A 124,242-nucleotide genomic window follows, 5' to 3' on the forward strand; every position below is an offset into this window, starting at 1 on the left:
ACCGGAATTACGTCTCTGAGGTCCCCAAGTGGTTGCTGGTCATACCTCGACATTTCGTGGTGAAATATGTTCTGCCTTCCATACTGACCCGCAGTGTGCACATGTGGGTGTCTTCAAGACGTACACCCGGCTTCGATACACGTTTCATTGGCATGGCATGTACACCTTTGTGTGCAAGTATATTGTGTGCAGTGCCAACGCCGCAAGGACCCTGCTCAGCATGTCTATGGGTCCACTCCAGCCAATCCCGTGTCCTGCCAGGCCCTTGGATGACATGTATGGACCCGTTCCGAGCACGGCTTCCGGAAACCGCTGGATAGTCGCCGCCATCGACCATTTGACGCGATACGCAGAAACATCCGCTCTGCCTGGTGCCACCGCTCGTCATATAGCAGCCTTCCTCCTGAAAAACATTATTCTCCGTCAGGGTGCGCCTCGCGAGCTTTTCAGGGATAGAGGACCTGTATTCCTCTCTGAAGTCGTAAACGCGCTCCTTGCTGAATGTCGCGTCGTTCATCGCACCACCACCGCCTACCATCCTCAAACTAATGGTCTGACGGAAAGATTTAACCGCACCCTTGGCGACATGCTCTCCAAATACGTCGCCTCTGATCACACTGATTGGAACATTTGGAACACACTGCACCACAGGCGACCACAAACTTCTCCCCATTCTTCCTCTTGTATGGCTACGAGCCTTCGACTAACCTCGACACCATTTTTCTGTACAGACCCGACTAATCCGAATGTACGCCCATCTCTGAAACTGCCTGCCGCGCAGAGGAATGCCGTCAACTCGCCCGTTACTTTAGAGCCGTCGACCAATGGCAACAAAAGATGATCACCCACATCGTTCCTTTCGTCCGGACTTCCTTGTGTGTCTTTGGGTTCCTGCCGCTCCTGCTGGACTCTCATCCAATCTTGTCTCCAAATATCAATGACCCTACCGTGTTGTAGCGCAGACATCGCCTGAGAACTATATTGTCGAGCCTGCCACGCCACCTACGGACCAACGCTGCCGTGGTCGTGAAACCGTCCACGTACCACGCCTAAAACCGTATTACAACCGCATGATTCTATGTCCCCCATGAGTCTCCAAGATGGCTCCTTTTTCATTGGGGGGTGATTGTAGTGAAGACGAATGCCTGGCGCTGCAGCCACATCGCCAGTCTTCCGGCAGGCGCGAGCTCGCCACTGCCTGAGCTGCTCTGGATGAGACACGCTGCCTGCTGCTCTCTTCCACTGTATTGATATTAGAGATGATACATATTTCAATGTGAGAACTGTAGCTAGAAACCTCGCAAAACATGCCGACTTTAACAAGTTCTGAGGATCGCACTGGTATTTTCTGGCAACTGGACACATTAAGACTACCGAAAACCCTTCATGGACAACACTGCAGAGTTAAACGCATTTCGTCTCTTGATCGGTCGTCTGGGAGCGCTGAAATAGTGGCGCTCTCAAGCGCTTGTTCTTGGATTTCTCGATTTTCGTTTAAAAGCGAGTACTAGAAGCTGCATCAATGGTACTTTGTGGCAAATACGTCAGTCAGCCATAGTTAAATGCGATCTACATTTCCGTATTGGAGTTTACTTGGGGAGGCATATATTTAAAAATTATGTAATGAGTTATATGAAATATTGACCTTGCACAAAAATACGACACATTAGGCCGTGCAATTCTCAACACTACGAAGTTGGTTTCAGCCCCCTTGCACGCTCGGACGTTTTTAAAAGATTGGCTACGTTTAGCTGACATACCCTGCATATGCACGGATTACCCCTATCTTGTGCTTGCCTATTTCAAGTTGCGCGCGAAAGTTTCCAAATTTCATCACCTCGCTTGGGAGAATCTCACCTCAAATTCGAGATTACTGGGAGAGGCTTTCATCCTGCACGGGACACGAAAGAGGACTGCTGCTAATGGTGATGTATGCTTTAACGAGATGCCAAAGTAAACTTACTGATGAAATTTCTTTTTCTGGGCATTCCATCATGTTCGCAAAGGGTGTCATAGGAAAGCAGTGAAAGGTGGCTGCTATGTTACTTGCGATCAGGCAACGAAAAATGCGGAAGCGCGTCATCTGCTCCAAAGTTCGGGTCACAGTTTTTGTCATTGGTACACAAACGAGGTGATAACCGATTAAGCAGCATGGACGAGTACTCTTCTGCATTTATCTCGTAGAGAACATGTGGGCGACACCTCAGGTTTATATGCCAAATAAGCCTGTGAAACTTGGAATACGTATAAAGAGCATCAAAATACGTGGATAGGGACGATTGGGTTACCCTTTCTCAAGCACAAACTGCTAATGAGAAAGCCGTTCCGGTATGTAGCCGAAAAAAGGAGACTTGGGCTGGCGTAAATGGTGCTTGTTATCTCACACCCCTGCATCTCTTCCTGAAGTCTGCTTACAATAAAAAACAAACAACTTTTTCACGGGATCTGATTAAGTTCATTCTCAGTTGCTCCAAGAAGTTCGTTCGCACGTTCAAGGCAAAGCACAAAAGGGCCTCCATCCATCGAGATGTTGACAAACCAACCTCACTCGTCGGGCCGTGGAGTTGGGGAGAGTCGTAATCAGTGGCTTGTGCTCGAACGTGCGAACCCGGCGGCTCGTTATTTAAACAGTCACTGTCGACGCTGCCCGTGTCTCCTGCAGTTGTTCGTGCTCGCCGCGCGTGTGTAAGAGGTCTAGAAAGACAGATGCCGGCCAATGCTGTCCCCATTTTAGGATGGTCAAGACAGGCATATTTTAACCGGTAATCGACTTCAAGTTTGACGGGTAGTCGTTTTGTTCGCAAGTTTAGCTAAAAATGGTGGTGCATTCTTTCCTCCTTTTAACTTTCAGATATCTGCCGATGTTGGCACGCGAGTTCATCAATGTTATGACTTAATATTTATTAAACTTTGGCGTTCAGCCTGAAACTCCGTTTTGTTTATGGAAGCTGCGTAAAATCGTTTTCTGTACCGTTGCATGAATGTATGTTATCTGGCGTCACTTTGCCCAACATGGACGAATACGGAAGGCAGAACACGAGCTCTAACTTTCAATCGATGATTTATTTCAAATAGACGCCCGCGCATATGTATTGATGATGCACAAATGCCATCGAAAATGTCGCACGTAGACATATGACCATTTTGCTTATGATACACCTACGTCTATTGCTGAAAAAGAGCAGTCAAACAATCGAGCAGTATCAAAAGCGACAGCGATGAAGCATTTACACTATAAGTGCGAAAACTTGCATCTTTTATTACCAAAATGTTTGATCAGGCCAGGTTGTCTTTGTGTGTTGTCTAACCACCGCCTAGCACCAAGTCGCGGTAAAACTCAAGACCCATCGTGTGGTTTCCTGGCATTATTCGATGGCGTTATTTTTACCGATCATGAAAGCGAGGTTTGTCTACGCGGCACACGGTTTTCCGAAGAAAGAAATATTTGGTAAACAGATTTTACCCTGCCAATCACAAACCGTGTTCGATGATGTTTTTTTTTAAACGTGCTACCTATACGATAGCGAACTGCTGATCTTTTGAAATCGTTTTCAACTTGTATGGGGCTGAAAAAGAAGCTACTTTAGAGTTGACCTCTTCTGCCAGCCCTTTAATTGGGGGGAGGGCTTGGTCAAATCTGTCACTTTTTCACCGAAACAACATTTCTGAGGGACGCCTTCTGCGACCACAATCAGAACGCGCAGTGAGTACCACACTCCTGAAAGGCGGTAGAACGAAAGGCAGAATGGGCGGGAATAATGTCCACTACGAAGTGTCAACATTGCTTGTTGAGATAATTTTCGAGGCTGAGGCCGATGATGCTTCAATTCATCATCTTTACTTTTTCAAGCTCTTCATACATGTCACAATGAAATACCAACGAAACCGAATGTAAACATTGTCAAATTTAATTTATGTTGCACAGATTTGGGAAGTCGCTTCCGGATTTTTTATTTTTTTGCAATCATGGCAGTTTTCTCGGTACACAGAACCGATTGCTCCACACGCATGGAAGACAGCTTCATCAATACAATGTTTTCGAACAACTGCGGCTATTCTCCGCAGTTCAACGCCATACAATCAAGGTACTTCACGTGGCAAGCACAGTTCACCGCCTCCAGTATTTTGTAACAATACTTCCTCACAATAACAAATTCATGTGGTAAAGATAAAAAAGAAAGATGCAAAACGTCACCCTGCGACTTATTGCGAGCCATTGATAACCTTTTTTTTAACCAACTTCGGCGAATAAACTCGATAAATAAGCGGGCGCACTTAGGAACGAATAACAGAATCAACAACGAGGGGCGTGCGGTTCCGGAGTGGGCATGCTCACTTTAAGAAATCGTATTTCTATGCCTCAGCTTTTTTATGAAACTCTTAAAAATGTTAGCATTGACAAACGAGTGTTCATGGCGTTACATCTGCTGTAAAATACACTGATGTCCGCTTCGCATATGGAATTTATTGTGGCGCTTAAAGGAACTATGCCCCGCCAGATATTCGATTAAGATATTCGACGATATAATAAGGAGCCTACTCCAACATTGTTCCATACATAACAAGCATAAGCTGTCTGGGTTCCGAAACGATGTCGTCGGAGCTCTTGTGAGCAGGCCAGAGGACCAACTTAAAAGTATGAACGGTAATTTAGCCAATGCAATTTTTGCACGCACCCCACCAGTTCGATAAAATTTAAGTGCCTATACGAAAAGCTGTCTACAATGAACAAACAAAAAAGCATTCATTTCATGATGGGAGATGGTACACCTTGAAAAAAAAATTTTTTTTTTAATTTGCGGAAGAGCGGCAGCGTCTGTATTCATAGTGTCGGGACCCTGTTAAAGATACGGACGAAGCAAATGTAATCCATATTTATTTCTGGGTATACGTAGCACTAACGCTCCAGGTGTTAACACGCTTGCATGATTTCAGTGAAATTCTATAGAACGTAGTTTATTGGTTTACTGGACCTTGAGGTTGCGTTTGCGCTGTACGTACACCTTTACAACCGACTGAATATGCAGTCGGTGTTGAGATCACCTTTATAGGGCTCATTCGTGTCCCTCGAATAATCGTCGAAGGCGCCGAGGGAAAAGCCACGTGCTCTCACCCGTCCAATTCACGGGGACGGAAAGGGGGGCGGTGACTTTGGTGCGTTAGCTCTTGTACTACTCAGTTTTTGGAAGGGAGGGAGGCGCAGGATGAGAAAGTCGCGCCCTCGCTTGTCCGTTTAGGCTATTCGCTTACATTGACCATCATAATGGATTATTTCTTTTTAATTTGCGAATGTATGCTTGTCATGTTGTTGCTGATGTATAAAAAAATCAATTGAGATGTTTAAAAAAAATAATTGAAGGACATGTCCTGCGTTGGAAACAATTTGTTAACAATGCTTCAGGTTTAGCTTAAGGTAAACCCGTAGGTATTTACACTCTAATATCTTACTTTTAGAAATATCACTAATAGTGTAATGAGACTGAGGAACTTTCCTTTTTCGAGATAATTTCATAAACGCTGCTTATGCGTGAGCGCCATCGGTTGCACTGCTCAATAATTTTCTGACTATCACCTTGCACAAAAATCCTGTGTCGCATCAACGAGCCTGACTGCTCATAGGCTCGAATTGTAGCTTTATCTGCAGACGGGCGATTTGGTGCAGTGCAGATCGACGGAACATAAGCGTACAGGAAGACACACACGAACAGCCGAGAAAGACACAGCAGAGGCGCTAACTCACATCTGTTTTATTTGCAGCCACGCTAGCAAATATGTACGAAAAGGAAGAGATCCGCAGTGCATAACAAGAATGGACAAACGTAGCACCAAGGCAACAAAAATAATTAAACCTACAACACACGTTCAACAAACTTGATTTCTGCCATGAAGAGCTTCACAGCTAGACGTATCGTGCACATAGTTATCTCCCTTATCCCTATTATAGAAGGCTTGCAATAGTTAACGCGCACTTTTATCGCGACCTTTGCCTAGAATTGTTAAGTCACTCAGTCGCGGTTCACACGTTGTGCAGTTGGCGCAATGTTCAGCCAAATTTGTCCCGCCTCTTCTAATAACCCTCGAGTGATCGCCTGTCCGGTCATTAATGTAGCGTCCAATCTGGCCTATGTAAGCCATCCCACAGGTCAACAGGATCTCGTACCCGACACCCTTACAACGTTTAACAAACTGCTTGGCATGCTTTTGCATCACGCGGTGCGCGTGAGTCCAGCTGGCCGAACTGTGAGTACAGCTGGCCGAGAGGCTTTAGCCTGAACTTTATTTTACGCTGGTTCAGTTCAAGAAGCAGCTAGACAAACTTTGCAGTAATCAGTGCTAAAGGGGTGCATGTTCTCCCGGAGTACATCAAGCGCCCTCGCCAATCTGAGCAATGGTTGACGTCCTCGCATGAAATCCTTTTTTGTGAATTTGTCATGACGTCATAAAGTCATTGTATGACTTCACCACTCATGGCTTCGCTTTCACAAAGGGGCCATGTTTTTCACGCTCGCTTCCTCGGGCACTTCCTGCCCTCGCTTCCTGCCCTTTTACTATTGACAACTTTATTTAAATGTTTCTTTTGTCAGGGTTCCCTCACGCCCACCTACCTCTAGATCACGAATTCTTGGAGGCGAGTCACTGAAATTGCTTGTTCCGGATTGGGAGTGCTTCTATGGAGATGAATCAAAGCAAAAAGAAAGTAATGTGGATTCCACGCACTGCTGGAATCGATGTCAGCCAATCTTTGTATGCTGTTTCCTTTGATTGGCGATAATTAGCGGTGATGCTGGCGGCGAATGTGCAATGTCTTCAGCGTTTAGGTTCGATACGAGAGTGGCGAGTTGATGCAAAATGTTACCTTGCCTGCATGACTGCTGTTTGTCTGCGTAGTCCACAAAACACACAGGGAGACGTGCTTGCTTGAGACGTTGTTGTGCGTCATTGCTCATAATCTTTTGGAGGGCCCAGCATATCATTGCTTCACATGGCACGTCGCATCGTGGCAGCAGCGGTCAGCACCACGTTTTGCTGCTTAGCGAAGACGCTCGTGTAGCGCGCCACGAGTGTCCTCGACGCTGAGTGCATGCTTTGTAGCAATTTTGCTGGCGCATGTTTATGTGCTTCTTCTGCACACATGACCAGCTCGCTGCTGAGACACCAGCTCCAAGCGCTCTTGGCAGGCTACGGATGATTGTTAAGTTGGCACTACTACAGCCGAGCACGACCCCGCGTGCATAGCTCAACACCCGCATTCTCATCCAATATGAAAGGATGCACAGCACATGACATACGCACAAATTGGGAAACGCTCCCGCGGCGCTGCCGGCACGGATGCACGGAGGCGGACGCAAGTGATGGTGTTTCAAGAAACCGAGTGGCGCGCGAGCAAGAACACGGTGGCAGCAGCAGCACCCGGAAAATCGGTAGAAGAGGCAAATAGAGCTTCGCTTTGAAAGGCACTGTTTGGGAAACTATATATGTATTGCTAGCCAAACTGCTGCTCGTGCACAATGTCCACTCATAATTTTGGGTTGATATTTGGTTGCGAACAGGGTGTCGGAACGAAGTGTTTTTCTTCTGGTTTTGGTTTCATTCCACTGAAAGAAGTTCCATTACGGTTCTCTTCCGGAACAAAAAAAATCATCCGTGATGCTCCATAGCAGTTCTTGTTTGCATGCAAAAATCTACGAAGCAAAGCAGCGATAAGAACGCAGTGTGTATGTTTCTAAATATATGAATTATGAACTGTGAGATTGTGCTGAGCACCTAGAATTAAGGCACTGAGCGTGATGTCAAAAGCAGCGCGCCATCCAATGTACTCGCAGAAATGCTACACCATCGTTGCGATAAAACGAGCTTAAAGGAACATACACGAAAGATAATATTTCGGTAACAAAGCGTTGTGCCCGTACAAAACAAAACGATAAGCTCATCAGCGTGCAAGTCCTGGGTTTTTCAACTCTGCCGATCTGCTTGTGCACGGAGCGGCAGGCTTATATTACTGGAGTACTCGACCGGCTATCGCTCGCACTATCCCTGTCTGAGATACGCGATACCTTTACAAACTTATTGTAGAAAGTCTGTAGACAGTCTATAGACATGTGTCTATGAAGTCCAGAAAATTCCTATACATATTTCATTAGATTTTACACAAGTAAATTTCATTTCATTTTTATTTCCTTAAGGACCCCACTAGGGGAACTACAAAAGGATAGTTTGTACATAAAAACATACGTTTGGACGCATTCGTTATAAGAACAGAGGTGATATGTTAAGCTTGCAATGAAAGTTGTTGGGCACGTGATGGAAGCAATAGCGCTGGGTAGGTCGTTCCAATCTTTGGCTGCAGGGGGGAAAGAAGAGGCGGAAAAAGGGACAGTTCTGGTGCGGAAACGGGACAGCCGAAAGGTATAGCCTGTGCGGTGTGAAATGTATGTCGGGAGGATGATGTAGGGCGCTAGGTTGAATGAAGAATGAAACATTTTATGCAATAGGGAAAGGGTGGCGATGCGAAGGCGAACAGAGGCGATAACCGGGATTGTGCTTTTCAGGATGATACGCTGATATCGTACGAGTATAGGGAGTGAATGAATCGGGCGGTGCGATTTTGCACTGACTAAAAATCGTTTATGAGATGTGTGGGGGGCGGGTTCCGTATGGCGGAGGCACGTTCGAGTTTCGATCTGATGAGTGACTGGTACCCAAGCAACTTTAAGTGGTGTGGCGCCTGACGTAGGTGACGTTGTAGGAAGCCAGTATTTTGTTAGCGGATCAAGTTATGTTAGTTATATGCGCTTTCCAAATGAGATTGTTAGACAGTGTGACACCTAGATATTTGAACGATGCTACTGACTCCACAGGGACGTTTGCAATATTATATGAAGATGTAAGGGGTTTTTACGGCGGGAAAAGGCAACAGGTTTGCATTTGTTCGGGTTAAGAGATAGAAGTCACTTCTCACACCATTCTTGAATGTGATAAAGGTCTTGCTATAAGGTTACTTCTCCGTGGGCAATCTTTACTATTCGGTAGATTACGCGGTCGTCAGCAAACATTAGAATTTTGCAAGATACACTAAGCTGTAAGTCGTTAATCCATTTTAAGAATAGAAGGGGGGTGAAGACTGAACGTTAGGGTACACCTGATGTTACTTTGAGACAGTCGCAAGATTTGTTATTGACATGCACGAATTGAGAACGGTTAGTTAGGAGTGCTTCGACCCATTTTAGTAAGTTAGGGTCCAAGTTCACCTGGAATAATTTCGTTCCGTTTCAGGACAGGTCCGTATGACACATAACGTACTTATCAAACTAAGAAACAAATGCGAGAATCTCAGTCTATTCCTATAATACTAATTGGCGTAACGAAGATACCCGGCTGGACTGTGAACATTTTAATAATAATAATAATATAATAATTTATTTCCATCACCGTTACATTGATGGAGGGGATGGGAATAAAAGCGACTGACGCTTGACTAAGTTCCCACCCCTCGTACAGCAGGTGAACAGTGGCATGCGACAGCACTTCTGTCACGGCAACAAATACAACGTCAAACAAAGCATTAGTATAAAAACAAGTATGCAAAATACACAATCACCTGCGTGTGCGAAAAAAATATAAACCGATTGAAAAGAAAGACAAGTAAAGCAACTGAGAACAAAAACGCTTGCGAAACAGCGAAAAAACAGCAACAAAAAATACGCTTATAACACAATTAGACACAATTAGACACAGAAACGTTCACAGATGTCTAAATGTTGGACAATCAAAGGGACGCGTTAAGGAGAAAAATGTTGCGAAGGTTAGAGCAGCTAATACTTCCTAAGTCTATATTTTCATCAAATAATTTGTTAAGTAAGGATGGAAGTTGAAATGGTACCATTTGGCGCCCATAGTTTGTTCTTACTTTTGGTAATACCCAGTGTGGTTTATGCCGGCGTGGATATGTTAAATGAAATAATTCAATCGGGGCTAAGTCAGATATACTACTTATGCATCTTCTTTGTTCTAGTTTTAGGTGCGTAGTAGTCTATAAGCATAGAGGCTGAAAACGTTAATGATCTTGTTCTTGAAAAATAGGTTATTTGTTGAGTGTCTACTTGGCAGGTTATGAACTAATCTGAGGGCCTGTTTTTCTAGAGTTCGTAGTTTTTTCAGACCGGTTTGTGTAGCAGTACCTCATACTAATTAGCAGTAGTTTATATGAAAGCAAAATAATGCATGCTATAGCGAGAGTTTTACTTTTTGTGGGAGATAATTTTTGCAACGCGTTATAAATCCTATGGCTCTAGATGCCTTTAATGCTTCATTGTCTATGTGGTCGTCCCACAGCATGTTTTCGGTGAATGTTACGCCAAGTGATCTGAATGACCTTACTAACTCAATCTGGTCTCTGTTATAAAATAACTCACCGAAATCAACGCATTTTTTATTTTTTGAACGAAAAAATACTGCCTTCGACTTTGCAGTATTAACAGACAAAATATTTTTATCCGACCATATATGTATTTTTTCCAGGAGCACATTTGCATTTGTCCTTAGCTCACTACTGCTATCGTCAGATAAAAACAAACTAGTATCATCGGCGTAGATTATGAAACGAACATTAGTATCCACACTGATGATATCATTAATCTACAGGTTAAAAAGTAATGGTCCTAAAATGCTCCCTTGGGGTACCCCGCACGAAACTGTTCGTAAAGTGGACATATATTAGTTTATCTGGACATACTGTCTTCTATGAGATAGTTTAGATTTAATTAAGAGTAATTCTGCGCCTCTAATTCCATAACATTCAAGCTGCTGAAACAAGATGCTATGATTTATGCAATCAAAGGCTTCGCTATAATCTAAGAAAATTCCCAAGACGAGGTTCCTATGTTCAAAGTTTGTTAGTATATATTATTTCTGGTGTAAAAGAGCAAGTTCAGTCGATTCGTTTTTTCTGAAGCCATACTGACTGTCAGAAAGTATACTGTGTTTATTTAAAAAAAACTTTCAACTCGCTTAAGAATGAGCTTCTCGAACACTTTTGAGAAGACGGGTAGAATACTGATTGGTCTATAGTGCCCAAAGTCATTTTTGCTACCGTTTTTATATATGACTGCTACTCTAGTAATCTGCATTCTCGGGGGAAAAATGGCGGTTTCTAAGCATAAGTTGTATATGTGCTCCAATGGCGCAGCAATGATGTCAATGACGTGCTTAACTGGACGTATCTGTATATTTTCCGTATCACACGATTTACTGTTCTTTAGGCCACTGAACGTAGACAAAATTTCACTTGTAGAGACAGGTTCCAGAAACAAAGACGAGGGACATCTATCAATAGTTACGTGAGTTGTGTCTTCTGAGGACTTCGATGCGGCCGTAAAAAGTTGCTAAATTTTTCTTCGAGGGAATTACCTGAGTATTCTATGCCGTCGGTTGTAATCTTATCTGGAGTTGTAACCTGCGAGATGCCAGAGCCGAGTGACCGGATTTTACGCCAGATCTTATCAGGACAATTTAATGCAGCTGCAAAGTAGTTTTCGTAATGTCTGAGCTTTGCCTGTAGTATGTGATAAATTAATTTATTTCATCATTTCTTAAAGCACTCAAGAACAAAAGTATGTTTTGTATCAATAAATAGTTGACATAATTTGTGCTTTTCTTTAATACGCGTGTAGAGTTCACGTGATATCCACGGTTTTTTTATTGTTTTAGGTAGCCTCTCTTTTTGGAACAAAGTGCTTGTTATAGACATGAGTGAAGGCGTCGAGGAATAAGTCATAAGCGCTGTCCGCTCTAGCTTCGCTATATATGTCAGAAAAGCCTACACCTAGAAGATCCGCGCGAAATGTTTCTAGGGAACTTTCCGTTACACATTGATACATAGTTTTTAGACCAAGGTAACGTTTCGGGACCTCCTTCTGGCAAAATAAATATATGCCCATATGATCGCTTATATCACAGCATGTAACTCCTGAGTGAATGAGTGGAGAATTAATATTTGTTCAAAATAGATCGATGCACGTTTGAGAAGTAGGGGTTATGCGTGCTGCTGTGGTTATCACATTTGTGACACACTAACATTTAAGTAACACATCAATATTCAAAATTAAATTAAATTATGGGGTTTTACGTGCCAAAATTACTTTCTGATTATGAGGCACGCCGTAGTGGAGGGCTCCGGAAATTTCGACCACCTGGGGTTCTTTAACGTGCACCTAAATCTAAGTACACGGGTGTCTTCGCATTTCGCCCCCATCGAAATGCGGCCGCCGTGGCCGAACACATCAATATTCACGCACTTCACTGTTGTACATAACATATCTATGTTGAAGTCACCACCAACGATCACATCGTAATTCTTGCTCATTGCCAAGCTTAGACAAGATTCCATGGTTTCAAGAAAGGAGTCCATGTTACCAGACGGCGGCCTGTAGACCACGGACATTACAATGTTTCCTGATATAACTGAAAGTATTTCAACATCATAATTCAGGTAACTGTATTCGTTCAAAATTTCACACTTCAAATGGTCATTAACAAGTATGCATACACCGCCTCCACGGGAGGTTTTACGATTCAAGGAAAAAGTTGAAAATGATGGCAGCTCAAAGGTTTCACAGTCGGTCAGCCAAGTCTCAGAGGTCATAATAACTTCAAAAGGGAAACTGAAGCTGTCTAACAAAATAGGAAATTCATCTACCTGATTCCTAATTGACCTAGCGTTAAGGTGAAAGCAATCAAGTACTGACGGGCTTTTCGATTCGAAGCTAACAATGTTACTGATTTCGCGTGGGAGAGGATATGCATCTGGTGTCATCATGCTGTAGGGGTATTAAGTGCAACACACATGAATGAAACCTGTTTACGACGTTACGTCCACAAGGTCACTCTCATCTCGAATAATTTGAGCAGAATTACCTTCCTTTTGGTGGAACAAGCACCTTGCCGTTTGAGCAACAAACAAACCGGCAATTGTTTTTCTTGGCCGAATCTTTTGTTTGCAGAAGTAACGATTTAGTTCTTCGAGTCAGGTTCTCACATAGGTAGGTGTTTTTTCCATTCCCCGCCAAAGATTTTTTGTTTTGAAGCCATTGGTCGCTTTGTGCTTGTCGTTGAAACCGCACAATAATGGGTGGTATCTTGTTCGCTTTTGCGGGAAGGCGGTGGCAGGCCTCAATGTCACTCTCATTAATTCCTGCAACACTGATTTGCTGAGCCACTTCATTCACTTTCGCTAGGAGGTTCTCATTCTCAGTTTTAGCAACACCATGAATTTCTAAGTTCTTTTTCTTGCTTCGGAATTCCAACTCGTCCAAATCGGTGTTAAGCTGAGAGAGTTGTTCGTCGCATCGCGTATTCTCGACCCGTGCCACTCTTTTTCGCAGGTGCGCAATTTCTTTTTCCTTATTATCAAGACGCTTCATGATTTCATCGAAATGGTCAGACATTGTTTGAACGCACTGTTCAATGTTATCAACCTTATCTTTCAGCGGGATTAGACTGTCTAGTTTTTTATTCAGCTCCAGAAAAGCAGAGACCATGCCAAAAGCAGGAGCCTGGGCTGTGGGGGGCATTTTAGGCACACTTTACGAGAACGAGCACTCAATGATTTACCCGACTCAAACTACGGAGCAGCCTTGTACATGATATGGGTACTGACAGTCTTTGCATTTTACCAAGCTTTCAGGAGCATCAATTGTTTTGTTGCAAGCGATGCAAACTTCTTACTCCGTATCTGTCATCAAAAACAGTTATGTACAACACCCACGTTGCGACAGGTTTGGCAGTGGCAGTGGCGCTAGAGTAGACCGACAGGGCAAAATTAACAGGAAAAATTGCAGCAACCTGAAGATAGTGCAGAAATCGTGTAAGCCGTGGAAGCGCGTGTCCGTCGCTCGCCACTGCCACTGCCAAACTGCCGAGAGCGGGGCCGTGGCCGGTTATCGCAGATGGTAAAAGCAGCGCATGGTTGTTGGATCAACTTGGCGACGGCCGATGTGTCCTGGGTGTCGAAGAAAGATAACTGCTTTAACCAAGTTGTTCAGCCCGCGTAGACGGGAACAGGAACAAAGCTGGATGACAGCCAGACGGTCAAAGCAGGAGCGAACCTGAAGAAATAGCAGAAATCGTCTAAGCCGTCGAAGCGCGTGTCTGTCGCTCGCCACTGCCACTGCCAAAACGCGGTGTTAATGCAATGCGCCCCTGACGAATGAACATGCTCTGAATAGTGACTGCAGTTTTGAACAATCACGTTATGAATTCCAATTTATTTCTGCTTAGAACAGTCTGCAATGTCTTTTTTCTGATACTCCGAGATTACTACATTATTTGCCACATTTTCAGTAGAAAGCACATGAATGTAGTGTGTTGATCCGGTTACTTATCAGCAAAAGCATATTACGATCTCTTAGGAGTGTTGATAAGGGTAGAGCAAGTGCAGTGTCCACTAAATTACTTGGATATTTTGTGTGCTATATATTAAGACCACCAAATCGATATTCTGTTTTTTTCTACAGTGCATATATTATACAGTCTGTCCAAGGCGACCGCGCTAACTGCAACAGTAATGAAAATCGGAACACTGATAACTCATGAGAAGGGCTTTGAACCATGCACCATTGCAAACATGCGAATCTGAGCCAGCAGGTGCCCGTATGTACAACCAGGTGGCAAAAAGTGAATAACAGCACGTAAACTGCATAGCGACAAAATATCGACAGGTGCTTAACGCTTTTCAAAGAGCTCGGAAAATAAGTCCTGCTGTTAAACTGTTCATAAAAGACCCCCCCCCCCCCCCACCCCCAACCCCACAAAAAAAATCTTCCAATTACCGTCAAACCCAATCCGTTCAGTTTGAAACGTGTTAGGTAGGGCGTTTCCACGAACGACTAATTTGTTGCTCTCTATTTTTTCAGCTAAGTCGCAAAGGCGCGAGCAGCTGAGCTTATCGCAGGTTTCGTGCTCCGAAAGCTTTTGCGGTTGCATATATTTAGATTGATTGCCAGGAACCTTATAAATACTGCTACTTTTACCCTACGAGAACGTCAGCGCAGGCACTGCTGATGCAGGCGCCGCAAACACGGCCTTGCATCCGAGTACGCTAGCATTTATTCAATTACACTTATCTGCTTGAAAATTCCGCACACTAGCCCAATTTCGAGGCATATACATAAAGCGCGTCACGAGAATTTCACTACGCATGCCGCGAAGCGTTCCTGGCAGCCAGATCGAGCGCCACGAAACGAGATCTACTAGCAGTGGCTGCTCAACACACACAGTCCGCTTAGTCGCTGCTCAGTATCAAGGTAAATTATGGTGCATTTTCTTTTTACGCATATAAGCTCTGACGCTAAAATCAACAAGCGTGAGCGATCGCTTGCCGTAAAACATTACATATAGTAGAAGCGAGAACAAGAGCGCGTTATCAAATTATGTAAACGACAAATCGACATTATGCGCGAGTCGCCTACATTACATGCAGCCGGCTCGTGCTAAATGCGCTCACCTAGTCATGAGCTATTGACGCAAAACCTCTTTGCTAAACCTTACCGTTCAGTGCAGCTGACGTGTGATGCCACTAAGAAGACACGAATACACAGACACCAAGGTTACAAGCAGACACCACACACCACTGCAGCAAGCGGTGACGCGCCTGACGCCGTCGTTGAGAGTTCAAATTCGGCGCACCGCCGCTGTTTCCATTGCGCATGCGCAGGTGCTCATGGCGACGACGGCGTGCGTGTTCCGGGAAGTCGCAGCGCCTTTTCTCTTTTAATTTCTTTCCTCTCTCTGTTTCTCTCTCCCACTCTCTCTGAAACGGGTTGCTTTTCTTTCCCATTTTTCAGTTTTTCCCATTTTTAAGGAAATGCGTTAGCGCGTTGCTTTACAAATGCTATGGGCTATCGTATGGCAGTGGAACGCACACTTGCATGAATGCACTCTTTGTAAAAGCCGTTAAATGCTCGCCAGGCGCTTGCATCATCACCAACAACGATGAGTAATCCAGTTCATTTCTAGCCTACCTTCCAGCGTACCGTCAAATAGGATACCTGAACACCTGTCAGTAGAAATTTTCTGTTCGGTTGATAGGTCAAGCAATCAGTACAGTAATGGCGTAGACATATGCTCGGCTCCACAAGCATATCGCTTGTGAAGGACTTGCTGGGCTCAGATGATTTGGCGCATATTTTAAGGGAATGAGAAACTTTGATAAACTTATACTGCAGGATATCAATCAAGGAAAAACCAGCTCATGTTAGGGATGCAGACGAGATATGAGGACAACGTGAAAAGTATCTCAGAGTCGCAAGACACACAAAGTACCCACCACGTCCGCGACATCGGTTCATCGCACACTAACAATGTCTGCATTGTCAGCCACAAACATTACAAGTCTCTGCTGTTAGCGTGATGCCTGTTTGGAATACGCCTTGTAATTAAAGTTGGCGTTCATAACATCTATTATCCCGATTAAACCGTCGTTTCGTTTTCTTTATTTTACTGCCGCAAAAGTCATGCTATAACAATTGTGAGAACTGTTTTTGGATTGCCAAGCGACTACGTAGATGGCCATGTGGTCCACAACAACTGTGTATAAAGTCTACAAATTGGCTCTAAAGCAATCTCAGCAGTATACCACTCCAGTGGCTTATCTGTAACGTAGCTCCATATTATACGCTGGTACGTGTGCTTGGGTACAGCGTACATCGGTTGGGTCTATATTAACGACTATTGTCTATAGTAAACCTATACACGCCGTGTAAGCCTGACGCAATAAGACTTTTAGAGCATCGGCTGTTTTCTAGTTCATCTCACGCCTTACCAAAATCGGTACAGTGCCTGTTGGCTCAAGGTAACTTGACCTTTGGTGACGTCCCACCCTATGGCCTTCATCAGTGGTGATATCAGAAACTGGAAAGTAAGTGGAGTTGCAAGGAAATGTACGACGTGCTTAATTTAATTTGAGCCAAACATTAAAATTTACGAATGCTACGTAGCTGGACAGAACCAAGGTAGTAATGTTTGCCGTCACTTGGAGATACTCCGAATATTTTTTGCATTTCCCCTGATTAGATAACTAGTCTTAATTATTACTCATCTTCTGAATTATTCTAATTTGATGAAAATGATGAATGAGAAAATTGTAGACCAACATGATAAACAACGGAAACAGCTTTCTATGGCTCAACACGTGCAACATAAAGGGGTTTTTTCGAGCCTGAGACAAGCCCGCGAACACACGCAATGTGCCTCGAGCGGCCTGTCGCGCAGCAATTTTGCGCTTATTCGCGGGCTACTTCCAAGTTCGGATTAACACTTGTACGTAGCACGTATTGAGTAGCAAACAGGTGTATCGGGAGTTTCTCATGTTGCTCTAGAACTTCCTCATTGACACTTTTCCTCTAATTAATAATCGATAAGTTGTATAATTAATTATTACTAATTCGAATTTTGTCTACAGGTAGTCTATAGGGTGAAAGTAGACAAAACAAAACAAGCATCACATCGACTTTTTGTATATGCTGGCTATAAGATGGGAGTAGACGAAAAGAAATATAATTTTGTCATAGACAATCCATAAGCTATGAGTAGACAAAAATTATCAACACCTATCGACTCTCGCCTGTATACAGTCTATAGACAAAGAATCAACAAGGATAAATACCGGAGCGCAATATCATGCCTGGAAGTCAACCAGTGCGCATGTGTAACACGCCCACTACTTATCGCAGTGCTCCTTATATACTCGGCGGCGTTTCGGAATAAAGTGATTTTTGTTACCTGCTACTCGTCTGGCTTACATGGTGTCAGAAGTGGGCACGGCAGTTAGTTCCTGCCCGTGCGGCAAGTTTTGCCATAGGATCACAGCTTAACAGTAGCAACGCAACAGTATTAATTCCTATGTAGGAGAGGAGGGTTCATCCGGAACGACAACCACAAGCCACGACGATGACTTCGACTCTTCTACCACCGCCCAAGCCGCTCGACGTTACTGGCGACATTTTCCACAACTGGAACATCTGGAAAAGTGAGTTCGAACTTTTTGCAACAGCGAAAAGGCTGAGTCTACAGCCCCAGGTTGTTCAGACCGCCACATTTGTAATGACTATCGGTGAAGATGCAAGGGGTGTTCACCGCACCTTGAAGTTTGAAAACGAGGAGCAGAAGAATGATCGGAAAGCTTTAATGCAGACGTTGGAAGAACATTACATACCAGTTGCAAATCTCACCTACAACGAGTTTCGGTTTGATTCCAGGAACCAGCGCGAGGGCGAGTCATTTAACGAATGGCTCACAGAACTGAAGACTCTAGCTGCGCAGTGTGAATTTGGCGAGATTGAAGATAGACTTCTATGCAGTAGAATGATCCTTGGAATCAGAGACAAAGAACTGCAGCAGAAAGTTATTTCTGAAAATCCCAACTACGCAAAAACTGTCGAGATTTGCCGTGCTAAAGAACAGAGCAAAGAACAGGTCGCTGAAATCTGAGGCAACCAGGGCGGCACCACTTCTTTTGAATCGGAAATGAACGTTGACGCTGTAAAAGCAAAGACTGCCGCCTGCCAGAAATGCGGCTTACAACATCAAAAAGCGGCAAGATGTCATGCAATAGGGAGGTATTGCACAAATTGTAATGGCCGAAATCATTTTGCTAGTGTATGCCGCACACGAAGCTCGAAAACGCAGCCAGAAAGACAAGTGGAAATGACTGGCGACGAAGGTGCGGCTGGCGACGAGGCATAGTTATTTCAAGCGTTGGAAGTTCAAGCGGTCACGAGTGACGAGCACTGGGTGTCATTGTTAAATGTGGCTGGTATCATGACCAAATGTAAAAAATTAAAATTAGATTATGGGGTTTTACGTGCCAAAACCACTTTCTGATTATGAGGCACGCCGTAGTGGAGGACTCCGGAAATTTCGACCACCTGGGGTTCTTTAACGTGCACCTAAATCTAATTACACGGGTGTTTTCGCATATCGCCCCCATCGAAATGCGGCCGCGATGGCCGCCGGGATTCGATCCCGCGACCTCGTGCTCAGCAGCCTAACACCGTAGCCACTGAGCAACCACGGCGGGTTCATGACCAAATGTAAAATAGGCACAGGGGCGAACTGTTGTGTCCTGCCAGAAACGGTCTTTCGAAAGTTATCCGCGGCACCAGCGCAGAACTGTTCCGCAACCTTGCGTACGTTTTTCGGCCACACAGAACAAGCAATCGGAAAGATAAACCTGCTCGTCTCCAATAAGACTCGAAGCACCAAGTACGTCTTTCGTTGTTGTATAAGATGTACCAGTTACATTAGGCGGACACGTCGTTGAGAAAGTGGGCCTGATAAAACGCATAGATGCCGTCAACGAAGTGTCCATGATCCTCATATCTGGCTTTGAAGACATATTCTAGGGTCTAGGACAACTTGAGGGCATCGCCTATCGCCTGCAGCAGAAGCACGATGTCATCATTATCATCAGCCTCGTTACGCCTACTGCAAGGCAAAGGCCTCCCCCATACTTCTTCAACTACCCCGGTCATGTACTAATTCTGGCCATGTTGCCCCTGCAAACTTCTTAATCTAGATTAAGCCCGATGTACGGCCAACCATAAAACCAGCGAGGAGAATTCCTGTCGCCCTCCAAGAGCCCGTGAAAGCGAAGCTCGACGAGATGGAACGCGATGGCGTCATTGCAAAGATGACAGAGCCTTGCTCGTGGTCTAGCTCTGGCCATGTTGCCCCTGCAAACTTCTTAATCTAGATTAACCCCGATGTACGGCCAACCATAAAACCAGCGAGGAGAATTCCTGTCGCCCTCCAAGAGCCCGTGAAAGCGAAGCTCGACGAGATGGAACGCGATGGCGTCATTGCAAAGATGACAGAGCCTTGCTCGTGGTCTAGCTCTATGGTCGTAGTACTGAAAAAGGATGAGGTACGCATGTTCTTGGATCCTTCCGACTTAAACAAGGTGATTTTGCGGGAGCATTAGCGTATGCCTACATTGGAAGACGTGCTGCTGCGGCTGCAAGGAGCCAAATATTTTTCCACCCTCGATGCCGCGTCAGGGTTCTGGCAAATAACCCGCGACGAAGAAAGTTCCCGCGTTTGCACCATGAGCACGCCGTTCGGTAGGTACACATTTCTACGCGTGCCATTCACCATCACATCAGCACCAGAGGTTTTTGAACGCGCCATGCACGAGGTCGTTCGAAGCTTGGCTGGCGTAGCTGTCGTAATGGACGATATATTGGTCTGGGGTAAGACAAGGCAGGAGCATGACGCGAACCTCACCGCCTTGCTTGAGCGCTGTAGGGAACGTAATCTAAAGCTCAATAAAAAGAAGTGCAAATTTTTGCAGGCCAGTGTATGTTACATGGGCCACCTCCTCACCGCTGAAGGGCTGTCATTGGATCCAGACAGAGTTCAAGACATCATGCGATTTCCACCGCCGAAGAATCGTAAGGAGCTTCAGGTGTTCCTTGGAATGACAAACTTTGTATCTCGGTTCATCCCATACCTGTCGGTCGCATCTGCACCTATTCGGGAGCTACTTAAGAAGGATGTCGCTTGGACGTTGACAGAAGTGTAGGAAAACAGTTTCCAAAAGTTACGAGCTAGTCTTGCCACAGTACCAGTCCTAGCATACTTTGACCAGTCCAAGCCAGTGAAACTGTCCGTGGACGCGAGCCAGTACGGTGTCGGAGCACTCATTTCGCAAGATGACCACCCCGTAGCCTATTCGTCCCGCTCCTTAAATGGAACACAACAGCGGTATGCACAAATTCAAAAAGAAACCCTAGCCATAGTTCATGGCGGCATGAAATTCAAGGACTACATAATCTGACAACCACCCGTCACGGTAGAATCTGACCACCGACCACTGGAATCGATTTTCAAGAAACCCATTTGCGATTGCCTTCTTCCCATTCAAAGCATGCGCCTCGCGCTTCTAAGATTCCCTATCAGTGTGATATACAAACCGGGGAAGGAACTGTCCTTGGCCGACGCACTTTCGCGTTTCCCTTGCAAAACAGAGCTGGTGGATGAAACAGAGCAATTTCAAGTCAATGTTGTTTCTTTGTTACCTGTTTCAGATCAACAGCTGCTCATATCAGAATGAATACTGATAAGGACACCCTCATGACCTAACTCTGCCGTTACGCGAGTACACAGTGGCCCAAAAGCAAGCAGCAGCTCCCGGATGCCTTAAAGCCATACTGGAGCTACCGTGATTAGCAACATGTCGAGGATGGCCTGCTTCTCAGAAGCAACAAGCTTGTAATTTCTCCATCAAAACACAAGGAAGTTCTCGGCCTGCTCCACGCTGCACATTTTGGCGAAGGCAAAATGAAGGCGAGAGCAAGACAGGTAATATACTGGCCAAACATGAACGCCAACATTTCTGATGTAGCAAAGTCATGCGCTGTTTGCGAAAATGCAAAAAAAAAAAAGAAGTGCAAGGCTGCCCATGCTGAGCCACGAACTACCGAGTTAGCCATGGCAGGTTGTCGGGGTCGATCTTTTTCACCACGAAGGTAATGATTATCTCATAGTGGTAGATTCTTACTCGTTTTTCTTCGAGGTTCGCAAGCTTAATCGGACTACCGCTACTGCTGTAATCAACGCAAGTGCAGAAATCTTCGCAACATATGGCATTCCCGCCAAACTGTGCAGTGACAAGGGCCCTCCTTTCAACAGTAAACTTTCCAAGCATTCAAAAGTCAATTTAATATCAGCCACACCACTTCTAGCCCGTAAAACCCGCGCGCCAACGGCTTGGCAGAGCGTGCCGTTCCGGAAGCTAAACATCGGCTAAACAAATGCCCGTTTTCCTCCTTTGAATTTTGGAGTGCGTTGTTGGAGTGGCGGAATACTCCGAGGGACGAACAGTTGCAGTCGCCAGCTCAAAGGCTCATGGGACGTCACACCAGAAGCCAACTCCCGGTTCCCAACTGTCACCTGGAGCCCAAGACGATACCCACGGAAGCAATTCGTCGGCGACTACAAGAAATACGACATAAACAGCGTTCCTACTAGAACAGAACAACACGCCCTTTGCCAGACCTTCATAGCGGAAATAGAGTGACCGTATACGACACACACAGCAGAACGTAGGCCCCGGCCATGGTCACTGGTCCTGCAGGGCCACCGCGATCCTACGTAGTGGCTACAGACAATGGACAGCAGTTACGCCGTACGAGAGAGCATCTCAGGGCCACAGATGCTGCTCAGCCTGCTAAGTCATAAGGAGAAACCCTAAGGCAGGCTGCGACAAGTACCCCAGCAGACGCAATTCAAGCCCCACTTCGAAGAAGTGAACGGGTACGCCAAGAGCCGCAACGTTATCCACTTCCAGAACGTAAATAGCTAAGCAATCCTTGTTTGCAAATGAAAATGTTCATCAATGTTTCCTCTTTTTTCTTTTTTTCCCAAAGAAGGGAAGATGCACTGGAGCGCAATATCATGCCTGGAAGTCAACCAATCGCATGTGCAACACGCCCACTACTTCATATATACTCGGCTGCGTTTCGGAATAAAGTGCTTTTTGTTACCTGCTACTCGTCTGGCTTACAGAGACTGTATATAATTTAGTCTCCAGGTAGTCTATAGGGTTGAAGTGGACTGTAACAAGCATGTGATGCCCCCTAGGGCATAATCTTTGTTGGCCTGCCAGTCTCGGTGGCCTGCCATGCTCGGTGGGCAACATTGGTCATCCCACCGCACAAAACATCGACCAGCACAGCTGCTCGGCGGTCAGTGAACGTTCGTCACCACCACGCTGAGGAGCATCTGTCTAACGGAGGGTGCCTTGAGCCCTCCCTCGATCGCGAAGCCGGACGGACCGTGACACTGGCGACGAGTAGCCAAGGATCATCCCAAGCAGCCGTGAGCGGCGAAACACCGCCCCCCGTTGCTGCCTTCATGCCGCTGTACGAAAGACTCGACCCGTTCGAGGGAGATGGGTCCGCTTGGCCAATTTACGAGGAACGAGTACACGTGTTCTTTCGGGCAAACAACACAACCGAGGCCAAACAACGGGACGTTTTCCTGCCCAGCTGCGGGACCCGCGTATTCAGTCTCCTGCTCGACCTTCTTAAGCCAGCCACGCCGCATGTTAAGAGGCTGGGTGAGCTGCTCGCCATACTGTGCTCGCATTTACACCCGGCACCGTCCTCATTAATGGAGCGTCTCCGCTTCAACAATCGGAGCCGCCGGGCAGGAGAGACCCTCGTGCCGTTCGTCACTGCTCTACGAGGGTTAGTGAGTGCCTGCGTTTTCAGGGAACAGTCGACTCGCTGCTCCGTGACCGTTTCATCTGCGGCATCAACAACTCCGCCATTGAAACGCGACTCCGGGAGCTTCCCGACCCCTCGCTGAATGACGCCATGAGGGCAACGCTGGCAATGGAAGCTGCCGCCAAGGACGCCGGCGAGATTGCTCGTGCGACTGGCTCACCCTGGAGGTCAGACTCCAGGGAACATGTAATTAACGCTATCGAGAGATCTTCTATTTTACACCAGAATGAAAAAAAGAAAAGAAAGGGAACAACAGTGTCAGCTGGAATGCTTGTTGACAGTCGAGAGCGCACAGCCAGGCACTTTCAATGAAGAAATAAGAAAAATAAAGAATCGGCTTTAAATAATGGATATAGAAAAATACAGAGGCGCAGTTATACGCGCACGCGCAGAACACGTCTGGCTCGGCGAAACACCGAAGAAACGATCCTTGAGCGAGGAGAAGCGGTACGCTTCACGTAAGGAAATAACGCAGATAACGTACGGTGAAGAGATTACAAGGGACAAATTGATGATCCAACAAGCGTTTGTTGAATATTACAAAGGATTGCTGGGATGCAGCGACAACAGTGAGGCCTCTTTACAGGGTGAATTTTGACACCAATGCCTACATTAGATAACGAAACCAAAGTACGCCTTGAAATGCCAATTGGCTTAACCGAAATAGAAAGAGCAATAGACGATCTAAGTGAAGAGAAAACGCCGGGTCCAGACGGACTTGGTGCTGCTTTTTATAAGGCGTTTAAGCATGACCTCTGGAAGGCTCTTTCGCGGCTCTTCGCTGAGGCGTACGAAATTAAAGATGCACCACCATCCTTTAGAAGGTCGCATATTTTACTGATACCCAAAAGTGATGATCCAGTGAAGGTTTTATTGGTGAGTGCTTATCGTCCTATAAGCCTCACCAATCTAGATTATAAGGTGTTCATGAAGGTGCTAGCCAAAAGACTGCAGACTGTAATACAACTAATCGTAGGACCTCACCAAACGTGCGGCATAAAGGGCAGAACAATAGGAACGAACATTCACACAGCGAGGAGCATCCTAGAATGCTGTGATGCATGGGACAGGAAAATCGCGATGTTACAATTAGACCTCGAAAAGGCTTTCGATCGTGTAGTGCATGACGTACTTTTTACAATATTGGAACATGTAAATGTCAGGAATGTTATCTTAGAAGGTGTGAAAATGTCATACCAAAATTGTGAGGCTAACATTGTCATTAACAAAGAAGTCACTGAAAGTATTCATATTGCCAGGAGCGTTCGCCAGGGGTGTCTAATTTCTCCTTTATTGTTTGCTATTTACTTAGAGCCCTTTTGTTTGAGCATAATTCACAATAACAAAGTACGTGGTTTTAAGCTTATGATGACGGAGCTCAAATTATTGACTTATGCTGATGACATTGCCGTTTTCTGTGAAAACAGAGAAAGTATTAGCGAAGCTGTGAGACTAGTCGACAAGTACTGCAAGTGGTCCGGTAGTGCAATAAAGTGGATAAATGAGTAGGTCTGTGGCATGGCACCTGGGAGGCAATGCCAGATTTTTTCGAAAATGTGAAATGGAGGGACGTACCCAAAAGTATCTCGGGGTGCCACTAGAGGGATATAAAGATCCAGATGAATATTGGAAGGACGAAACAGAAATGCTGAGAGAGAAAGTAAGTAAGTGGGGAGGGAAAAATTTCTCGATATTCGCCCGGTCAACAGTCTGCAATATCTTTTAGCTGCGAAAGTTTGGTACGTGCTTCAGGTGCTGTGCATGAATGGCTAAACATTCAGAAGATACACAGAATCTTTGCCACTTTTGTTTGGGGATCCCAATGGGAACGCACGAGTCGTACAAATCTTTTTCGATCAGTGAGAGCTGGTGGGCTGGGATTGGCCCATTTGTTTTTAAGACAGATGGTGTCGAGGTTTACTTTTCTACGAGATCAGAGTCATCCATTGTTGCGCACCATGTTACAAGTTAGACTATGCTGTTATTTACCTGAATTCATTGTATCGACTTCTTGTGCAGGGCGAATGGGTATACGTGGTTATCTGCGCGAAGTAGTATCGGCGTTCAGTATATTAAAGGTTCGTTTTTTTCTGCAGTACTTGTTTGAATTTAAGAAAAAATGGCTGTATAAAGATCTTATCGACGTAATGATGCCAGAACCCTTGTATCGCACGATGTATGCAATCGGGCCCGCAAAAGATGTCTTTAAAAGAATCAAAAGAATGGTTGTACGGCCATCAGCCAAGACCTTTTTTTTTGAGCTACATACTGGTACGTTGCCCGTGAAACCATGGCTAGAGGAAAAGGGCCTATTTGTTCCGTGGAGTACTAATTGCCTCTTGTGCCGTAAGCCGGAAAGTATTGATCACATCTTTTTGGAGTGTTGGGATGCCGTATTTCATTGGGACATCCTTCAGCGAACTTTAAAGAAAGACCCCCCTATAACACCATACGGTATTCGTTTTCTGCCGGTTCAGTGTGAAAGTGGCATACCGTATGATATGTTTATGTTGTTGAGTATGCACGCAATTTGGAAGACGCGTATGGCGGTGAGGCATGCGGATGTAAACGCACGCCCAGCCAGAGAATACCTTATAGAAAGTATAGCTCACACCAGGGATGTATATTGCGCAGGCGAAGAGCAGCAGGAATGGCTACCCGTTCTGAATGACCTCATGTCATTATAATCATCCCCACGTCAAACAAAGCGCGTTTGACGTTTTTAAACATTTTTCAGTGTCATTTTTTTCTGTAAATGCGTTTTGTTCTGTTGTTCTTTGCACCGTGATGTACCAATCAGCGAATAAAAAAAAGCCATAACTGGAGCATAACTGGAGTGGTGGAGCACTTGTCTTGTAAAGCAGGGGTCGTGAGTTCAATCCTCACTGGTGGCAGTGCGCACTTTCTCTATTCACATATTTTATCTGCGTGTAATGCAAACGTTCAATAGCCGAACCGCTTGTGCTCCACGTCACGGCGTCGCCATAACTCAGGATTCCACTTCCGGCCACCGCAGTGAACGGACGCGGTATGCCTTGCTCCGTAGGGGCGGTTACAGTGGCCTTCGGCCGTGGCACCAGGTGTACGGATAAGCCTTACCCGGATTATCAAGTTGTTTTGCCTCCTCTGCCTTCAGGTACATAAGTTTTGTATACAGTATTTTTCCACGCGGATGTTAAAACCAAGCCGTATCGGGTCGAGCACTTTCGAGATGCGCTGGCACTACTTGCACTGCTGCCGAAAGTGGTGGCCCTTGGCGCCTTCCAAATGAACCATGTATGGGCGGTTACCTTCCGTGATGAAGCTTCGAAGAAAAAGATGCTTGCGGCAGAAACATTCAACGTGAAAGACCAGCCCTGCGTCGTTTATGATCCCTGCAACCAAGGTATCAGACGGAAGCTTTATTGGCTGTTGCATTTCGTTCACGACGACGAAGTTCGAGCAGCGTTAACCCCTTACGGAAAGGTTACAGATATCACCCGAAAAAAGTGGCGAGTATAGGGATGTAAGGATAAAGGGTCCACCACCCGTTTGGTGACACTCTTGCCAAAGCCTGGAATTACAGTTGAAGACTTGCCTCATCAGGTGCGCGTCGCGGAAAACTTAGCGCTCGTGCATGTACCATGAAGGCCCCCGTTATGCCTCCGGTGCAATGGAACTGGACATATCAGGCGCGAGTGTCGCATACCACGCTCTGCACTCTGCCGACGATTCGGCCACGAAGAACAAGACTGCGTGCGATCCTATGCAGTGGTAACAAGCTCACTTAAAGGCGACGAGATGGCTGAACACATAATGGACCATGCTGATGCCGATGCAGCATTCCAAGCAACGACCGAAGAACCGGCGGCAGACAGCACACCCTCTGAGGCGTCTTCACTTCAGGAAGACTCCACTGGGCCCGGCTGCAGCCAATCTGGCGAGGCAAAGAGCGTGCTGGTTGTGAAGCCGACTAACGACCAAAACGTCAATGAGAGAAAGGACGCGATTTTAGTAAGCGCATCAGTGACGACCGCGAAAGACGAGACCGAAGGCATTGAGGATGTTGAAATGACAGCAGCCGCTAAAGCAGCTGCAAAGAGGCCTCGTGAGGCCACCGACGAATCTCACGGTTCACCCGAAGCATCGAGCAGCAGCGAGCCGTCGCCGAAGACCGCTATAACGAGGCGACTGGGCCTCAAACCGAAGCCGAAGATACCGCCTGATAGGCGGACGACTTCAACATCGTCCCCGCCTTAGCGGGGCGCGAAGTGTGTTCAGCCAGCCTGTACTCAGTATAAGACGTCACCTAGCGGACAAGCAGAATGTGACCTGTGCTGGTTTTTGCTATCACTGCCGTTCCAGATGTGAGTATCATTCCGGCTGTTTGCTAATCCGAAAATGGCTGTTAATCTGACAGTTCCCATTTGTGTAGCGGCCTTGAATGCGAGGGGTTTGGTATCCCGCAGGAGGCAGTGCCAGTTAAGCCGTCTCTTGTTGGAAAATGACATGGACATAAAGGCAGTGCAGGAAACCAAAGTAGAAAGTGAAGAGCAAACGGACAGAATGGTCGAACCTTTCAGGGATAGATATAATGTATGTGTGTCGCATGCTAGAGGCACTTCAGCGGGTTGCATGATACTTGTTCGAAAATGCACCGATATTGTAGCCCAATCTGCAAAGTCCAGTGATGATGGAAGGCTACTATTCATCGACTTTGGCTTTTGTTGCCTCCTTTGGCGTGCAATATGTGTGTATGCTCCGAATAACATTAACGAACGTGTAGAATACATAGAAAACCTGAGGACATGCATGACGTACGAAAGAAACATAATTTTATTTGGAGACTTTAATTGTGTGCGCAGGCCGCGAGACAGAGTCAATAGATTGAATTACCGCGATAGAAGTGCGACACTGTTAAACGCGCTTCTAAACGAACTTGAACTAGACGACATTGGGTGCATTTTTGACGGCGATGAGCACGTAGAGTATATGCGCTACCAAGGTGTAAGTCATGCTAGACTAGATCGCTTATATGTTTCGGCAGTTGTGATACCACACATTACTACATACAAAGTAAAGAATGTCACATTTAGTGATCACTGCTTGGTGATAGCGACACTAGGAACCAAGGCAAAAGTGTCAAAGTTCAGTTGGAACTTGTGGAAATTAAACGATACACTGCTGCATGATGAAATTTTTCTTAAAAAAGTAAAGGAAAAGATAGGTGAAATATGTTCGGTTGAATCTTCCAATTTCACAGCGCTTTGGGAGGAATTTAAGAATGAAGTAAAGATTGCGGTGATTGAACGAGCTTGCGTGCGGCGCAGCATTGAAAAACAGCAAGAGAAAGCACTTAGGAGCACGTTAGATTGTACGATTGCGGCTGAGAGGGCTAACCCTGGACACTTTAGCAAGGAACTACGTGACCTTAAAAGTAAGCTCGAAGTGATAGATGAAAAGAAATATCGTGGAGCGATCGTCAGAGCACGGGCTGAACGACTATGGCTAGGGGAAACGCCTTCTAAGCGGGCACTCGGTGAAGAAAAAAGGCAAGCAGTAAAAGATATAAAAAAATAAGATATAAGAACGAAGTAACACGTGACAAGGAATCGATAGAGAAAGCGTTTGTTGAATGCTATCAAAAACTGCTAAGCCCAAAAATAAAAGATACAGAAGCCTTTCGAAACGAATTTCTGTCGTTCATGCCAAGGCAAGGCGATGAAGTAAGACAAACGCTTGAATTGCCAATTAGTGTGCATGAAGTAAAACAGGCCATTGATGAACTAAGCACCGGCACAGCACCTGGGCCTGATGGACTAGGGGCTGCCATTTACAAATGCTTCAAGGAAGAACTGGCACAAGCGTTACGTCGCGTGATAAATAAGTCCTACAATCAAAAAAGAGCACCTTTATCGTTTAGAAAATGCCATGTAGTAGTAGGACATTGTTGGCTGTTGAGGCCTATCGACCTATAAGTCTCACGAATGTAGACTACAAAATATTTACGAAGGTGCTAGCCAAGAGATTGCAGAGCGTTATCACACACCTCGTATTACCTCATCAGACATGTGGTATCAAATGCAGGACAATTTACACAAACGTACACACCGCTAGAACTATCCTAGAATGCTGTGACATGACTCAGGATAACATAGCTATGATACAACTGGATCTTCAGAAAGCATTTGATAGAATTAATCATGACATATTACAGTTATTATTAGAACATTGTAATGTAGGTAGTGTTATCACTGAAGGCATCAAGATGGTCTATGAAGGGTGTGCAGTAAACCTTATAATCAACACTACCTTAAGTGAAAACATTCCAGTACTGTCAAGTATAAAACAAGGGTGTGCGTGTTCGTCTCTTCTTCTTGCGCTTTATTTGAAACCCTTATGTTTAAAAATTCGCATAAATACAAGGGTGAATGGTTATTCCTTTTATGCTACTGAAGTAAAGATACTGGCATATGCGGATGACATAGGCATATTTTGCAAAGACAAGGACAGCATTAAAGAAGCAGTTAAGGAAGCTACATCATTCTGCAGTGCTACCGGAAGTGCCATTAGCTGGGATAAATCTCTAGGCATTTGACATGGAAATTGGGGGCAAGCGCCGGAAGCGTATGCAAACATGCGATGGACAAGTATTCCTGCTACATACTTGGGGGTTCCTCTGCAGCATTATCGAAGTACTGCACAATACTGGACAGGAGAGACAGAAAGGCTCAAGGATCAGTCTGAAAAATGGGGAGGGCATAACTTTTCTGTTTTCCCGCGCCACAGTCTGGTGTCCTTTGTTGCAAAAGTGTTATATGTACTTCAAGGGTTCAATATGAGCCGAACTTGTGTCCAAAAATTACACAGAGTGTTTGCCACCTATATATAGAATTCTACCTGGGAACGCACCAGTCGGTCAAACTTGTTCATTTCGGTGCAGAACGGAGGGCTTGGTCTGTGTCATTTATTTTTGAAACAAATACTTTCAAGGTTTTTTTCTTTCTGAGAGACCAAAGTGATGCTTTCTTGCGTACTGTTATACACATGACCCTGTGTAATCATACCCGTATTATATTTTGTCATCAAACGCAGATACGCCTGGAACACTGAGCAGTTTTTGGCGCGAAATAGTGTCTGCATATCAAGTACTGAAGCCACGGTTTTTCTTAGAATACTTGAGCGCAGTGGCGTGTAAACGATTGTACAAAGATCTAATTGATGTTTTTTTACCAATACCGTTGTACCGCTCCATCTATCAAGTAGGACCAGAACGAGACGTATTAAAACGAGTTCAATAAATGCCAGTAAAAGCGGCAGCTAAATCATATTTTTTCCAACCGCACATGGTTACGCTCGCTGTAAAACCGTGGCTTCAAACCAAAGGTATCTTTGTCCCATGGGGATTACACTGCCTGATATGTCGGAAGGAGGAAATGATAGAACACATCTTTTTGGACTGTCACGATGCTGTTTTCCTGTGGGACATCCTTAAGCGGACACTTCAGAAAGTTTTGCCAGTAACACCCTTTGGTATCCGATTCTTCCCATGTGAAGATCCAGATGAATTGCCATGCGACATGTTCATGTTACTGTGTTTGCATAGTGTGTGGAAAACGAGGATGGCGGTCAGAAATGCGGATGCCAACGCAAGATCGGTCATGCAAAACTTCAGTGAAAACTCTGCGTACATACGAGATGTTCTCAAAATCCAGAGGGATCAACCGGATTGGATACCTGTTCTTGATAAGCTGGCTTCTCTGAAGCCTTTCTAGCCTCACACTCCAGCCATGAAATGGCTCACGCGTCTTTTATTGTACTTGTAAAAGTGTATTTATGTGTTCTGTGTTTGAAAGTGCCAAGCCGGTAATAAAGAAAAAAAAACCGCCATAACTCAGTGGTAGAGCACTGGTCTTGTAAACCAGGGGTCGTGAGTTCAATCCTCACTGGTGGGAGTGCGCACTTTTTGTATTCACATAATTAATCTGCGTGTAATGCAAACGTTACATAGCTGAACCGTTTGTGCTCCACTTCACGGCGCCGCCATAGCTCAGATTCTGCTTCCGGCTCCCGAGCTAAACGGATCGCGGGATCGTGGGCTCCAATGGAGCGGCATATGCGGCTATTAGCCGCGGCAACATGGTTTTCACATCGGAAGATAACGATTTCCAGATTATTTTGCCTCGGCTACCTACAGGACGCATCGTGTGAAACACAGTTTTTTTGGCACGGCGACACTCGTGTTCGTCCGTTTCGCGTAGTGGATTTTCGGGACGCGCTTCAAGCTCTTGGTATGCTCTCTGGCGTCGTCGCCCTTGGAGCGTACCAAATCAACCACGTATGGGCGGTGACGATGAAGACAGCCGAGGCGGCCCAAAAGCTGGCTGCAGTGAAGGAGCTTAAGGTCAAGGGGCGTCGCTGCCTGGTCATCGACCCTAAAGAACAGCAGGTGAAGCTTCGTCTTCACTGGCTTCTTCATGGTGTGGATGATGAAGACAAAAAGACTGCGCTGGCTTCCTTTGGCAAAGTGACGGAAGTAACCCGGGAGCGCTGGAGAGTGGATGGCGTTTCCGACAAGGGCTCGACGACCCGAGCTGTGCTGCTCCAGCTGAAGGCTGGACTGAAAGTCGACGACCTGCCCCACCAGATACGCGTCGCAGGCGAGCTTGCGCTGGTCGTAGCCCCAGGTCTCCCCATGCAGTGCCTGCGCTGCCGAGGCTCTGGTCACGTTCGTCGAGAATGTAAGCTTCCCCGTTGCTCCCGGTGCAGGCTTTTCGGACACAACGACGCGGACTGTGTACGTTCATACGCAGTAGCCGCGGGGTCGGTGGAGAGCGAGCCGTTGACAGCAGACCACATGATGGACGTCACCGGGGCCGAGGAAGCGGCCAAGGGAGCTGCAAACGGCAATGCGGTGGCAGAAGCGAGCGGGATGACGACGCCGACTAAAGGAGGACCGAATAATGTCCCTCCTCCAAATGAGCCAGAAGCAACACTAGACAGCGTCATTGTATCCCAGAAAGAACATGAGAGCCGCCAGCCGGCTACTGACACTACGGAGGCAGCGGAAAACGACAACGCGACCCCTGCTAGCTTCCGCCTCGAAAGCGTCTCGGCACCGGTCAAGAGGTCCCTGCAGCAGGAGGAGAAAGTCGACGGAAAGGCCAGCGGTGACTCCGAGCCACCGCCCGCTAAGACGCTTCCAGAAAGACGCTCCACTCTCAAGCCTAAGCCGAACTTGGAGGCTGACCGTAGGCTCAACCCGAACCCGACCAAAGACTAACTCGGACGACGGCCACCGGATGGCCACGGAGGCGTCTAGCGGTCAGCCAGACGTTAAGGTGAGCACCATGCTCCGGGCCTTCTCCCCTCCCGTTTAAATCAGTAATGGCTACCAACCCGTCGCTTAGCCTCGGCACGCTAAACGTTCGAGGTCTGGCCGCCAAAAAGAAACAGTCAGGTTTACAGACCACTAGTGGACCACGACCTCGACGTTTTAGCCGTGCAAGAAACCCAGGTAGACGGCGAGGAGGAGACCGGGAGCATGGTGCAAAGGCTCACGTATAACTACTATACGGTAGTCAGCCACGCCTTAGGGACTTCGGCAGGGTGTGTGCTGTTCGTGAGGAAGCTCCCTTGTTTTGTCATAGATGGTTACTTCTCGTGCACTTCTGGTCGACTTGTCTTTTGTAACTTCAGCTATTTTAATGTCCAATGGCGCGTGTTTTGCATTTATGCCCCTAATACTGTGCAAGAGAGGGCAAATTTCTTTTTGAGTTTAGAGCATCATTTCCATGTGCAAAAAATGGTAGCCTGTGTAGGGGATTTCAACTGCGTATTGAATGCTGATAGGTCTACGCGACGCGTAGTTCATGACAAAAGCAGCGATATCCTCGCACAAATTATACATGGGTTCGAATTAGAAGATGTCGCTGAGTGTTTTCGGGCTGACCGAGACGTGATGTACACTCGCTTTCAGGGCACAAGTCACGCACGATTAGACCGTATCTATCTGTCATACGATTTAGTAGAAAAATGCCAGTGCTATGCAGGTACGGCCATAACATTTTCGGACCACTGCCTGGTAAAATGCAGGGTAGGCAGCAAGAAAGAACGAAAAAAATTCGTCTGGGAACTGTGGAAAATAAATGCTGAGCTGCTACGGGATGAAACTTTTATTGAAAAGGTAGTGGCTGCTCTGAATTCTTTTGCAACGGACAGTTCTATAAAGTTTGGCGAGGAATGGGAGTTGTTGAAGCAAACCATTAAAATGAGAGCAATTGAAAGAAGTAGCGAACTGCGGTATGAAGAAAAGGCTGGAGAAAAGGATTCAAAAACATTGCTGGAAAAATTGGCGACGCTGGAATGCAAGCAACCGGGCGCTTATCAAGACAATATGTGCGCTGTTAAGAAAAAGCTCGAAGTGTTCGACGAAGAGCGCTATCGAGGCGCACTCGTGCGTCCTACAGCAGAAAGACTAACATGCGGGGAAACGCCAACGAAAAGAGCACTGGGTCTAGAAAAAAAAGCATTCCAGACGTAAGCAGGTTGAGGCCATTGAATATGAAGGGGTGGTATTAAACGATAACAATAACATAGGGCATGCGTTCTTTGAGCATTACAAAAAGCTTTCTGAATTCAGGTCTGTCAACATGCACGATTTCAATAATTTATTTTTGCAACAAATGCCACAGCTGTCGTGTGAAGTTAAAGAAACCTTAGAACAACCATTAACAGAACATGAAGTGATGAAGGCCATCGAAGACCTGAATCCTGGCAAGTCGCCAGGTCCAGACGGTCTTTGTGCGGCTTGGTACAAATCTTTTAAAGGCCACCTAGCTCATATCTCAACCGCCGTTTACAACGAAGCATACGAACTGAAAATACTTCCACCATCCTTTGGGCAGTCCCATACCGTACTAATACCGAAAACAGAAGACACCGAAAAGCTCAAGCAACTTTCCTCCTACAGACGCATAGCGCTTACTAATTGCGACTACAAAATATTGATGAAGGTGTTGGCACGACGGTTCCAGTCAGTCATTAAAGAAGTAGTCGGCCCACACCAGACGTGTGGCATTCGCGGCAGAACAATTTTCACTAACATCCATAAGATTAAGTGTGTGCTGGAGTGTTGTGACGCCATGTGTGATGCAGTAGCGTTCCTCCAGCTTGACTTGGAGAAAGCGTTTGATTGCGTTTCACACGAGATATTGCTCACCATCCTTGAACATGCTAATTTTGGCCACATAATCACTGAGGGGGTGACCATGGCGTACCGGAGCTGCTAAACCAGACTTATAATTAATCAGACGTTGGCGGCCCCCATTAACGTGAAGCGCTCTGTTCGCCAGGGTTGTCCACTCAGTCCACTCCTGTTTTGTGTTTACATAGAAACGCTATGTCAGGCTATCATCGAAAATGAATGCATTAAGGGACATTCTCTTCAATCAGCAGAGGTGAACCTATTGGCATACGCTGACGATGTGGCTGTGTCCTGTAAAGATAAGCAAAGTGTATTGAACACTGTGAGGATCGTCAGACAGTTTGGTAATGCCACTAATAGCTTAATGAATTGGCAGAAATGTTTGGGGTTTTGGCATGGGAGATCGCCGTCCACACCAGACCACTTTTCGAATGTAAACTGGGTCACGACTCCAGTTAAGTACCTTGGCGCACCCCTTGATGCCTACAAGGACAGTAGCGAGTACTGGAAGGAGCGGATAAAAGAACTGAAAGAAAAAGCCAACCGATGGAACGCCGTTCACTTGTCCATGTTCGCGCGAGCTACAGCGTGCAACATGTTTCTCGTGACAAAGATCTGGTACGTGATGCAGGTCCTACAGTGCTCTCGGATTAATGTGCAGAAACTGCACCGCGTGTTCGCTGTATTCGTGTGGGCATCGAGCTGGGAGCGATGCAGCCGAGATAATCTCTTCCGACGTGTGAAGGATGGTGGTCTGGGGTTGGCGCACCTCATCTTGCGGCAACTGGTGAATAGATTCTTCTTCTTTCGAGATACAAACGACCCATTTCTGCGCATGGTGATCCAAATGAGGCTGTCAAGATCACTTCCCGAATTCGTTGTAGGTACGGAAATAACGCCAGGACCAGTCCGTGGTTTCTTTCGGGAAATAGTTCAGAGTGTTTCTTTTTTACGCGTTCGTTTTTCAAGTGCATATTTGTGGAGCGCAAAACGGAAAAAGGTATATCGTGATTTGTGCGACAGTGTCTTGCCTGTACCCATGTACAGAGTCGTGTACAGTGGAGGCCCAGGCCTAGACGTATTGAAAAGAGTGAAGATAATGCCAGTTCAACCAGCCACGAAATCGTTCTTTTTCAAATTACACACCGGCGCTTTACCTGTTAAAATCTTCCTGGAACAACGTGGGTTCTACATGCTATGGGGAACACATTGCCTTATTTGTAAAAAACCAGAAACCATAGAACATGTCTTCATCCACTGTTGGGAAGGAGTTTTTTTCTGGGACGTGCTGCAAAGGACTCTAAGAAAGGAGTTACCGATAGATCCCCACGGAATCAGGTTTCTGCCAGTAAATGACGACGAAGGTTTCCCGTACGATGTCATCATGCTTACGGGCCTCCACTGTTTATGGCGCGCACAAATGCCGGGCTACCATTGTGACCCGGATGCCCGACCGGCGCGTGTATACTTCCGGGAATGCATGTAACGGTATGTGGCAGTGCGGAAATTGCAACTGCCTGTTCCTGAGTGGCTGTGCAGGGTTGAACCCCTGACAGCACTCAAGGAAATTTAATAAGACAACGGCATTCCATAGTAGCCGACGGCAACGCATGTGTATAGTACTGTTTATTGTTCGATTTTTGTATTCATTCCTGTTTTGTTTTGTCTTTTTGTATATCTTTTAAGGAATTTTTGTTATGTTGAGGACTGGCAATAAAGAAAAAAAAAGCGCCGCCATAGCTCAGTGGTGGACCACTGGTCTTGTAAAGCAGGGGTCGTGAGTTCAATCCTCACTGGTGGCAGTGCGGGCTTTTTCTTTTCACATATTTTATCTGCGTGTAATGCAAACGTTACATAGCTGAACCGTTTGTGCTCCACTTCACGGAACCGCCTTAACTAAGTGGTCATTCCACTTCCGGCCACCACAGTGAACGGTCCTGAAAGCATGTGCTCCCTCGGAGCGTTTACAGCGGCCAATGGCCGCGGAACTAGGTCTTCTGACAAGCAGGCTGAAGATTACCAGGTTGTTTTGCCGCATCTGCCCACAGGTGATTCTGTTTTGAATACGGATTTTTTGCATGGTTGCCTAAAGGAAAGGCCGTATCGCTGCGAGCATTTCCGCGACGCGCTCGACCGTCTTTCACTGCTGCCGGAGGTGGTTGCCCTTGGGGCGTACCAAATGAATCACCTGTGCGCAGTGACGTTCAAGGTCGAGGAAGGGCAGAAGAAGATCCTGGCTGCAGACACCTTCAATGTCAAGAATGAGCGCTGCATGGTTATAGACCCCTGCGACAGAGGAGTACGCCTGAAGCTCTACTGGCTAATCCATGGTGTGCCGGACGACGATGTGCGAACGACCCTGGCGGTCTTCGGAAAGGTGACTGAAATCACAAGAGAGAAATGGAAGGTGAAAGGATGCATTGATAAAGGATCAACAACGCGCTCCGTAACACTAAAACTGAAAGTGGGAGTCACCATCGAAGATTCGCCTCATCAATTGCGTGTTGCTGAAGATGTCGCACTCGTCCACGTTCCAGGTAGAGCTCCGCTCTGCCTCAGGTGCCGCGGCATCTGCCACATACGTCGGAAGTGCCGTGTTCCACGTTGCGGGCTCTGTCGTCGCTATGGCCACGACGAGACCCAGTGCGTGCGCTCTTACGCCAGCGTAGCAGGCCCAGCCCGGAGGGATTTGGTTTCCGAGCACATGATGGACGCAGTTGATGCAGAAGAAGCCACCAGAGAACATGGCGAGGAAGGAAAGACTGAGGCAGCAGTGCCTCTGCACACCCCTGGCGGAGACGCCAACGAGCCGAGTAGCGAGGAAAACCCTGGACCTATCGCTGCCGTAGTGAGCAAGGACACACCGGAAGAACACGCAAACAACACCCAAGACCACAGCAGGGATTCTCTTCCGGGAAACAAGAAAGCCACAGAGGAAATTTCCACAGATGTCGATATGGCAGCGTCTGGCAGCGGACCTGCAAAGAGAACCCGAGAGGAAACTGGAGACACCTCTGCAAGAGGTGATGTAACAAGCACCGGAGAACCTCCCACAAAGGCTGCAACGTCCAGACGGCAGTCTTTCAAGCCAACGGCAAACCTTGAGCCGGCCCGACGGACTAATTCAAAACTGCCGCCTTCTTAGCGGCGGCTTTTTCTTTTTTCTTTTTTTTCTTCCCTTGTACAACCGCGCTCAGTCAGCGGAGTGCTTGTTCGCGTTAATACCCTGGAACGGCCACATACATGGAAGCCTTGTCAGCCCATGCCCCTGTTTGACGTAAAAAATAAGTGAGTAAAATATTGGCAATAATCCCAACTTGATATGGCGGTAAACTTTAAAAATGCCTTGCGCATCGCAACTTTTAATTCAAGAGGCCTTTCTGCACGAAGACGGCAATATCAGCTAAGTTGAATTCTCTTAGAAAGTGATATAGACTTGTTAGCGGTACAAGAGACCAAAATCAAGAGTGAAGAACTTACTGATAAAATGGTTGAAGTCTTCCGTAGCAGATATAGTGCATGCGTGAGTCATGCAGTTGGTAGGTCCGGTGGTTGTGCTATCTTTATTCGAAATAGCATCGGGGTTATTGAATCTGTGTGTAGTAGTGAAAATGGCCGGCTAGCATTTTGTGATTTTGTGTTTGCTGAAATTGCCTGGCATGCTGTTTGTGTCTATGCACCGAATAGAATCAATGAGCGGCAAGATTTTTTTAATACTGTGCGACCTTGTCTAGAAGGCGAAAGGAGTGTATTACTTCTTGGCGACTTCAATTGCGTATGTCGACCTGAAGATCGATCTAGTAACAGAAATCATAGAGATAAAAATGCAGAAGTATGACGCGTAATGATTGAGGAGAATGAAATCGATGATATAGGCTTAGTGTTGACGCATGAAGACCAAGCAAGATGCACTCACTTTCAGAATGTGTCTCATGCTAGATTGGATCGAGTTTATGTGCCTGCTGAATTTGTACCTTTGTGTTCCCAGTACCATACGCAGCATGTGAGCTTTAGTGATCACCGCTTAATCATGATTACTTTAGGTGCAAAGAAAAAAGTGTCAAAGTTCAACTGGGAGTTGTGGAAATTCAACAACAAATTACTAAAGGATGAAATTTTTGTTGCAAAGATAAAGGAATATATAGACAGTATGCAGCTGAATCAAACGTGTAATTATATACCGTTGTGGGAACAGTTCAAGATCGACTTCAAAATCACCGCTTTGGAAAGAGCAAGTATATTAAGGCAAAAAGAAAAACAGCAAGAAAAGGAGCAGCATATTGCGTTAGATTACATGGTCAGTGCAGACAATGCTAAGCCCGGGTTGTTCTCGAAACAAATAAAATAAGTAAAGGCGAAGCTTGAGATCATAGAAACAGAAAAGTATCGCGGCGCAATGATAAGGGCGCGGTGCGAGCGGCTATGGTTGGGTGAGACGCCCACAAAGCGCGCGCTCAGCGATGAGAGGAGACATGCACTATCGAAGGAAATTAGTGAAATCAGTTTTCAAAATAACGTTACTCGAGAGAGTGAAATGATAGAGCGTGCCTTTGTTGAATATTACAGAAAACGTTTTAGTCATAAAGCATGCGATACTGAAAGGTTTCGAAATGTTTTTCTACCGCTCATGCCTAGTCTTGATGACGAGACAAAACAGTCACTTGAAAGGCCAATAACAGTCGCAGAAGTTGAGCAGGCCATAGACGATCTAAGTCCTGGTAAATCACCTGGCCCAGATGGTCTCGGGGCAGCTGTATATAATTTCTTCAAAAGTGAAATGGCAGAATTTCTACACCGAGTTATTGAAGAGTGCTATGAAAAGAAACTAACACCACGGTCCTTTCGAACATCCCACGTCATACTCATTCCGAAAACTAATGACCCGGTCAAACTGCTTTCAGAAGAAACATACCGACCGATACGTTTAACGAATACTGATTACAAGGTCTTCATGAAAGTTTTATGTCGCCGTTTCCAAAGTGTTGTAAAGTCCCTTGTAGGTCCGCATCAGACATGCGGAATTAAAGGAAGATCTATTCTTACAAATATCTTTGTAGCAAGAACTGTTCCTGAATGTTGCGATGCCATGCAGGATCGAGTTGCTATGCTTCAACTAGATTTGAATAAGGCATTTGACAGAGTCGAGCACGAAATATTGTTCCTTATAATGAACCACGTCAATGCAAGATCTTTAGTTCCAGAGGGCGTGAAAATTGTGTATGACAAATGTACAGTGAAACTTGTGATTAATAGGAAACTGAGTGAAAGTATTTGCGTTGAAACTTCTGTAAAACAAGGCTGTTGTTTATCATCCCTCCTTTTTGACCTTTACTCGAACCCTTTTGTTTAAAAGTACTCGCAAATCCGATTATACGGGGCTACACTTTTTTCAGTACTGAAGTTAAGGTCCTTGCTTACGCTGACGATATAGCAGCATTTTGCGAAGATGAAAGAAGCGTGCGTGAAGTTGTACAAGAGGCTAAGGATTTTTGTACAGCAACAGGAAGCGTGATTAGTTGGTCAAAATGTTTTGGCTTCTGGCATGGCAACTGGGAACGCGCTCCAGACACGTTGTGCAACATACAATGGAACACCACACCGGATAGCTATTTGGGAGTTTCACTGCAACACTATAAGGATAGCAAGGACTATTGGGCAGATGAAGCAGGAAGAGTTAAGTTACAAACAGAAAAATGGGGGCGACATAATTTGTCTGTTTTGAAGAGCCGCGGTTTGTAATGTGTTTCTAATTGCTAAGTTTTGTTATGTGCTGCAGGTGATAGGAATTACTAGAGTTTCTGTACAAAAACTGCATAGGGCCTTTGCAGTTTTTATCTGGGGGTCCATTTGGGAGCGCATGAGCCGTTGCAACCTTTTTCATCAAGTTAGAAACGGGGGCTTGGGAGCGTCACATTTATTATTCAAGCAGATTGTGACGAGATTTTTTTTCTTGCGTGAACAGGCTGACGTTTTTCTTCGAACTGTAATCCAATTGCGGTTACAGGATTCCTTGCCAGACTACGTAATACCAACGTATTGTTTCATGCCAGCAGTCTTATCTGGTTACCTACGAGAAGTTGTATCTTCGGTGCAGATTCTTAAGGCAAGATTCTCCTATGAGTACCTAACGAGTGTGACACGTAAGCGCTTATACAAAGACCTGCTTGATGTTTTTTTTGCCGATTCCTGTGTACCGTGAGTTGTACCAACTGGGCCCTGAGCGTGACGTCCTCAAGCGTATTAAGCGAATGCCGGTGAAACCTTCAATGAAATCTTTCTTTTTTCAACTGCATACCGCCACACTACCCGTGAAGCCATGGTTACACAGCAAAGGCCTTTTTGTTCCATGGTCTGACAATTGCTCCATTTGTAGAAAACCGGAAACAATTGAACATGTTTTTCTCGACTGCCATGACGCGATGTTCCTATGGGATGTACTTCAAAGGACTTTAAAAAAAGACCTGCCTTTGAGCCCTTTCCGAATCCGGTACTTACCTTGCGCTTTGCCAGAAGGAGTACCCAGTGATATGTTCATGGTCATGTGCATGCACAGTATCTGGCGAACAAGAATGGACGTCAGACATGCGAATTTGTATCCCCAATCGGCAAGACACTTTTTTTGTAGAAGCTGTCATTTATATTAGGGATGTTTATAAGGCCCTAAATGATCTTCCGGAGTGGATTACTGCTTTCGATGAATTGGGCAAAATTAAGCCATTTTAAAACATAAGAACTAGCCGAATGGCTAGGGATTTGATGTATTTTTGTTTGCTGTTATGTTTGTACAATGTTCATCACAAGGTAATAAAGAAAAAAAAAGCCATAACTCAGTGGTGGAGCACTGGTCTTGTAAACCAGTGGTCGTGAGTTCAATCCTCACTGGTGGCAGTGCACACTTTTTCTATTCACGTATTTTATCTGCGTGTAATGCAAACATTACATAGCTGAACCGTTTGTGCTCCACTTCACGGCGCCACCATAGCTCAGTGGCAGATCACTGGTCTTGTAAACCAGGGGTCGTGAGTTCAATCCTCGCTGGTGGGAGTGCACACTTTTTCTATTCACATATTTTACCTGCGTGTAATGCAAACGTTACATAGCTGAACCGTTTGTGCTCCACTTCACGGCGCCGCCATAGCTCAGTGGTAGAGCACTGGTCTTGTAAACCAGGGGTCGTGAGTTCAATCCTCACTGGTGGCAGTGCACACTTTTTCTATTCACATATTTTATCTGCGTGTAATGCAAACGTTACATAGCTGAACCGTTTGTGCTCCACTTCACGGCGCCGCCGTAGCTCAGTGGTAGAGCACTGGTCTTGTAAACCAGGGGTCGTGAGTTCAATCCTCACTGGTGGCAGTGCACACTTTTTCTATTCACATATTTTATCTGCGTGTAATGCAAACGTTGCATAGCTGAACCGTTCGTGCTCCACGTCACGGCGCCGCCATAGCTCAGCCACTTCCGGCCACCGTTGTGTGCGGACGTGGGTAACATGGGCTCCCAAGGAGCGGATTCAGCGGCCCTTTCAAGCCGCGGAAACAGGTCTTTTGCTTCAGTCGACCAGGACTACCAAGTTGTATTGCCTCAACTGCCAACAGGTCAGGTTGTTACGGATACCATTTTTCTTCATGCGGATTTACGAGCGCGCCCATACCGAGTGGAAGATTTTCGCGATGCCTTAGAAAATCTTGGAGCACTTCCGGACGTTATCGCTTTGGGGGCGTACAGGATGAATCACGTTTGGGCCGTGACATTCAAGAGCGCTGAAGCAACGAAGAAAATGTTGTCAAAAGGGGAAATCCGAGTGAAGAGTCGCCGGTGCCTAGTAGTTAACCCCAACGACCAAGGCTTACGAATGAAACTGCACTGGCTTCTTTACGGGGTCAGCGACGATGAAGTACGTGCGGCCTTGGCTCCGTATGGAAAGGTTACGGAAGTAACGAAGGAAAAATGGCGCGTACGTGGTATCACGGAAAGAGCATCGACAACCCGCCTAGTGGCCATGAAACTTGGAGCCGGAGTCACTATCGACGACCTACCCCACCAGTTGCGTGTAGGAAGCGAACTCGCTCTAGTTGTTGTGCCCAACCGAGCACCATTATGCCTCCGTTGCAACACCACTGGCCACATTCGACGTGACTGCCGTGTGCCTCGCTGTTCCCAGTGTAGGCGCTTCGGCCACACGGACCTAAACTGCGTGACCACATATGCGAGCATCACCGGAAAAGCAACGAAGGACGCGGATGCAGAGCTCATGATGGATGAAGCAGACGCCGAAGAAGCCGCTGGTGGGCGAAAGCAGGCCGACACAAATATCGCAAATCAAAAAGTTGCCCCTACCGACGCGTGGAAAGGTGTTTTTGCTGATAACACCACACCCCAGACAAACGGAGCCCCTGTGATGGGGGAAACACAAGAGGCGGACAAAGTCGAACCCGTAGAAGCAGCGTTGGGTGCGGAAGCAGAAGCGGACGCACAGCCAATGGAACTTGAGCCAGGTGCTTCTACCAAGAGACCGCGCGACGATGCAGGCAGCGAAATGGGCAAGCCCAGTGCAAGTAGCGGAGAAGAACCGCCCACCAAGACAGTCGTGAAGACCGGCCTTCAATCGGGCAGACGACCCAGCTTCAAACCGAAACCCAGCCTCCCTCCTGACCGGAAAACAGAGGGAAATAAGCCCTCGTAACAACGAGGGTCAATGCGTAGAGCAGCGATTCCACCACTAACGAACACCGAGCACCTACCATGGCATCAAGTCCCCTAGCAACAGAGCCACAGCGGCATCGACCCGAGAACTGCTGGCTGGATGCGACGTTGCCCGTCGCCGGAAAGAATCGACCGAGTGGCAACATAAAAGATCGAGGTAAACTCCATGCGGTCCACCTGTTTCAGATTAACCATGACACTTAACCTTAAGAAGCCCCTTCGTCTAGGCACTTTAAACGTTCGCGGTTTGGCGAGCAGGAGACGCCAGTACCAATTAAGCCGGCTTTTTCAAGAAAATGATTTAGATATTGTCGCCGTGCAAGAGACAAAGGTGGAAGGCCAGGAACAGACGGACCGCATGGTGCAACCATTTAGAGCAATGTATAACGTCTGCGTGTGTCATGCGGTTGGAACTTCTGGAGGATGCGCACTCTTTATTCGTAACAGTGCTGGTATCGTAGAGGAACAAGTTATTATATGTGGAACTGGCCGATTTGTCATACTTGATTGTTCTTTTTCTGGCTTTAGGTGCCGCATTTTGTGCGTGTATGCTCCAAATGATGAATGTGCACGTAGAATTTTTTTTCCACAGCTAGAAGAATACCTGAAGTGCGAGCGATACCTTATATTGATGGGGGATTTCAACTGTGTGTGCAGAGCACAAGACCGAGCTAATCAAATGAAACGAAGGGATACGAGCGCACAGTTTTTAAACATACTTGTGAATGATTATGAATTAGAAGATGTCGGTATTCTGTTATCGACAGGCAAAGCTTCCGTTTATACGCACTATCAAGGGGAAAGTCATGCGCGATTAGACCGAGCTTATATTGCAATGCAGCTCGTGCCATTGTGTCAAAGTTACGAGATTAAACATGTATCCTTTTCTGATCATAGTCTAGTGACGTTTGATTTAGGGCAAAAACGAAAAGAAACGAAATTTAATTGGGATCTTTGGAAGTTTAATACCAAACTGCTAGATGATGAAAGCTTTATCAGAGATATAAGTGAAATGATTAATTCCTCTATGACAGCGCAAACTAATCACTGTATTGAAACATGGGAAACTCTCAAAACTGATGTTAAGAGAAAAGCGATAGAAAAAGCTACTGCGCTGCGCCGCAGGGGATAACAAGAAGAAAAAGAATTAACAAGCGAACTAGAATTGCTCATGTCTACAGAATGTCAGAACGCTGGATCTTGCATGAAGCAGATAAAGGAAACAAAAAGTAAGCTCGAACTTATCGACCAAGAACGATACAAGGGAGCCATGGTACGAGCGCGAGCGGAACGATTGTGGAATGGGGAAACGCCTACTAAACGGGCGCTAAGTGACGAGAAGAGATATGCGACAAATAATGAAATACAAGCAATAATATATCAAAACGAGGAAACTTCCGAACCCACAATGATAGAGCGAGCATTCGTAGATTATTATCGTGAACTGCTTGGGAACAAGAAAAAAATAATAGAAGGGTTTGAGCGAGATTTTCTTCATCTTATGCCACGTCTAGAAGATGACATTAAAGCAAGCCTGGAATTTCCCATCACATTGCGAGAAATTGAAGACGCTATAGATGGATTTGGTGCAGGAAAGGCTCCCGGGCCTGATGGTTTAGGTGCGCCCTTTTACAAGGCCTTCAAATGTCAGCTCAGCCAATTATTGCATAATGTCGTCAAGGAAATGTATGCAACACAGCGAATGCCGCCATCGTTCCGAACGGCTCATACAGTGCTAATCCCTAAGTGCGAGGATCCGGTTAAACTGATGTCAGTAAAGTCTTATCGACCAATAAGCCTCACGAACTGTGATTACAAAATATTCACGAAAGTGTTAGCAAAGAGACTTCAAAGTGTTGTAACGCGACTAGTGGGACCGCATCAAACATGTGGAATCAAGGGCAGGACAATTTCCACCAATACACATGTGGCTCGCTGTGTTCTTGAGTGCTGTGATGCTCTCTCATGTCGGGTTGCAGTGTTGCAACTAGATTTGGAGAAAGCGTTTGACAATGTGTCACATGAAGTACTGTTTTCAATATTAGAATATGTTAATGTCGGCGGACTGATATTAGAAGGAGTAAAAATGGCCTACTCAGAGTGCAGCACACGCATCATTATAAACAAGAAGTTAAGTGAACCAATCCAGCTTCTCTCCAGTGTGAGGCAGGGATGTGCGATTTCCTCATTACTTTTTGATATTTACTTGGAACCTTTCTGCTTGAGTTTAATTAATAGTCAAAGTGTACGCGGTTTTATGCTTGAAACGGCGGAAGTCAAGGTCCTCGCATACACTGATGACATTGCTGTCTTTTGCAAAGATGCCGAAAGTATCAAAGAGGTGGTTAGGTTGACTGGCGAGTTTTGCAAGGAATCTGGCTGCAAGATCAATTGGGAGAAGACCGTAGGTTTCTGGCATGGAGAGTGGAGCGAGAAGCCTGAATTATTTGCTGGCATCCAATGGACAGCAATACCAACAACGTACTTAGGTGTCCCATTACAATGTTATGAAGACACCGAACTGTATTGGAACGAGGAAACAGAACGCTTGAAAGAGAAGACGCAGGGATGGCAAGGTCGAAATTTGTCCATGTTTGCCCGTGCAACTACTTGCAATCTATTCTTAGTTGCCAAGTTATGGTATGTTATGCAAGTATTGTTTATGTCGCGTACTAACTTACAAAAAATTAATATAGTCTTTGCAGTGTTTATTTGGGGAGGAAATTGGGAACGAACGAGTCGAACTAACCTGTTTTTGTCCGTCAGAAAAGGTGGTCTTGGTCTGTCGCACCTGTTTATCAGACAGATTGTGTCGCGTTTTATATTTTTAAGAGATCAGTGTGACCCATTTCTGCGTACAATTATGCAAGTTTGTTTACACAATGCACTACCTGAATTCATCGTCTCTACAAATAAGACTGCGATGCACCGTATGAAAGGTTATTGGCGCGAGGTTGTTGTAGCCTTTCGCATGCTTAAAGTAAGGTTCTCCATAGAATACTTGAGTACAGTAAAAAAGAAAAAGCTCTACAAGGATTTGCTGGATGTTATGTTACCTCTGCCAGTGTACAGAAGCATATACACTGGAGGCTGTGGACAAGACGTCTTAAAACGGGTTAAAGGAATGCCGATACGACCGCATGTAAAATCCTTTTTCTTTAAGCTCCATACAAACACTCTACCTGTAAAAACGTGGCTACAAGATAAAGGAATGGTTGTACCGTGGACAGTCAACTGCACACTGTGCCAAAAACCAGAGACAATAGAACCTGTATTTATTGAATGCTGGGATCCCATATTTCACTGGGACATCCTTCAGCGAACTATCAAAAAGGACTTACCTATTACACCACATGGAATCCGATACTTACCAGTTGAGAATCACGGCGACATTCCCTACGACATGATAATGATACTCAGCCTCCATAGTATATGGAAAACCCGAATGTCGGTAAGACATGCCGACACTAACGCTCGGCCTGTAAAGGAAAATTTTATTGAACATGTAGCGTATTTGCGAGAGCTGTACCGAGCCCAGCCAGAAACACCTGATTGGGTTACACTGTTTGATGAGTTGATCAATTTCAAAAGTTTTTGAGATCCTTCTGTTGTTTCTGTATGATGTAAACAGGCAATAAAGAAAAAAAAAAGCGCCGCCATAGCTCAGTGGTAGAGGACTGGTCTTGTAAACCAGGGGTCGTGAGTTCAATCCTCACTGGTGGGAGTGCACACTTTTTCTATTCACATATTTTACCTGCGTGTAATGCAAACGTTACATAGCTGAACCGTTTGTGCTCCACTTCACGGCGCCGCCATAGCTCAGTGGTAGAGCACTGGTCTTGTAAACCAGGGGTCGTGAGTTCAATCCTCACTGGTGGCAGTGCACACTTTTTCTATTCACCCATTTTATCTGCGTGTGATGCAAACGTTACATAGCTGAACCGTTTGGGCTCCACTTCACGGCGCCGCCATAGCTCAGTCAATTCTACTTCCGGCTACCGTTCGGTACAGACGTCGAATGTCGCGCTCCGTAGGGGCGGTGTTTGCGGCTATGCCAAGCCGCGGAAACAGGATGCCTGCGCCCGTTGAACCGGAATATCATGTTGTTTTGCCGCCACTGCCTACAGGTTCGTATGTTTTAAACACAGTTTTTCTTCACGGCGACGTGAAAGCGAGACCATTTCGTGTCGAAGATTTTCGCGACACGCTGGCTCACCTGAAATTGCTCCCCGAGGTGGTCGCCTTGGGGGCATTCCAAATGAACCACGTCTGGGCGGTGACGTTCGAGAGTGCAGAGGCGACAAAGAAGATGCTGAAGTATACGGAAGTTCAAGTCAAGGAACGACGATGTTTGGTTGTGGATCCACACAGCCGGGATGTCCTGGTTAAACTCCACTGGTTGCTGCACAATGTGCACGACGAAGACGTACACGCGGCGTTTGCTCCGTATGGGAAGGTCACCGACGTCAAGAAAGAGCAATGGCGTGTACCAGGCATCATGGACAAGGGATCGTCTATGCGTACGGTGACCCTCAAGCTGAAGCCAGGCGTGACACTTGACGATCTACCACATCAGCTACGAGGAGCAGGCATAATGGAGCTTGTGGTCGTGCCAGGTCGTGCTCCACTGTGTCTTCGGTGCAACCGTACGGGGCACATCAGGCGCGAGTGCCGCGTGCCACGTTGCTCTGTGTGTCGACGCTTCGGCCACGAAGAAATTCAGTGCGTGCGCACGTGTGCAAATGTTGCGGGGCCACCGAGAAGTGTGGAAGTCGTCAACGAGCACCTCATGGAAGAAGTCGACGCAGAGGAAAGTGCCAGCGCGTCGAGACCGTCTCTGTCGCCATTTTCAAAGAAAGACCCAGCCACAAATTCTACGAAACGAGATGTAGAGCAGGTTGCGAGTGAAGCCATACCGACATCTGGCAAGCCTACATCAGCTAAGGACGCTGAAACAAGTAATGACGCAAGTACAAGCAAGAAACCCTCCGTAGAAACGAGTGAGGACGATTCAAGCGTAATGGACACTACGGAAACCAGCAAAGCAGCGGCAGCGGCCAAAAGAACACACGAAGAAAGTGCCGGCGAAGAGCAGAAGGCGTGCACTCAAAGTGCGAACGAACCACCTGTGAAGACAGCAACTGGCCGGAGGCCAAGCTTTAGACCAACGCCAACCATACCACCGGACAGAAAGGCGGCGGCGACACAGCGGACTTAACAGGTCGTACGTTCGCGTGTTTTTGCCCGTAGCGGGGGGGGGGGGGGGGATTGTCGGGAAGGAGGTGGTGGAAAATGCTGCTACTTCTGAGCTGCCGATGGAAGACCAGTCAACAGTGCTGGCTGAACGCAGACTCGCCACGGTAATGTGGGTGACCCTTCATGACTGACGAGAGCTGTAAATTTATAGGGGTCTATCAGCCTTGATCTCTTTCCCGTAGAAATGGCGATACGCATTGAAACACCCTTAGGCGTAGGCACTATTAACGTGCGGGGACTTACGGCAAAGAAGCAGTACCAGCTTAATCGCCTGTTCATCGAAAATAATCTGGATATTATTGCTGTACAAGAGGCAAAGATTGAAACTAAGGAAGGGACCGAATGCCTAGTCCAAACGTTCATGTCTAGATATTATGTGTGCGTTTCTCATGCGTTGGTAGAGCAGGGGGCTGTGTGCTCTTTCTTAGCAATAATATTGGTATAAATGTGGAAAATGTATTTAGTGATGATACCGGGCGTATTATAATGTGCGATATTATGTTTTGCAATCTGAAATTCCGTGTTATGTGTGTTTACGCGCCGAATAGAACAGCCGAGCGCAGGGCTTTTTTTTGAAAGCGTGGAATGTCACTTGAAATGTGAGAGAACCACGGTCATGATGGGAGACTTCAACTGCGTCTGCAAAGTGGAAGACAGAGCCCGTAATCTGTCTGGTCTTGAAGGCAGTGCGCTTCTCCCGGCAGCACTCGTTGAAGGACATAATTTAGAGGATATAGCCGACGTTTTAGCCAATAATGATACACCTCGGTTCACTCATTTTCAAGGGGACAGCCATGCCGGACTGGATCGTGTCATTGTTTCTGGGGAAGCGTTGCCATTGTGCAGTGATTATGAAGTCAAACATGTTTACTTTAGCAGCCACAGTTTGGTCCGTTTTTCGCTTGGTCCAAAGAAGCCATCAAGTTTCAACTGGGGTCTTTGGAAATTCAATAAAAATTGCTGCAGGAAAAAATATTTATTGAAAAAATTCAAGATAACATTCAAGAGCTGTTATCGGGTGATCACAGTGACTGCACGGAAAGGTGGGAGTGTTTTAAGCAAGCACCAAAGTTAACAGCCATAGAAAGGTCCAGCGTTTTGCACCACCAAGAAAAAAAGAAAAGAAATAGAATTACAAAGGGAGCTCAATTTTTATTTAAGCATGGAAAGCATCCGTCCTAGATGTTTCGCTAAAGAAATAAAGCGAACGAAAGCACAGTTGGAACTTGTCGATAAGGAAAAATATCGGGGCGCAATTATTCGCGCACGCGCAGAACATCTATGGTGCGGAGAACAACCTACAAAGCGCTCGTTTTCAGATGAAAAAAGTTATGCCACCCGAAAGGAGATAAATGCGATAACATACCGAAATAAAATAGTACGTAATAAGAAAACCATCCAACTTGCCATTGCAGAATATTACAGCGAACTCTTAGGACATGAAACGCAATGCGAACAGGGATTCGAAAAATAATTCTTACACCTTTTGCCAAGTCTAGATGATGAAATGCGAAATAGATTAGAAATGCCAATAAGCATCAAGGAAATAGAGCAGGCTATAAATGATCTGAGCCCTGGGAAAACGCCAGGACCTGATGGACTGAGTGGATCATTCTATAAAGCTTTCAAAACAGATATGGCTGCAGCTCTTTATAACGTTATCACAGAAGCCTATGAAAATCGGGTACTGCCACCGTCGTTTCGCGAGAGTCATATTGTCCTGATACCCAAAACAACCGATCCCCCATCACTCCTATCCGTGCGAGCCTACAGACCAATCAGCTTAACAAACTCAGACTATAAGATATACACTAAAGTTTTGGGCAGAAGGCTACAGAGTATATTAACACGATCGATAGGGCCACATCAAACATGTGGCATTATGGGTAGGTCAATAACTACAAACGTACACGTAGCAAGAACAGTACTTGAGCATTCTGACGACTTTTCTGGTAGGGTGGCCATGCTACGATTGGACCTAGAAAAAGCGTTCGATAGAGTGACACACACAATTCTGTTCAATGTTTTGGAGCACGTGAATGGATCAGAATGTGGTTCAGAAGGGATCAGAATGTGGTATGCAGACGTTTCCACAAAGGTAATCGTTAATAGAACACTCTCTCCCAGCATTGCTGTCACGTCTTCCGTAAGACAGGGATGTGGTTTATCGCCTCTACTGTTTGCCCTATATCTCGAGCCACTGTGTCTAAAGATAATAAAAGAGAGCCATGTCCGGGGTTTTAGCGTGGGTTACAGTGAGGTAAAATTGCTAGCATACGCGGATGACGTCGCTGTCTTTTGTGATGACAAGCAAAGTGTAAGCAATACTGTTAATGTTGTGACAAAGTATTGTAAAATGAGAGGGAGTGTATACCGGGTGTCCCAGCTAACTTGAACCAAGGGTTTAAAAATGAAATATTGGAGTCAGGAGAGTGAAACTAACTGCATATTGGTGATAGGCATTTGGCGCACCACGGGAAATTTTTTGTATCGCAATTACTTAACTAGTAATTAAGATAATTTTTTTAAATTTTTTAATATTGACTTTAGACACTAAATGTGATTCGCAAAGTTGGAGAGCACTTTCAGAAACCCGCATTCCATTATTCGCCATAAAGAAAACCTTACGTGTACCTCTTTTTCCGAGCTCGAAAGAAAGCCCGCGAAATACAAAAAAAATCACGTGACGAGCACATTTGCGCGTCGCGATCGTGCTGCTCTCAACCGTGCTTTCAGTGAACGAAATCAGCTCCGGCCTTTATTCGACGGCCCCGTTGCAGCGGCAGGCCGATATCTTGGCGGGGGTTTTTCGTCCGCGTCAGCTAGTTGGCACCCGGCGACGACGACTTAGTCCCAATCTGATAAGATACTGAGATGGCGAGTCTGCTTTGTCACTCAGAAGCAAAAGAGAAATACAGGGAATAATGTTTCGCCGCGAGGTGTTGGCGGCTGTGTGTTGCAGTTTCCTAATGAGGATTTTGAAAGCTGGAAGCAGCGGTGAAGCACAGTTTGTCGTGTGCTCTTCTTATGCCACTCTCATGCGAGACTGAATCTTTGGTGTAGTGATTACTAGCACTGCAGACATGCCGTTTACAAATGAAGAGAAAGCAGACATGGTTCTGGCTCTAGGTGCATGTCATGGGAACAGAAGGCGCGCTGCAGACCTTATGCAACAATGGCACCCAGGCAGGCGGCCAAGTTCAGTAACGATCCTGCGTGCCTTCGAGACGCTGCGACGGATGGGCAGTTTTACGTCCACACGACACAGAGCACCTGTTTTTGACGAGGACTTCGAGACGCATATTTTATCGCTGTTCGCTCTGGAACCCCAAGCAAGCGTGCGCAGCGTGAGCGAGGATACCGGAGTCTCCAGGTCATCAGTTTGGCGAATACTGCGCAAACACCGCCTGCATCCGTACCACGTACAGCTTCATCAAAATCTGTTGCCACGGGACTTCCAAAACAGGACTGATTTTGCTAATTGGATTCTGATAAAGATGCAGGACGACCCGGATTTTTTGAACAAAGTGATATGGAGTGACGAAGCTAGTTTTTCGCGCAATTCACAGGTGAACCTGCACAATGCTCATTACTGGAGCGATTCAAATCCCTACTGGGTTTTACAGACGCAGCACCAGTACCAGTGGTCATTTAGTGTTTGGTGTGGACTTTTCGACGGTAGTTTGATCGGGCCTGTGTTTTTCGACCAGACGCTGACAGCAGATCGCTACACCAATGATATCCTCAGAGGACCCGTTGACGACTTCCTTTCGGATCTACCGCTCGCCAGGGCCACAAATGTGTGGTTTCAACACGATGGCGCCCCCGCGCACAGCAGCGCCAAGGCTCGGACCTGGCTCGACGCAGCGTTCCCGCAGAAATGGATAGGACGACTAGGTCCCGTGAACTGGCCAGCCAGGTCTCCTGATATGACACCTCTGGACTACTTTTTGTGGGGTCATATCAAGGACAAGGTGTACAGCACACCAACTTCCACACCGCAAGACCTTAAAGACAAAATAACGGAAGTCTGTTTAAACATGCCTGAGGCTGTCATACGAAATGCAACGGCTGATTTGGTTACAAGATGCCATAGCTGTATCGTCGCACAAGGTGACCTATTCGAGCACTTTTTATAATTGGTAAGAAACCGAAATGAAATGGAGTCAGGACAACCGCATGCCACGGCTGTCATCGCCGCACAGCCAAGCCATAAACCGCCACTTTTATTTTCTTTGCAACTGGCAAATAAAACTCCTCTCATTTGAAAACTTCGAGCTTGGCAGTCTTTATCGCGACTGCAAAGCGCAGCGCACTCGCTGCAATTTACACCGTCACGCGCGAACTGGCTGACACGGCCGAAGAAACCACCACCAAGATATCGGCCTGCCTCTGAAACGGGGCCGCCGAATGAATACCGGAGCTGATTTCGTTCACTGAAAGCACGGTTGAGAGCAGCACGATCGCGGCGCGCGAATGCGCTCGTCACGTGGTTTTTTTTGTATTTCGCGGGCTTTCTTTCGAGCTCGAAAAAAGAGGTACACGTAAGGTTTTCTTTATGGCGAATAATGGAATGGGGGTTTCTGAAAGTGCTCTCCAACTTTGCGAATCACACTTAGTGTCTAAAGTCAATATTAAAAATTTTAAAAAAATTATTTTAATTACTAGTTAAGTAATTGCAATACAAAAAATTTCCTGTGGTGCGCCAAATGCCTGTCACCAATATGCAGGTAGTTTCACTCTCCTGACCCCAATATTTCATTTTTAAACCCTTGGTTCAAGTTAGCTGGGACACCCGGTATAATTGGGGCAAGTCGATTGGGATATGGTATGGACAATGGGAGGACACAGCTTCACTTTTTGCAAAAAAACAGTGGACGAATATGCCTACCAAGTACCTTGGGGTACCTCTGCAACATAACCAGGACACCAAAGATTATTGGCTAGGAGAGGTCGAAGAAATTAAGGCGAAAACGGCAAAGCTGGGTGGGAGAGAACTATCAATGTTCACAAGAGCAACAGTGTGTAATGTGTTTTTAGTGGCCAAAATTTGGTATGTTTTACAAGCATTGTGCGCATCAAGAGTCAGCATACAAAGAATACACCTGCAGTTGGCCATTTTCATTTCAGGTTCCGTATGGGAGCGCTCTAGGCGCACTAATTTGTTCAGAACTGTGTAAAGTGGGTTCATGTCTTTTTAAGACAAGTCGTGTCGAGATTTTTGTTCCCACGTGATCAGAAAGATACATTTTTGTGCACAGTCCTTCAAAGACGTTTGAGCAACGCGTTGCCTCAAATCGTTGTGCCCTCCGATTACAGCACAGGACCTAGGCTCAGAGGCTTCCTGCGAGAAGTCGTATTGGCCTTTGACTTCCTACATACGCGCTTTTCGTTGAATTACCTTGCATCTGTTAAACGGAAAAGACTGTACAAAGATTTACTTGATGTATCATTGCCAGTGCCTGTCTGTCGTTCAGTGTACCACGTTGAATCCAGACTAAGAAATGTGCTCAAGCGAGTGAAGCGGATGCCGATACGGTCATCCGCAAAAACCTTTTTCTTCCAATTACACAGTGGAACGCTCCCAGTGAAGCCATGACTAAGAGAAAGGGGAATCTTTGTGCCGTGGTCTGTAAACTGCTCAAGATGCAGGCAACCAGAGAAGTTTGAGCATATCTTTCTTGATTGTTCAGATGCAATGTTCCTGTGGGACATCCTACAAAGAACGTTGAAAAAGGAATTACCGATAACACCGTATGGCATCCGCTTCTTGCCAACTGAAAACGCAGATATGCCATGTGACATGTTTATGGCAATATGCTTACATAGCCTGTGGAAAATAAGAATGAATGAGCGTCATGAGAGGCTTGTTATTCATCCTGCGAGAGAGCATTTTATTGAAAGCGTGCTATATCTGCGTGAAGCTTATAAAACGAGAGCAGAACCACCCGAATGGATGCATATATTGGATGAACTAGTGGTGATCAAGTGTTTTTAAACTATTCGCAAGGGCCCAAGACGGTCTTTGCTTTTACCATTATAAAGTGTATGTGTTTATGTCGTATGTGTACGTCGAAGACCGGCAATAAAGAAAAAAAAAGCCGCCATAGCTCAGTGGTACAGCACTGGTCTTGTAAACCAAGGGTCATGAGTTCAATCCTCACTGGTGGCAGTGCACACTTTTTCTATTCACATATTTTATCTGCGTGTAATGCAAACGTTACATAGCTGAACCGTTTGTGCTCCACTTCACGGCGCCGCCATAGCTCAGTGGTAGAGCACTGGTCTTGTAAACCAGGGGTCGTGAGTTCAATTCTCACTGGTGTCAGTGCACACTTTTTCTATTCACATATGTTATCTGCGTGTAATGCAACCGTTACATAGCGGAACCGTTTGTGCTCCACGTCACGGCGCCACCATAGCTCAGTGGTAGAGCACTGGTCTTGTAAACCGGGGGTCGTGAGTTCAATCCTCACTGGTGGCAGTGCAGACTTTTTCGATTCACATACTTTATCTGCGTGTAATGCATACGTTACATAGCTGAACCGTTTGTGCTCCACTTCACGGCGCCGCCATAGCTCAGTGATTCCAGTTCAGGCCACGGTAGTGTACGGACGTGGCTGTAATGAGCTCCGTCGGAGCGGCATCAGCGGCCCAGCAGGGCCGCGGTTCTAGGTTGTTTGTGTCAACGAGGATCCTGATTATCAGGTGCTACTGCCTCAATTACCAACAGGGCGACTAGTTACGAATACTTTACTTTTGCATGTGATATGCGTGCAAGGCCATACCGGGCGGAAAACTTCCGTGACATGTTGTAGAGCATGAAGTCGCTGTCTGACGTTGTCGCCCTAGGGGCGTATCGAATGAGTCATGTGTCGGCCGTGACTTTCAAAAGTAGTGACGGAGTGAAAGAACTGCTGCGGGCAAAGGACTTGAAGGTGAAGGACAGACCATGCGTTGTCATCGACCCTGGAAATCAAGCAATGCACTTCAAGCTACACTGGATGTTACACAACGTACCGGACAAGGACATTCGTGAAGCCCTGGCGCCTTACGGCCGAGTCACGGATGTGGCAAGGGAGCGGTGGCGGGTGCACGGCCTTCAGGATAAAGGTTCGTCAACGCGCCTGGTCACCCTGATGCCGAGGAAGGGCTTGGGGGCGGACGACGTTCCTCATCTGTTACGGGTAGCCCGTGAGGAAGCTCACGTGGTGATTGCTGGAAGAGCACCGCTCTGCCTTCGTTGCGGCAACACAAGGCATATCCGGCGCGACTGCCGCGTTCCGCGCTGCGCGCGTTGTCGTCGTCATGGCCATGACAAGTCGCAGTGCGTGAGGACATACGCAAACGTGACGGGGCCGACGGCTGCGGATGAAAGCGCTGAACTTCTCATGGATGAAGTGGATGCCGAGGAAGCCTCTGCGGGAGCGCCAACGAGGCGAAGGTCACAGCGACACAACCACCGAAACCGCAAGCGCAAACGACTGCCGGAGCGGTGGGTGTGCCAGGAACGCCTACGCGACCTGTGAGCAAGGGCTCGGCCGTCGACGTTCATAAGCAAAACATCGCGCCCAAAGAAACGCCTGCCATCTCGACTATGGAATCAGCTGACAACGAAGCGATGGACGTTACCAATGCTATTGTGGCGGTCGGTAAGCGAACACACGAAGAAACAACAAGCGACGGCGGGAAAACTGGAAAACCGAACAGCGAGGAACCGCCGCCAAAGTCGGTGGTAACGCGCCGGCCGTCATTACGGCCGACGCCGAATATCCCGCCGGACAAAAGACCGACGGCGCCGACGCCAAAGAAGCCGTAGGGACTTGTGCCTGCAAAGGCACTCAGACGCAAGCTTGCGAGAGCCCAACGCTACCGAAGTGTCGGGGAAATCAGCTGCTGCTCAAGCAAGGGATTTTGTGGACTACACTTCAATGTGTCGCGAAACAGCTGCTCTGTCCGTTAGCACTTGTAGACGTAACCATAAGTATACCTAGATGTGCTACGTGTGATTATATACGTTTTTCTTTTATGCCTACCTTTCCCGCTTATTAACAATGGATTTGAAGAGGGGAATACAAGTTGCTACTACGGGTTGCTTCTACGAATACGAGTTGTACGCGGCCTCGCTTCAAGACGGAGCCAGTACCAGCTCAGCCGACTATACGTTTAAAATGAACTAGATATTATAGCTATACAAGAGACGAAAGTTGAAAGCGAGGAGCAAACAAACAAAATGGTAACACCTTTCAGAACATATTATAACATATGCACATGTCACGCTGTCGGCACGTCTGGTGAATGCGCTCTCTTGGTTCGAAGGGGTATTGGTATAAATGACGATATGGTTACTGTGAGCGAAAGTGGGCGTTTTATTGTTCTTGATTTTTCTTTTAATGGATCACAATGGACGATTATATCTGTTTATGCGCCAAAAGATATCAATGAAAGATGTCGTTTTTTCTCAAATCTAGCAGAGTACCTTCGCTGTGACAAGTACATCATCTTTCTTGGTGACTTTAATTGTGTGTGTCATGCAGAAGATCGTGCTAAACGTAAATTCCCCCAGGACAAGAGAGCAGTGATATTGAACACCTTAGTAAATGACTACAACCTAGAAGACGTTGGTCGCCTTTTGGCCAGTACTTTGCAGCCGCAATTTACACACTATCAACGAGATAGCCAAGCACGACTTGACAGAGCTTACATCTCGTTAGATATTGTGCCTTTATGCGATAACTATGTCGTGAAGCCGGTGTCCTTTAACGATCACAGTATAGTGTGGTTTGCACTCGGTGCCAAGCCAAAAAAGCCGCGGTTCGATTGGGCACTTTGAAAATTTAACTAAATACACCTAAGTGATGACAAATGTAAAACCGATGTAAAGCACGAAATTAAAGACATGTTGAGTAATGAGAGTTTGGGCAGAAGTATGGGAAGACTTTAAGGTTCGCATGAAAATGGTTGCAATTGAAGTAGGAACTGTTAGAAGACACAATGAAAAAATGAAAGAAAATGAGCTCCAGAAGGAACTAAATTTTCTTATTTTTATGTACAGTGCGGAACCTGGAAAATTTCGTGATGAAATCAGAACAGTTAAAAGCGCGATGGAAGCTATTGACACGGAAAAATATAGAGCAGCAGTTATTCGGGCACGGACGGAAAGACTGTGGGTTGACGGAACGCCGAACAAACGCGCCATTGCCGATAAGAAGAGGTACGCAAGGAAAAATGAAATAAGACGGATTAATTATCGGGATGAGGTTACTTGCGACTCGAATATGATTGAACAGGCCTTTACCGAACACTACCGCAAGTTGTTCGGCGTTCCAATCCACGTGGGAGCTGAATTTGAAGCAAGTTTCGTGAATTTTATGCCGCGCGTTGATGACGACGTAAAAGCCAGTCTCGAGGAAGCGATAAGCGTCCGAGAAATAGAACACGCGATCAAAGAACTTCCTGCAGGCAAATCACCGGGTCCCGATGGCTTAGAAGCCGCCTTTTGTAAGGCATTTGCACCTGGGCTTGCTCAAGTGTTGGAGCATGTATACTCTGAGGCACATAAATATAAGCGACTGCCACCTTCTTTCAGAAGTGCACACATGGTTTTAATACCGAAAACAGATGACCACAAGGCGCTTTTATCGGTTGGGGCATACAGGCCAATTAGCCTTACAAATACCGATTATAACATACCCATGAAGGTATTGGCAAAGATACTTCAAACAGTCAATACAAATCTTGTCGATCCGCATCAAACTTGCGGCATAAAAGGCCGCACTGTTACTACAAACAGCCACATAGCGCGAAGCGTTCTAGAGTGTTGCGACGTTTTCGCTAGACGCGTTGCTTTGTTGCAACTCGACCTGGCGAAAGCCTTCGACCGTGTGTCCCACGATGCTCTTCTTCTTGTTTTGGAATATGTTAACGTAGGGAAAGTAATCTGAGATGGCGTCAAAATGGCCTACGACCAATGCACGACACAGATTATAATTAATAAGTCCCTCAGTGAGAAGCTGTCACTAAGATCTTCCCTTAGACAATGGTGTCCACTAAGTCCATTGCTTTTTGCATTGTACCTCGAGCCTTTCTGTTTAGCAGTGATACGCAATGACAACATCCGAGGATTTCGGCTACAGCTTTCTGAAGTCAAGGTACTGGCATACGCTGATGACATCGCAGTCGTCTGCGAGGATCGTGATAGCGTTCTTGAAGCTGTACGTCTTGTAAAGGAGTACTGTGAACAATCTGGATCTCAGATCATTTGGCAAAAGAGCATCGGTATGTGGCATGGTCATTGGGACATTATACCAGCTCACTTTGCAAACATCCGATGGTCAACAACGCCAACTACGCACTTGGGTGTGCCGCTCGAGCACTATAATTATAGCGCACAGTACTGGTCCGATGAAGCTGATAGAATGAGTGAAAAATCAAAGGGTTGGCTAGGCCGAGATTTGTCAATGTTTCGACGCGCTTCTGTGTGCAATCTCTTTTTAGTAGCGAAAGTATGGTATATTATGCAAGTGTTATGAATGTGTCGTTCAAGTGTGCAAAAAATGCATCGTGTTTTTGCCGTATTCGTATGGGCTTCTAGTTGGAGAAGATAAGCAGAACCAATTTGTTTCGTTCAGCTCGAAGTGGTGGCCTAGGCCTGTTGCATTTGTTTATCAGACAAATTGTGTCGCGTTTTCTTTTTTTTCGGGATCAGAGAAACAATTTTCTACGCACAGTAATTCAAGTCCGTTTGGGAAAAGCACTGCCGCAATATGCTGTAACGACCAGTGATGTGAAGGGAGGAAGTATTAGGAGATATCTGCGCGAAGTGGTTGATTCACTTCGTATGTTGCGTGGGCGGTTTTCGATGGAATATCTGTGCTCTGTGACAAGAAAAACACTGTATAAAGACTTAGTTGACATAATGCTGCCAATACCATTGTACAGGTCTGTAAACTGAAGAGGCCAAGGAGATGACGTCCTGAAACGGGTGAAAAAAAGTGCCAGCTAGACCCTCTCAAAAAACGTTTTTCTTTAAGCTACACACAAACACGCTACCCGTAAAATCATGGTTAGACGAAAAAGGAGTATATGTGCCATGGACAGTAAACTGCTTAATTTGTAAAAAGCCAGAGACCATTGAACACGTTTTCATCGATTGCTGGGATCCAATATTTCATTGGGATGTCTTACAACGTACACTTAAAAAGGAACTACCGATTACACCTCTTGGTAATCGATATTTGCCAACCGATAACGAAGGAGGAGTTCCGTACGATATGCTTATGCTCCTTGGCCTCCACAGTCTGTGGAAAACGCGAATGGCAGTGCGACACTCGGATGTCGATACCCGTCCGGCGAGAATAAACTTCATCGAAAGTGTCGCGTATATTCGGCAAATATATCGTGCCCAGAGTGAGCCTCCCGAGTGGGTGGCTGTTCTTCATGAACTGATCAAGCTGAAGCGATTTTAATATATAATGTTAGTCAAAGTGTGGTTGACATTTCTTAGCATTTGAATGTGTTCTTGGTTTGTGCTGCAAACAGGCAATAAAAAAAAAGACAAAAAAAAAGCCGCCTTAGCTCAGTGGTAGAGCACTGGTCTTGTAAACCACGGGTCACGAGTTCAATCCTCACTGGTGGCAGTGCACACTTTTTTCTATTCACATATTTTATCTGCGTGTAATGCAAACGTTACATAGCTGAACCATTTGTGCTCCACTTCACGGCGCCGCCATAGCTCAGTGGTAGAGCACTGGTCTTGTAAACCAGGCGTCGTCGTGAGTTCAATCCTCATTGGCGGCAGTGCACACTTTTTCTATTCACATATTTTATCTGCTTGTAATGCAAACGTTACATACCTGAACCGTTTGTGCTCCACGTCACGGCGCCGCCATAGCTCAGATTCCACTTCTGACCACCGCAGTGAACGGACGCGGAACGCCTTGCTCCGCAGGGACGGTTACAGCGACCCTCGGCCGTGGCACCAGGTGTACGGATAAGCCTTACCTGGATTATCAAGTTGTTTTGCCTCATCTGCATTCAGATACATCAGTTTTGTACACAGTATTTTTGCATGCGGACGTTAAAACCAGGCCGTATCGGGTCGAGCACTTTCGATATGCGCTCGCGCGTCTTGCACTGCTGCCGGAAGTGGTGGCCCTTGGCGCCTTCCGAATGAATCATGTATGGGGGTGACTTTCCGTGATGAAGCTACGAAGAAAAAGATGCTTGCGGCAGAAACATTCAACGTGAAAGACCAGCCCTGCGTCGTTTATGACCCCTGCAACCAAGGCATGAGACTGAAGCTTTATTGGCTGTTGCATTTCGTGCACGACGACGAAGTTCGAGCAGCGTTAACCCCTTACGGAAAGGTTACAGATATCACCCGAGAAAAGTGGCGAGTACAGGGATGTAATGATAAAGGGTCCACCACCCGTTTGGTGACACTCTTGCCAAAGCCTGCAATTACAGTTGAAGACTTGCCTCATCAGGTGCGCGTCGCGGAAAACTTAGCGCTCGTGCATGTACCATGAAGGCCCCCGTTATGCCTCCGGTGCAATGGAACTGGACATATCAGGCGCGAGTGTCGCATACCACGCTCTGCACTCTGCCGACGATTCGGCCACGAAGAACAAGACTGCGTGCGATCCTATGCAGCGGTAACAAGCCCAGTTAAAGGCGACGAGATGGCTGAACACATAAATGGACCATGCTGATGCCGATGCAGCATCCCGAGCAACGACCGAAGAACCGGCGGCAGACAGCACACCCTCTGAGGCGTCTTCACTTCAGGAAAACTCCACTGGGCCCGGCGGCAGCCAATCTGGCGAGGCAAAGAGCGTGCTGGTTGGGGAGCCGACTAACGACCAAAACGTCAATGAGAGAAAGGACGTGATTTTAGTAAACGCGTCAGTGGCGACCGCGAAAGGCGAGACCGAAGGCATTGAGGATGTTGAAATGACAGCAGCCGCTAAAGCAGCTGCAAAGAGGCCTCTTGAGCCAATGACGAATCTCAAGGTTCACTCGAAGCAGCGAGCCGTCGCCGAAGACCGCTATAACGAGGCGAATGGGCCTCAAACCGCAGCCGAAGATACCGCCTGATAGGCGGACGACTTCAACATCGTCCCCGCTTTAGCGGGGCGCGAAGTGTGTTCAGCAGCCTGTCCTCAGTATAAGACGTAACCTAGCGGACAAGTAGAATGTGACCTGTGCTGGTTTTTGCTATCATTGCCTGTCCAGATGTGAGTATCATTCCGGCTCTATGCTAATCCGAAAATGGCTGTTAATCTGACAGTTCCCCTTTGTGTAGCGACCTTGAATGCGAGGGGTTTGGCAGCCCGCAGGGGGCAGTGCCAGTTAAGCCGTCTCTTGTTGGAAAATGACATTGACATAATGGCAGTGCAGGAAACCAAAACAGAAAGCGAAGAGCAAACGGACAGAATAGTCGAACCTTTCAGAGATAGGTATAATGTATGTGTTTCTCATGCTAGAGGCACTTCAGCGGGTTGCATGATACTTGTTCGAAAATGCACTGATATTGTAGCGCAATCTGTAAAGTCCAGTGATGATGGCAGGCTACTCTTCATCGACTTCGGCTTTTGTGGCCTCGTTTGGCGTGCAGTTTGTGTGTATGCTCCGAATAATATTACCGAACGTGTAGAATACATAGAAAACCTGAGAACATGCATGACGTACGAAAGAAATATAACTTCATTTGGAGACTTTAATTGTGTGTGCAGGCCGCAAGACAGAGGCAGCAGATTGACTTACCGCGATAGAAGTGCGACACTGTTAAACGCGCTTTTAAACGAACTTGAGCTAGACGACGTTGGTTGCATTTTTGATGGCGATGAGCACGTACAGTATACGCACTACCAAAGTGTAAGTCATGCTAGACTATATCGCATATATGTTCCGGCAGTTCTGATACCACACATTACTACATACAAAGTAAAGAACGTCACATTAAGTGATCACTGCTTGGTGATAGCGACACTAGGAACCAAGACAAAAGTGTCCAAGTTCAGTTGGAACTTGTTGAAATTAAACGATACACTGTTGGATGATGAAATTTTTGTTAAAAAAGTAAAGGAAAATATAGGTGAAATATGTTCGGTTGAATCTTCCAATTTCACAGCGCTTTGTGAGCAATTTAAGAATGAAGTAAAGATTGCGGCGATTGAACGAGCTTGCGTGCGGCGCAGCATTGAAAAACAGCAAGAGAAAGAACTTAGGAGCACGTAAGATTATATGATTGCGGTTGAGAGTGCTAACCCTGGACACTTTAGCAAGGAATTACGTGACCTTAAAAGTAAGCTCGAAGTGATAGATGAAAAGAAATATCGTGGAGCGATCGTCAGAGCACAGGCTGAAATACTATGGCTAGGGGAAACGCCTACTAAGCGGGCACTCGGTAAAGAAAAAAGGCAAGCAGTAAAAAAAGATATAAAAAAAGATATAAAAACGAAGTGACACGTGATAAGGAATCGATAGAGAAAGCGTTTGTTGAATGCTATCAAAAACTGCTAAGCCCAAAAATAAAAGATACAGAAGCCTTTCGAAACGAATTTCTGTCGCTCATGCCAAGGCTAGCCGATGAAGTAAGACAAACGCTTGAATTGCCAATTAGTGTGCATGAAGTAAAACAGGCCATTGATGAACTAAGCACCGGCACAGCACCTGGGCCTGATGGACTAGGGGCTGCCATTTACAAATGCTTCAAGGAAGAACTGGCACAAGCGTTACATCGCGTGATAAATGAGTGCTACGATCAAAAAAGAGCACCTTTATCATTTAGGAAATGACATGTAGTACTTATTCCAAAATCGGATGATCCCAGGAAATTGTTGGTTGTTGAGGCCTAGGTCACGAATGTCACATTGAGGTCTAGTCTCACGAATATAGACTACAAAGTATTGACGAAGGTGCTAGCCAAGAGATTGCAGAGCGTTATCACACACCTCGTATTACCTCACCAGACATGTGGCATCAAAGGCAGGACAATTTACACAAACATACACACCTCTAGAGCTATCCTAGAAAGCTGTGACATGACTCACGACAACATAGCTATGATACAACTGGATCATCAGAAAGCATTTGATAGAGTTAATCATGACATATTACAGTTATTATTAGAACTTTGTAATGTAGGTAGTGTTATCACTGAAGGCGTCAAGATGGTGTATGAAGGGTGTGCAGTAAACCTTATAATCAACAATACCTTAAGTGAAAACATTCCAGTACTGTCAGGCATAAAACAAGGGTGTGCGTGTTCGTCTCTTCTTTTTGCACTTTATTTGGAACCCTTATGTTTAAAAATTCGCATAAATACAAGGGTGCATGGTTATTCCATTTACGCTACTGAAGTAAAGATACTGGCATATGCGGATGACATAGCCATATTCTGCAAAGACAAGGATAGTATTAAAGAAGCTGTTAAGGAAGCTACATCATTCTGCAGTGCTACCGGAAGTGCCATTAGCTGGGATAAATCTCTGGGCATTTGGCATGGAAATTGGGGGCAAACGCCGGAGGCGTAGGCAAACATGACATGGACAAGTATTCCTGCTAGATACTTGGGGGTTCCTGTTCAGCATTATGGAAATACAGCAGAATACTGGGCAGGAGAGACACAAAGGCTCAAGGATCAGTCTGAAAATTGGGGAGGGCATAACTTTTCTATGTTTTCCCGCGCCGCAGTCTGTAATGTGTTTTTTGTTGCAAAAGTGTTTTATGTACTCCAAGTGTTCAGTATGAGCAGAACTTGTGTCCAAAAATTACACAGAGCGTTTGCCACCTATATATGGAATTCTACCTGGGAACGCACCAGTCGGTCAAACTTGTTCCTTTCGGTGCGACACGGAGGGCTTGGTCTGTGTCATTTATTTTGAAACAAATAGTTTCAAGGTTTTTTCTTTCTGAGAGACCAAAGCGATGTTTTCTTGCGTACTGTTATACACATGAGGCTGTGTAATCATATTCCGGATTATATTGTGTCATCAAATGCAGATACGCGTGGAACACTCAGCAATTTTTGGCGCGAAATAGTGTCTGCATATCAAGTACTGAAGCCACGGTCTTCCTTAGAATATTTGAGCGCAGTGGCGTGTAAACGATTGTACAAAGATCTAATTGATGTTTTTTTACCAATACCGTTGTACCGCTCCATCTATCAAGTAGGACCAGAACGAGACGTATTAAAACGAGTTCGAAAAATGCCAGTAGGAGCGTCATCTAAATCATTCTTTTTCCAACTGCACACGGGTACGCTCGCTGTAAAACCGTGGCTTCAAAGCAAAGGTATCTTTGTCCCGTGGGGATTACACTGCCTGATATTTCGAAAGGAGGAAACGATAGAACACATCTTTTTGGACTGTCACGATGCTCTTTTCCTGTGAGACATCATTAAACGGACACTTCAGAAAGATTTGCCAGTAACATCCTTTGGTATCTGATTCTTGCCATGTGAAGATCCTGATGAAATGCCATGCGACATGTTCATGTTACTGTGTTTGCATAGTGTGTGGAAAACGAGGATGGCGGTCAGAAATGCGGATGTCAACGCAAGGTCGGCCATGCAAAACTTCAGTAAAAACTGTGTGTACATACGAGATGTTCTCAAAATCCAAAGGAACCCACCGGATTGGATACCTGTGCTTGATAAGCTGGCTTCTCTGAAGCCATTTTAGCTTCACACTCCAGCCATGAAAAGGCTCACGCGTCTTTTATTGTACTTGTAAAATTGTATTTATGAGTTCTGTGTTTGGAAGTGCCAAACCGGTAATAAAGAAAAAAAAAGCCACCATAGCTCAGTGGTAGAGCACTGGTCTTGTAAACCAGGGGTCGTGAGTTCAATCCTCACTGGTGGCAGTGCACACTTTTTCTATTCACATATTGTCACAAGCTGTCATGAACCACGCCTGCCACGGAGACAACGAGAAGAAAGAAGAGAACGACGTTGGCCAAGCTGCCGCGAGACCGCTCTTCAACAACCGCGCCTATCAACCAGATTCCTCTGGTTCTGCGTTAAACACCTCGTGTGTAACATTTGGTGGAGCTGTGCGGGGTACCTCCCACGACTTACAACGGAACCACCAGCACTAGAGCTACGCCGAAGCCGTCGCCTCGCCGGACTTTCGCCGTCGCGCTCAATCATGGCTACAGAGCAAAATACCCTCACCAACTGGAATGCTGCCAGTCAGCTTAGGAACGTTGTTTTCTTCTTGGCCGGCACGGCGCTGGTATGGTATGACAACCACGCGGACATGCTAACTACATGGACACGCTTCGTTGAGGAGATCAAAAAGTGTTTCGGTGACTCGGACGCAAAGAGGAAACGTGCGGAACTCACATTAGCCCAGAGAGCTCAGGTACCCGGCGAGACTTGCACTACCTATATCGAAGAAATTTTGAAGCTGTGCCGAACCGTGAACCCTCACATGACAGAGGAAGATAAAGTGGGACACGTGGTAAAAGGAATAGCGGAAGACGTGTACAACTTCCTCATTGGTAAAGAGAACTTGCACACTGTATCAGAACTGATACGGCACTGCCGTACGTTCGAGGCGCTGAAGACTCGCCGAATTACACCAAAGTTTGGACGGCTGGCCAATGTAACAACTGTAGCAAGTGTTGACACGAGTCCTCCGCTCCCAGACCTATCGTCCGCCATCCGCCAGATAGTCCGCGAGGAGCTACAGCGACATGACGAACAGGCACGTTATGCGGCGCCACGTTACAGCTCCTCCGTTTTCCGAGACACTCTTTGGGAACCCCCTTCGGCTACTTGGAACCACTCGGTGAACGTCGCGGATCTTAACGGCTCCAGAGACGAACCGCATTACATTACGACCGAACCACCACGCAATGATTCGCCCCCTCAACGTTTTGATCCACGCCCACGCAACTTTCGTCCACGAAGACTCGCCGCTACCTACGACTTTCAAGGGGAAGAGCCTCGTTACCCTCAACCGATGTCTTCGGCAGAATACTTCAACCCGCATTCTGAACTTCGCCCTTCGCCAGTGTGTTACTGCTGCGGCATGCCTGGCCATATAGCTAGGTACTGTAGCCGACGCCGAGCATCGAACTACGGATCGTCAGCGCCCACTATGCGGTCTAGCGGTCGTACACTGCGCACTCAGTGGCCAGGAGACTCCACTTCAGGAAGCCACTTTCGAGAGGACCGATGCAGCGCCCAGGAGACCTACCTTGGAGAAGAAAGAACCCGGAACCGCTACCGCTCCCCTGCCTCCGACCGTACTCTGACGCCACCACCAGCCTTCCGAGCCTCCCGATCACCATCCCCTCGGCCCCGATTCACGTCACCATCGCCTCGGCGCCGTTTCGTGTCGCCCCCGCCGGGAAACTAGCCAGCGCGGCCGATGGAGGTGAGGTCGCTGGAAAATGTGTGCTGCCGACTCAACTGCCTCCAACTATTTTCATGCTAAAGAATAAGGTTCATGTACTGATTGATGGGGTCTCTACAATGGCTTTAGTCGACACGGGAGCAACTGTCTCGGTCATGAGTGTGGGGTTTAAAGGCCTTCTGGGACGCAAGGTTACGTTTCGTTGGGACCAGTGCACAAGTTTCCGTGGAGTCAGTGGTGAATCATTATACCCGGTTGGTGTGTGTAACGTGGATGTGTCATTGGGTGGGAAAGTTTTTAATGCAGAGTTTACTATTCTTCCTCGCTCCTCGCATGACGTGATTCTGGGGATTGACTTTTTGCAATTGTGTGGTGCGAATGTTGACTGCCGGACGGGAGAACTCAGTGTCGACACCAGTGTTTCACCTGTGCTCTTTCAAGGTGAAGCTTGCCCGGAGAGTGTGCTGTGCGTGTCTGAGGATACAGGTGTGCCCGCCTTATCCGCGATGCGTGTTGCCGTCGCCTGTTCATCTCCGGCTCCTATCTCGTTCGACGCTGCAGTGGAACCTGTACATCGGAACTGCCTCAAGAAAAACGTGTTAGTTCCGCACTGCGTAGTCTCAGTGACCAATGGATGCGCTGGGCTGTGGGCGCTAAACTGTTCCACTGAAGCGGCAGTGCTACCTCAAGGCCTAAAGATTGCCACGTTTCAGGAAGACTCGCCCGTATCGGTGGCAGTACTTACAGAGCTCCCCGATGGAGGAGCAACCAGTGTCTCGAGCCCCGGGAGCTCGAAGATACTTTCCATGATTGACAAGTCACTCAGCGATCACGAGCGTCGAGTTTTGATGGCCCTGCTTACGAAACATACCTCGGTATTCGACTTTGCGCAGCACGAGGGCCCGCCATCAATTCCTGCGTCCAGAACTCGTCACCGCATCAACACAGGAGCCGCCCAGCCAATCCGACAAAAACCCTATCGTGTATCTCCGTCAGAACGCAAGATAATCAGTGATCAGGTCCAAGAAATGCTATGCAAAGGCGTCATTCGAGAATCATCTAGTCCTTGGGCAGCACCCGTGATATTGGTGAAGAAGAAAGACGGTACGTGGCGGTTCTGTGTTGATTACCGTCGCCTAAACGCCGTCACTAAGAAAGATGTATATCCGCTCCCACGAATTGACGACGCCATCGACTGTCTCTTTGCGGCATCTTACTTTTCCTCAATCGATTTACGGTCAGGTTACTGGCAAATTCCTATACACAAGGACGACAGAGAAAAGACAGCATTTGTAACACCCGACGGACTATTCGAGTGTAACGTGATGCCTTTCGGGTTGTGTAACGCACCTGCAACGTTCGAAAGGTTCATGGACACGATATTACGCGGCTTAAAATGGGAAGTTTGCATGTGCTACTTAGACGACGTTGTGATCTTCGGGCGAACGTTTAGTGAGCACAACAAACGTTTGGATTTGGTCTTGAACTGCTTGGAGAAAGCGGGCCTCGTGCTCAATTCAAAAAAATGCCGTTTTGGGGAACGACAAACTCTTGTGTTAGGCCATCTCGTCGCTAAAGAAGGCATCCGACCAGATCCACAAAAGACTGCGGCCGTAGAAGCATTTAGAGTACCCAACTCTGTCAAGCAGTTAAGAAGTTTCTTGGGCTTGTGCTCCTATTTTCGCCGATTCATTCCCCGGTTTGCTGACATGGCTCATCCCCTTACACGCCTTCTCCAAAAAGGCGTTCCCTTTGAGTGGACTGCAGATTGCGACTCATCGTTTCGCCAGCTCAAGTTCCTGTTGACATCCCAACCAATTCTTCGGCACTTTGATCCTTCATCACCAACTGAAATTCACACCGATGCCAGTGGCGTAGGCATCGGTGCTGTGCTAGTTCAGCGTGTTGACGACAGTGAGCACGTGATCTCTTACGCTAGCCGGTCCTTGAGCCGCTCCGAGCGCAACTACACAGTCACCGAACAAGAGTGTCTGGCGGTCATCTTCGCCGTGCAACGGTTTCGTTCGTATCTCTATGGGCACCCCTTCACTGTGATAACAGATCATCATTCGCTATGCTGGCTTGTGAATCTGCGGGATCCCTCAGGACGACTAGCGCGCTGGGCCCTCCGTCTACAGGAATACGATTTCGTTATTTGCTACAAAAGTGGCCGGCGACATGCTGACGCTGATTGTCTCTCTCGGATGCCACTTCAAACAACTGAATGTGATGCGGACAATTTTGATGAATACATCGCTTTTGTGTCCCCGGAATTTCCGGATATGCGTACCGTCATATCCGAGCAGCACAAGGACGAGAGCTTACAACCGCTCTTCGCGGCAGCACAGGAGTCACCTGCAGGCAGTCGCTTTCGCCTACGTGATGGTGGCGCGCTGTATAAGAAGAGCTACTCGACCACCGGTGCACGCTACCTTTTAGTTGTCCCCAAGAACCTTCGCCACCAAGTATTACACGCCATGCACGATGACCCAACTTCCGGTCATCTTGGTTCCACACGTACACTCTACCGGGCTCAAGAACGTTTTTACTGGCCTAAGATGCGGAAAGATATCGAACGGTACGTCGCCAGCTGCTCTCAATGCCAGCGCTACAAGCGTCCGCCACAAGCGCCACATGGCCTGCTTCAACCAGTTCCCCCTTCTAGCGTCCCCTTTGAGCAAGTTGGTATAGATCTTCTGGGCCCTTTCCCGCGATCCTCCAAGGGTAATCGTTGGGTTATCGTTTGCGTAGATCACCTGACCCGCTATCGGCCACAGCTACAGAAGTTTCTATCTTCTTGCTGGCTAACGTTATACTCCGACATGGACCTCCTCGCATAGTAATCAGCGATCGTGGGCGACAGTTTACCGCGGACGTGGTTGAAGAAACCCTTCGTCTGTGTTCATGTAGCTTCCGCCATTCTACGCCCTACCATCCACAAACTAATGGTCTGGTCGAGCGCACAAACAGAACGCTTGCCAACATGCTATCCATGTACGTCGATTCAGCACACAAGAATTGGGACAGTATCTTGCCTTTCATTACCTATGCCTTCAATACCGCGAGACACGAGACCACTGGTTACTCACCATTTTTCCTTCTGTATGCTCGTCCGCCGCGCTACACCCTCGACACCATATTTCCCTACTTCGCTCATGACAACGAATCAATTGATCAGATCCTATGTCGAGCAGAAGAAGCGCGACGCCTCGCTAGGCTACGCACCCTAGCATCGCAGGACCGGTCCAAGATCCGCTATGACGGGCGTCACCGCCACGTTTCCTTCGATCCTGGGGACCTTGTGTGGCTCTGGACGCCGTTGCGGAAGCGTGGCTTGTGCCAGAAGTTTCTCGCCCACTACGTCGGCCCTTACGTTATTCTGGAGCGCCTCAGCGAAGTAAACTACCGCATTGCGCGTGTCACGAGCAGTGGACGACGCTCGGCCAAGGCTGAAGTGACGCACGTCGCGCGTCTGAGGCGTTACAACCCACGAGATGACTGACTCGCCCGGCGGGCTTCGTCTGCCAGCGGGGAAATGTCACAAGCTGTCATGAACCACGCCTGCCGCGGAGACAACGAGAAGAAAGAAGAGAACGACGTTGGCCAAGCTGCCGCGAGACCGCTCTTCAACAACCGCGCCTATCAACCAGATTCCTCTGGTTCTGCGTTAAACACCTCGTGTGTAACAATATTTTATCTGCGTGTGATGCAAACGTTACATAGCTGAACCGCTTGTGCTCCACTTCACGGCACCGCCATAGGTCAGTCGATTCTATTTCCGGCTACCGTTCGGTACGGACGTCGAATGTCGCGCTCTGTAGTGGTGGTGCTTGCGGCTATGCCAAGCCGCGGAAAAAGGATACCTGCGTCCGTTGAACCGGAATACCATGTTGTTTTGCCGCCACTGCCTACAGATTCGTGTGTTTTAAACACAGTTTTTCTTCACGGCGACGTGAAAGCGAGACCATTTCGTGTCGAAGATTTTCGCGACACGCTGGCTCATCTGAAATTGCTCCCCGATGTGGTCGCCTTGGGGGCATTCCAAATGAACCACGTCTGGGCGGTGACGTTCGATAGTGCAGAGGCGACAAAGAAGATGCTGAAGTATACGGAAGTTCAAGTCAATGAACGACGATGTTTCGTTGTGGATCCACACAACCGGGATGTCCGGGTTAAACTCCACTGGTGGCTGCACAATGTGCACGACGAAGACGTACAGGCGGCGTTAGCTCCGTATGGGAAAGTCACCGACGTCCAGAAAGAGCAATGGCGTGTACCAGGCATCACGGACAAGGGGTCGTCTATGCGTACGGTGACCCTCAAGCTGAAGCCAGGTGTGACACTTGACGATCTACCGCATCAGCTACAAGTAGCAGGCATAATGGCGCTAGTGGTCGTGCCAGGTCGTGCTCCACTGTGTCTTCGGTGCAACCGTACGGGGCACATCAGGCGCGAGTGCCGCGTGCCACGTTGCTCTGTGTGTCGACGCTTCGGCCACGAAGAAATTCAGTGCGTGCGCACCTGTGCAAATGTTGCGGGGCCACCGAGAAGTGAGGAAGTCGTGAACGAGCACCTCATGGACGAAGTCGACGCAGAGGAAAGTGCCAGCGCGTCGAGACCGTCTCTGTCGCCATATTCAAAGAAAGACCCAGCCACAAATTCTACGAAACGAGATGTAGAGCAGGTTGCGAGTGAAGCCATACCGACATCTGGCAAGCCTACATCAGCTAAGGACGCGGAAACAAGTAATGACGCAAGTGCAAGCAAGAAACCCTCCGTAGCAACGAGTGAGGACGATTCAAGCGTAATGGAGACTACAGAAACCAGCAAAGCAGCGGCAGCGGCCATAAGAACGCACGAAGAAAGTGCCGGCGAAGAACAGAAGGCGAGCACTCAAAGTGCGAACGAACCACCTGTGAAGACAGCAACTGGCCGGAGGCCAAGCTTTAGACCAACGCCAACCATACCACCGGACAGAAAGGCGGCGGCGACACAGCGGACTTAACAGGTCGTACGTTCGCGTGTTTTTGACCGTTGCGGGGGGGGGGGGGGGGGTAGTGTCGGGAAGGAGGTGGTGGAAAATGCTGCTACTTCTGAGCTGCCGATGGAAGACCAGTCAACAGTGCAGGCTGCACGCAGACTCGCCACGGTAATGTGAGTAACCCTTCATCACTGACGAGAGCTGTAAATTTATTGGGATCTATCGGCCTTGATCTCTTTCCCATAGAAAGGCGATACGCATTGAAACACCCTTACGCGTAGGCACGATTAACGTGCGGGGACTTACGGCAAAGAAGCAGTACCAGCTTAATCACCTGTTCATCGAAAATAATCTGGATATTATTGCTGTACAAGAGACAAAGACTGAAACTGAGGAAGGGACCGAACGCCTAGTCCGAACGTTCATGTCTAGATATTCTGTGTGCGTTTCTCATGCTGTTGGTAGAGCAGGGTTCTATGTGCTCTTTCTTCGCAATGATATTGGTATAAATGTGGAAAATGTATTTAGTGATGATACCGGGCGTATTATAATGTGCGATATTATGTTTTGCAATCTGAAATTCCGTGTTATCTGCGTTTACGCGCCGAATAGAACAGCCGAGCGCAGGGCGGTTTTTGAAAGCGTGCAATGTCACTTGAAATGTGAGAGAACCATGGTCATGATGGAAGACTTCAACTGTGTTTGCAAAGTGGAAGACAGAGCCCGTAATCTGTCTGGTCTTGAAGGCAGTGCGCTTCTCCTGGAAGCATTCGTTGGAGGACATAATTTAGAACATAAAGGCGACGTTTTAGCCAATAATGATACACCTCGGTTCACTCATTTTCAAGGGGACAGTCATGTCAGACTGGATCGTGTCTATGTTTCTGGGGAAGCGCTGCCATTGTGCAGTGATTATGAAGTCAAACATGTTTACTTTCGCAACCACAGTTTGGTCCGTTTTTCGCTTGGTCCAAAGAAACCATCAAGTTTCAACTGGGGTGTTTGGAAATTCAATGAAAAATTGCTGCAGGACGAAAAATTTATTTAAAAAACTTAAGATAGCATTCAAGAGCTGTTATCGGGTGATCACAATGACTGCACGGAAAGTTGGGAGTGTTTTAAGCAAGCACCAAAGTTAATAGCCATAGAAAGGTCCAGCGTTTTACACCACCAAGAAAAAGGAATGAAATAGAAATTCAAAGTCAGCTCAACATTTATTTAAGCAAGGAAAGCATCCGTGCTTGATGTTTCGCTAAAAAATAAATCGAACGAAATCACAGTTGGAACTTGTCGATAAGGAAAAATATCGGGGCGCAATTATTCGCGCACGCGCAGAACATCTATGGTGCGGAGAACAACCTACAAAGCGCTCGTTTTCGGATGAAAAAAGGTATGCCACCCGAAAGGAGATAAATGCGATAACATACCGAAATGAAATAGTACGTGATAAGAAAACCATCCAACTTGCCTTTGCAGAATATTACAGCGAACTCTTAGGACATGAAACCCAATGCGAACAGGGGTTCGAAAATGAATCCTTACACCTTTTGCCAAGTCTAGATGATGAACAGCGAAATAGATTAGAAATGCCAATAAGCATCAAGGAAATAGAGCAGGCTATAGATGACCTGAGCCCTGGAGAACGCCAGGACCTGATGGACTGAGTGGATCATTCTATAAAGCTTTCAAAACAGATATGGCTGCAGCTCTTTATAACGTTATCACAGAAGCCTATGAAAATCGGGTACTACCACCGTCGTTTCGCGAGAGTCATATTGTCCTGATACCCAAAACTACCGATCCCTCATCACTCCTATCCGTGCGAGGCTACAGACCAATCAGCTTAACTATCTCAGACTATAAGATATACACTAAAGTTTTGGGCAGTAGGCTACAGAGTATAACAACACGATTGATAGGGCCACATCAAACATGTGGCATTAAGGGGAGGTCAATAACTACAAACGTACACGTAGCAAGAACAGTACTTGAGCATTGTGACGACTTTTCTGGTGGGGTGGCCATGTTAGAATTGGACCTAGAAAAAGTGTTCGATAGAGTGACACACAATTCTGTTCAATGTTTTGGAGCTCGTGAATGTGGGAACAATCTGAACAGAAGGGATCAGAATGTGCTATGCAGACGTTTCCACAAAGGTAATCGTTAATAGAACACTCTCTCCCAGCATTGCTGTCAGGTCTTCCGTAAGACAGGGATGTGCTTTATCGCCTCTACTGTTTGCCCTATATCACGAGCCACTGTGTCTAAAGATAATAAAAGAGAGCCATGTCCGGGGTATTAGGGTGGGTTACAGTGAGGTAAAATTGTTAGCATACGCGGATGACGTCGCTGTCCTTTGTGATGACAAGCAAAGCGTAAGCAATACTGTTAATGTTGTGACAAAGTATTGTAAAATGACAGGGAGTGTAATTAATTGGGGCAAGTCGATTGGGATATGGTATGGACAATGGTAGGACACACCTTCACTTTTTGCAAAAATGCAGTGGACGAATATGCCTATCAAGTACCTTGGGGTACCTCTGCAACATCACCAGGACATCAAAGATTATTGGCAACGAGAGGTCGAAGAAATTAAGGCGAAAACAGCAAGTCTGGGTGGGAGAGAACTATCAATGTTCACAAGGGCAACAGTGTGTTGTGTTTTTAGTGGCCAAAATTTGGTATGTTTTACAAGCATTGTGCGCATCAAGAGTCAGCATACAAAGAATACACCGGCAGTTTGCCATTTTCATTTGAGGTTCCGTATGGGAGCGCTCTAGTCGCACTAATTTGTTCAGCACTGTGAAACGTGGGGGCCTAGGGTTGGTTCATGTCTTTTTAAGACAAGTCGTGTCGAGATTTTTGTTCCTACGTGATCAGAAATATACATTTTTGTGCACAGTCCTTCAAAAACGTTTGAGCAACGCGTTGCCTCAAATCGTTGTGTCCTCCGATTACAGCACAGGACCTAGGCTCAGAGGCTTCCTGCGAGAAGTCGTGTTGGCCTTTGACTTCCTACATACGCGCTTTTCGTTGAATTACCTTGCATCTGTTAAACGGAAAAGACTGTACAAAGATTTACTTGATGTATCATTGCCAGTGCCTGTCTATCGTTCAGTGTACCACGTTGAATCCAGACTAATAAATCTGCTCAAGCGAGTCAAGCGGATGCCGATACGGTCAACCGCAAAAACCTTTTTCTTCCATTTACACAGTGGAAGGCTCCCAGTGAAGCCATGGCTAAGAGAAAGGGGAATCTTTGTGCCGTGGTCTGTAAACTGCTCAAGATACAGGCAACCAGAGACGATTGAGCATATCTTTCTTGATTGTTCAGATGCAATGTTCTTCTGGGACATCCTACAAAGAACGTCGAAAAAGGAATTACCGATAACACCGTATGGCATCCGCTTCTTGCCAACTGAGAACGTAGATATGCCATGTGACATGTTTATGGCAATATGCTTACATAGCCTGTGGAAAACAAGAATGGATGGGCGTCATGAGAGGCTTGTTATTCATCCTGCGAGAGAGCATTTTATTGAAAGCGTGCTATATCTACGTGAAGCTTCTAAAGCGAGAACAGAACCACCCGAATGGATGCATATATTGGATGAACTAGTGGTGATCAATTGTTTTTAAACTATTCGCAAGGGCCCAAGACGGTCTTTGCTTTTACCATTATAAAGTGTATGTGTTTAGGTCTTATGTGTACGTCGAAGACCGGCAATAAACAAAAAAAAGCCGCCATAGCTCAGTGGTACAGCACTGGTCTTGTAAACCAAGGGTCATGAGTTCAATCCTCACTGGTGGCAGTGCACACTTTTTCTATTCACATATTTTATCTGCGTGTAATGCATACGTTACATAGCTGAACCTATTGTGCTCCACTTCACGGCGCCGCCATTGCTCAGTGGGTTACACTTCCGGACGCGAAAGCCTACGGACGTGTTTTTCATGTGCTCCAACGGGGCGGTGTTAACGGCCCAGTTTAGCTGCGGAAACAGGGACGACATGGAAGACAGCCAGGACTACCAAGTGCTCCTGCCTCATTTGCCAAAAGGTCGTATTTTTTTTAATACACCTTTTTTGCACGGTGACCTACGAGCAAGGCCGTACAGAGTTGAAGACTACCGGGATGCCCTTGGACGTTTGGTACTGCTGCCTGAGGTTGACGCCTTAGGAGCATTTCAGATGAATCATGTGTGGGCTGTTGCGTTCAAGAGCCATGAAAGCATGAAGAAGTTGTTGAGTGCGGGGAATATTACTGTGAAAGGCAGAAAATGTCTGGTAGTAGACCCAAACAACCAAGATGCCCGAGTGAAAATCCACTGGGTCCTCCCTAATGTGACGAACGACGACATACGTGTGGCCTTTGAGCCACACGGCGAGGTTATGGAAACGACAAAGGAGCGCTGGCGTGTTCTTGGTATTTCTGAAAAGGGTACGACAACGCGCGTGCTGAACCTCAAGCTGAAGGCCGGGGTCACGACTGAAGATATTCCATATCAAGTACGTGTCGCTGGGGAGCCTGCTCTCGTGGCTATTCAAAGCAAGGCGCCACTTTGCTTGCGCTGCCAGGGTAAAGGGCAATATCCGCCGCGACTGCCGGATCCCGCGATGCTCACGGTGCCGACGCTTCGGCCATGACGAAAGCGAGTGCGTGCCCACGTACGCAAATATAACGGGCCACAGAAAGGACGCTAACATATTGGATAATATAATGGACGAGGCTGAAGCTGAAGAAGCAGCTGCCACGGTGACGAAGGAGCAAAAACCTGTGGAAACGCCCCCGGCAGCGGTACAACAACGTGAGCCAGCTATTGAAACAATAACGTGTGAAAGGAACTGGCCGGTGCAAACAGTGACGACGCGCACAACAAAATGAATGGAAAATGTCATCAAGGGAAATCTTCTAGTGAAGCTGTGGTGGCGTCGCCGAATGAAACACCGACAGTGCAGTGTCAAACAATGGAAGGCGTTGTAGAGGCGTCGGCAAAGCGCATGCGTAGCGACAGTGTCGGCGAACCGGACCATCTGGGTGGTGCAGGTGGCGGGGGGCCGCCTTTGAAGACGGCGTTCACGAGACGAACGTCGTTAAAGCCGAAACCAAACGTTCCTCCTGATAGACGCCCGGTGGATAAACCGCCGAAATAAAGGCGGGGATCCGCTTCCCCTTGGTGAGTGAGCAAGATGGCACCGAATAAGCGACGCCGCCTAGACGATGCTGTCCCGTCCAGCTACCGAACTTCGGTTGAGGAAGCAGGCGAGGGGCAGCGAGTTCATCCTGACCCACTACTGTAACAACTGAGTGAAGACTCCACTGCATCCTTGACTTCTGGGGTAAACACTGCCCGATCCGAGTGCTCTTCACAAATTAAGGACGAAAAGCTTCCTCTTCCCTTACGTGTTGCCACTTTGAATGTACGGGGATTGGCGACTAAGAAACGGCAAAATCAACTTAATCTACTATTTCTGGAAAATAACTTGTACATAGTAGCCGTGCAAGAAACAAAGATAGAAAGTGAGGAGCAGACGGATCGAATGGTGGGAACTTTTCGAAGGCACTTCAATGTTTGTGTTAGCCATGCGATAGGCACCTCTGGTGGTTGTGCAGTTTATATAAGAAACAACGTGGGCATTGAAGGTGAAAAAGTAGTTGCGTCAGAGGCGGGACGGTTGCTTGTTGCTGACTTTTCGTACTGCGCAAGGCAATGACGTGTTATCTGTATATATGCGCCAAACATCGATTATGAGCGTGTTGTTTTGTTTGAAGACTTAGAACAATTTTTAAAAAGTGATAAGTACTTAATTGTGCTTGGTGATTTTAATTGTGTATGTTTGGCTGAAGATCGAGTCAAGAACACCCCTGTACGAGATAAAAGTTCGCGAGTGCTTGTTTCACTGCTCCAGGAATATTATTTAGAAGACTTCGGTTATTTATTGTTAAGAGGAAGTAGCCCTATCTATACCCATTACCAGCGCGGAAGCTGTGCTAGGCTGGATAGAATCTATGTCACAGTTGACCTTGCAAGAGATTGTGGCCACTATGAAGTGAAACATGTGTCTTTCAGCGACCATAGCCTTGTTATGACTACACTAGGAAGCAACCTCAGAAAAAGCCGTTTTAATTGGGCTTTGTGGAAGTTCAACGTGAAACTTTTACAAGATGAAAAATTTATGGAGTGTGTAACAAAAAGACATAAACAAATGACATCCAAAGGGCCACATGCGTGGGCAGCTGAGTGGGAAAACTTTAAGAACGACGTCATAGCGATTGAAAAGGGAACCATTATTAGTCAAAAGCAAAAGTGTAATGAAAAAGCACTCCAGTGCCAACTAGATTTTCTTATATGTATGGAAAGCGGCAATCCCGGCATGTATATAAAAGCAATTCGCGAAGTGAAAAGCAAACTAGAAGTAATTGCAACCGAAAAGTACAGAGCAGCAGTGATAAGGGCGCGAGCCAAAAAGGTATGGTTGGGTGAAACGCCCAACAAGCGAGCGATGTGTGACGAAAGAAAATACGCGGCTCAAATCGAAATACGACAGATCAACTACCGTAACGAACAGACATCAGACAGGAGTGAAATTGAGCAGGCATTTGTCGAACATTACAGCGAATTATTTGCGAATAAAAAAGGCGATAGAACTGGGCTGAGAACCGAGGTTATTAACCTAATGCCTAAGCTCGATGAAGAATGTAAGACGCGATTAGAACAGCCAATAAGCATAGAGGACGTGAAAAGTGCGATAAAAGAATTACATCAAGGAAAAACACCGGGGCCGGACGGAATAGGAGCAGCCTTTTACAAAATATTCATTGAAGAAATCAGCCCAATTTCGCATTACGTTATTAGCAAAGCCTATGAGGAAAAACGGTTACCGCCTTCCTTCCGCGCTGCCCATATTGTTTTGATACCGAAGACAGATGATCCAACTAGATTGTTAACAGTAGGGGCCTATCGCCCAATAACTCTTACAAATGTGGACTATAAGATCTATACCAAAATTTTAGCTAAACGTTTGCAAAGCGTTATTATGCTTCTCGTTGGACCGCACCAGACATGTGGAATAAAAGGACGCTCGATATGTACAAATGTGCACGTAGCCCGCAGCATTCTAGAATGTTGTGATGCCATCTCGGGACGAGTTGCTACGTTACAACTCGATCTCGCCAAGGCTTTCGACCGTGTCGCACACGATGTTCTTTCCTCTGTGCTTGAACATGTCAATATTGGCAAAGTGTTATTAGAAGGTTTAACCATAGCTTATAATGACTGTACTGTACGCATCATAGTTAACAAGAACCTCAGCCAGAGTATTGACGTCCAGTCATCTATAAAACAAGGATGTGCGTTGTCATCGCTGCTCTTCGCTCTTTATCTTGAACCCTTCTGCCTCAGTCTTATTATTAATGAAAAAGTACATGGTTTCAGGCTTCAGACGCATCATGTGAAAATCCTTGCTAACGCTGATGATGTAGGAATCTTTTGCACTGACCGCAATAGCATAGAAGAAGCCATAAGCGTCACCAAAGATTTTTGCAAACAGACAGGTTCCGCGATAACCTGGGAAAAAAGTGTCGGTTTCTGGCACGGAACATGGGACTTTAAACCAGAAAGATTTGCGACCATCACGTGGGCAAGAAGTCCTTCCACGTATTTTGGCGTGCCTCTCGAGCAATATAAACAAACTGCAGATTACTGGGATGACCTGACGCCAAGGGTGAAGGAAAAAGTTGGAGGGTGGCAAGGCCGCGAATTATCGATGTCTGCTAGGGCCAGTGCGTGCAATGCATTTTTGATTGCCAAAGTGTGGTATGTGTTGCAGTTTTTGTCAATGTCACGCGTCAACGTGCAGAAACTGCATCGAATATTTGCGGTTTTTATTTGGGCCTCCATTTGGGAGAGAATCAGCCACACTAATCTGTTTCGCCCAGTGAAAGACGGAGGCCTCGGCCTTTCTCATCTGTTCATCCGACAAATTGTGTCGCGTTTTATGTTCCTTCGGGACACGAGAGACCCGTTTTTGAGAGCGATGATGCAAATGCGCCTTAAGAATGTACTGCCCGAATTTGTTGTGTCTAGTGCGGCTGCAATCGACTGTGGTGTAAAAGGTTACTTCGGGGAATTAGTCACGTCGTTTAGGATACTTAAAACACTCTTCTCATTTAAGTACCTGAGCCTTGTACCGAGAAAGAAACTATATAAAGATTTATACGATGTAATGATGCCAGTACCATTATACAGATCGCCAAACATTGCAGGCCCAGGGCAAGATGTATTAAAAAGAGTTCGAAAAATGACTGTTAGAGGAGGTGTTAAAACATTCTTTTTCAAATTACACACAAACACAGTCCCTGTAAAAACATGGCTCGATGAAAAGGGAATATTTGTGCCGTGGACAACAAACTGCCTGTTGTGCAAGAAACCAGAAACAATCAAACACACGTTCATTGATTGTTTGGATCCTGTCTCCTTTTGGGATGTTTTGCAACGAACCCTGAAGAAAGAGTTACCGATAACACCACACGGAATTCGATATCTATCAGTACAGAATGAAAACAGCTTCCCCTATGACATGATCATGATACTGGGGCTACATAGCTTTTGGATCACAAGAATGGGAGTCAGGCACGCAGACGCCAAGGCAAAGTCAGCCAGAGAAAACTTTATAGAGAGCATAACCTACATGCGCGAGGTATATAGTACTTTAACTGAGCCACCAGCATGGATTTGGGTACTTGATGAGTTGGCACGAATGAACATTTTTTAATTAACCACACTGGTCAAGCAGACCAAGGTGGGTTTTATGTATGTACATGCCTTTTCTGAATAAAAGTATTAAAAAAGAAAAGCCGCCATAGCTCAGTGGTAGAGCACTGGTCTTGTAAACCAGGGGTCGTGAGTCCAATCCTCACTGGTGGCTTTGCGCACTTTTTCTATTCACATATTTTATGTGTGTGTAATGCAAACGTTACATAGCTCAACCGTTTGTGCTCCACTTCACGGCGCCGCCATAGCTCAGTGGTAGAGCACTGGTCTTGTAAACCAGGGGCGTTAGTTCAATCCTCACTGGTGGCAGTGCACAATTTTTCTATTCACATATTTTATCTGCGTGTAATGCAAACGTTACATAGCTGAACCGTTTGTGTTCCACTTCACGGCGCCGCCATAGCTCAGTGGTAGAGCACTGGTCTTGTAAACCAGGGGTGGTGAGTTCAATCCTCGCTGGTGGCAGTGCACACTTTTTCTATTCACATATTTTATCTGCGTGTAATGCAAACGTTACATAGCTCAACCGTTTGTGCTCCACTTCACGGCGCCGCCATAGCTCAGTGGTAGAGCACTGGTCTTGTAAACCAGGGGTCGTGAGTTCAATCCTCACTGGTGGCAGTGCACAGTTTTTCTATTCACATATTTTGTATGCGTGTAATGCAAACGTTACATAGCTGAACCGTTTGTGCTCCACTTCACGGCGCCGCCATAGCTCAGTGGTAGAGCACTGGTCTTGTAAACCAGGGGTCGAGAGTTCAATCCTCGCTGGTGGCAGTGCACAGTTTTTCTTTTCACATATTTTATCTGCGTGTAATGCAAACGTTACATAGCTCAACCGTTTGTGCTCCCCTTCACGGCGCCGCCATAACTCAGTGGTAGAGCACTGGTCTTGTAAACCAGGGGTCGTGAGTTCAATCCTTACTGGTGGCAGTGCACACTTTTTCTATTCACATATTTTATCTGCGTGTAATGCAAACGTTACATAGCTCAACCGTTTGTGCTCCACTTCACGGCGCCGCCATAGCTCAGTGGTAGAGAACTGGTCTTGTAAACCAGGGGTCGTGAGTTCAATCCTCACTGGTGGCTTTGCGCACTTTTTCTATTCACATATTTTATGTGCGTGTAATGCAAACGTTACATAGCTGAACCCTTCGTGCTCCACTTCACGGCGCCGCCATAGCTCAGTGGTAGAGCACTGGTCTTGTAAACCAGGGGTCGTGAGTTCAATCCTCACTGGTGGCAATGCACACTTTTTCTATTCACATATTTTATCTGCGTGTAATGCAAACGTTACATAGCTCAACCGTTTGTGCTCCACTTCACGGCGCCGCCATAGCTCAGTGGTAGAGCACTGGTCTTGTAAACCAGGGGTCGTGAGTTCAATCCTCACTGGTGGCTTTGCGCACTTTTTCTATTCACATATTTTATGTGCGTGTAATGCAAACGTTACATAGCTGAACCCTTCGGGCTCCACTTCACGGCGCCGCCATAGCTCAGTGGTAGAGCACTGGTCTTGTAAACCAGGGGTCGTGAGTTCAATCCTCACTGGTGGCAGTGCACACTTTTTCTCTTCACATATTTTATCTGCGTGTAATGCAAACGTTACATAGCTGAACCATTTGTGCTCCACTTCACGGCGCCGCCATAGCTCAGTGGTAGAGCACTGGTCTTGTAAACCAGGGGTCGTAAGTTCAATCCTCGCTGGTGGCAGTGCACAGTTTTTCTATTCACATATTTTATCTGCGTGTAATGCAAACGTTACATAGCTGAACCGTTAGTGCTCCACTTCACGGCGCCGCCATAGCTCAGTGGTAGAGCACTGGTCTTGTAAACCAGGGGTCGTGAGTTCAATCCTCGCTGGTGGCAGTGCACAGTTTTTCTATTCACATATTTTATCTGCGTGTAATGCAAACGTTACATAGCTGAACCCTTCGTGCTCCACTTCACGGCGCCGCCATAGCTCAGTGGTAGAGCACTGGTCTTGTAAACCAGGGGTCGTGAGTTCAATCCTCACTGGTGGCAGTGCACACTTTTTCTATTCACATATTTTATCTGCGTGTAATGCAAACGTTACATAGCTGAACCGTTTGTGCTCCACTTCACGGCGCCGCCATAGCTCAGTGCTGCTTCCGGCCACCGAGCGTGACGGACGCATGATGACGGGCTCCGTTGGAGCGGCTTCAGCGGCCTTTTCTGGCCGCGGAAACAGGACGATGGAACAGGAGGGCACCTACCAAGTTGTTCTGCCAGGTCTGCCAACAGGTCGTTATGTTTTAAATACAGTTTTTTTGCACGCTGATATCACGGCGCGACCGTACCGGATTGAAGATTTCCGTGACGCATTGGCACCGCATTCGCTTCTTCCGGATGTTATCGCCCTGGGGGCGTATCGCATGAGCCATGTCTGGGCTATCACTTTCAAGGACGCGGACGCGGTGAAGAAGATCTCGAGCATCGGGGAGCTGCGTGTAAAAAACCGGCGCTGCCTGGTGATTGACCCGGCGAACCAGGACGTTCGACTGAAGCTCCACTGGCTTCTACACAATGTGCCTGATGAGGACGTGCGTGTCGCCTTTGCGCCCTATGGAAAAGTTACCGAAGTAGCCCGGGAGCGCTGGCGTGTACAAGGTATGACAGAGAAGGGATCAACCACCCGGCTTGTCACCCTCAAGTTGCAAGCGGGCGTGAAGTTGGATGACTTGCCACACCAGCTGAGCGTTGGCGGTGAGTTGGCGCTTGTCGTGGTACCAGGCAGACCCCCGCTGTGCCTTCGGTGTCGCGGTACGGGCCACATCCGCAAGGAATGTCGAGTCCCGCGTTGCGGAATCTGCCGACGCTTCGGGCACGAAGAAGACCAGTGTACTCGCACTTACGCGAGCATTACAGGCCCGGGAACCAGCGAGGACGCGTCCGAGATGCTGATGGACGAGACGGATGCTGAGGAAGCAGCCCGTGTGGGTGGACAACCACAGCGCCATACTCAGCCATCGTTCACGACTCTGGTGAAGCAGAAGGCGGGGCCCTCCGGCGCAACAGATGGTAGTGTACAGGCGCAGCATAAGCCTGAACAGGACGACGATGACAAGGCAAAGGAGGCGGCGAAAGCCGCGGACGCTAAAGAAAGCAGCGTGGAGACCCCCGGCATTGATACCATGGAGACGAACCAGGAAGCGGCGAGCACCATTGCTGGAAAACGTCCGCATGAAGAAAGCGGGGACGTCAAGCTGCAGCCAGGCGGTAGCGGCGATGAGCCTCCGCCGAAGGCAGGGGGAGTGAGACGCTCGTCTTTAAAACCGCGGCCGAACCTTCCGGCCGACCCGCGGAAGGCGGGGAAACAGCCTCCGTAGTAACACAGTGTCCTGGTCGGTGTCAGCGCCGGTTGTGTTGGTCGACCGGTGTCAAGAGGTCCTGGCAGTCGTGAGGAAGGCTACGTCAACCATGAAGGTAGGCACCATGCGGATAGAGGCGTTTCTTCTTCTAAGACATGGCTTTTAATCTTATTGCTCCACTTCGAGTTGCGACTTTGAACGTCAGAGGTCTGGGAGCAAGAAGGCGACAATACCAGCTTAATCGCCTTCTTCTGGATAACGATATTGACATAATTGCTTTACAAGAGTCGAAAATAGAGAGCCAAGAGCACACTGACCGCATGGTGTCTTCCTTTCAAGCAAACTTTCATGTGTGCGTTTGTCATTCTGTTGGGACGTCGGGTGGGTGCCTTGTATTCATACGTAAGACGTTAAGAGTGAACGTAGAGTCTGTATTTGCATGCCCAAGTGGTCGCCTTTTGATTGCTGATTTCACATTTTCGAATTTTTGGTGGCGAATTGTTTGTGTATATGCTCCTAATGTAGAAAGCGAGCGTAAAATTTTCTTTGAATCACTTGAGCCATGGTTGAATGGCGACAAGCTTTTGCTTGTACTAGGAGACTTCAACTGTGTGTGCGCCGCAGCTGACAGAGTGAAGTTTAGGCCACTGAGAGACAAGAGCTCTGAAGTTTTGAATACTTTTGTGCATGAGTATGGTCTCGAGGATGTTGGCAATGTGTTTTCCACTGGGACCCACCCACAATACACGCACTTTCAGCGGGAGAGCCATGCGAGACTAGACAGAATGTATGTATCTGTCGATCTTATGCCGCTATGCTCAAGTTATGACGTTAAACCTGTGCCTTTCAGTGATCATTGCCTCGTGAGCAGGACTTTAGGAATGAAGGGCAGGAAATTGCGCTTTAACTGGCACTTATGGAAATTGAACACAAAGCTTTTGGAGGATGAAGGGTTCATTATACAAATAAAGACCAAGCTAGACAAACTGCTAGACGCGCAGCCAGCTAGTTTTGCAACTGAATGGGAGGGGTTCAAAGAGTGGGTAAAAATGAAAGCAATAGAAAAGAGCAGCGTGGCTCGCTATAAAGAGAAAGAAAAAGAAAAAGAAATGAACGGGCAACTTGAATGGATGCTGAGCATGGAAAATAGCGCGCCGGGAACTTTCACGAAAGAAATACGGGAAGTGAAATGCCAGCTCGAAAGAATCGACGCGGACAGGTATAGGGCCGCCGTCATACGTGCAAGGTCTGAAAAATTGTGGGCTGGCGAAACGCCGACAAAACGAGCGCTATCAGACGAGAAAAGATACGCTTGCCAGAAAGAAATTAGGAGCATCCGATTTGACGGCCGGACTTCGGAAGATGCGAGAGACATTCAGTGTGCTATAGCCGAACATTTCACAGAACTTCTTAGCAATAAGCTCGAGACCATAGAAGGCTTCCATGTAGACTTCTTGAGGCTGGTGCCAAGACTAGATGATGAAATTAAGGAACGTCTTGAACTGCCTATAACTTTACAGGAGATAGAAAAAGCAATAGACGACCTACCATCTGGGAAAGCTCCTGGACCAGATGGGCTAAGTGCGGCCTTTTATAAAACCTTTAAGCTTCCTGTTGCACAGTGCATGCTCCATGTGATAACTGAGGCTTATGAACGCAAACAGGTTCCATTGTCTTTCAACACGTCTCACATCGTTCTCATTCCCAAGACTGATGATCCGGAAGAACGACTGTTGGTGGGGTCATATCGACCGATTAGTCTCACCAACGTCGACTACAAAGTATTTATGAAGGTTCTAGCAAAAAGACTGCAGTCTGTGATCACGAAATTGGTAGGGTCTCACCAGACGTGTGGAATTAAAGGCCGTAGCATCGCTACAAATATACATGTCGCACGCAACGTATTAGAGTGTGTCGATGCAGTTGGCGGTCAGATAGCAATGATGCAGCTCGACTTGGCGAAAGCCTTTGACCGCGTCTCCCACGAAATCCTTTTTTCCATCCTGCAACACTCCAAACTAGGCGACATTATAGTAGAGGGCGTAAAAATAGCCTACAAGAACTGTACGACCCGCATTATAGTTAATGGCGATCTCACTGACAGACTTGCTGTACGTTCTTCAGTAAGACAGGGATGCCCGCTTTCCCCCTTGCTTTTTGCAATGTATTTAGAGCCGCTATGCCTGGCAATTATCAACTCTGACCGAATTTCAGGTTACAGACTGCAGTCATCACACGTGAAAGTACTCGCGTATGCTGACGATATAGCGCTTTTTTGCGCTGATAGACAGAGCATCTGTGAAGCGACAATTGTGATTGAAAAATTCTGCGCTCAGACTGGAAGTCAGATCAATTGGGGAAAAAGTTCCGGTTTTTGGCATGGCGAATGGGACGTAACACCGGGTTGTTTTTCTCGGCTTCGATGGTCCACCTTGCCAACGCGGTATCTAGGAGTACCTCTGGATTGTTATCGGGATCCCAGCTCGTACTGGAAAGAAGAAACTTCGAGAATGAAAGAGAAAGCGGTCGCGTGGCAAGGAAGACAGCTATCAATGTTTTCCCGTGCCTCTATCTGTAATGTCTTTTTGATTTCGAAGCTCTGGTATGTCATGAATGTGCTGTGTGCGACCCGAACAGCTATTCAAAAAATGCATCGTGTTTTTGCTGTTTTTATTTGGGCGTCCACCTGGGAAAGAACTAGCCGAACTAACCTGTTTGTTTCCGTTAAAAGCGGAGGCCTTGGCCTGGCGCATCTTTTTTTGCGTCAAGTGGTCTCGCGATTTATGTTTTTGCGTGATCAAAGTGATCCCTTTCTAAGATCTGTTATGCAAGTGCGCCTACAGAGACTGCTCCCTGGAAGGGTAGTCTCCTGTGATAACATGTGTGGTGCTGTGACAGGATACTTGCGCGAGGTTGTTCTTTCGTGCAAGATGCTGGAAGTACGTTTCAGCCCTGAATACCTATGTAATGTCAATAAGAAAAAGCTGTACAAAGCGTTGGTTGACGTGATGTTGCCGGTACCCATTTATCGGACACCACACTTTGGAGGCCCAGGGCATGATATTTTAAAAAGAGTTAAGAATATGCCCGTTAGACCTGTGGTCAAAACCTTTTTTTTTAAGCTGCATTCCGGTACGCTGCCTGTTAAAACCTGGCTGCATGATAAAGGTTTTTTCGTGCCATGGACAACAAACTGCTTGTTATGCAGGAAGCCCGAGACAGTGGAACATGTTTTCCTAGAATGTTGGGATCCAATTTTTTATTGGGATGTCCTTCAGAGGACGATTAAAAAGGAACTCCCTTTAAGTCCTTACGGCATCCGGTACTTATCAGTTGAAAGCGAAGAAGTGCCCTACGATTTAATTATGCTTCTTGGCCTCCACAGTTTGTGGAAAACGCGAATGCAGGTGCGACATGCAGACATAAATACAAGATCCACACGTGAAAACTTCATCGAAAGTGTAGTTTATCTTCGCGAATGTTTCAGGGCTCAGACTGATCCACCAGAGTGGATATCACTGTTTGATGATTTGTCACAAATGAAAAGTTTTTAGCACCACTCGCCTCAGCCCAAGTGTGGCTGAAGTGTTTTACCATATGTTACTTTGTATTACACGTCCAAGACGGCAATAAAGAAAAAAAAAAAAAAAGCCGCCATAGCTCAGTGGTAGAGCACTGGTCTTGTAAACCAGGGGTCGTGAGTTCAATCCTCGCTGGTGGCAGTGCACAGTTTTTCTATTCACATATTTTATCTGCGTGTAATGCAAACGTTACATAGCTGAACCCTTCATGCTCCACTTCACGGCGCCGCCATAGCTCAGTGGTAGAGCACTGGTCTTGTAAACCAGGGGTCGTGAGTTCAATCCTCACTGGTGGCAGTGCACACTTTTTCTATTCACATATTTTATCTGCGTGTAATGCAAACGTTACATAGCTGAACCGTTAGTGCTCCACTTCACGGCGCCGCCATAGCTCAGTGGTAGAGCACTGGTCTTGTAAACCAGGGGTCGTGAGTTCAATCCTCGCTGGTGGCAGTGCACAGTTTTTCTATTCACATATTTTATCTGCGTGTAATGCAAACGTTACATAGCTGAACCCTTCGTGCTCCACTTCAAGGCGCCGCCATAGCTCAGTGGTAGAGCACTGGTCTTGTAAACCAGGGGTCGTGAGTTCAATCCTCACTGGTGGCAGTGCACACTTTTTCTATTTACATATTTTATCTGCGTGTAATGCAAACGTTACATAGCTGAACCGTTAGTGCTCCACTTCACGGCGCCGCCATAGCTCAGTGGTAGAGCACTGGTCTTGTAAACCAGGGGTCGTGAGTTCAATCCTCACTGGTGGCAGTGCACACTTTTTCTATTCACATATTTTATCTGCGTGTAATGCAAACGTTACATAGCTGAACCCTTCGTGCTCCACTTCACGGCGCCGCCATAGCTCAGTGGTAGAGCACTGGTCTTGTAAACCAGGGGTCGTGAGTTCAATCCTCACTGGTGGCAGTGCACACTTTTTCTATTCACATATTTTATCTGCGTGTAATGCAAACGTTACATAGCTGAACCCTTCGTGCTCCACTTCACGGCGCCGCCATAGCTCAGTGGTAGAGCACTGGTCTTGTAAACCAGGGGTCGTGAGTTCAATCCTCACTGGTGGCAGTGCACACTTTTTCTATTCACATATTTTATCTGCGTGTAATGCAAACGTTACATAGCTGAACCGTTAGTGCTCCACTTCACGGCGCCGCCATAGCTCAGTGGTAGAGCACTGGTCTTGTAAACCAGGGGTCGTGAGTTCAATCCTCGCTGGTGGCAGTGCACAGTTTTTCTATTCACATATTTTATCTGCGTGTAATGCAAACGTTACATAGCTGAACCCTTCGTGCTCCACTTCACGGCGCCGCCATAGCTCAGTGGTAGAGCACTGGTCTTGTAAACCAGGGGTCGTGAGTTCAATCCTCACTGGTGGCAGTGCACACTTTTTCTATTCACATATTTTATCTGCGTGAATGCAAACGTTACATAGCTGAACCGTTAGTGCTCCACTTCACGGCGCCGCCATAGCTCAGTGGTAGAGCACTGGTCTTGTAAACCAGGGGTCGTGAGTTCAATCCTCGCTGGTGGCAGTGCACAGTTTTTCTATTCACATATTTAATCTGCGTGTAATGCAAACGTTACATAGCTCAACCGTTTGTGCTCCACTTCACAGCGCCGCCATAGCTCAGTGGTGGATTCCACTTCCGGCCACCGTAGTGTACGGTCGTGTAATGTCGAGCTCCCTTGGAGCGGCGAATGCGGCCCAGCAGGGCCGCGGTAACAGGATAGATGCACAGGATTCTACGGACTATGACGTTATTTTGCCACAACTGCCATCAGGTTCGTCTGTTTTAAATACTGTTTTCTTCACGGCAGCGTTAAAGCCAGGCCGTTTCGAGCTGAGGACTTCCGAGATACATTGGATCGTCTGGAACTGCTCCCCGAGGTAGTTGCCTTGGGGGCGTTTCAGATGAACCACGTGTGGGCGGTGACCTTCAAGACTGCGGAAGGAATGAAGAAGTTGCTCGCCGTAACTGATGTGACTGTGAAGAATCACCGCTGCCTCGTGATAGATCCGAGCACCCATACAGTCCGCCTAAGGCTCTATTGGCTGCTTTACCACATACAAGATGAAGACGTGCGCGCTGCTCTTGCACCGTACGGAAAAGTGACGGACGTTTGCAGAGAGCAATGGCGTGTACCAGGGCTCGGCGATAAGGGCTCCTCGACACGGACGGTTAATCTGCAGCTGAAGGGTGGCGTGACTTTGGACGACCTGCCACACCAGCTACGAGTGTCTGGCATTACGGTCCTTGTGGTGGTACCGGGGAGACCGCCGCTTTGCCTGCGGTGTCAGCGAACAGGGCACATTCGCCGAGACTGCCGCGTCCCACGGTGAAAGCTCTGTCGGCGGTTCGGACATGATGATAGCCAGTGCGCCAAAACCTACGCAAGCGTAGCAAGCCAAAGGAACCGGGAGGACCCCACCGAGCACATCATGGACGAGGCGGACGCGGCGGAGGCTGCGGCAATCAAGGACAGACAACCTACGTCGGCAGCTGTTGAAACGTCCGAGAAGGAAATTGTGAAAAGTGTTGGAAGCGACAACAGTGACGTGGCACCTGTACGACAGGTTACCGCTACGCCAAAGTGCGCCGTCAAAGACGTCTCTGACACCACTCAAGCCTCGCCGAGTAGCGACCAAGAGGACATGGACGTCGCGAGCAGCTCGTCTACGAAACGACCACACACGCAAGTGTCCGAAGGTGACGAAGGGGGCAGCGGGAAGGCACAGGAGCCGCCCAGGAAAGAAAGTTCGTACCGCCGCCCTTCTTTCAAGCCAAAGCCTCACATTCCGCCGGATTCCAGTCCGACGGTACCGAAGGCGCCCCCGTAATATCGAGGGCGTCGCCCAGCAATGCCTGTATGCGAGGTGAGGGACGGGCTGCAGAGTACTTTTGTAAAGTTCGGTCGCTTTTGCCTAGGAAAGAATTGTGCGCGATCCGAGAAATGGCAGGATGTATGGGTTCGCTTGAACTAGTATGCTTGTTTTTCTTCTTCTAAAAAAAAAAAAGGGAAATGGCTTCAAAATTTGTAATAGCTCTACGCATTGGTACGCTGAATGTCCGAGGCCTGGGCGCGAAAAGGCGGCAGTACCAGGTCAGCCGGTTATTGCAAGAAAATGATTTAGACATAGTCGCTCTACAGGAAACAAAAATTGAAAGTGAAGTGCGCACCGACCGAATGGTTCAAACATTTAGAGCGCGGTACAGTGCGTGCGTTTCCCATGCTGTCGGCAGTTCCGGTGGGTGTGTTTTGTTGTTGCGGAAATCTTTAGAAATTGTTCCGCAATCTGTATTTGTTTGTGATGAAGGTCGAATGATTGTGTGTGACTTTTCGCTCTGGGATTCGGAGTGGCGGGTAATTTGCATATACGCCCCAAATAATGAAAGAGAACGCCGTGACTTTTTTGGAAAACTTGATGTCTATTTGAAATCTGAGCGCTATATTATCTTGCTGGGAGACTTCAATTGTGTTTGTTTTTCTGAAGACCGGAATAACAACTTGCTAGTACGCGATCAAAGTGCAGGTTTCTTGCTCGCAGCAACCCGAGAGCGTGAATTAGAAGATGTTGGTGCGGTGTTTTGCAGTGGAAAGCATACTGTGTTTACGCATTTCCAGCGGGGCAGTCACGCGAGATTAGATCGAGCTTATATATCAGCGAGACTGGTTCCGTTGTGTAGATGCTATGACGTAAGGCACGTATCCTTCAGCGACCACAGTCTTGTAATGTTCTCGCTCGGCAAGAGAAAAGAAAACCGCCCTTTTAATTGGTACTTATGGAAATTCAACGTCAAACTTCTTGACGACGCAACCTTTCTCGCGTTTATAAAAGAACGTATACGAGAGATGCTTGCTAGTGAATCCGCGGGGTTTATAGCGATGTGGGAAGAGTTTAAACAGGAATTTAAAATAACAGCCATTGAAAGAGCCTCTGTGTTACGCTACAATGAAAAAAGAAAAGAAAATGAATTACGAAATAAGCTTAACGTATTGTTGTCGATAAAATGCACACAGCCAGAAGAGTTGTCAACAGAGATAAGGAATATAAAAAATGAGCTTGAAATCATTGATGTCAAGAGATATAGAGGGTCAGTGATACGTGCGCGCTCAGAGCATTTGTGGCTCGGGGAAACGCCCACAAGACGCGCTTTGAGCGAAGAGAAAAGATACGCATCGCAAAATGAAATAAAGGAAATTGAATACGGCAACGTGCGTTGTAGCGATAGTAATACAATACAGCGTGCCTTCTTCGAACACTTCAGAGAGTTGTTAAGCTGCAAAGGAGCGGTAGAAGCTGGCTTTGATAGCGAATACTTGCCTTTAATGCCGAGGCTAGATGATGACGTCAAGACAGTCCTCGAGGAACCGATTACGTTGAATGAGATCGAAACCGCAATTGATGAACTCAAACCTGGAAAGGCGCCCGGACCTGATGGCATAGGCGCAGCTTTCTACAAGGCATTTAAGCATGAACTAGCAGCCATTTTACACCGTGTTCTAGCCGAGGCTTATAAAGTAAAATACATGCCGCCTTCTTTCCGAAAAACCCATACAGTGCTGATCCCGAAATGCGATGACCCTGTAAAGCTGCTCTCAGTACGGTCGTATCGCCCCATAACTTTATCCAATGTAGATTATAAGATATTCATGAAGGTGTTGGCAAGAAGGTTGCAATCAGTGATGACATCAATAGTAGGCCCACACCAAACGTGTGGCATAAGAGGCCGGTCGATACTTAATAACATTCATGTGGCAAGAAGTATTCTGGAGTGTTGCGATGCCTGGGAAGGAAGAGTTGCTATGATGCAACTGGACATGGAGAAGGCCTTCGACCGTGTTGTGCACAGTGTGCTCTTTTCTATTCTAGAGCACGTGAATGTTGGAAACATTATATTAGAAGGCTTAAAACTGTCTTACGAAGGGTGTAGCACGAACTTATTAGTGAATAAACAACTCTCTGGTAATATTAACTTATGTAGAAGCATAAAACAAGGATGCCCGGCTTCGTCACTTCTCTTCGCAATTTACTTGGAACCTTTTTGCTTGAAAATTATACACAATGAGAAAATACGCGGTTTTCGTTTAATGGCCAGTGAAGTCAAAATTGTCTCATATGCGGATGATGTAGCCGTCTTTTGTGGGGATAAAGAAAGTGTTCGTGAAACTGTTAAACAAGCTCGAATGTATTGCAAAGTGTCCGGAAGCGCTGTTAACTGGGAGAAGTGCGCCGGTTTTTGGCATGGCAGCTGGGATGAGAAGCCCAATATCTTTGAAAACTTACAGTGGACAGTCTCTCCTACAAAATATCTAGGAGCACCTCTAAACTGGTATGATGAGCCTTCAGAATACTGGAGAGAAGAAGCTGAGAAAATGCGCCAGAAAACTACAAAATGGGGCGGAAAAAATTTATCCATATTTACCCGGTCAACTATTTGCAATACGTTCCTTGTTGCGCGAATTTGGTATGTGTTGCAGGTGCTCGCTATGTCACGAACTAGTGCGCAGAAATTGCATAGAATTCTTGCATCGTTTGTATGGAATTCAACATGGGAACGCACAAGTCGTCTCAACTTATTTCACTCCCTGAAAGCAGGAGGGCTTGGCTTAGCACATCTTTTTCTGAGGCAGATTGTCTCAAGGTTTATTTTCTTGCGGGACCAGCATGACCCATTTTTGCGAGCAGTGCTTCAAGTGAGACTGCAGAATGCTCTCCCTGACTTTATTGTGTCATCGTGTGGCGTTACTGGAAGAGGCATGTGCGGGTATCTACGCGAAGTTGTAAGTGCTTTCAAGATTCTTCGAGTACGTTTCTCGTTTGATTATCTCATTATAGTATCAAAGAAACAATTGTACAAAGATCTCCGTGATGTGATGCTTCCAGTACCTTTATATCGAGCCATTTTTTCTGCCGGTCCGGGTAAGGATGTCTTAAAGAGAGTTAAAAAAATGCCGGTTCGGTCGTCTGTGAAAACTTTCTTTTTTCAACTCCATAGTGGCACGCTCCCAGTCAAACCCTGGCTGCAGGAAAAAGGCTTTTTTCTTCCCTGGTCAGTTGACTGCATTTTATGCCGCAAGCCAGAAACAGTAACACATATATTCCTAGACTGTGTAGATTCAATTTTTCATTGGGACGTCCTCCAGAGAACGCTGAAAAAAGATTTGCCCCTCACACCATATGGAATTAGCTTTCTTGCGGTTAACAATGACGGGGGTGTGCCCTATGACATGTTCATGGTATTAAGCATGCATAGCATGTGGAAAACAAGAATGGCTGTCAGACATGCAGATCCTATTGTAAGATCGGTAAGAGAAAACTTCATTGAAAGTATTGCCTATATCCGAGATGTGTACCAATCCCAGGACGAGCAGCCAACATGGTATCCTGTACTTAATGACCTAGTGTCATTAAAACGTTTTTAGCAATGTCGCGTCAGCAAGCTACTGGTTGGCGCTTTTAACATTTTTGTGTTGGTTTCTATGTTTTGTTTTGTCACATTGGAAATAAAGAAAAAAAAAAAAAGCCATAGCTCAGTGGTAGAGCACTGGTCTTGTAAACCAGGGGTCGTGAGTTCAATCCTCACTGGTGGCAGTGCACAATTTTTCTATTCACATATTTTATCTGCGTGTAATGCAAACGTTACATAGCTCAACCGTTTGTGCTCCACTTCACAGCGCCGCCATAGCTCAGTGGCAGAGCACTGGTCTTGTAAACCAGGGGTCGTGAGTTCAATCCTCGCTGGTGGCAGTGCACAGTTTTTCTATTCACATATTTTATCTGCGTGTGAGGCAAACGTTACATAGCTGAACCGTTTGTGCTCCACTTCACGGCGCCGCCATAGCTCATTCCACTTGCGGCTTTCAAGCGAAACGGTCGCGAGATGGCTTGCTCCCACGGAGCGGTTTCGGCGGCCCATGCGGGCCGCGGTAACAGGTTTTTTGCTTCTACTGCCGATGATTATCAGGTTATTCAGCCCAATCTGCCATCCGGACGCATCGTTGCGAACACCGTTTTCATGCACGGTTATCCAAGAGCTCGGCCCTACCGTGTCGAAGACTACCGGGACACTTTGGCCAAACTAGGTGCGCTCCCCGACGTTTTGGCGTTGGGGGCGTATCAGATGAACCACGTGTGGGCTGTAACAATGATGAGTGCTGACGCCGCTCAGAAATTGCTCACCGCCGTCAACGTCAAGGTAAAGGATCGCCCATGTTTGCTCATCGATCCAAATAACCGGGAGGTTCGCATAAAGCTACACTGGTTGCTGGACGGCGTGACTGACGAAGACATTCGTGTGGCCCTCACACCCTACGGGAAAGTGCTGGAGGTGACGCGGGAGAAGTGGCGGGTGCAAGGCGTCACTGAAAAGGGCTCGACGACTCGCTCAGTTGGACTGCATTTGCATGGCGACGTCAAAGTCGACGACATACCACACCAGCTCAAGATAGCCGGAGAGCTGACTCTCGTCGTTATTCCAGGCCGCGCTCCGCTCTGTTTGCGCTGTAAGAGCACCGGGCACATACGTCGCGACTGCAAAGTGCCGCGCTGCAGTCGTTGTCGCCGCTTCGGCCATGAGGACGCGGATTGCCCAAAGACGTACGCCAGCGTGACCGGACCCGTCCAGGCAAACGACGCATTGGACCACCTCATGGATGAGGCGATGAGGCCGAGGAAACAGCAGGAGTGGGCCGAAACCCGACTACCCAAGATGGTACGCCGAACACTCCACACGACGCCCTCCTTGAAGCACCAGGTAAGCCCGAAGTCGGGTTTCTGCATGAAGTCGTGGAAGACCGGAGCAAGAAGGCTGCTTCAAGTAGTACCGGCCACACTTTTTCCGGCGGAGCTGTAGAGACTACTCCCGACGAAGTGCCGATGACAGGCATCGATAGCGACACTGCCAGTGCGACCGGAAAGCGGCCCCACGAAGTGGGCGAAAAGGATAGGGCGCGCAGCGCCGTCGCAATGGACGAGCCGCCTGCGAAAACGACTCCCGTGCGGCGCCTTCCCCTTCGGCTACGGCCGAACACTTCGACGGAGCGCAAGACGGCGGAAACGCCGCCTTTGCCGCCCTGAGGACTGCACCGTGACAAGGCACCCAGGAAAAAAAGCACAGTAGTGAGGTGAGCGTCATGCCCCCGGGTTTTCACCGCCTCGCAATGATGTCTATGGATAGGTCATTTCGTGTGGCCGCTTTAAACGTACGTGGGCTCGCCTCAAGGAGGAAGCAAAGTCAACTGTACCGACTAGTTAGCGAATATGACCTGGACATTCTAGCAGTGCAGGAGACGAAAGTCGAGGGCGACGACGAAACCGGGGGCATGGTGCGTCAATTCTTAGCGCGATACTGTGCTATAGTGAGCCATGCTGTGGGAACTTCTTCCGGGTGCGCTTTGTTCATCCGACATAGTCTTGGAGCAAAAATAGAAGCTGTGACGTCATGCCCGTCAGGTCGGCTTATTGTCTGCGATTTTTTATTATCGTCATTGCAATGGCGTGTTATTTGTTTGTACGCGCCGACTGTCGCTGAGGAAAGACGCAGATTTTTCGATCAGCTAAAACAGTATACCCAGTGTAATAGGCTCCTAATTATTGCCGGTCATTTTAACTGTGTTCTTTCAGGCCGTGATAAAACTAGCGCTCGACTGTACAAGGATGCAAGCACCATTGCCCTTAGCGATATGATAAGGGACGATGGTTTGGAAGACGTGGCTGAATGTCTCGGTGGTGGAAGGACTAAGCAGTACACCCACTTTCAGGCAGCCAGCCACGCCCGTCTTGACAGAGTGTATGTGAGCCTTGATTTGATACCCCTTTGTAAGGAGTACCATGTAAGCGCACTTTCATTCAGTGATCACTGTTTGGTCAGCTTTTTAGTAGCAAGTACGAAAGAAAAGAAAAAGGGTTTCGAGTGGCAACTATGGAAATTGAATTCGAAATTACTAAGCGACGAAACGTTTACAGCGGACGTAGTGAAGCAAGTAGAAGAAATGAACGCTGTTGGTGACACGACATCTGGGGAAAAATGGGAGAACTTCAAGCAGGCGGTTAAAATCAAGGCTTTAGAGCGTGCGAGCGCTATATGCAGAGAAAAAAGGAGCAGAAGAAAAACAGATGCGCACCCCGCCGTGGTTGCTCAGTGGCTATGGTGTTGGGCTGCTGAGCACGAGGTCACGGGATCGAATCCCGGCCACGGCGGCCACATTTCGATGGGGGTGAAATGCGAAAACACCCGTGTACTTAGATTTAGGTGCACGTTAAAGATCCCCAGGTGGTCGAAATTTCCGGAGTCCTCCACTATTGCGTGCCTCATAATCAGAAAGTGGTTTTGGCACGTTAAACCCCATAATTAAGTTTTTTTTTACCAGATGCGCCGGAATTTAGAAAAATTGATCAGTGAGGAATGTAGGATGCCCGGCATATTCATGGACGATATTCGCGCACTGAAACATAAAATAAAAGTTCGATACTGAAAGATACCACGGTGCTTTGGTGCGGGCAAGAGCTGAAAGGCTGATAATGGGAGAAGTACCGTCGAAAAGAGCGTTAGGCTAAGAAAAGTGGCATTCGCGCCGCAATCAGATAGCGGAAATCGAATATTGCGGCAAAGTCAGCGACGCAGCAGAAGATTCGAGCGTGCTTTTTTCGAGCACTACAGTGGGTTATTCACCGACTGCACAGTCGACATCAATCGTTTTAAAAAGGACTTTTTGTTGTATGCCAAGGCTAGATGAAAGTACCAAAGAAATATTGGAGGAACCAATTTCGGAAGAAGAAGTGAAAAGTGCTATTGAAAGTATGCATCCGGGGAAGTCCCCTGGCCCTGACGGTCTAACCTCAGCCTTTTATAAATATTTCAAAGGCGCGATCTCACCAGCCTTGGCGGATGTATACAACGAAGCATTTCAGCTCAAAGTATTACCCCCGTCTTTCTCATCTTCCCACACTGTTCTTATACCCCAAGTCAGAAGATACCGTTGCATTGCGAAGAGTAACTTCTTACCGCCCAATTTGTCTCACTAACGGAGACTATAAGATAATGATGAAAATCTTAGCAAAGAGGTTGCAGACTGTCATTGCGAAGCTTGTGGGGCCGCATCAAACGTGTGGCATTAAAGGCCGCACTATCTTCTCAAATATACACGTAGCACGCAGTATCCTCGAATGTTGCGATGCCATGGGTGCACGAGTGGCAATGCTCCAAATTGATCTCGAGAAAGCGTTCGACCGGGTGCCTCATGACATTCTTTTGTGCATTCTAGATCATGTGAATTTGGGTAGAATAATTAGTAGAACCACACTGGTCAAGCAGACCAAGGTGGGTTTTATGTATGTACATGCCTTTTCTGAATAAAAGTATTAAAAAAGAAAAGCCGCCATAGCTCAGTGGTAGAGCACTGGTCTTGTAAATCAGGGGTCGTGAGTCCAATCCTCACTGGTGGCTTTGCGCACTTTTTCTATTCACATATTTTATGTGCGTGTAATGCAAACATTACATAGACGAACCGTTTGCGCTCCACTTCACGGCGCCGCCATAGCTCAGTGGCGATTCCACTTCCGTCTGTCGAAGAGAGCGGACGTGGTTATCATGTGCTCCGATGGGGCGGTGTTTGCGGCAATGAATAGCCGCGGTAACAGGAATGCGACGCCTGCTGAACGTGAAGATTACGAGGTCATCTTGCCTACATTGCCTACAGGTCGTACAGTTTTGAATACCATATTTTTACATGCCGATATTCGGGCCAGGCCTTATCGAGTTGAAGACGTCAGGGATACGTTGGACCGTCTGGCATTGCTCCCTGAGGTGCTAGCCTCGGGGGCGTACCAGATGAGTCACGTATTGGCCCTCACCTTCAAGAATGCGAAAGGCGTGAAGAAGGCTTTGACCACCGGTGAAATGACGGTGAAGGGTCGCCGCTGTGTTGTAGTTGACCCGGCAAACAAAGCCCTGTGCCTGAAGTTGCACTGGCTGCTTTTCAATGTTCCTGATGAATACGTACGTGCTGCACTGGCCATGTTCGGGACGGTAACAGATGTCGTGAAAGAAAAGTGCCGTGTGAATGGCATCCACGAGAAAAGTACGACGACGCGGACGGTGAGCATTAAGCTCCATCCAGGCGTCAAGATTGACGACCTCCCACACCAGCTTCGTGTTGGTAGGGAACTGGTGCTGCTAATTGCGCCAGGAAGAGCACCAGTGTGTTTGCGCTGTCACATCGCGGGACATATACGACGCAACTGCCGTGTCCCTCGATGTGCTCGGTGCCGTCGTTTTGGGCATGACGAGAGTTCGTGTGTGAAGACGTACGCAAGTGTAACAGGACCAGTTGGAAAAACTGACGCAGCAGAGCTCGTCATGGACGAAGCCGACGCGGAAGAAGCTGCAGGAACGTCGAGTCAAGTGACTCAAAAGGAGATACGACCAGCAGACACGCCCTCGTATCCGCAAGAAAATGAACAGCAAGGAGACCATAGCCTTGCAGAAAAGCCCGACGTGAGGGAAGTGCCTGAAAAGACAAGTGTGCGCGCAGAATACAGTGAACCTTCAAAGGATCCAGCGAGCCAACACACGGAAAGCATGGACGTCACGGCACAATCCACCGGAGGCGCAGTCGGCAAACGAGGACGCGAAGCTACAACGGACGAGGCGGACAGACAAGACGTCGTTGGATCATTGGAACCACCAACGAAAACGGTGGTGACTCGACGCGCGTCATTGAAGCCCAAGCCCAACGTTCCACCAGACAGAAAAGCGGTGTTGAAACCGTCAACGTAGCCGCGAGCTTTGACGCTCTGCGGTTCCTTAGGGACTACGTCGACGCACATCAACTATTGAATAAGGACAATGACTGGAGCCTTTTGCCGCGCAACCCAAGCCGAAGCTCGAGGGCTGCAGGCATAGGGAATCGGTTTGCTTCTTGGAAATAAGCTGCGGGCTTTCTGGTGTGTCTGCGCTTACGAGGTATGCACCATGGCGTATATGTAATTTTAATATATGGCGAGAAATCTCAGCACAGTACTAAGAATTGCGACTATCAATGTTCGAGGCTTGAATGCTAGAAAGAAACGATACCAGCTAAATCGCGTTTTCTTGGACAACGACTTGGACGTAGTAGCTGTACAAGAGACCAAAATAGATAGCGAGGAACAAACTGACCGCATGGTGCTGCCTTTCCGAGCAAGGTACGATGTTTGTGTTTCTCATGCTTTCGGCACGTCAGGCGGATGTGCCATTTTCATTATAAACAATTTAGGAATAGTTGTTGAGACCGTGCTTGTGTGCCAAAGTGGTAGATTTGTTTTAGTGGAATTTCTTGTGTCCGAGTCTTGCTGGCGAATAATCTGCCTATATGCGCCGAATCCAGAAAATGAACGAGACGTGTTTTTTAGAACGGCTCGCGCAGTACCTGATATGTGAAAGACAAATAATTATGCTTGGAGATTTTAATTGTGTTTGCTTAGTAGCTGATCGAGTGAAAAATGTCCCACTAAGGGATAAGAGTGCCTCACGCTTGATTGCAATGGTGCAAGATCATAATCTAGAAGATATAGCAAATATATTAACTAATGGGACGCAGCCAGTCTTTACACACTACCAGCGTGCGACCCACGGGAGACTGGATAGGGTATACGTTTCATTGCATTTAGTAGCGGCGTGCCATAGTTATGCCGTTAAACATGTGTCATTCAGCGACCATTCTTTGGTGTCAGTCACAATTGGGACGCATAAAGAGGCCTCGCGCTTTAATTGGAAAATGTGGCTGTTTAATGACAAGCTGCTGCATAATGAATCATTTGTAGAGTGCGTAAAGAAAAAGTTCGAACAGCCATTGGCAATACATGATGACGTGATAGAACGGTGGGAGCTTTTAAAAGAAGAAATAAAGATTTGTGCAATGGAAAAAGCGAGTGTAATGAAATACGAAGAAAGGAAAAAGCAGAAAGAAATACAACGAGAATTCGATTTTATGTACGGAGTGGAAGCCGATAGGCCTGGTACATTCACAAAGCAGATCAATGAACTTAAAAGCCAACTGGAGCTTATCGACGAAGATAAGTACAGAGGAGCGGTTATCCGAGCAAGAGCCGAAAAGCTATGGCTCGGCGAAACGCCCACAAAGCGAGCCTTTGCAGATGAAAAGGCTTACGCTAGGCAAAACATAATACGGAAAATAAGTTATAAGAATGAAGTCACTGACGAACAAGCAAAAATAGAGAGAGCGTTTTTAGAGCACTATAGCGAATTATTTCGAAGAAGTTGCGATGTCCCGGAAGAGTTCGAACGAGAGTTCCTTGCTAGCATGACAAAACTAGATGATGTTGACCGGGAATGTCTGGAAGAACCCATCAGCCAGAAAGAAGTTGAAGAGGCCATTGACGATTTAGCTCGAGGGATGTCTCCTGGACCTGACGGGTTGGGAGCGGCCTTCTATAAGGCCTTCAAAAAAGATGAGTCTAATTTTGCATCAGGTAATTGCTGAAGCGTATAAACGAAAATATGCACCCCCGTCCTTTGGCCGGTCGCATATAGTGCTCATTCCCAAAACGGAAGACCCAGTGAAATTCCTGTCAGTAGGGTCTTACCGCCTAATAGCATTGACTAAAGTTGATTATAAAATATTTACTAAAATCTTGGCAAAGAGATTACAGCGAGTTATAACACGAATTGTAGGACCACATCAGACATGCGGAATCAAAGGTAGATCAATCTACACAAACATTCATGTTGCACGAACCATTCTAGAATGTTGCGATGCATGGGGCGAGCATGTAGCAATGCTGCAGCTTGACCTACAAAAAGCGTTTGATCGTGTATCTCACAATGTCCTGGTTGGGTGCTTTTAGATGGAGTTAGGATGTGTTATGCTAACTGTACCGCTAATCTTATAATAAATAAGGAGGTAGGTGAGAGCTTTCACGTACGCTCAAGTGTGCGCCAGGGGTGGCCCTTAAGTCCTTTATTATTTGCGTTATACCTTGAGCCATTCTGCAGAAAAATCATTTATAACAACAGTATTATTGGTGTTCGTTAGCAGTCAGCGGAAGTAAAACTGCTAACATATGCGTATGATATTGCTTTGTTCTGTAGCGATAAGGAAAGTGTCGCGACCGCGGTAACGGACGTCGTATCGTTCTGTAAAATGACGGGTAGCGTCATAAACTTTGATAAGTGCCTGGGAATATGGCATGGAACATGGGAAAACACCCCACCTATTTTTGTGAATGTGAAGTGGACCGTTGCGCCGACAAAGTAGCTTGGGGTGCCGCTTGAGCACGACAAGGAGACGGCGGGATTCTGGGAAGACGAAACAAAGAAAGTGCAAGAAAAAACAGGTAAATGGGGTGGGCGTAGTCTTTCAATGTTTGCCCGCGCGAAATTCGCTGAAATACTCTACCATGTTATTAATGAAGCGTATGAGGGCCATGGAATGCCTCAATCTTTTAAAACAAGCCATATTGTCGAAATTACTTTCAATGGAAGCATATCGACCAAAAAGTCTTGCAAATGTTGAGTACAGGTTTTCATGAAAGTGTTAGATAAAAGACTGCAAAGTGTAACAACATTCGCAGTTGGTAAATACCAAACATATGGCATAAAGGGGAGGACAATTTTTACGAATGTTCATAAAGCTCGAAGTCTACTGGAGTGTTGTGATATGGTATGTGGGCACGTGGCGATGGTACAGCTGGTCCTTGAGAAAGCCTTTGATAGGGTAGCACACGAGGCGATCTTTAGTTTACTGGAATATACTAACGTTGGCGAGGTGGTCCTAGATGGGGTAAAAATGGCTTCCACTGATTGTACTACCAATCTAATAAATAATAAGATAATAATTGATCGAATGTCAGTGGTAACTGGTGTGAAACAGTGAGATCCGATTTCAGCATTATTGTTTGCATTCTTCTTAGAACATTTTTGTCTTAAAGTGCAAAGCAACCAGAATATACGAGGTTTCCGTTTCTTCACACATGAAATTAAAATCTTGTCTTACAGAGCTGACATTGCAATTTTTGTGGAGACAAAACAAGCGCTAAAGAAGCCGTAAAGGTTGCCAAAGAATTTTGTAGCTTTACTGGCAGTGCCATAAACTGGCAGAATTGTTTAGGTTTCTGGCACGGATATTGGGGAGATAAGCCAGAATACTATGAAAGCATAAAGTTCACAACTGTGCCATCCAGCTACCTTGGTGTTCCCCTTCAATATTATAAAAATGCAAGGAGCCAGTGGGCAGCGCCAACTGAAAAAATGAAAGCACAGACATCAAAGTGGGGCTGATGACGGTGTGTAACTTGTTTCGGTAGCGAAAGTGTTTTATATGTTAGAAGTGTTGTGTATGTCAAGGATTTGTGTGAAGAAATTGCACAGAATATTTGCTGTTTTCTTGTGGGCCTCTGGTTGGGAAAGGATGAGTCGTGTAAACTTGTTTCATGCGGAGGATAATGGAGGTGTAGGTTTATCTACTTTGTTCTTGAAACAGGTCGTGTCGAGATTTCTGTTTTTCCTCGACCAAAGTGCCGCGGTTTTGCGCACTGTTATTCAAGAGCGAGTGTGTGATGCATTTGCTGATGTTATTGTTACGTCAAACACGCTTCGTAATGTAGCTGCGAAAGGATTTCTGCGTGAAGTTGTGGATAGTGTCCGTTTTCTCAGAGCGCATTTTTCAGTCGATTATCCTTCAGATGTTTCCAGAAAGAAGCTTTACAAGGACCTTGTTTATGTCATGTGCCCTACGCCGATTTATCGTTCAGTATATCATTTAGGACTAGAGCGGAATGTGCTGAAACGTGTAAAATGTTTCCCTGTGAAGGCTTCTACCAAAACTTTGTTCTTTATGTTACATTGAGGCGCACTCCCTGTCAATCCTTGGCTCCAGGAAAAAGGTATCTTTGTGCCTGGGAGCGTCAACTGCATCATTTGTAAAAAGCCGGGACAATACACACTAAGAAAAAAAAGAGTATCCCTTACTCTTTTCGAAGAGTCTGGACTCGTCACGTATATGACACACTTGGGCGAGACACCCGAACTCTCTTTTGGCAGAGAGTCCCACGACTATCTGTGCTCGATAGAAGGTGTTTACATGACTCCGCACACAATAGTCATGCATACTCTGTTGTAGTAGTCGCCTATACCCTCTCAAAAGGGTCACAGGACAAGTGCTGAGAGAGTCCGTTAAAAATTCTAGATGAGTCAGATGACTCAAGATAAAGTGTCACATGAACACTGCAAGAATGATTCAGGTAACTATTCTAGATGAGTCTGATGACTCTAACCCGCCGTGGTTGCTCAGTGGCTATGGTGTTGGGCTGCTGAGCACGAGGTCGCGGGATCGAATCCCGGCCACGGCGGCCGCATTTCGATGGGGGCGAAATGCGAAAACACCCGTGTGCTTAGATTTAGGTGCACGTTAATGAACCCCAGGTGGTCGAAATTTCCGGAGTCCTCCACTACGGCGTGCCTCATAATCAGAAAGTGGTTTTGGCACGTAAAACCCCATTATTTAATTTTTTTTTCTGATGACTCTAGCAGTGTGTGTCAAGTTGCCCTTAGTGCGTGGTGCCGGTCTCTTGCAAATAAAGTAAAGTAACTAATTCATGTAAGTCGTTTCACTCTTGGATGGCATTGTCGAGCCGCTTTTCAATATGTGTCAACAACTCTTGCTGTAAGTACACACAACTATAGCTGGTTCTCAAGAAGACTACTGTGAAAAGCCAACATAGGATAACAAAATCCACAGTAAACTTGCCCAAAAGCTCATGGCAGGTTAGCAAGAAAAAGTTAATATTTCGTCAATCTGTTATTGTCTTTTGGAAAATTCAAATGTATCAGTCAATACAGAATCACTATGAAAGCAAGACAGTTCTCATTACTATTAAACTGGAATCAATCGCCAACCAAGCAAAGTAGTCTCAAATAAATATCCCATACGTAGCCTGCAGCTGCATATGCATGACACTGCAATGCCACTCGGAACCATAATGAGACCCCAAAATGTTATGTAACTCATGTAGAAGTTCAATTCACCACCTGACAAGTTTCTTATAATATGTCAAAAGATTATAAGTTCAACCTGTTTCCTTGCTCTCAAAGACTTACGACTTAACATTCTAAGCAAGTAAGCTACACATAACAAGTAAGGCTGCATTTATGTACAAAGGAGACCCAGATAATGAAGTGCAATAAAAACAATATTCCAACTTAGATTACATAATCTATGCATTAAACTATGCTTGCTGAAAACTACTGGTTGGCAATTGATAATCCAATCTAACAGTAAAAGGAGCTGTCTTACTTTATGGTACTCTTGTTGGCACTTTTTCCCACACAATTTCTGTTTGTTAGCGTGAGATGAAAATTGATCTGAAAAACACCCCATTAAAAAGTTGTGCATCAATTTTATTCTGTCATACAACATGCAATTGTGCATAAAAACTTCATAACTGACAAAATTACAAAAATAAATACAGCAACACTTATACTGATCATTCATTTATGTTGAGAAACATACTTTTGCAAGACTAAGTATCATAGCTCACACAGACACTTTAACAGGTAGAAAAAACCGCTAATACAAAACTTTCCATAATGCAAACACGTTGACAAAATAAGTAGCACAGGTAGCGGTATTTTGTTACGGCAAAGATAGCGCATGAATGATGAGGACAAGGGAGGAAGCAGAACACATAAACAAACTATACCCAGGTGCATGCATGCAGCTGTAACAATACACATAGTGCACAAAGATCCAAAATAAACAAAGAGGAAGATGTGAGGAAGACTTTTACTCATCACAAGTAATCCTGTAAGAGCACATTATGCACAGGCTGTAATCTATCCTCAGCCCATACATGAATAAGTTACATTAGGTGTAACATTTACAAATCACTCATACAATGTTCTTGCGATTTTCCTTATTCTGATCTTTAACTTAGCAAGCATGACTGACTTACGTAAAGCCTCCCTACGGCTTGGCACATATACAGAAAGAAGTGTTTCTATAAACACTGGAGGTCACGGACGGATGACTGACACATACCTCTTTTAATTCTTTTGTCTTTGTCATTATGATTATCTGCCACAGCAGTCTTTTGTAGAGTGAAAAACATCCACATAATACACTGTGGGCAACCAAGTGTGAATACCTGTTCACGATTTCTACCTTTCTCTGGTGTCCCGCTAAGGTAACAAAGGTGCAAAGGATTGTCTTCCCAATGAATTGTTCCCACAGAACAGGAGCAGATGATAAGCCACATTAATGGTGCGTGAAATAAAACATCTGTGCTTAACTTTCCACTGCCGCTCCAGTCTGGAGTGATTTTTTTTGCTTTGTTGTGTACACTAGCACAGGTGCTATGTAGTCCCCTTGGTGCCCAAAGCAACTCTCACACCACAGCAGGATGTCAATTTTTGTTTAATTCTAAGCGAAACTCTGGTTATGGGGGACAATTGCGAACTTATATTTTTCCTTTGTATGTTAATTATGTTGTTGACCTTTAACTTTAGCCACTTTACTAGTTTTCTGCAGGTGCTGACAGGCCATTGCACGAATGATAGGTTTTGAAAACACCAGAGCAGGGCAGAAAGCAAGAACAGACATTTATAATTTGGGTGCCCACTGTGCGTTGCATGATATGTTTCAATGAACGATAAAACTACTTTGTAGATAAACATATGTAAGATAACAGAATTAAGCTCGAAGCCTACCGTATCAGTACCTGGGAATTTCGTGATTCCCAGTGATCAAGAAACAGTTTTGACAATATGTGCGAAGGCGACCCAGTCACTCATGCTCACAAAGGAAAAGAAATAAAAAGAAGCAAGATTACAATAACTTCGAACTTGCAATCTAAAGTAAGACACCTGACATGACTGATTTATGTATTTACTGAGCATAAATTACACCTTGCGCATAATCTGCTTGTACAAGATGACAAACAATGAGCTACTGTTGCTTTCTCTCTGGGGCATTTGGCTCTTCTGAACACATGCACATTGTATGGCACAGCTGCGTGGATGTAGCTGGGCATAGTTGTGAGTCAGCATCACTGTTTTTATGGTCGTGCACAATTATCGCTATATTTTATAATTAGCAAGCAGCCTAACTATAGGGTTGATCAGCTGTATTCTAAACAAAACATACTGACAGATTTCCCTGTTTCTTGCTAACATAAGGAGGCGGGTACATCCTTTCAGATTTCAAGAAACAGCTGTGCCACAGAACAAATGCTGAAGACAGAAAGTATACAATGACCAGTACCTTTATAATTAAATGCCATGTACTAGCTCTTTCTGCAATGAATACCTCTATTTCCAAAAATTGTAGTCTGAAAAAATAATTGGAAAATATTTACAAAAGTGACAGAGACTAGAACTGCATTATAATTGCAAATTTCTTCTTAAACAAGATCACAATAATTGAAGTTTTAATAATTTCAGCAAAATGGCTGACTTGCCATTATTGAGGCTAGCCAGTGCTCAAGGTATTGTTAGTTTGTAGGAGTCCTCAGACTAACAGCTCTGAAATATTTATCGCCATAATTGGTGGAACATGCTTTGTTTATTACTTTGCCACAAAACATTTTGCAAGCCTTGTGGGACAATTATGTGTGGAAGATAAACCTATTTGATCATGTATTTTTGGGTTGTGTATCTCAGAACTAGTGCTAGTCTGAGTTCTTACAAACTAGACTTATTGAGTACTGTAATTATAATGCCTGCCACTGCTATAAATTTCTGTTAGCGAAAACTGTCGCTATATCATGAAGCAGTTATGTTCAATTTTTAGCGGCAGTCCCTGCTGAAACACTCAGTACAAAACTCAAAACAAGGATATGCAGTTAAAATGTAAATGTCGAAAAAAGTTATAGTTGATTCTGCATTTCACGGAACTGTCTTTTTTCTGTTAGTGTGCCAATAGCAAGTGCACATTCACAAACATTTTGGTATTGCACTTCTGGCAAATGCAGGAAATTTCAGTGTTTAACAGAAGCCCCTGGGAAGACAGCCCTGAGTCGCTTCGACAAAAGGACTTGCCTTCAATTTGCATCGCTATGTTGTAGGTCACTATAGAAAGGGGCATGTTTTGCTGATTGAATATTACTCGAAACAGTTTTATTACTTGTACTAGAGGTTTGAAAAGAGAGCAAATTGTAAAGTTGTTCATGCAGGTTTCATATATGTCATTAGTATTTTTTTAGCTGCTTCTTGAGTTATGTCCTACACAATGGGAAAATACAGTGATCGTTGTGGGGACTTTCTTGTGTACTAAATTTTCACAAAAAGCAGTGTGCTGTCGCTAACTAAGCTCTTTATAGACTGCAAAGTGCCAATATCTATTCAAACAGCATGTAATGTTACTAGAAATATGCAACATTAGTAGGCAGGCAGACAGGCCTGCCTACTAATCTTGCATTCTTCTCATGCTATTGTGAAAAAAAATTATTGAATATACTTCAAAAACATTTTCTCACAATAGCATGAGAATAACCTTATGGACATAATTCTCCTATACTAACGAAATTTGGCATACGTACTCTTCAAGATATGCAGAATGCTAATATCTAATTGAAATTGCAACCAGTAAAATTATTTAAAGTGGCCTTATATTTTTTTTGCATAGATCCAGTAATTGTACAAGCCGTTTGGATAGGTATCACCACTTTGCAGTATATAACTAGCTAAATAAGATAGAGCATGAAGCTATTTCTGAATCTTTTATACACAAGAAAGTGCCCACAAAAATATTTTGCCACTGTGTAGGACATAACTAAAGAACAGCAGCTACACAAAAATCAATGACAATTCAAATTTAATAAAACACTTCATGAATGACAGTATATTCAAATTTCTAGTACAAATATATAAAAAGTTGTTTCGAGGAGTATTTCCCCGTAATAAGTGGGTGTCAGTGTATTCTGCCATAGCGTTAGAAAATGCCTTCAGGCATACCATGGGGAGCCTTACAAATAGCACAAGCACGCATCTGCCTAAAAAGCCCCACGCCCTGCTTGCATTCCTTAGTCATTTTTGCATTCTGTTGTACGTTACCATTTGCATCCCTTAACATTGAGTGCGCAAAACCAAAAACACCCTATTACTGTATTTACTCGCATAATGATCGCACTCACGTAATGATCGCACCCCTAAATTTTGTCGTCAAAATTCGTTTTTTTTTAATTCCCGTGTAATGATTGCACCCCGAACTTGCCGAAGCAATATGTCATGTGCCAAGTCTAGCTAATAATGACCGCGCTTACCGTCTGTCGACTGCTATGCGAACGACTCTTCAAGACAAACCAAGCGGTCTGCACGCACCAAACATTCTTAAGCAGATGCCCTATTTCATTCCTTTCATCACTTTCCGCACTTCTATGACAAAAAAAAAAGCTACAACCAAACATGCCTTTATATGTGTAGGCTTTATAATGGCTGTGGTCAACAAAAACAACAAAAAAGGCGTCTTTTGATTCTTCTTGCCTGCACTCCTGGACACGCAACAAATCGCGAGCGGCAATGATAGCAGCCATGTTTACACTGATACGTTAGAAGTGTACCCTATTTTTTCGCCGACGTTTGTAACGCAGCTAAGATATTCGCCCACCCTTAGCGGAAACGTGCCATATTAGAATAGTGGTGCAGACAAATGCCGCAGTTTCTGCAGCATGCCCGCCATGTGTTCCTATGTCACTGGCAGCTAAGCGCCCCCATCTGTTTCTGTCCCCTCAAAGTGGACATGTCTATGTTATTGCCGCAAACTTGCTGATATGATTCATTACTGATACGGAAAAAAGTGTTTGAATGCACGTAATGTACTCACGAGAAGAAAAAAAATCGCGTGCGGCGCGTTCGGCTTGCTCTGCCGGCCACCATTTTTTTTTTTGTGTGTGTCCCGCACTACATACAGCGGCAGCCGCCTATTTGTTGACCTGTTGTCATCCCGTAGCAAATGCCAGATGAAATTTTTTTCTTTTTGCGGGAAATTTAACCCGCGCAATGATCGCACCCCTGAATTTGAGTCATTTTTTTTACAAAAAAAGTGCGATCATTATGTGAGTAAATAGGGTAACACTGAATTTTTAGCCTGTAAAGGGGTTGTATACAAATGGGGGCAGCCAACTCTAGTGTGACAATAAACAAATATTTGTTTGAAACAAGTCATAAAATATATCCTCACAAATTTGGAAATGAGTGTCCAAAGAACCTTGCTGATTGTCACATTAGTGTCTTAAACAAGATCTTTTGATGTTTATAATTCCTACTTTAATTCACTTTCTCTAGTAAATGGGCTATGACCTAGACTATCAGTGTAGGAGACTAACCCAGACCTGGAAGCCAATATTTAAATCTGAAATGAAGACATTCATCCCACGACCACGTCACTGCTATGTCATCAGAAGCGTGCATCTATGGACTTATAGTCTGTAAAATAATTTTTACATGATCTGTACTGTTACTCTTGCACTAATAAATTAGGAAAGGCTTTTGCTATTTAAAGCACTGCTGTAAACCTTTGCGTTTGAGAAATGCAATACTCAAGAGTGTAACACAACCAATGTGTGCATGAAACCTACGATGCCTTTGACATTCGTCAGTGTGGCAAATAGGCACTGAGAAATGCCAAGGGCATCATAGCTTTCGTGTCTCAAACCTTGTATGCGAGTATTACTGGTATCTTTGCAGTGAAAGGAAGTCACATTATTATCAGACTTATGAGGGGAACTCATGTTTCTCTAGTTTAATATTTTCTTTTCTGTGCTCCTATATTCTTGACTTTTCCAAAAATAATGCGCGTTTGAAATAAGTACCATATATTGCTCTTAAATTTTTCCTGCACCAAAGCCCATGTTAGGTTACATTTCTTGAACACTTTGCAGTGCTGTAGATTATCAAAATGAAGGAAAAAATGCCATAAGTTTGCATTTTAGCCTTCTGTATAACAATTATGAACCTATCAATTACATACACAAGTAGAAAAGAACTACGAAAAACTAGGCATAAGGACAGACATACATTATAATAGCAGGAATCAATGGTGAGAATTCTAATAGAAAGGAACCATTAAAATCTAGGTACTAAAGACACATATGAATTATAATAACACAAGTATTTGCTAAGAAGTTGAAGAGACACATAAAATGTCTCTTCAAATCACTCCACCCCAACATTCATACATGGTTCGATGAGTGACCACAGCTGCTGACGCTGTTGGGATAGGTGGGAGCTGAGGTACAGCTGTGAAATAGGTGGAACATGTAGAGGGGTCACCAAAGGATGCACGCTGGTTGCACAGCAGGTTGCCTTGATCTCCGAACTCACTCGACACTCATGCGTTGAGCCTGGTTATACGTCGTTTGCAGGAGGCCTGGCCAGAGTGTGTGGCACGGCTCGGGTAAAATTTCGAGGCAACCTGAAAAACACAGATCCATATCTATAAGCACCAAAATATTCTTCGCCATAGGGCAAACCTGAAGTTTACCATCGGCACATAGCAGATAATGAAAACAGACACAAGTCACCAGAGTTGAGGTATACAAATGTGCATAAGTGTAAATGAATGTGAAGAGCTGCTTATAGGATGGAATGTCATTTTGTTTTTTGTAGATCAATAATAATATCTTAACATAAAGTCAAGTGTACTTGGCCCTCCCTAAAAAAATTATATTAGGGGGTTTTAGGTGCCAAAACCACTGGTTATGTGGCACGCCGTGGTGGAGGACTCCGGAAAGTTCGACCACCTGGGGTTCTTTAATGTGCACCTAAATCTAAGTACATGGGTGTTTTCGCATTTCGCCCTCATCGAAATGCGGCCGTCGTCGTCAGGGTTCGATCCCGTGACCTCGTGCTCAGCAGCCCAACACCATAGCCACTGAGCAACCACGGTGGTTATAGCCCTCCCTATTTGTGTAAGTAGGCTATTCCATGCGAGCTGTCCCGACCTGGCACACGACCACTTGAAATTTTTTTTGAAAAACTGGAGGCCCTTCAACATAGGACAAATGTTAATTTCAAGAAATACTTAACTTAAAAAGTTTCTTTACTGGCGCAAGCACTAAGTGAGATTTTGTGTAATGCACCAAACTATGCATCATAAAAGGCATAGCTAAAACATAGGCTCCTTCATTAGGGGGGCCAAATTTTTCAGGACAATAAAGAGAGGCCTTACACCAAAAATTGAACTGCTTATTAGCCACTGCTCAGTTTATTATGGACAAAATGGCCTATTAACTTTATTTTCATAGAACTGGCTTACAGCAAAAGCTGCAAATTTATGTAAGACACATATTTAGGACTTGGGCTGCATGCAAAAACTGGTTTCAGGAAGGTAAATTATGCAGCAGTGCACAGAGATGAGGATGAACTAGCAAAAAAAGTCAGATTTGGTGTAAGTTTATCAGCATACTTACTATTGAGGCAGTCCTAGTATAGTTATGCCCAATACAATGTATGAGAGTACAATGTATTGTTTTTAAATTGCTAAACCTTTATCAAAGCAGTTTTGTGTTAAGCAAGAAAAAAAAATTGTAGAAGTGGTCTCCTACTAGTTTCAAAATTTGCATCGCGTTTCATCTAATCCACATAGCCTCTTGGCGGCTAAGGCAAAATGCATAGACTTGAGCATTCCTGCACCGATAGCAGGGAGTCTAAACTTCTTTGAAGTTAATTCTTTCATTGCTGAGTGGCTACAAGCCACTTCACTCAAAAAGTTGCCACTTAATTACATGTATTTACTTTAATCTTTGTCGGCTTCCAGCCTGCTTGGCATCATCATGAAGGCTGCCAACTCCCTAGTGGACGTAGTCAGGACACGGTGGTGGCAGGACGCAGTGGCAGGAGCCGCCAAAGGCTTCGAACTCCCTAGTGGACGTAGTCAGGACACGGTGTTGGTAGGATGCAGGGGCGGCAGCTACCAGAGTGTACCTGCAGCAAATTTGCACAAATGTTCTTAGTCCTACCATGTCACAATTTACAAGAAAAATTCAGTTGTCTGTGTAACATGGATACCAATACAAATAAATGTGAACAGTTCGGTCCTATAACACAAGTAGAACGTCGACAAAGAAATGGTACTTATGTTTATGAAAATCCAAGCAATGACAAAAAAGAATGTGCATCCGATTTGTGCATGGAAGCTCGGTGGAAACCTGAGCTCATACCATCAAGTGATCTGCTAGTCAACTGCAACCCTCTTAAAATGTCATTGTTTATTTTTTACACGCACTATGTTAAGCTGCATTAAAACAAGTTCAACACCTCTAAACATAAGTAAATCACGAAGCAATTCAATTAATGAATTCCAGTGGTCATTAATGCAACAAAGTGCCAGCTCTGAATGAAGCTGGCTAAACTGGGTAGTGAAAAATAACAATGTGGTTCTCTACATCTTGTTTTTCTGGCTTTCGCTGTAGCATTAGAATACACAAGAAATTTCACATTCCTGGCAGTTCACCCTGTTAATTTTTATTCCATGATGCATAATACTTCAGCAAGAACAATCATGCTGTCTTTTAATCGTAAATAGTGATAGAACAAGAAATTTTTTTGGAGCCAATGTTTTGACAAGAAAACTTATCTCCTTCTCTTTGTCGAAACAATGGCTTCAGCGATGCTCCTTCTTCTACGGCTCTTCATCATTTCAGGTCTCTCTTCCTGTGTACCTCTGTACTTTCAATGTTGTATCAATGAAATTGTAATAACGGAGACTTAATAAATGCAGCTGATGAAGAACTTGGGCTTGTTGGTATATAACGACAGAGTAACTGCGCAACATAGACATCGGACAAAGGAGGCTTATGTGTGTCGTCTCCTCTAGCCATGTCTCTCCTTTGGACAATTACTCTATCTCGATGTAAAAGTATTACCCTTTGCGCAATAATGCTGAAATAAATAAAGGCCAGGAAAGTGGACACAAAAATTACAACAAATAGCATCATAAGCTAATGAGATATGAAAAAGTGCCTGCTACGATCTGTCTCACCCATAACGTGCTGGATAAGATGGCGTCTTCTTCTGGATGTTGCCATTTCTTGAGTACCTAAAAGAAAGTACATTTTAAAATTACAAAAATACACAGAACAGCAGCAGTAGCAGAGGAGATAACGCATTGTGTAGTGAAAGAAAGTAAAATAATCTCTGATACACCGCAGACGAAATTTCCTTTATTAAATTAGTAGAAAAATACACCACACTTCATTTCATTCAATGCTGTGAGCGTTTCTTGGTACAAGAAAAAAAGGTATTTCTGCATAAAAACTAAAATAATCATAGCCTTCTACTTTTACAAAATACGCTACAGCGACTAAGCCAACTACAGCTGTATATACTTAAAATTGTTATATGCACATTACAATAACCAAGACACGATAAACTTGGGTTCATATGCAGCTCACCGGGAGGTACAACTTTGCAATCAACTCATTTCTGCTTGCCAAATATCTGCACTAACATAAGACTACAAGTAAAAAGACCCTCTTTTTCATAAAACACCAGACTCAACATAGAAAATCCAGTAGGAATACCACAAATTCTCCACATAACACAGCCAGGTTTTGTAAGCCTAGTAGGATTTACTATATAAAGGTTGCAGCAAATTCATGCTTTTAAATATTTGCAACCGTGAAAATAAGGATTACATAAAAAATAATAAGATTATACATCGGCTTATATTGTGAGCTAATGTGTTTCCGACTTGCAGCCAAATGCACATTAAATTTGTTGTTTCAGCGCTTTTAAAGCGTTGTGTCTGTTCGATCGTGCATGCAGACGCCTTACCGCTACGAAAATATCCGTGATACCACATCGCCTGACACTGCCATACAGCGTTGTAGCGTTTTTATTATTCGTGGTAATATACCTAAAGCGCTAGTAAATCTTCAGAATACACAAGCTGTTTTTTCGACAACCTGTCTTCGCCAGCAAAAGTCACACTGGTGCTAGTATTGTATCTACACTTCAAGTTACGCAATACTTGGTATTCTACGGATTTTTCGATGCGACAGGACACTCGTCATTGGAGTCGTTAAGAACGGTGTTTATCTATGGCAGTACAGCTTTGCTATAATTTCATATGCTCTCCTGAGGCTTCCGTCTGCCAGTAGTATTTTCGCATACATACGCGCACGCATGCCTATGAAACGTCTGTGAACTGCCAAGAGAAACGTGGCGCAAAATGTAGCCGTACCGGAAGGGCCGAGCATGCGCCGTTTGTAAACTCGAAACAAAAGCTGATATGCTTACCTGAGAGGTTAAGAGAAATATGGCACAGGTTACTCTCCGCTGGTAGTATGCATCTGGTTGTCTCTGCGTTGCGATCTCCCATATCACAAGGAAAACGCAGTGCAAAACGCAACACTTCCGGCGCTTGTGACGGTCCGACGAGCTGCACTTGCTCTATTTTGGCAAAGACGAAATCGGCGACACGCCGCTGCTGGCGGCGGTCCCCCTCGTCGCAATCACACAGCACGGACAGAAGCTCCCACCGTAACTTGCCGCAACGCCTGGTTGCAGTCGCCCCTAACCGCCCCTAACATAGCGATTTCAGAACCACTCAACGACACCGTACTCGCGCGTGATGCAGCGCAACTGCAAAATGGCGTCATGCTACTGACGGCTTCGGCTTTGGATCATTTTGTATTTGCACAACTGAGCAAAACAGTTGCGCTAGTTTCGCTTTTTGTTTCCTCGCGTTGAAATAAAAACTGTTTTGCTCACTGATAATTTACGTCACTTAAGTAATGCTCACGAATGAAACAGCCATGAATTTAACACGCGTCTTGAAATACCCGCTACGTTCACTTGACAGAAGCAAAATTTGCTCGTCCGAGCGTGGTTACGTTTGAAATATCTAGCGTTGGGCTGTCGGAGCGTGCTCGAAGTGGGAAGACGCGGCGTAATTGCGCTTAATTTGCTTAGCTATAACGTTGCGGCTGCCCTTGATCTCTGTTGAGTGCAGTTTGCTCTGATGTAAGGTAGAACTACAAAGCCGCCGACGTTACTGAACAATCTAGTGCACCTGAAGCTGCCAGAACTCCGGTATTTCCTCCACAATTTCTTGCGACTGCGTTCCGCTGTTACCAAATGCAAGCGTAGTCATTTGGCGAGAGATTTAGCAACACATTTTCCAGGAATATCGTTCACCGCTGTATCACGACGTGGAGAAGCAGCGCTGTTGGTCCTTAGTAAAATGTTCTGTTTATTGCGAATTTTGCGATAGCAGTTATATGGACGCAGCCGTCGAAATATATCTGTCGGTGTTACCGTAAGCTTACGTATAAAGTCAAGTGCGATAAGATCCTATCCCGCGCCATTGGTTGTGCGCGTTCAAAGAAGTGTTCAAGGCAGAGCCGGGCTGGATGGGCGCCCCAAGTCAAGTATCTATAGGAGGTCACGTGATAAAATGCGCGCAAGCCGGCAGAGGGATGCGCTAGTTTAGCGCGCTTCTCCTCCTCTAGCCGTTGCTCTAGCCCGGTCTTGCGCCAATCTCGCTCTGTTTTGGAGATAATTTCCGATGGATGCAAAGCTGGGGGGGGGGGGGGGGGGAGGGGGCTCAGATAGCGCAATTTTTCGGAGACGCTTTGAAGGAAGAGGCAGCAGAGGCGTACGGTCCGCTCTGTTCGCTCCCTTCATCACGCCAACGCTGTGACAGCGAGTGTTCGCGCTCATTGAGTGAGATCTGTCGATGTTTTGACTTGCGCGCGTGACCCAGCGCTTGATAATTTAAGGAGTAAGCGAATGTTTACTGCAGTTTATTCAGCCGATGAAACTACGAACCTTGGTTCGTGCAATAGTTCGTGCAGTGGTTCATGCAGCATTGGGGTGAAACTGCTATATTTTTGTTCTTATATTTCTAGGGGCTTCCAAAGCAGTGTTGCGTACGCTAATATTTGTTTCTGGTCGCGGAACGCAACGCACTGCGGTAGCCCAGTGGCTTTGGTGTTGCGCTGCTGAGCTTGAGGTCACGGGTCCAATCACAACCGCAGCTGTCGCATTCCAATGGGGGCAGAATGCGAAAAAGCGCGTATACTGTGCATTCCGTGCACGATAAATAACCCGAGCTGCTGAAAATAAATCTGCAGTTTTCCATTACCGTGGGCCTCATAACAAGATCTTGATTTTGGAAACTAAATCCTCAAAATTTAATTTTACGTAGCGTAATTACATTTACAATCGACACTATTGAATGCGCCTACTGAACTTGTTATCTCGTTGCTGTGCTCTCTTTAGTTGCCAATACTTTTTTTAGATTTACTGATGGTCAGAATCCAATGTGACAAATCCAGGTCTTCCTTAGCATAGGAAATCAGCTATCGCTTAAGCGTGTGAGGTACCAACAAACATGGTCAAGAAAAATCAATATGTAGAGTTCGAAGTAATTGCAGAAAATGACAAGGATGAAAGAATGATACACCGCATTACAACCAGGACAGGAACCCGAGGGCCTGCCTAAAACAGAAGAGGATATCTGGCATTTCTTCTCCTGCATTAAAATCTTTCTCTCACCAGACTCATCTCGAATATCAGAGGAATCGCGATCTTGCACGATGACTCTTCGCGTACTATTGAGAGTCAAACGACCCATGCGCAAATGTTGACTCTTGTTTTCTGACTCTACTCGCGCAAAAGTGGGTCTTCGGAAGAAAAAAGAGAGTCAAGTTGCCATGACTCACTTTTTACTCTCTTTTCTCTTAGAGTGCAGAGCACATTTTCTTGAATTGCTGGGATTCCATATTCTTATGGTACATCCTACAGAGAACTCTCAAAAAAAAAGATTTCCCATCAACGCCTTTCGGTATAAGGTTTGTGCCTAGTGAGCAAACAGAGAGGGTGCCGTGTGACCTAATAATGTCGTTGTGCATGCACAGTCTCTGGAGGTCGCGAATGGCGGTCAGAAATGCTGACCAAGTTTCACGACCAGCAAAAGAGTATTTTGTTGAAAATATTGTATATGTACGTGACGCATATAGGTCTCTATGCGGGCCCCCAGAGTGGCTATGGGTCTTTGACCACCTCTCGACAACAAAATACCTTTAACCAAGCTGTATTTTCGCATACAAATACAGACGGTGTATTTATCGCCGTTTTTTTTTCATTGTCAATGTGGTTTTACTTTGAATTCAAAATTGTGAATTGAGCCATTCCATGTTTTTTTTTCGTATTGTATCGCTAACAGGCAATAAATAAAGAAAACGTCATAGCTCATTCATCCTTCCACTCCGGCCTTCACAGCGTACGGACGTGCTGTCATGTGCTCCCTTGTAGGGGCGGTTTCAGCGGCCCGTGTGGGCCGTGGTATCAGGTGTACTGAAAAGCCGGCTGAAGATTACCAGATTGTTCTGCCTCATCTGCCCACAGGTGCTTCTGTTTTAAACACCGTGTTTTTACATGCCGATGTGAAAGCCAGGCCGTACCGAGTGGAGCATGTCCGAGAGAGCCTTGCACGTATCTCGTTGCTGCCGGAAGTAGTTGCCCTCGGGCATGCCAAATGAATCACCTGTGGGCAGTGACATTTAAGGACAAGGAAGGCAAGAGGAAGATATTAGGAGCGGAAGCGTTCAACGTTAAAGACCACCCCTGCATGGTCATCGACCCGCGCGACCAAGGTGTCCGACTGAAGCTACACTGGCTGCTTCATGGCGTACCGGACGAAGACGTGCGAGTGGCTTTGGAGCCGTTTGTAAAAGTGACGGGAATCAGCAGAGACAAGTGGAATGTCAAGGGCTGCATCAACAAAGGATCAACCACCCGCTCGGTGACGCTGAAATTAAATGTGGGCCTCACTGTGGAAGACCTACCACACCAACTGCGTGTTGCTGAGGATATGGCGCTCGTCTTCGTTTCTGGCAGAGCACCTCTCTGCCTCCGATGCCGTGGCATCGGACACATCCGGCGAGAGTGCCGCGTTCCACGATGTGGGGTCTGTCGTCGCTTCGGCCACGACGATTCCCAATGTGCGCGCTCTTATGCCAGGGTTACAGGCCCACTCTAAAGGGACGTAGTATCCGAACTACGTTGAACTTGAACCCTCCTCAGGAGCTGTCCAGGAAGCGAACTGGGGGGGCGAGCCCTTGGCTGCAGCCCCGGAAACGAAGCCAGAGACTGCAACATGCGACGCTGGCGTGAACGCAGGAAGCAACGGACGTCGAGATGCTCATGGCCAGAAGCATCGCCGCAAAGCATGCTCACAAAGACACCGGCAACACAGGAATAGCTACTGCATCAGGCACCGGCGAACCTCCATCGAAGGCATCGACTACGCGGCGGTCTTTGCTTAAACCGAAGCCGAACGTGCCGCCTGGCAGTAGGGTGGCCACTACAACGCCTCCACCCTAGCGGAGGACTCGTTCCAGCGGCCTTCAACAGTGACCACAAGAACCCCACAGTTAGGATTTGAGTAGGACGCTTGGCCAAGTAATCCCACGAGATGGTGGCTAACTTTAAATCTAGCCTACGCGTTGCAATATGAAATGTGCGAGGAATGTGTTCGCGCAGGCGGCAATGCCAGATTAGTGACATGCTTTTAGAGAATGACGTTGACCTTCTGGCTTTACAACAAACAAAAATTGAGAGTAAGGAGCAAACAGAACAAAAGGTTCAAATTTTTCGCTCTAGATACAGTGTATGTGTGTGCCATGCTGTTGGACGGTCAGGAGGCGGCGTCATTCTTATTCGGAATAGCATATGGGTTGTTGAAAATGTGTCCACCTGTGAAAGTGGGAGACTTGTCGCATGCGATTTTATTTTTGCTGGACTACTGTGGCGCGCTGTGTGCATCTGCGCACCGAACAAAATGCATGAACGTGAAATTTTTTTAAAGTATGCTGAAGGGTTTTTGAAAACAGGACGACATGTTGTGTTTCTTGGGGACTTCAATTGCGTCTGTACAGCTGAATATAAAACGACGAGCCTCAAAGTGCGCGATAGAAGCGCTGAGCTGCTGAACGCGTTAGTAATTTAGAGAGAGCTTGAGGACATTGGCTGTGCGATGACGCGAGATGGCCAAGCACGGTATACGCACTTTCAAGGTGATTCCGATGCGAGGCTTGACGGAATATACATACCGGCGAAGTTTGTACCACTGTCTTCCTCTTATGAAACACAATATCTCAGTTTTAGCGATCATAGTAGGGTCTCGATTACCATTGGCGAAAAACGAAAGAGTGTCAAGTTTAATTGGTTCCTTTGGAAGTTCAATGAAAAACTGCTGCAAAATGAAGTGTTTGTCACGAGAGCCAAGGAGGATCTTTCAAATGCCCTGCATACCGAAAGCAACAGTTTCATATCAGTGTGGGAGCAGTTTAAATGCGACATTAAAATTGGTACCATCGATAGAGCATGTGTATTGCGTCACAAGGAAAGGCAACAAGCGCAATAGTTACGTAGTGAGCTGGTGTACATGTTAGGGGTCGATAATGAAGTGCCTGGAGCGTTTAAAAAAGAAATAAGAGAGGTGAAAGCAAAACTCGACTTGATCGACCAAATTAAGTACCGCGGCGCAATGATAAGGGCGCGCAGTGAAAAGTGGCTGGGCGAAACAACCACTAAGCGTGTGCTTAGTGAAGTAAAGAAATGTGCTGCAAGTAAGGAGACAAATGAAATTCGATATGGCAACACAATTACACGACAAAGTGAAGAGATAAAACTTGCTTTTGTTGTTGACCCTCTATTAAAACTTCTTGGAGGAAGAATTTATGACCCCGAGTGCTTCGAAGCCCACTTTCTGGCCCTTATGCCAAGATTAGAGGACAAGGTTAGAGAATCAATGAAATCTGAAGTTACCGTGGCCGAAATTGAAGCGGCAATCGATGACTTAGGTAATGGCAAGTCACCTGGGCCAGTTGGACTGGGTGCTGCCATACACAAATTTTTTAAGGCAGAAATGGCAGTGGCTTTATACTGAGTGATCGCTGAATGCTATGAAAAAAAGCAAGCGCCGCTCTCGTTCAGGACAGCGCACGCAGTAATGATCCCCAAAACTGACGATCCTGCAATATTAATTCCAGTTGAGTCCTACCGTCCCATTAGTTTGACCAATACAGATAATAAAATATACATGAAAGTGTTAGCTAGAAGGCTCCAACACGTTACTAAGTCCCTTGTTGGTCAGCATCATACCTGTAGCATTAAAGGTAGAAAAAGTTTTACAAACATACACATAGCAAGAAGTATTCTGGAATGTAGTGACGCAGTGCATGATCGCGTAGCTATGATTCAGCTAGACTTACATAAAGCGTTCGACAATGTTGTACATGAAGTTCTGTTTTTATTGCTGGAGCACGTAAATCTTGGATCTGTAATTACTGAAGGTGTTAAAATGGTGTATCACGATTGCACAGCCAAATTAGTGATCAACAAAGAATTAAGTATGTCAATTCCTGTGCGGTCGAGCGTGAAACAAGGATGTGCGTTGTCCCCTCTACTTTTTGCGACATACTTGGAGCCTTTTTGTTTACGTTTGTTTGCAACACCATGTATTCGAGGCTACGCGTTCTTGAGCAGTGAAATTAAGGTCTTAGCGTACGTCGACGACATAGCCGTGTTTTGGACTGATGCAAGAAGCGTGCAGGAAGTTGTCAGTGTTGCTAAGGCGTTCTGCACAGCAACTGGTAGCGCGATCAGTTGGCGGAAATGCCTTGGATTTTTGCATGGCAACTGGCAGAGCACACCCGAGGTGTACTGTAATATGAATTGGACCGTCTCCCCCGGAAAGTAACTGGGTGTCCCGCTAAATAACTACCGCGATGCTGAGGAATATTGGTCTGAGGAAAATAAACGCGTCAAAAGTGCTATCGATAAATTGGGTGGCCATAACACTTCAATGTTTGCAAGAGCTTCGGTTTGTAACATGTTTTTTATTGCAAAAGTGTTCTACGTGTTGCAAGTGATGACCCATGGCAAGAACTTCGGTTCAAAAAATACACCGAGTGTTTCCGACCTTTATTTGGGGATCGCAATGGGAGCGCACAAGCCGGTGCAATTTGTTTCATAAGGTGAAAAATGGTGGGCTAGAGCTCTCACACCTGTTTTTCAAGCAGTTGGTGAGCAGATTGTTCATTGTGCGGGACCAAACTTATGTGTTTTTGAGAACTGTGATCCAAGCACGATTGCAGGTATATCTATCTGACTTTGTCGTGTCATCTGTTTCTTTGGGAGCAGGACCGCTCAGTCCTTATTTGCGGTCAGTGGTTACTTCTGTACGCCTGCTCAAGGCAAGGTTTGCATGTGAATACTTGTGTGATGTCACGAAAAAGCGTTTGTATTCTTATATCCTCGATGTATTTTTACCATTACCGGTTTACCGAGCTGCCTACAGGCTAGGTCCTGAGCGCGATGTGCTAAAGCGTGCTAAAAATGCCAGTGAGACCCTCTATTAAAACGTTCTTTTTCCAAATACATACGGACACTCTCCCTGTAAAGCCGTGGGTACAAAGTAAAGATCTTTTTCTACCTTGGTCGGTAAACTGCTTAATTTGCAATAAGCCGGAAACAATAGAGCATATTTTTCTTGACTGCCATGACGCCGTGCTTCTGTGCGACGTCCTACAAAGAACACTTAAAAATAATTGCCGATAAGCCCTTTTGGAATCCGGTTTCTTCCACGTGCAGAAACATGGGAAGTGCCGAGTGATATGCTAATGCTGCTTTGCCTGCATAGCGTATGGAAGACGAGAATGGATATCAGGCATGGTCATATAGAGGCTCACTCAGCAAGACACTATTTTGTTGAGACGGGGAATGCGGGAGATGGAAATTCAAGACGATGAACAAAACGTGAACAAGGTGAATGCAGGAGCCAACGTTTCGACAAGTGCACTTGTCTTCTTCAAGGCGACATATGCTTTCCTCGCCACAGTATATATAGGTGGGGCCCCTCCAAAGGGGAGAGGGCGTCAGGCGGGAGGACGCGGAAACCAGGGAAAATGTGTTAGCGTACTTACTTCCCATACTTCAATGTCTCGATCTAGCCACTCATTTGCTTCGCCTAGGTAGTCCGGGTGCGTCTCTGTGGGAGTGACCGGGAGGTACTTGTCGTCGAGGCATTTCTTCACTTCGTCTTCCCCGTGCTCGGTCAGCGCCCTGTGGATGATCTTGGCCAGGTTGTGGTGCTGGTGAGACTTGGTCGTGGTCGCATCCAAAAGATGCCTCAGCATACTCCACGTCTTGCCGCAGTGCATCTAGCCGTCCGCTGCGTTAGAAACCTCATTCCATTGCTGAGTGCATACCACTCGGCTGTGGGACTCGATCTCGCGGTTGAGTTCGGCGACCTTCTTGCGTAGCTTTCTGTTTGTCCTCTGCGTCTTCCGCCTTGACAGGATGGACTGCTTGGCTGCGATGAGGTGGGCGAGGCGGCTGTCGACCCTGTGAACACGCACGTCCGTCTCGACTTCCTTGGTCACCTTTTGTACATTGTTTACAATCTCGGTGGACCACTCCTCAATGTCCGTAATTTCGGTCTGCTCCTCGGGTAACAATCCTCGAAACACATCCCAGTCAGTAAATTTATGTTTCCGAAAGCTTCTGCCAACTTCGTCGTTACCACCGAGCGGGACAGCGACCTCCACAATGTAATGGTCACTTCCCAAGTCGTGGCCCGTGTTTCGCCATTCGAAGTCTGCCATATTACCGCCATTACTCTTGACGAAAATGAGATCGGGCGTTGTGTCTCGGGTGATCGAGTTGCCGATTCTTGTAGAGTATGCTGGGTCGGTGATTAGATTTAGTCCCAAATCAATAGCATCTTGCATTAAGTCCCTGCCCTTTGCCAATGTTTTGGGGTAACCCCAGGATTGATTCGGTGCGTTAAAGTCCTCGCAGATTACCAGCCTGTTGTCCGGCCCCGCTACGTTGCGCGCTTTGTGTAACAGTGCTTTGAATTTCTGCTTTCCGTGTGACGGGCTACTGTGCACGTTTACCAGAAAACTGCTTTCCTTCTGCTTTTTCCCGGTAACCACCTCTACCATGGTGTGCTCGATTGGGCTTTTGCTCAATAACTCGTGCTCGACGTACGTGATGCCTTTTCTCACCAAGGTGCAAACTCCCCTGCCGTTACTGCCGGCCGCGGTCCGGAGGCTTGGTGGGCTGGCGTGGGACCGGTAACCTGAGAGCTTTACTTCCTCAATGAGGGTCTGTTGCAACATGATCATATCTGGCTTTCTTGATAGTTGTTCTAAGTGTTGCTGAAGTACAGTCTTTTTCCCAGCAAAACTGTTGCAATTCCAATGCCAGACCAGGAGGCCTTTCGCTGCTGTTGTGGTTGCGGTGGTTGATGTCCCATCCATGTTTGCTGAAAGTTAGCCATTTGCATTGCCAAATTCTGTACTGTCGTAGTTAATTGCTGGCACGTCTGTTCAATTGCTATGAAACGGTCGGTGATTGTCTTGGTGAATGTCGTGCGAATATACTCTTCAAAGTGGTTGAGCCTATCTTCAAGGTTGTCTATCCTATCGCTTAGTCTCCGCTCTTTAAGATTTTCAATTGCTCTTCTCTTGGGTGCCGGACCCGCCGAGACCGCGTTCTCTGTCCTCGGGTTCACCGCTACTTCTGGTTCATGCTCGGTCATTGCCATCTGCTGTGGTTGTGGCGATAAATGCTGTGCCAGCTGCTGCTGTAGCTGGACCGTCATCATTCTCTTGATCTCTGCCATTTCCTTACTGATCTTATTGACTGTCGCCTCTAGTTCAGTGTTCTTCTTCCGTAACGCCTCGTTTGCTTCTCTTAGCGCCTTCATTGCCTCACTTTCGTCTTTAAATTTCCCTCCACCACTTCGAAA

General features: G+C 46.2%; 38 non-coding genes across 38 annotated transcripts; all 38 read left to right on the plus strand.

Annotated features, from left to right (window-relative positions):
- The first annotated feature begins 31,144 nt into the window (after positions 1–31,144).
- On the plus strand, positions 31,145–31,216 carry TRNAT-UGU (transfer RNA threonine (anticodon UGU)). Its single transcript has one exon. It is a non-coding gene; the product is annotated as a tRNA-Thr (tRNA).
- A 4,981-nt stretch (positions 31,217–36,197) lies between these two features.
- TRNAT-UGU (transfer RNA threonine (anticodon UGU)) lies at positions 36,198–36,269 on the plus strand. Its single transcript has one exon. It is a non-coding gene; the product is annotated as a tRNA-Thr (tRNA).
- A 5,170-nt stretch (positions 36,270–41,439) lies between these two features.
- Positions 41,440–41,516, plus strand: TRNAT-UGU (transfer RNA threonine (anticodon UGU)). Its single transcript has one exon. It is a non-coding gene; the product is annotated as a tRNA-Thr (tRNA).
- Positions 41,517–41,595: 79 nt separating this feature from the next.
- TRNAT-UGU (transfer RNA threonine (anticodon UGU)) lies at positions 41,596–41,667 on the plus strand. The gene has a single exon. It is a non-coding gene; the product is annotated as a tRNA-Thr (tRNA).
- An 84-nt stretch (positions 41,668–41,751) lies between these two features.
- Positions 41,752–41,823, plus strand: TRNAT-UGU (transfer RNA threonine (anticodon UGU)). Its single transcript has one exon. It is a non-coding gene; the product is annotated as a tRNA-Thr (tRNA).
- A 5,002-nt stretch (positions 41,824–46,825) lies between these two features.
- Positions 46,826–46,902, plus strand: TRNAT-UGU (transfer RNA threonine (anticodon UGU)). Its single transcript has one exon. It is a non-coding gene; the product is annotated as a tRNA-Thr (tRNA).
- A 79-nt stretch (positions 46,903–46,981) lies between these two features.
- On the plus strand, positions 46,982–47,053 carry TRNAT-UGU (transfer RNA threonine (anticodon UGU)). The gene has a single exon. It is a non-coding gene; the product is annotated as a tRNA-Thr (tRNA).
- Positions 47,054–54,529: 7,476 nt separating this feature from the next.
- Positions 54,530–54,601, plus strand: TRNAT-UGU (transfer RNA threonine (anticodon UGU)). The gene has a single exon. It is a non-coding gene; the product is annotated as a tRNA-Thr (tRNA).
- An 84-nt stretch (positions 54,602–54,685) lies between these two features.
- On the plus strand, positions 54,686–54,757 carry TRNAT-UGU (transfer RNA threonine (anticodon UGU)). Its single transcript has one exon. It is a non-coding gene; the product is annotated as a tRNA-Thr (tRNA).
- Positions 54,758–54,841: 84 nt separating this feature from the next.
- TRNAT-UGU (transfer RNA threonine (anticodon UGU)) lies at positions 54,842–54,913 on the plus strand. Its single transcript has one exon. It is a non-coding gene; the product is annotated as a tRNA-Thr (tRNA).
- Positions 54,914–60,153: 5,240 nt separating this feature from the next.
- Positions 60,154–60,228, plus strand: TRNAT-UGU (transfer RNA threonine (anticodon UGU)). The gene has a single exon. It is a non-coding gene; the product is annotated as a tRNA-Thr (tRNA).
- A 4,998-nt stretch (positions 60,229–65,226) lies between these two features.
- TRNAT-UGU (transfer RNA threonine (anticodon UGU)) lies at positions 65,227–65,298 on the plus strand. The gene has a single exon. It is a non-coding gene; the product is annotated as a tRNA-Thr (tRNA).
- Positions 65,299–75,518: 10,220 nt separating this feature from the next.
- On the plus strand, positions 75,519–75,590 carry TRNAT-UGU (transfer RNA threonine (anticodon UGU)). Its single transcript has one exon. It is a non-coding gene; the product is annotated as a tRNA-Thr (tRNA).
- A 5,044-nt stretch (positions 75,591–80,634) lies between these two features.
- Positions 80,635–80,706, plus strand: TRNAT-UGU (transfer RNA threonine (anticodon UGU)). Its single transcript has one exon. It is a non-coding gene; the product is annotated as a tRNA-Thr (tRNA).
- An 84-nt stretch (positions 80,707–80,790) lies between these two features.
- Positions 80,791–80,861, plus strand: TRNAT-UGU (transfer RNA threonine (anticodon UGU)). Its single transcript has one exon. It is a non-coding gene; the product is annotated as a tRNA-Thr (tRNA).
- Positions 80,862–80,945: 84 nt separating this feature from the next.
- Positions 80,946–81,017, plus strand: TRNAT-UGU (transfer RNA threonine (anticodon UGU)). Its single transcript has one exon. It is a non-coding gene; the product is annotated as a tRNA-Thr (tRNA).
- An 84-nt stretch (positions 81,018–81,101) lies between these two features.
- TRNAT-UGU (transfer RNA threonine (anticodon UGU)) lies at positions 81,102–81,173 on the plus strand. The gene has a single exon. It is a non-coding gene; the product is annotated as a tRNA-Thr (tRNA).
- An 84-nt stretch (positions 81,174–81,257) lies between these two features.
- Positions 81,258–81,329, plus strand: TRNAT-UGU (transfer RNA threonine (anticodon UGU)). The gene has a single exon. It is a non-coding gene; the product is annotated as a tRNA-Thr (tRNA).
- Positions 81,330–81,413: 84 nt separating this feature from the next.
- On the plus strand, positions 81,414–81,485 carry TRNAT-UGU (transfer RNA threonine (anticodon UGU)). The gene has a single exon. It is a non-coding gene; the product is annotated as a tRNA-Thr (tRNA).
- Positions 81,486–81,569: 84 nt separating this feature from the next.
- On the plus strand, positions 81,570–81,641 carry TRNAT-UGU (transfer RNA threonine (anticodon UGU)). Its single transcript has one exon. It is a non-coding gene; the product is annotated as a tRNA-Thr (tRNA).
- An 84-nt stretch (positions 81,642–81,725) lies between these two features.
- TRNAT-UGU (transfer RNA threonine (anticodon UGU)) lies at positions 81,726–81,797 on the plus strand. The gene has a single exon. It is a non-coding gene; the product is annotated as a tRNA-Thr (tRNA).
- Positions 81,798–81,881: 84 nt separating this feature from the next.
- Positions 81,882–81,953, plus strand: TRNAT-UGU (transfer RNA threonine (anticodon UGU)). Its single transcript has one exon. It is a non-coding gene; the product is annotated as a tRNA-Thr (tRNA).
- Positions 81,954–82,037: 84 nt separating this feature from the next.
- On the plus strand, positions 82,038–82,109 carry TRNAT-UGU (transfer RNA threonine (anticodon UGU)). The gene has a single exon. It is a non-coding gene; the product is annotated as a tRNA-Thr (tRNA).
- Positions 82,110–82,193: 84 nt separating this feature from the next.
- On the plus strand, positions 82,194–82,265 carry TRNAT-UGU (transfer RNA threonine (anticodon UGU)). The gene has a single exon. It is a non-coding gene; the product is annotated as a tRNA-Thr (tRNA).
- Positions 82,266–82,349: 84 nt separating this feature from the next.
- On the plus strand, positions 82,350–82,421 carry TRNAT-UGU (transfer RNA threonine (anticodon UGU)). The gene has a single exon. It is a non-coding gene; the product is annotated as a tRNA-Thr (tRNA).
- Positions 82,422–82,505: 84 nt separating this feature from the next.
- Positions 82,506–82,577, plus strand: TRNAT-UGU (transfer RNA threonine (anticodon UGU)). Its single transcript has one exon. It is a non-coding gene; the product is annotated as a tRNA-Thr (tRNA).
- Positions 82,578–87,534: 4,957 nt separating this feature from the next.
- Positions 87,535–87,606, plus strand: TRNAT-UGU (transfer RNA threonine (anticodon UGU)). The gene has a single exon. It is a non-coding gene; the product is annotated as a tRNA-Thr (tRNA).
- An 84-nt stretch (positions 87,607–87,690) lies between these two features.
- On the plus strand, positions 87,691–87,762 carry TRNAT-UGU (transfer RNA threonine (anticodon UGU)). Its single transcript has one exon. It is a non-coding gene; the product is annotated as a tRNA-Thr (tRNA).
- An 84-nt stretch (positions 87,763–87,846) lies between these two features.
- Positions 87,847–87,918, plus strand: TRNAT-UGU (transfer RNA threonine (anticodon UGU)). The gene has a single exon. It is a non-coding gene; the product is annotated as a tRNA-Thr (tRNA).
- Positions 87,919–88,002: 84 nt separating this feature from the next.
- On the plus strand, positions 88,003–88,074 carry TRNAT-UGU (transfer RNA threonine (anticodon UGU)). Its single transcript has one exon. It is a non-coding gene; the product is annotated as a tRNA-Thr (tRNA).
- Positions 88,075–88,158: 84 nt separating this feature from the next.
- TRNAT-UGU (transfer RNA threonine (anticodon UGU)) lies at positions 88,159–88,230 on the plus strand. The gene has a single exon. It is a non-coding gene; the product is annotated as a tRNA-Thr (tRNA).
- Positions 88,231–88,314: 84 nt separating this feature from the next.
- TRNAT-UGU (transfer RNA threonine (anticodon UGU)) lies at positions 88,315–88,386 on the plus strand. The gene has a single exon. It is a non-coding gene; the product is annotated as a tRNA-Thr (tRNA).
- Positions 88,387–88,470: 84 nt separating this feature from the next.
- TRNAT-UGU (transfer RNA threonine (anticodon UGU)) lies at positions 88,471–88,542 on the plus strand. Its single transcript has one exon. It is a non-coding gene; the product is annotated as a tRNA-Thr (tRNA).
- Positions 88,543–88,626: 84 nt separating this feature from the next.
- On the plus strand, positions 88,627–88,698 carry TRNAT-UGU (transfer RNA threonine (anticodon UGU)). The gene has a single exon. It is a non-coding gene; the product is annotated as a tRNA-Thr (tRNA).
- Positions 88,699–88,782: 84 nt separating this feature from the next.
- Positions 88,783–88,854, plus strand: TRNAT-UGU (transfer RNA threonine (anticodon UGU)). Its single transcript has one exon. It is a non-coding gene; the product is annotated as a tRNA-Thr (tRNA).
- An 83-nt stretch (positions 88,855–88,937) lies between these two features.
- Positions 88,938–89,009, plus strand: TRNAT-UGU (transfer RNA threonine (anticodon UGU)). Its single transcript has one exon. It is a non-coding gene; the product is annotated as a tRNA-Thr (tRNA).
- A 5,147-nt stretch (positions 89,010–94,156) lies between these two features.
- Positions 94,157–94,228, plus strand: TRNAT-UGU (transfer RNA threonine (anticodon UGU)). Its single transcript has one exon. It is a non-coding gene; the product is annotated as a tRNA-Thr (tRNA).
- A 3,625-nt stretch (positions 94,229–97,853) lies between these two features.
- On the plus strand, positions 97,854–97,925 carry TRNAT-UGU (transfer RNA threonine (anticodon UGU)). Its single transcript has one exon. It is a non-coding gene; the product is annotated as a tRNA-Thr (tRNA).
- Positions 97,926–124,242: the final 26,317 nt, after the last annotated feature.

Source organism: Dermacentor andersoni, chromosome 7 (assembly GCF_023375885.2).
Source record: "Dermacentor andersoni chromosome 7, qqDerAnde1_hic_scaffold, whole genome shotgun sequence".
In the NCBI taxonomy this organism is placed as follows: Eukaryota; Metazoa; Arthropoda; class Arachnida; order Ixodida; family Ixodidae; genus Dermacentor; species Dermacentor andersoni.